Source organism: Cydia fagiglandana, chromosome 1 (genome assembly GCF_963556715.1).
Source record: "Cydia fagiglandana chromosome 1, ilCydFagi1.1, whole genome shotgun sequence".
Lineage (NCBI taxonomy): Eukaryota > Metazoa > Arthropoda > Insecta > Lepidoptera > Tortricidae > Cydia > Cydia fagiglandana.
This window is the reverse complement of record NC_085932.1, coordinates 13,638,224-13,782,402: the sequence shown is the minus strand read 5'-3', so window position 1 is coordinate 13,782,402 and position 144,179 is coordinate 13,638,224. Positions and strand designations below refer to the sequence as shown.

At 38.1% G+C, this 144,179-nt stretch overlaps 4 protein-coding genes across 4 annotated transcripts in view; 1 reads left to right on the top strand and 3 right to left on the bottom strand.

The window, feature by feature from the left end:
* Positions 1-8,558, bottom strand: part of LOC134664478 (uncharacterized) — a 22,950-nt gene extending 14,392 nt beyond the window's left edge. The window contains exons 1-2 of the mRNA XM_063521158.1: positions 8,204-8,558; positions 5,092-5,253 (exon numbers count right to left, since the gene is read on the bottom strand). Coding sequence (XP_063377228.1) covers positions 5,092-5,253; positions 8,204-8,398 — 357 coding nt within the window. The 5' untranslated portion in view covers positions 8,399-8,558. The remainder of the gene's footprint in view (positions 1-5,091; positions 5,254-8,203) is intronic.
* A 1,043-nt stretch (positions 8,559-9,601) lies between these two features.
* On the top strand, positions 9,602-15,216 carry LOC134670754 (nucleoside diphosphate kinase homolog 5-like). Its single transcript, XM_063528572.1, has 4 exons — positions 9,602-9,854; positions 13,626-13,798; positions 14,330-14,475; positions 14,970-15,216. The coding sequence occupies exons 1-4, from the start codon at positions 9,714-9,716 to the stop codon at positions 15,212-15,214; spliced, it is 705 nt and encodes a 234-aa protein (XP_063384642.1). The 5' UTR covers positions 9,602-9,713; the 3' UTR covers positions 15,215-15,216.
* A 410-nt stretch (positions 15,217-15,626) lies between these two features.
* LOC134664471 (uncharacterized) lies at positions 15,627-44,430 on the bottom strand. The gene is made up of 22 exons (XM_063521145.1): positions 44,222-44,430; positions 42,230-42,299; positions 38,811-38,955; positions 37,996-38,184; positions 36,947-36,974; positions 35,421-35,481; positions 33,955-34,102; positions 30,277-30,474; positions 29,305-29,418; positions 26,504-26,697; positions 25,032-25,129; positions 24,161-24,419; positions 24,094-24,109; positions 22,844-23,014; positions 22,049-22,183; positions 21,416-21,553; positions 20,590-20,881; positions 20,200-20,330; positions 19,686-19,875; positions 17,282-17,421; positions 16,532-16,674; positions 15,627-16,143 (listed from the first exon to the last, which is right to left on the bottom strand). Exons 1-21 carry the CDS (start codon positions 44,271-44,273, stop codon positions 16,534-16,536), a joined length of 2,910 nt encoding a protein of 969 aa, XP_063377215.1. The 5' UTR covers positions 44,274-44,430; the 3' UTR covers positions 15,627-16,143; positions 16,532-16,533.
* Positions 44,431-69,056: 24,626 nt separating this feature from the next.
* LOC134664464 (pituitary homeobox homolog Ptx1) lies at positions 69,057-136,036 on the bottom strand. The gene is made up of 5 exons (XM_063521132.1): positions 135,643-136,036; positions 126,076-126,370; positions 88,287-88,412; positions 82,730-82,971; positions 69,057-70,253 (listed from the first exon to the last, which is right to left on the bottom strand). The coding sequence occupies exons 2-5, from the start codon at positions 126,266-126,268 to the stop codon at positions 69,666-69,668; spliced, it is 1,149 nt and encodes a 382-aa protein (XP_063377202.1). The 5' UTR covers positions 126,269-126,370; positions 135,643-136,036; the 3' UTR covers positions 69,057-69,665.
* Positions 136,037-144,179: the final 8,143 nt, after the last annotated feature.

Here is a 144,179-nt window from a genome sequence, read left to right as displayed (position 1 = left end):
ACAAGTACTTTTGTTGGCTAATGAAACTCGTGTATTTTAGCACGGAAAGAATTTCATTTTTACTTATATGTGTACAAGTTGTCCCCCGAACATTCGGTTTATAAACACCTTGAATGCAACCCGATTTTTCTATGCACGGCTCTTTTTCGTCACTTTATAATAATTACGTACCAAATTCTTTTTATAAAAAATGTGTTTAACCTAATAATAATATTATAAAGTAAGGAGGCTCAGCATGAAGAATTTTGTACATTGACCCTCCATTTGCTATTTTTATCGCACGCGCGTTATTATATTGCTATCCCGTTCACATGGACCGCCGGGACAGCGATATAATTACGTGCGTGCGATAGAGATACGGAATGGCAGGTCAATGTACGAAATTATTTGTGATTAACGTCCTAATATAGCAATAAACGGCCAGTGTAGGCGTGGCGTATGCTCGCTCTGTGTGGACCCGGCTAATGATGTTGAAGCCTAGCACCCGTACGCTCTCATATGTAGGTAACCTGGCGGAGGAGTGTTAGCGACTGACCTGGAAGTTGATGGTGGAGGTGACGATGCGCATGGACTCTGCGTAGTTGCGCAGCACGGAGTCGGTGCTGAGGCAGCTCTGGCGCCACTCGTACAGCTGCTCCAGCCGCGTCACGCAGCGCTCGCATGTGTACCCTGACGGAGGAGTGTTAGCGACTGACCTGGAAGTTGATGGTGGAGGTGACGATGCGCATGGACTCTGCGTAGTTGCGCAGCACGGAGTCGGTGCTGAGGCAGCTCTGGCGCCACTCGTACAGCTGCTCCAGCCGCGTCACGCAGCGCTCGCATGTGTACCCTGGCGGAGGAGTGTTAGCGACTGACCTGGAAGTTGATGGTGGAGGTGACGATGCGCATGGACTCTGCGTAGTTGCGCAGTACGAAGTCGGTGCTCAGGTAGCTCTGGCGCCACTCGTACAGCTGCTCTAGCCGCGGCACGCAGCGCTCGCATGTGTACCCTGGCGGAGGAGTATTAGCGACTGACCTGGAAGTTGATGGTGGAGGTGACGAAGCGCATGGACTCTGCATAGTTGCGCAACACGGAGTCGGTGCTCAGGCAGCTCTGGCGCCACTCGTACAGCTGCTCCAGCCGCGTCACGCAGCGCTCGCATGTGTACCCTGGCAGAGGAGTCTTAGCGACTGACCTGGAAGTTGATGGTGGAGGTGACGATGCGCATGGACTCAGCGTAGTTGCGCAGCACGGAGTCGGTGTTGAGACAGCTCTGGCGCCACTCGCACAGCTGCTCCAGCCGCGTCACGCAGCGCTCGCATGTGTACCCTGGCGGAGAAGTGTTAGCGACTGACCTGGAAGTTGATAGTGGAGGTGACGATGCGCATGGACTCTGCGTAGTTGCGCAGCACAGAGTCGGTTCTGAGGCAGCTCTGGCGCCACTCGTACAGCTGCTCCAGCCGCGTCACGCAGCGCTCGCATGTGTACCCTGGCGGAGGAGTGTTAGCGACTGACCTGGAAGTTGATGGTGGAGGTGACGATTCGCAATGGACTCTGCGTAGTTGCGCAGCACGGAGTCGGTGATGAGGCAGCTCTGGCGCCACTCGTACAGCTGCTCCAGCCGCGTCACGCAGCGCTCGCATGTGTACCCTGGCGGAGGAGTGTTAGCGACTGACCTGGAAGTTGATGGTGGAGGTGACGATGCGCATGGACTCTGCGTAGTTGCGCAGCACGGAGTCGGTGCTGAGGCAGCTCTGGCGCCACTCGTACAGCTGCTCTAGCCGCGTGACGCAGCGCTCGCATGTGTACCCTGGCGGAGGAGTGTTAGCGACTGACCTGGGTCAATTTCTGAACACGATTTTTTTTCTGTCCGTGATGAAAATCGCGGGTTAGCGTCAGATAATACTTACCATTTTTTTTTTACATAAAGTAGCCACACTTTCACACCGGGTTCCATATGAATTCACTGATTAATTGGTTTTTAGAGTACACTTAAAAATACCTAAAGGCTCAAATTACTACTCCCGTGCCCTGTCCGGAATCTACTTTTGAGCATAATGAAAAATCCTACGAAAAATTCTACATTAGTATCACTAATTTAGTGTCAAATGCTTAAAATATATGATATTTACTATCACTGAGCACATACACTATTAACTTCATTGTGGTAAATAACTCGTGATCGAAGTTTAAATTTTGTCCGAGCGCGCGAGTAAAATTTCGTCGGCAAAACTCAAAGGGCTCTGACAGCCGACGTCTGTATCTGAACCGCCTCGTGTCCCGCCTCACCTGTACTGGCAGTATTCGGCTGTTTCTCAAAGCAAGCGGATGTACGTCAAGCCGCGGCGTGTTCGAGCAAATCGCATAAGTATTTCGGAATCCGGGTGGGCGACAATTTTTTTCTAATTTCGATGCCCCTTATAAATTTTATTTTCCACATAGCTTTTCAATAACAATTGTCATATTTAGGAGCCCTTTATGTATCTTTATGTAAGCGATAACATAACAGTTTGGTTAAACACGATTTAAATTTTTGGCGAATTTTTTTATTACGAATTCTAATTTCCGTGCCCTAATTCCCATGGAATATTTACCTAAAACAGCTGATTAAGTGGCACGGGAATTAGAAAGTATTACATTTATTGTCAACAAATTTTTAATTGGGGGCACTGTAAGTTAATTGGCAATGTTTACGTCATATTATTATTACATATATATATATTGGCATTGAATATATATTATATGTAATAATAATATGACGTATATCTTTCTATTTTACATTTAAGGAAATCTCAAAGAATGCACAAAAATCTATGAACGGTTTTTTAGTATAAGTACATACTTACAGGGTGGACCCGAATAACCCGGGCAATTTTAATACGTAAGGTAAGGTGGGGTAAGACGACACTGGGGTAAGATTATCACTTGTATGGAATCCTCGTACTGTTAGTCTTGCGCCACCTTACCTTATTCATTGATCATATTATACATTAAAATATTATATAAACATAAAACTATTTTTGGAATTATTACATATTATAATACCCGTACCTAAGGTGAAACAAAATGAATCAAATTTACAATGATTTTTTTTTGTAAATTTGACAGCTGACAGCGTAAGCCGTATAAAGTTTAAATATCTGGAAGACCGAGCTTTGCTCGGAAAACATATACCTACCTAAAAACTCAAAAATGCGCGTTTTCCCAGAGAGTAGATCGATTTTTCATCCCAGAAAACGCCCATATATGATCAATTTTCATCGAAATCGTTAGAGCTGTTTCCGAGACCCCCGAAATATATGCAAGAATTGCTCGTTTAATAGATTAGTTGTTATAAATTAGCTTTTCTAATAGGTACAAGAAAAATTAAATATATCCTATTCTTACTATATTATAAATGCGAAAGTATCTCTGTCTGTCTGTCTGTTATCTCGTCACGCTTAAGCCGCTGAAACAATATCATCTTGATAATACATATTTGGCATGGAGATAGTTTGAGGCCTGAAGAAGGACAAAGGATCTGGGGGCACGGCAGTGCCGTCGCCAAGTCGAGCAAAACAAAGTGGCACGGCCGTACCATCAAATCTCAATAACATTCTATCTAAATAACATTTAATTTGAGCATGTAGTCTAAGAATTAATACACTTTAAAATCCCTTAGTTTTGTCACTGGCACAATCACTCTCAATCAATATTATATTAAGGTACTTCTAGCATAACCACAAGTTCCAAATTTGAAACGTAATTAGGTTTTAGCTTTTTAATCCAATAAAAATCTAATAATACTGCAATATTAGTCACGTTCTAAAGATAACTGCATAATTAAGTTTGTAATCCTATAGAAATATATGCGATAACAACGTTACCTTTTAGTTCTTACAATTAGTAGGGAAGTAAAGGTACACTACGATGGACGATGTGAGTATGAATAAAGATGTGTTATGATATGTATATACATAGTATCAGTATGATATGGGTATGATTACCGGAAAAGAAGGACAGCCTACAAAAAGAGATGGGATCCTATTAAAAAGAATTCATGTAAATAGATGCAAATCTCGCAACGCAGTTCTTCTACTCTACTACAAAAAAGTTTTGGGATGTAATGTGAAACCAAGTCGGTTATTTTAGTCAGTGCCAGGGGGTATTTTTTTAGCAAGTTTTTTTTTAGGAAGATTACGATATTTTTGAGAAATTACTTAACCAACCTACACTTTGAAGATTTTTCCGCAGGGCAGGGACACCCCGTATACCTATGTGTAAAGTAAGGCGGGGTAAGACTAACTTAGTTTATTTTGATCGGGGCAAGACTAACAGTATGAGGATTCCATACAAGTGATAGTCTTACCCCGGTGATAGTCTTACCCCACCTTACCTCATATGTGTTCAAACAATTTTTTGGGTTATTAATTTATGAAGGCAGCATATTCGATTTCTTCAGATTAACTTACACAATAACTTCTTCTCACTGTGCCCCTATTTATTTCTTAGTATCATTTCCTATAAGACCATATACCAGATCATACACCTTGTACCTATCTACATGCAGATACATAATGACACTTTTTAATGAATAGTTTTGTATGTAAAAGCGGACAAGTTGACGAAACTACTCAAAGTATTGTTTTGAAATATGTACATTTTACTAAGAAAGAGAGATTAGTTGCCATTAAAATAAAGGAAAGGATTAGTCAAATACGTAGTTTTTAGTGTAACATACTTTCGTAGATTTGTCGTTCGAAACTAAAATTAAAGAAGGTAAATATGTCCGATGCCACTTCAGTATGGTTGCAGTATATTATTGTAGATTAAAATATACATAAATAATAGTTTTAAGTACCAAAATAAGTTAAGAAAACAATTCCCGTGCCGTGTTCTAATTTCCGTCCTAGTAAAATCTAATTTCCATGGACACACTAATTCCCGTGCCCTGACCAAAATTTTAAATTTAAATAACTTTTATAGTTTTATGAATATTTTTATCCCATAAGAAAATTAATATTTATTATATTTTTTATCAAATTCTCAGCATATTTTTTTTTGTGTAATGTTGGTATTTCAAAATTCCATGGGAATTAGACAAAAATGCTCGTTTGGTGAAATTGACCCACCTGGAAGTTGATGGTGGAGGTGACGATGCGCATGGACTCGGCGTAGTTGCGCAGCACGGAGTCGGTGCTGAGGCAGCTCTGGCGCCACTCGTACAGCTGCTCCAGCCGCGTCACGCAGCGCTCGCAGATCTTCTTCGGCAGGAAGTCGTCCTTCGATATCTGCTGGAAGTTTACACCTGTGTTAGGATTTGTTACCCTATCTGTAAATATCACATCAGGACAAGACAAATTTTGGAATATAGATGGGATTTGACAATTTATGGCAGTATGTCACCTAGTTATAGAATATCAAGGTACTACCTACTTAGGGACTAAAACTGGCGACTCATATTTCTTAATCGAAAAGTACAATAATAATATTCCGCAACAATGACTAATAGGATACCTAATAAATAATAAAGAAATACACGTCCCTTTTAGTGCTTACATTTCCCCATTTATAATGATAATGTTTTGTAAACACTAAAAGGCGCATATATTTATTTTATTAATTAATTCACAAATGCTTATTCGTCATGTGTATTATTTGCAGATTATTTGTTATTCGAGGTTGAGCACTACCCGTTTACAGGAATGAATGAGTAGGTGGGTGAATTAAATTTTCCTTGTCACTCGTTGCAATGATTACAGTCGCCTGGGTCACTCTCAAAACCGTTGTTTTTTGGTGTTCAAAATAACCAAACATGCATTTTATAGTATCATCGGTCATGTAGAACGTAGTATAACACTTTTTCTAAGAAACTATGCAACTATTGTCGCCTGGCTGACGAGACGAAATAATAAACAAAACAAATTGATCCACCCAGGTACACCATAGTGTAATGGGTGGGTTGCGGTACCCAGAACCCACCTCTATTAATATCCGGATTATTCCGGATCATATGTTTTCCGTATTTAATATGCTAAGCAAAGAGAAAAAAAAATAGTAGGGACAGATTTTAACCATTTAATGTAAACCAGAATAATGATATTTCTCCATGATTTTAGAATGTAAGTGACGCAATATTTATGTGTACCTAATGATATTACTAATATTTATTTATTAAACCTCTTACGTTATATTCAATTTCAACTGTACATATAAAAATCGATAGTAGTCTCTCTCCACATAAATAAGTAAACAAATCGTAAGTGAGTTGCCCAGATGGAGTTTTAGGACTGCTTGCATAAATAATGCAAGCAGTGAAAAAAGTTTTGACGCTTAGAAGTAGAATACTTATGTTAGAATTTCGTTTAAAAGCAGCTGGCGTTCATAGAACTAAACTTAACAGTTTGTACTTTGTAGGTATGTACTTATAGATAATTGATAAATGCTATTGCAAAATAGACAAAAATAATATTTTGCCCCGACGCTATTGAGGTAGAGTGACACAATAATTTCTATTTTTATATTTTGTCATCAATATCATCGTCATCATCATCATAACACCGAGAGTTGTCCTCCGCTGGAAATAGGTCTCTCCCTAAAGATTTCCACGACAACCGATCTCACCGAAATTGTTTCCCGCGATTTTGTCAATTATCGACAGTCGACCTTATTAGGGCTCTTCTTTTACTGCGTTCTGTTTTTAATAATAAAGTTATTAATCATATGTCATCAGTATTATCCGATAAATATATTTACTGCCTCAATAACACCCCTAAAATAAATATTGGAATCAGATAAGGCGCCGATACCCCTCAATAACATAAATTTGTTAACAATTGTCAACGGCCAATTATCCGCATGTGGACAGGCGGGCCACGTAAACAAGTGACGGGGGGCCCGATTCGGATTTTGAAATAGACAACTATTAGATATCTTTTAGACATCAGCAAGATACGATAACTAACTATATGTTTAAGATCTAACCTGTCAAATTTGACATTTGCGCGATTCTGGAGATACTCTTGAACGATTTCCACAGGATGTGACTTAGAGATCCAATTCACATCTAATAGATATCTTACTCTATCTAACGTAAAAGTGACATTGGTTACCCGAATTGCGCTGCAAAAGAGAACTAGTTGATATCTAAACTATAACGTATATAGAATGGATCTAGTACGTGTCGTGTCTTGAAGTTCGAATACGGCAGTGGGGGATTAGAGTCACGTGTCGGCCGCCACGGGTTCGTACTGCGAGTGTTGCGACCTACTTACGACGGGTCAGTGACCGCCCGGTGCAACTTGCAATTACATAAAACCGTACAAAATTCCGAGCCGGTCGTTCGCCCCAAATAACTTTTTGTTTAATTTCTTAAATCTCAAATTTAGCTCGTTTGATTAAAGTAAAGGACATTAAAATACCTATTGTGCACTTCCAAAATTGAATACTGACTATCCGTATATTAATTGAATACTCAAGTAACAGTTTTAAAATCCGTCTTAACAATTTAAAATTGAAAGGAAATACGATACGATAAATTTATATGTAAATTTTTAAACGTATGACTTATATGTATACGGTAAATCAGACGAAATAAGTAATTCATAAGATTTGTACTGCCAGAAGCTTATATAAACGCCGCATCATGGCAATTGCAAAAAAATATCTTCATTAACAAAACAAGATTGCTTAATATATTATACTCCTATATCGTTTATCATACTTGTTAAACCTTCCACCCGTAAAGTATAAAAAGAATAAAAATAAGTCAACCCTCTCGCTACAAAATTTTTTAAATCTCCTCTTCAAAGAGTTAAACATCCCCCGAGGGAGAGGGGGCGACCGTGACGTCACAAAGATCTTTAATTATCGCTTCTCGAGCTTATATCAAATTATTTGTGATAATCTCGAACTTTAATTGATGAAGAAGTATTAATTAGGTAGGTAAATAAGCCAAAGCTTTATTGAAAGACTTTTAAAAATAAATCTCAAGGTCCAACAGGTATCGTGTCCCGTAATGTTGTTGTCGTAGCCGCGCCGTAGCACGCATGCGTCTACTACCTCTACGGCAAACGGCGTAGCGGAGATGTCGATGCCTCTTTAGGCTTTCATGTTTACACTTTATCAAGGACTTAAGACCTTTTAGTTATGATTATGAATTTCTTAGGTGTTCTTTGATTCGATAAGTCATATTTAGGATAATGAGTGAATACGTACAAAGTGAAATGAAGAATAAGGACTCACCATAGTCGGCAGACACGTTCGTAACTTGAAAAGTATCTGCCTCTGCTCAGACTCCTTGTCGAATATGTGCAGCCGCGGCCCGCTCTTGAGAGAGCAGAGCCGACAGAGGTCCGTGAACGCCGTGAAGTTGAGGTCCTCGGGCTCCGTCATGGCGAAACACCTGATAAGCAGGTCGAGGAGGCAGGAGTTGTCCATGTATACGCCGGTGTGTTTCGGGTGGCGGGAGTATTAGAGCGGCATGGCAGGGAGGCGTCACGCCGCCGTGTGCTCCGGGGGGCACTGGCTGGCTCCCCTGTCTGCCCCCGGCCCCCCCGACCCCCCCGGGCCTGGCCCCCGTCCCCCCACGCCGTCGCACGCAGCCCCCGCGGGGTGGCGAGGAAAATGCGTGCCAGTTTTCCTGTTGCGAATGCAATCGTCAATTGTAATGGCGGATCGATTGATTTCATTGTAAAGGCTTCATTTTTCTTCATGTAGGGTTAATATTGAAAACTGTACTCCAGTGATAGTTAATCTGACATAGATTTGAAGTTTTGGAACATAGATCTATATTTTTGCCACAAATTTTATGTGATTTTGCAAATGACATAATTAGCTGGTCTAATTAAAAAATAAGTACCTCAATGATGTATTGTAGTAGATAGTTTTGTGTTGATTGTATGACTATTAAAAAATTATGTGTACACTCACAAAAAATGTTGCTAAGGTAGTCTCAGTTGCAAAAATTCAGTGTAATGCAGCATGCAACGAGTGAGTGATTGTGACAATGCACATTTTCTAACCACTCAAACCACAAATTCCTAGGTACACTCTATTATATTATACCTATATAGATTTACTATTCCTATTCCTAGCTAGAGTACTTAGGTAGGTAGGTTGACCTAGACCTCAGTGCTTACTTCAACAGGGCTGGCTCTGACACCCTACACGGCACTACAATCCCTACATACTCGACACCCCACGTAGTTACTACTTAATATACACGCAAACAAAATTGAACTAAGAGCATTAATTTTATTGTAGCTATAATATAAAAAAATTAAGGGATAAACAATAGAATGAAGATTTCGCGCTAACCTTATAGATTTTGACATATTAATGACATTTCCGACTTGTACCTTCATAGTACCTTCATTGCAAATTGCAAAGAGAATCTCGAGAAGTAAACTGGAAAGGTTTTGGTAAATAAAATATGCTTGTGGTAGGTTAGTTCTTTAATCAATTTTATTATTACTTTAGGAATATTCAGACGATGTAAGTATACCAATGTGCCTCACTAGCATTACATGTGCATCAACGGAAGCACGACTTGCTCTTCATTTTACTTTTCAATTGGCAAAATGTCTTCGCAGCATACGCCATTTCAACGAAGAAAAAAAAACATTCAAGTGTCACGACAGTCACTAAATAAATAAGGTATTTTCACTCTGATGACAATTTAACTAATCACTGATACGAACGTATTTAACAAGCATAATAATTAATCGTATTACCATCGAAAAGGCTGGAAAGAATGTCGACCGCGTCATCAGACTCTGACTTGGAGTTCCAGTCGTACTCGGAGCGCACGCTGGCGCTGATCAAGCCGGAGGCTGTCGAGGATGCCGAGGCTATAGAGAACCACATACGGAACAACGGATTTATCATACTCGCTGTTAGTCTACTTCACATTTCTTTGTCTATAAAACCGATTGACCCCAAAGATGTACGCTTTGCTTTAAATCTAGTCGGGTTCTCTGTTCGTAGACGCTTTTCGCTACATACGGGTTTTCCCATGCTATCGGCTACGCTCGTAGCACGTAGCTCTCGCTGGTACTCGGCGCGATTCGGTAACTGAATTAGGGATTAACTTGATATGATATGGTAAACATATATTAACTACTATTTCATATCTAGTCAATCTCTAATTCATTTCCCGAATCGCCAGCCACCATAAGGTACTTTTTGCCGTGGAACGTCACATATTTTTACTTTCATATCTAGTGTATCTCTAATTCATTTCTTTCTCCAATTCATTCATGTTTTAAGACGTCCATGCTGTTAATTGATTCACATTTTCGAAACATGTGACTTGCATCCGCGCACAACGTGCGTCGCAGAGAGTTATTTTATATTTGCATTTGTATGAAGCCATACTGTTGTTACTGGAGGGGTTAAAAAGTTTATTGTTTTCTAAAATTGCTATTAATAAATGAGAAATGACGAATATAAGAGCCACATAGGTAAGCTAGCTATTTAAATTAGGTTCTGCTTTAAAATCTTAATAATATGGAGAGCGGTAAGAAAAACTCAGGCCAGTGTAAACAGCTGTTGTGTGCGATATGAAAAGTAAGGAAGTGGGTGAAAAGAGAGAGGCATGGAATATTCGTAGGTATACCTATACATTATAACCTAATTGAAAATACCAAAGACATAACGAACTGCTATAAAACTTGCGAAACAATAATAACTGACAGCGTAGGGGCTATTCCCGGTTGTCATTTTCCCGGTAGTGTACCAGGTCAAAATTAAAATAACTAGATGCCACCGGCTTCCTCCTGAGCTCTGTCTGTTATGTGTGAGAGCGAAGCACTGATGCCCAAATTGAATTGGTATATTCGTTTGTAAATGCGCCCTCTGTTTATTAGAATACCTACCTACTTATACACACGAATTTTGCCACACGTGCGGTAGACGACGACATTTGGGCTTTATTGCTTAATATACGCGCGGTTACGAATTACCACCGTCCTCATATCTACTTTTGTTTATGTGACTTTGTTATTACAAGACGACTTTACAAAACCTTAACAATAATTGATTTCACTTTGTGACGAAAAAAGAAGTCTTGTTTCCATATCTACTTAGCAATTTCGTTAGGTACTGTCAAACTCGTATTGCTTCATTAGAATCAGGCATTAAAATGGCACCCCTTTTTTACATCCCTTGGGATGACGGCGCGGCGGGTCCGAATGTCCGAGCTAGGGTCGGCACTAACACCTTTTCTTGTTAGCCGTTTTGTATTCACCGTCAGCAAAGAAGTGATTCGATAAAAAAAAACAAATGTCGTTGTACTTATGTCATTGTGTGGCCATTGGAAATAATAATCTGTGCATTGTTGCTATTAGAGCAAAGTTTGTACTATGAGTGCTAGTTTTGAGTGCCGAAAAATCGAAAGATTCTATAATAGAATTACGAGCGTAGCGGAGCGAGGACCAAAGCCACGAAGTGCAAAAAAACTTTAGTCTAGGTATACCTACACCTTTACACCCACTAACAAAATTCACCCATTACTAATAACCCCTAAAAATACTCCCGATTATGTGTGGAAATAGTTTTGGGACAACTAGAGCAATAGCTAAATTCTTGCATACCATGTCGTATCCATGCTTATTTTCTAGCAAGTTAGAAAATGCGTCGTCCCTACGCGCGTCCAGTCGTCATGTCCAGGCGAGGGCGGGCGATATGCAAAGTATCACAGCGAGGGGTGTCGCTATTATTCCGCGTCACAGCCAGCCCTCGTGCAGGGCTGCCACTGATAAGTTATTTTTCACCACACCAGCTCGGAAAGAATTACTTTGCACTTCAAAAACGAATAGCAAAGTTGCATTTTATCCACATGTGAGGCAAAGTAATCAAATGCAAATTTTGAGTTGTTTTCTTATATTTGCTGGTAGAATTGACTTTTAAATGATGATTTTGGATGATAAATATTTAATAACATTCATTTGGATTTGATTTGGTTTGATTTTGTTTGATATTTTACATTTAATATTTGCTTCGGGTTGGTGTGGTGAAAAATTTTGTGTTTCACTCGGGGGCAAATTTTGATTAACCCTCGTGCTTTGAAACCCTCGCAACGCTCAAGATTCCATTTTTCGAACCACTCGCTACGCTCGTGGTTCAATTTTGGAATCTTTCGCTTGCTCGGGTATCAATATTAGCACGAGCGGTTAAACAACAACTTTGCCCCCTTGTAAAACAAATAACTATTACTGTAGGTACCTACTGTCGACTAAGCCGTTATTTATATATAAAAATAGATACATTTAACTGCACTCTGAGTGAATTCACAAAGATAACAAGCCGGCAATTATGCTATCTGCCAAATATTTAGTTACTTAGTCTGTATTTACCTACTGTAATATTTTTAAGTGTGTTGTTGACTTTTAATTATTTGTCTTCCTTTATGTAATACATATCACGTATTGGATTACTCTGTAAAGTGGTATTGTATAGTTGATTATAAAAAAATAAAAATAAAGAAAAAGGTTTTTTTATGAATATGAGTGATATTATGATGTAAGATTAACTAAACTCCATAAAACATGTACTTCTGCTGTGCTAATGCTGCTGCGCGTGAATAATAAGATTTCTGTCTTAAAACTATTGGTTGACTCAAATACCTACCGTATTTAATTGATTTGACTCGTTATTAAAATATCCGGCCGTCACGCGTCACTCTCGAACACCGGCGACTTTTAGTACCTATGTTTCCTGAGAAATATCTCAAGAAATTGCTGTTCAATTAGTTCACGAGTCATGAGTTATTTTATCCAGTTGACGATTTAAGGCAAGTAGAGTAAGACCTAGAAAAGTCTGCAGCGGATTTCATAGCTCACGCAGTATTATTTTAAGCGTCAAACTTCTATGAAATTATGACGTAATAAATAACACTGGCAGCGCGAGGGCTATCTAAATCGCTGTAGACTTTTCGTAGCTTAACTCTACCTATTTCATTTTATAAAAGGCTACTTGATTTTGTCAACCCTAATGATCTACTATGCTGACTCTGGAGCACCCCAGCTATGTTATCTATGGAAGCCATGAAACTAATTAAATATTCTTGTTGACGTTTGAAGGGCCAGCGTAGGCAACTGACGGATCTAGTTATTATTACATACGCTTAGGGATTCCTGAACGCCCTCGGGCCTCGCTTCCCGCGATTTATGAAGGGTTCCGTTCTCCATTGCTTAACTTATATATTTTGTATGAACTTGGTATGCTTAAAAACTAACTTACATGGTGGTTAAATGTTTCATCAGGTCGATTTTTATTACGCTACGTTAGTAAAAAACAAACAAATATTGTTACTAAATTTTAGTTTCGCTGTTCGCATGCAAACGTTGTTTAATCTTAAACACAAAAAACTCGTAATATATGTACCTAAACGTAATCTTATCATTATGAGAAGAGTAACATAATTTTGACATTGATGCAAATGTATAATGTAATTATTATAACTAGCTATATAAGACCCTAGTCATTGCGCTAGTTTTCGTCCACTTGAATATAAATCTACTTGCTGCACAAATCTGGACTTAGTGCAATCCTTAATGTCTTAACAATATATCTACTTATTTGCTACTCCATCATGAGGACGAAAACTAGAGCATAGACGGAAACTAGCGCAAAGACCTATATCTACTAGCATTGTATTCAACAGAAACGTCAAGTCCACTTGACTCCAGAGCAAGCGGCGGAGCTGTACAAGGGCCACTATGGGCGCCACCACTTCCCGCACTTGATCGCGCACATATCCCGAGGGCCGGTCATTGCGCTCGTGCTCGCGGCTCGCAACGCTATACAGAGGTGGAGGACGCTTATGGGGCCCGCCAGGTAAGTACATGTCCCTGTAAAATTAGCATAAAAAAAGCGGATGAGACTCCGCGGTAAAAGTATTAACAATGTTTACTTTTGCCGCGTTAAATAAATCTTAATTTAACATACTATATACGAAGTAGCTCCATAAAGTCTTACAAGTAATAACTAACGCTGTAAGTCAACAAATTCCATTTTATGCCAAAACTGCCGTACCTATATCATTTCGGAAAAGAGCTGATACTCTTCAAACTGCTTCGATAGTGATGAAACATAGCTAAGAACTACCTTACCTACTATTCGCTTTCACATAAAAAAAGGCATCGTAAACCGCCCCTATCCGTTGGAGCGCGCCAATGTCTGTCCGTCTGTGGCGCGTTGCCACAGACGGACAGACACGGCGTCAAATATATAACACCATAACACCACTCTTTTTGCGCAGGGGGTTAAAAAGAAAAGTAAGTGTGGCAGAATACCAACTTTAGAATGTGAAAAATATAAACATTAAAGCATAATACAAAAAAAATATTCGAATTTCATGGATTGCAGGGTGGAGGAGGCTCAAGCGTACTGGCCGGAAAGCCTGCGCGCTTGCTACGGGCGCCGCAGCGCGTTCGGCGAGTACTTCAACGGTCTGCACGGCAGCGAGAATCTCGCAGAGGCAGTTAGGGAGATACACTTTTTCTTCCCCACTAGTACGGTTTGAACACTTTCAAATAGGATTATTGCAGGATAGAGTAGAGGAGGCTGTGACTACTTTAAGTATGGCTTGTAAGAGGTAGATATTCTTAAAAAATAACTATTGCACTAAACAACAAATTTTGTCATAATTAAATGTAGGTATTTCTGAACAGGCGGTATTATAGCAACAAAGAGATCTCCAGACAACCTCGGGGTAGCAGGAGACACAACAGCTGGCATTTTCATTCTTAAAATTTCTAAGGTCACACACCTGCAAAAATATTTCACACAATCATGGGTCTAACACAATCATTGCGTTATATATTTTGCTACAGGTGACTGCACATACCTATTAAGGCCCAGAACCAGATGCATCAAACCACACTTAACAGACTGATACAATATTTTGCGATCGCTTTAACGGTGACGGACGGTTTGGTGCAACTTACCCTTAGTATTTGACCGTAATTGAGCCAAGTTAGCCCTTCATCGATCATCTCATCCACAGTGGTAGTCGGGCCAATCCTCCGGCGCTGGCAAGTGAAGGACTACATCCAGAAGCACCTGACGGAGGCGCTGACGCCGGGGCTGACGACGCTGGCGCACGAGCGGCCGGCCGAGCCCGTGCTGTGGCTGGCCGAGTACCTGCTCGCCAACAACCCCAACGAGCCGAGCGTGGCGCCGCAAGCGCGCGACATGCGCGAGGACGAGCGGTGCCTCACGCCTCAGAGCAGTGTGCGCTCCAAGGAGTAGCTTTCAAGCGCCACTTCCACCATCCCACTAACCTGGGGTTAACCTGGAGTTACCATGGCTTCACAGTACAATTTTTACCCTTTATTTAAGTTTTGACACTTCGGTGACTTGGCGTTCGAGTAACTGCTTTTGGTTTTGACACTGCGTCGAAAAGGTTAACCCCCCGGGTGCAAGTGGCCATACGGGTCATACGGATTACTATTATTACTTTCATGCTGGGATAAAAGCGAAATCGTTTCGTGCTCGTGGCGATATCGATGCGCGCTCGCGGCGTGCGCGCTAGCCTCGCTTTCAACTCGCTCGCAAATCGCCAGTGTCAAAAATTGCGCTTACGCTAGTCTAAATTGGGTAAAATATGTTGTTAAATTAATAATTTATGCCGTATTTACATATCAGAAATAAAACAACCATAACATTTTCTCAAATTTTATTCATAGAAACATGTTACAAATCAGTTTATCACAGGCTAAAGTGAACCTATTGAACAATGAATAATAGTTAACATAGGCTGTGAATAAAACAAATTATACTTGATTAAGTCTCAATTATTTTACGTACTTGCACAAATAAACTAAATACCCTCTTAAAATTAATCGTTACACAGAAATTAAAGCAAAAAAGGTTTGAAATTGTTAAAAGTTATGATATTTATTGCTGTGAACTGGGTTATATGAGTTATTTGAATTTAAAACGACTGTGACCACTACTCAATCCCTCCGTTTCCAATAAGTACAGTCCTTTAGAAAAATATATCTATACATTCACTAGTTTCATAGGATAAAACGCGTAATAATCTCCTACTTTCCTGCCTATGTAATAGTCACAGTAGGTTTAATGAAATGATATCAACTTACAGCTACAAAATTTGGTAAAAAAACATGGCTTATTTTAACTGGAGATTGCTGATAACCGCCACCTCGCTGTGGCATCTGAAAAAAATATCTCCAATTTAGATTGTAGGGCCATTTGTTAAGAAACACACACATTCATTCACAAAAGTATGCAAGGAATTTTCTGTTCATATACCCATTATAAGCAGACATTTGACGCCAATTCATCACTTTTTCTCGCTGAATGGTTCTACTCTTCAAGTCGAAGGAAACATTATTTTCTTAAATCTTGCTTTTTCCAAATGCGTAAATTTTACCATTGTCTGAGACAGAACCGGGTTTGATAAAGTTGAAATAATGTCGTTGAAAGTTCGACCACCAGATGCTAATCTTAACGGTATTTTATTTTCTAGATCGTGTGTGATTAGATTAGATAGACCATTATAAGAGTTGATTGAACATATAATCAACCAAAAAGAATACTAACACTCAATGGTTGCGCGAGTGCAAGTGCACGAAGGCGGCGTTGGTGTCGGCGCAGAGGCCGATCTTCTGGCACACGGCCTTGGTGCCGTACTGCTCGATCAGGTGGATCACGGAGTCGCCGTAGATCTCCATCAGGGTGTGGCACTGCAACACAAGCACTCGATCAGCCACTCATTCATGTGTTTAAATTAGAGTTAACTTTGTTAGGTTGCTGGTTTGACAATCATTATTACTATTATTGGCAACAATTTCTCTTTTTTGAATACAGTGAACTTGTGAAAATTAAAGTGATTCGTTCTCTTTGCCGTCAAGGTACACCCTTATAAACACAATAATTAGGTCGAAATTTACCTTAAAATATTTTTATGTCCAAATCTGATTTTCAAAATCAAGAGCTCGTATATTTTCGAAGTCGGAGATATAATATAATTATGCTAATGCTGCAATGCTAGCGTTTCCCCTTAGGGTGGTATTCCATCTGTCCAATATCTTGGTCCAATGTCAATGCGTCCCACTCTCTCATTAAGCAAAATGTGAGACAAAATACACATCGGACAACGAAATTGGACAGGTGGAATACCACACTTAGGTAAGTTTGGAGGAATTTCAAAATAGGAAACCTTTGAGCCATTACGTTTTTAGTTCAATTAAAGAACTAAACTGAACCAGAGCTTGAATTTTATCAATATCAAGAGGAAGATACAAAGTGAAGTCGAATAAAGCTTTCTGTCAACTGAAAATTGTTAGTTACCCTCTGCGAGTACTTGGCGGGCAGCAGAGAGCACGACTTCTCGACGATGTGCACGATGTCGTGGTCGACCTTGTCGTTGCTGATCACTTTCTTTACGGCCACCACCACAGTCTCGCACACAGCGCAGTTCAGCACGTCCTCTGTACAAACATATGGTATTGTTATATTATAATTATGCATAATAATTTCGTTCTAACGGAGATACAGAGAGTAGGTGATTCTTTACTACGTTACAGCATTTCGCTACAAGAAAATACAATTTGATTATATATGTCTCTATTTTTTTCAGGCAGACTTGTTTCCGTTTTCCTCGAGGATTTCTAAGTCTGGCGTTGTATTTTTAAAATTTTATGTTTTGGTTTATTTAGTCATATTTGAATTGTAACTTGGAGTATTATCTTCGCATCTGGGTGCCATGGTTACGCGTCCTGGAATCACTTGACTGAAGCAGGAATTTTGTGTAATGTAGGTAATTTTATAATTGTCGTCGGGCTGCAGCTCCTGCGCCAGCAGACTGATGACCAGGTCGGCGTACTTCACGAGCTGGTCGCAGTCGGCCGTCACCTGCCACGTCCGTTACCTCTGATGGTGGAGATGGCGCGGCTGGAGTCGCACAGCTTGAGCTCGCGGCAGATCTCGTCGGGCTGCAGCTCCTGCGCCAGCAGGCTGATGACCAGGTCGGCGTACTTCACGAGCTGGTCGCAGTCGGCCGTCACCTGCCACGTCCGTTACCTCTGATGGTGGAGATGGCGCGGCTGGAGTCGCACAGCTTGAGCTCGCGGCAGATCTCGTCGGGCTCCAGCTGCTACGCCAGCAGGCTGATGACCAGGTCGGCGTACTTCACGAGCTGGTCGCAGTCGGCCGTCACCTGCCACGTCCGTTACCTCTAATGGTGGAGATGGCGCGGCTGGAGTCGCACAGCTTGAGCTCGCGGCAGATCTCGTCGGGCTCCAGCTGCTACGCCAGCAGGCTGATGATCAGGTCCGCGTACTTCACGAGCTGGTCGCAGTCGGCCGTCACCTGCCACGTCCGTTACCTCTGATGGTGGAGATGGCGCGGCTGGAGTCGCACAGCTTGATCTCGCGGCAGATCTCGTCGGGCTCCAGCTGCTACGCCAGCAGGCTGATGACCAGGTCGGCGTACTTCACGAGCTGGTCGCAGTCGGCCGTCACCTGCCACGTCCGTTACCTCTGATGGTGGAGATGGCGCGGCTGGAGTCGCACAGCTTGAGCTCGCGGCAGATCTCGTCGGGCTCCAGCTGCTACGCCAGCAGGCTGATGATCAGGTCCGCGTACTTCACGAGCTGCTCGCAGTCGACCTCCACCTGCCACGTCCGTTACCTCTGATGGTGGAGATGGCGCGGCTGGAGTCGCACAGCTTGAGCTCGCGGCAGATCTCGTCGGGCTCCAGCTGCTACGCCAGCAGGCTGATGATCAGGTCCGCGTACTTCACGAGCTGGTCGCAGTCGGCCGTCACCTGCCACGTCCGTTACCTCTGATGGTGGAGATGACGCGGCTGGAGTCGCACAGCTTGAGCTCGCGGCAGATCTCGTCGGGCTCCAGCTGCTACGCCAGCAGGCTGATGACCAGGTCGGCGTACTTCACGAGCTGGTCGCAGTCGGCCGTCACCTGCCACGTCCGTTACCTCTGATGGTGGAGATGGCGCGGCTGGAGTCGCACAGCTTGAGCTCGCGGCAGATCTCGTCGGGCTCCAGCTGCTACGCCAGCAGGCTGATGATCAGGTCCGCGTACTTCACGAGCTGCTCGCAGTCGACCTCTACCTGCCACGTCCGTTACCTCTGATGGTGGAGATGGCGCGGCTGGAGTCGCACAGCTTGAGCTCGCGGCAGATCTCGTCGGGCTGCAGCTCCTGCGCCAGCAGGCTGATGACCAGGTCCGCGTACTTCACGGACTGGTCGCAGTCGGCCTCCACCTGCCACGTCCGTTACCTCTGATGGTGGAGATGGCGCGGCTGGAGTCGCACAGCTTGAGCTCGCGGCAGATCTCGTCGGGCTCCAGCTGCTACGCCAGCAGGCTGATGATCAGGTCCGCGTACTTCACGAGCTGCTTGCAGTCGACCTCCACCTGCCACGTCCGTTACCTCTGATGGCGGAGATGGCGCGGCTGGAGTCGCACAGCTTGAGCTCGCGGCAGATCTCGTCGGGCTGCAGCTCCTGCGCCAGCAGGCTGATGACCAGGTCCGCGTACTTCACGGACTGGTCGCAGTCGGCCTCCACCTGCCACGTCCGTTACCTCTGATGGTAGAGATGGCACGGCTGGAGTCGCACAGCTTGAGCTCGCGGCAGATCTCGTCGGGCTGCAGCTCCTGCGCCAGCAGGCTGATGACCAGGTCCGCGTACTTCACGGACTGGTCGCAGTCGGCCTCCACCTGCCACGTCCGTTACCTCTGATGGTGGAGATGGCACGGCTGGAGTCGCACAGCTTGAGCTCGCGGCAGATCTCGTCGGGCTGCAGCTCCTGCGCCAGCAGGCTGATGACCAGGTCCGCGTACTTCTCCACGAACTGGTCGCAGTCGGCCTTCACCGACTTGGGCATGCGCTTGCAGATGCCGTGCACTACGTTTTTAATCTCGTCCTGCAAAGTAAAGTCAGCACATAATTATATTAATTATTGAAATAGTATTAAAACCAACATTTAGTCCGGCTCAAAATCTTGTCTTGGTTTGATTGGTTCAAGCCAATAATACGATTTTTGAATGAATGGAGATAAATTAGACTGCAGCAAGTACTTATTGATGTTTGCAGGGGGAGGGGGTACATACACTAAGTCCGGAGTGCATGACGCATGAGGATTGCTATAAGTAATAACAGAAGGTATCGTATAAGGATGGTATTCCAATATCTTGGTCCAATGTGTATTTGCGTCTCACATTTTGCTTAATGAGAGAGTGAGAGATACCTGATTGTGTTTATCCTTGATTTCGTCATCGATCTCCTTCATGACGAACTCGCACATGACGCACACCGTGTTGGCCTGCGGCTGCTTCACTACGCGCCCGTTCACTGTGTTGTCGGGGATTTCGTTCGTTTCTACAAATAACATCATACCATTACTCACTAAACCGTTATCCAGTTGCATAGAGTTAGACCTGGACAAGTCTGCATCAATTTTGTAGCACACGCAGTGCAAGTGTTTATTATTGTCATAATAATTTCATAGTAGTATGATGTTTTAAAATAACACTTGCACTACGTGTGCTGTCAAAATTGGGACTTAGTCTGACTCTACAATTAAAAGTCTCATAGAATATCTAAAAAAAATAACCCTTATAAAAAGCCATCAACTGACCGATATCAGCATCCTTCTGCTTCATAGAGTCCGGCAGCAGGGAGATTCCCTTCCTGGGCTTGATCCTGGGCTGCGCGAACCACTTGTCGATGCTCTGGCTGGTGACCTTCAGCGGGTCCTCCAGGTTGGCGGTGCAGAGCCGCAGGTACACGCAGATCTGCTGCGCGTCCAGGTTCTTCACCAGCATGTCGATGAGGGTCTTGCTGTACGTGTCCACGAAGTCCACGCATTGGAGGCGCGACTTGTCGGAGAGGTGATTGCAGAGCCCGTCGAGGGCTGCTTGGATGGCCGCCTGAGGATGATTAGTAGATTTAATTACACTATAACTTGATTGACAAGTTTTTGACTAAGCTGAAACACAAGTTGGGATCCACAACGACTGAGAAGATTTCGATAAACATGGGCGCTGACATCGACTATGGACGAGACTGACTAAACCTGTCCGATGACTTTAAAAAAAAACCCTTATGGTACTTTTCTAAATCCATCCAATTGGCAAGAGACCGCACAGGACCGAGAAAAGTGGCGCTGCCTTGTGTCGGAGTCGTCGGAGGCCAAGTCTCATTTTGGGTCTCTGAGCCAACGGAGTAGTAGTATGTAGTACTTTTCTAAATAAAAGGATCCGATAATACGAAATCGTAATAGATTTGGAACCTACATCGGAATTAATAACTTTCTGTTGACACATCACGCCCATAATAAAATAATCAAGGAGGTATAATTATACTGTGCCTATACTTTAGGCATGTACCCTATAAAAAAAATTTCAAGCACAACAAAAACTATATTGTATGTATTTAGTAGTTTCAAGTTCCAAATGAAGTACCTCGGTACGATTAGTCTGGATCATCTGGTTGAGCTGTTCCACGGCGAATAGGCAGAGCGCGCAGTTGGATTTCTGCACGGGTTTAGTCACGCGCTTGATCTCCTGGGTTTGTGGGCATATGCCTAGTCCTGGGCATACCTGGAATATAGGGAAAGTAAAATGACAGATTGCAGTCAGGCAAACCGATTTGAATCGCTGATTTCGCATGCTAGTTTGTCTAACCTAATTTTGTTGATTAACACTACTTAAATTCACAAATCACAGTTGGAATATGTGTCGTTTGCACTATAACGTCGTTATCTCATCATGTCGCGACAGAACGCGGTGCAGTAGATAGTTATTTCCGGCAATAACACATTATTGAGGCCAAGAGCAACTGGGGAAACATGTTGTAGATATATATGCATGAAATGATATGATGCGAAAGTGTGTTACTAGTAGGCATGAGCCAGTGTACTAATAGTGAAGTGCCGCTGGAGTTTCCAAAATTTGGAAATATCTACAACGGAAAATTTCGGAAATTTCTCATGTTTTTGTATGGAGAGATAAATATTCCGCAAATTGCACATGAGTAGGCCAGTGGGCCCCACACATGCCAGACTTGTATTGTATGAGGTAGAAGTTGTTACTTACGCTTGCGGGGTCAATCTCCTGCACGAGTAGCGCGATGACGGCGGCGCCGTACTCCTCGACGAACTGCTTGCACTCGCCGTCCAGAGACCTGGGCAGCTTGACGCACGCCTTCTCTACTGTCGCCTTAATCTTGTCCTGGTAACAACATTATAAGCGCGGTTACTTTCTGGACAGATGTATCCAGATCAGGTGAAATAATGGCTAACCTCGTATTTCGTACGTGCGGTTACAATCGCATCGATAATACTGAAATGAAGCTGCGGTCCGCCTCGCAGGGCCCTATCGCGGTCCCAACCGCAAGTGCGTATGCGTCCTTTAGGGTGGTATTCCACTATTCATTGTGCATTCCGTTTTACTCCCTCATTAAGCAAAATGTGAGACGCAAATACACATTAGATACGATCCTAAGGGAAGCAAAGCATTGCACGACTAATGCTAAAGTCAAATAGGATATCACGACGTGAAAATATCAATTATTATTATATTAACTAAAAGGTATAACAAAGAGTTATTTCAATAGGCAATATTTTACTAAGAGAACATGGCAATTTTCTTTGCATATGCGTCAACTATTCATCAAAATGATTCTAACCAGACCGCAGATGCAACGACCAACAGAAAATCCTGTAAAAATTGTCAATCTTTGTCAGTTATACTCTGGTTTCCTAGTATAGCGGTGCCGTCATATAGCGGCCGGCTCCATACAAATACTACGACATCCATATTCAGCCGTATTATTTACTATGGAGACGGCCGCTATATGACGGCACCGCTATCAGGAAAACCGATGTTTACCTCGTTGGCGGAGTCGCTGAGCTCGACCTGCAGGTAGTGCATGAAGTACTGGCAGAAGGAGCAGGCGGCCTTGCCCTGCGGCGGCGGCACGCGCACGAACATGCGCTCGATGGGCAGGTCGGGCACGGCGGGCGTGTTCGGGTCCGAGCCCAGGATGCGCAGGTTTATTTGCTTGTCGCCGATTTGCACGCGGTGCTAAAACAGGATAAAAATCCGTAGATAGGGTCGGTTGCACCAAACTGTTCGTATCGTTAAAGAGTTCTCTAAATTTTGGGGTAAAGAAAGTTTCATAGTAAGGCGCCGGGGCGCCTTGGCTGACGTTGATCAGTCTGTCAAATGTGGTTGGTGCAACTGGCCCTTTTATAAAGGGCTGATGTAGACGGCGCGCGAACTCGCTTGCGATTTTAGTTACATTGCGGACTGTTGGTTGCGTCCAATTGTAATGAAACTCGCGTGCGAGTTTTCGCATCGTCTAAATGAGCCCTAATGGTTCCAGCTGTCTTGGTACTAAAATGTGTCTGTAGTCTTAGTTTTTTTTTTGGATATCGCATATAAAAAGATATGTTTTGAAACGATTAGAGCGACATTAACTTTGCACGTTTATATTCACTGGTTAAGTATGTGCCCATTCGTAAAGTATGTTAGAGTCTACAAAATGTTATTGATGTATGTGTTATGTTGATGATGTATTTGGGTATTTACATGATTTTAACGAATTTGACTTCTTATACCTGTCAGCTTTTGTTAGGATTTCAATGTGGGTAAACAGACAACAAAGTTTAAAAACCCTACTTTAGGTAATATCCAGTGTCAAGCCAAATATTAGAAACTAGTAGCAATTTTTCATACTATACAACTCATTCTCAAATTGAGATGTTTAGATGGTTAAAAAATGTTAATCAATCAATTATAATTTCAATATTCGTAATTTGATTAACAATAGATCAAAATATTAAAAAAACAAATTACAATGACAAACCTACCTTCTCAGTACTGTAGCTATTAGCTTCGTCAGCGCCAATCAGTTTGGAGGACAAGGGCACAGCTTTGACAGCCAGTTCCCTGGGTACTAGCGGCGCCACCGGGACCTCGACGCTCTTGCCGCAGATGCCGATCATGGAGCACAGCTCGTAGCCATTCAATGACAAACCTACCTTCTCAGTACTGTAGCTCTTAGCTTCGTCAGCGCCCATTAGTTTGGAGGACAGCGGCACAGCTTTGACAGTCAGCTCCCTGGGCACGAGCGGCGCCACCGGGACCTCGACGCTCTTGCCGCAGATGCCGATCATGGAGCACAGCTCGTAGCTATTCAATGACAAACCTACCTTCTCAGTACTGTAGCTATTAGCTTCGTCAGCGCCAATCAGTTTGGAGGACAAGGGCACAGCTTTGACAGCCAGCTCCCTGGGCACGAGCGGCGCCACCGGGACCTCGACGCTCTTGCCGCAGATGCCGATCATGGAGCACAGCTCGTAGCCGTTCAGACCCGTCACCAGCGCGCGGTAGATCTCGTCAGAGTACTGCTCCACCAGGGACAGGCATTCGCTCTTGAACTCGCCCGTCTGTTTGCAAAGACCTGCGGAACATGTTAAATCACGATCTACCTGCAATAATATGTTACTCTTCGAAGGCCGCAAAATTATGTGACACGCTGTTATGGCTCTACAAATAAGATCGTGTCAGATATTTTTACGGCCTTCGTTGTGTAACATATTATTACAGGTGACTGTACATCGACAAGTAAAACCAACGCTTTGTCTTGTGTTGTAATATTATGTAAAATATCTGGGAGACCGAGCTTTGCTCCGAAAATATAAAAACTCAAAAATGTGCGTTTGTCAGAGATACATAAGACCAAGCTAGATCGATCTTTCGCCCCCGAAAACCCCCATATAGCCCACATATAATATCATGTCAATACCGTGCAAGGAGGAGGAGGAGGAGGAGGTTCCAACCGGTACGAATGGAGGTCCAAGGGGGAGGCCTATGTTCAGCAGTGGACGTCTTATGGCTGAGATGATGATGATGATGATGATGATGACCGTGCAAGGAAAAATCAGTAAAAGGATTTTATAGTATGTTAGTCGATAATATTGTTTTTGGTTTGTTCAAACGGGTGAGTGTACTAACACATTGACTTTTCGCTGTCATTATTCAAGTTGATATTTATCGTATACTAATAACTTACCAACTAAAATCTTATGGAACTCGATTTCGGTGGTGTTAGCGACGAGAACGTCACGCAGGTGGGATACCAATTTTTCGCAGAATTCACACGGCACATCCCTAAAAAAGAACAATTAATTATAAACTACTTTTTTTTTCTGTAAGACATACGTAGCATAATAAAATTAGGTCGGATAAATAATTTTGTATGTATAGATACTTGATTAATAGTGATAGGTATTGTATTATGGCACGGGCAGATTTCCGCCACTAGGTGACTGGTGCCTATATTGCGTGAAGATGATAGGTACCTAATTTCTCGACTATTTTGAGGGAACAAAAGCGTCGCCAAGAAGTGGTGAGCTCCTTGGCGATGGGGAGGGTAAATGTGTTGTGAGATGCACTGACCGCTGACGTGACAGACGTTGTCAGACTTGAGGTTCTACTTCAGCTAATCGATATATTCTCGTAGAGATTACACTACTTCAGTGAGCTTGATGAATGATGGGTGCCATCTATTTGGCATAGTTTTTTATGTCCGAAACGTATTTGGCATACCAAGTTTCGCATAATTTATTTAAGACGAATGATGAATGATGAAGGAGAAGGTGTAGTCATCGTAAATGAGGTCCTCCTCTAGGTAGCCGAGATGTTCTCGTACTTACTCGACGTCAGTGAGCTCCTTGGCAACGGGGAAGGTGTAACGGTCGTGACTGTGGACGCGGTAGTTGCACTGCCCGCTCACGTGGCAGACGCTGTCGGGCGTGAGGTCCTCCTCTAGGCGAGATGTTCTCGTGGTACTTACTCGACGTCAGTGAGCTCCTTGGCAACGGGGAAGGTGTAACGGTCGGGCATGTGGAAGCGGTAGTTGCACTGCCCGCTCACGTGGCAGACGCTGTCGGGCGTGAGGTCGTCCTCTACGCGAGATGTTCTCGTACTTACTCGACGTCAGTGAGCTCCTTGGCAACGGGGAAGGTGTAACGGTCGTGACTGTGGACGCGGTAGTTGCACTGCCCGCTCACGTGGCAGACGCTGTCGGGCGTGAGGTCCTCCTCTAGGCGAGATGTTCTCGTGGTACTTACTCGACGTCAGTGAGCTCCTTGGCAACGGGGAAGGTGTAACGGTCGGGCATGTGGAAGCGGTAGTTGCACTGCCCGCTCACGTGGCAGACGCTGTCGGGCGTGAGGTCGTCCTCTACGCGAGATGTTCTCGTACTTACTCGACGTCAGTGAGCTCCTTGGCAACGGGGAAGGTGTAACGGTCGTGACTGTGGAAGCGGTAGTTGCACTGCCCGCTCACGTGGCAGACGCTGTCGGGCGTGAGATCATCCTCTAGGTAGCCGAAATGTTCTCGTCGTCAGTGAGCTCCTTGGCGACGGGGAAGGTGTAATCGTCGTGACTGTGGAAGCGGTAGTTGCACTGCCCGCTCACGTGGCAGACGCTGTCGGGCGTGAGGTTGTCCTCTAGGTAGCCGAGATGTTCTCGTGGTACTTACTCGACGTCAGTGAGCTCCTTGGCAACGGGGAAGGTGTAACGGTCGTGACTGTGGAAGCGGTAGTTGCACTGCCCGCTCACGTGGCAGACGCTGTCAGGCGTAAGGTCCTTCTTCAGCATGGCCAAGATGTTCTCGTAGTATTTGAACACGAGCATCGAGCACGAGTCGGATAAGGAGCCGGCTTTACCGCAGAGCTGTGGAAAGTTGTTGTTGATAATAATTACTGACGGAAAATGTACGATCCAGAAAAGCAGTAAAGTAAACGTACTGGTGCTCGACGCGATCCCAGTACATGTCATCTTAAAACTTACGTCATTGTCAATACTGACCGCTAAGCCCATTAGCTGTATCTCAAATAAAAATTTAAAGCAATCATAGGTCCTACATTCTTTATCTGAAAATTCTATTTTCAATGTCATTTGTTTTTGAGATACCGCTATTCGGCTTAGGAGGGCAGAATAGAGGTGATGGCAAGGTGTCATCTATTGGGCATTAACATATCGAGCGCTAGTACGTTTACCTTATAGGCGAAGTATTTTATTTCCTTTTACCTAAAAAGTCGTAGAAAAATTCGTGCTTCGTATTTCACAGATATACGGTAAGTTTAGTGGTCAAAAGGAGACATTTGAAAATCCAGTGACCACAAAATAGGTATATGGATGGCGCTGTCACGGCTATACATTTCAGCCACTTTCAGCTATAAAACTAAGGGGCACGAGGTTTTCTTAGAATTTCTTCTCTTCCATTATTTATCATAAATACTTGCTTTAAACACACTAAAAGTTTTCTTTACGAATCGAATTTATAAGGTGCCATTGTTCAAAGTGGTCCCACTGTGACCCGTATTCACCACATATACCGGGTGTGGCATGTAATATGAGAAAAAAATTAAACTGTAGGCTGTACTCCTCATACTGACCAATATTTGTTCAGCGACTTTTAAAAATAACTTGTGGTTTGAATTTTAATACACTTTAAAGTTTATTCTAAGACGCAATGTATTGCGAATTTTGTTATGTTTAAGGCGTGACAAGCAACGTCAATCACAATGATATGGCGTGGCGATGGCGTCAATTGAAGATAATATTTATTTTGTATGAAAAATAGAGAGTATTTATGCTTCATAATTTTTAAAAGTTGTTGAACAAAAGTGTCACCGTTTGAGAAGTACAATCTATGTTTTAATTATTTGCTCATGTTACAGGCCACACCCGGTATAAGTAGTTGTCCAGTAAACATGCGGCCGGTAGTAGACGGTCGGGGAGGCCTTGTACTACATGGAGGCGATCAGTTGAGAAAGAGGCTGGCTCAACTGGACTCGGCTGGAAAGAGCTGGAAGAAGCCGCTCAAGATCGTGACAAATGGAGGATTCTTCTGCGAGCCCTAACGTATGCGGAGTGAAATTTGGACAAAGTTCAATATTATTTGAAATAAAAAAAACACCATCCTTTTTTAAAATAATTATGTTTTTATAATAATGTATATATCAAGGCTTAGTGTAAAAAATAGGTTACTCCCATGCGAGATACTTTACGGCAGTTCTGTGGTACTTTGTCCATCGCTGTCGAAAAAACAGATGTCGGCATTTTATTCAGCTCCGATTTTTTTTTTCGAATCAAACTCTGTAGATTTTTGGGACGAAAATTATTGCAATATACTCGCCTCTTTAGATTTGCCCAAAAATCTTCTATAGGGCGAAGTTGCGGAACATTAGGTGGATTTGATGTCTTCGGTACGTATGGGATGTTTAACTCCGCCATTTTGCAAAGGGTTTTTTTGGAATAATGGCTTGAGGCTAAGTCTGGCCAAAACACTACATTTTCTCCTCTATGACTCGTATTTATGAAACCCCGCACTAATGGCAAACAACGCTCTATGTAGCGGTCGGCGTTCACAGCTAAACTTGACTCAAAGAATACAGGCTTAGGCATTCCGCGTCGACTGATGGCAAGCATAGCAAAACTTTTTTAGGAAATTTTGTATGCTCAACATATTTCACGTTCTCATCGGTTGGACCATTGGTGTTCTCAAAATAGTAATTGCCTTGCCACTCGTTTCCATCTAACGTGAAATATGACTCGTCATCCATAACGCAAGTGACATTGTTTATAGCGTAAAATATTTCTTTGACTAATTTACACAACCGTACTTTCTGAGTGATTTCTTGGTTTTCAGAGACAGTGGGTTTAACTTTTCTACATCGCTTATCAATGCCCATCCATGTCTTTAAGATATTTTTTAACAGTTTTGCCGTCAGTTTTAAATTTTCTTCCGAGCTCTCTATAAGATTGTGCGACACGGCCGGCCGTAATTTTCTTTAATCGAGCTCTCTCAGAAACCTTGCTCAAGCTGGAATAGTTTCCAGAACCAGGCTTTCTGGCAGTGGTTTTCATCAAGGCAAAGGACGCCAGAATATTGTAAATAGTGCTTCGACTCTCACCCATTTGCACAAAATGTTCCACCACCTTTGATTTCGGCCATAGGGGATGGCTACTATAGAAATTACATACTGTTTGACGACGGCGTTCTTGTTGATTTACCATAATTACAAAATTAAACAACCAATCTTTATGAGACTTACCAAACTGATTGACAGATATATTGGCTTTACATTGACAACACATATTTTTTATTTAGATTTTTGTTATTTTATATTTTATATAACAAACTTTGACCAAATTTCACTCCGCATACGTTATGTCGCTAATGAGGGATAACAGGAATGCTGATGCATGCTGATGCACTGGATGATGATGATGAAGTGTAAACGCAGTGAAATTGTACTGTCACGTGACACGTACCTGCAACAGTCCCACGAGGAAGTCTTCGTAGCTGGTGGCGTCGAACTTGTTCCTGACGACGGTCACGGTTTGCTGGCAGCTCGAGCAACTGCTCCTCAAAGCCAGCTGGGCGCGCTGAAAATACACATTATTTGGATAAAGCATAAACCTTTTGTTAATTTATTATCCATTGAATAAAACTTTAAGGATAGTGGTAATCATTTATACACTGTTGTGTGTTAGTGGAAAACTATTATTTATTACGAAACGGAGTTTTGGTCGTAAATAGAACACTATATTGTCGAAGTAAGTAAAGCCAGACCACCTGCGGCTATACATTATAATTACACAAATGGTGTGCTCACATGTTCACGAACATTTAGTAACAAGATCGGCTACGTTAGCTGCTTACGAGCACACCAGAGACAGCATATACACAGACAGCACACGGCCTGCGGGTTCATCTGCGAGGCCAGCGTCTCCACCAGCTCGGGCACGGAGTCCCGCCAGCTTAGTGCACTCCTGCAGTAAGACACTCACATAGTCCTCCAGCATGAGGTCGATCTTGGCGTTGTTGCACAGCCCCGCGACGGAGCACACGGCCTGCGGGTTCATCTGCGAAGCCAGCGTCTCCACCAGCTCGGGCACGGAGTCCCGCCAGCTTGGTGAACTCCTGCAGTAAGACACTCACATAGTCCTCCAGCATGAGGTCGATCTTGGCGTTGTTGCACAGCCCCGCGACGGAGCACACGGCCTGCGGGTTCATCTGCGAGGCCAGCGTCTCCACCAGCTCGGGCACGGAGTCCCGTCAGCTTGGTCCACTCCTGCAGTAAGACACTCACATAGTCCTCCAGCATGAGGTCGATCTTGGCGTTGTTGCACAGCCCCGCGACGGAGCACACGGCCTGCGGGTTCATCTGCGAGGCCAGCGTCTCCACCAGCTCGGGCACGGAGTCCCGTCAGCTTGGTGCACTCCTGCAGTAAGACACTCACATAGTCCTCCAGCATGAGGTCGATCTTGGCGTTGTTGCACAGCCCCGCGACGGAGCACACGGCCTGCGGGTTCATCTGCGAGGCCAGCGTCTCCACCAGCTCGGGCACGAAGTCGTCCGCCAGCTTGGTGCACTCCTTGCGCACTATCTTGATGGGGATCAGGTTGCACGAGCCTTCGAACACTTGCTTTAGCTCCTCCTATAAATAACAGAATAGATATCAACATCATCATTGGCCAGTAACATCAATATGACAGTTTAAACAACGTCCATAAAGTGTGACACTTCCGCAAATGACGGTTATGTCCAATGCGAGAGTGGCAGCCGCGACCGCTGGCAGGAGAATGCCGTGCCCGGTGACGAAAGTAGGACCATATGGCCAAGGCCTTCATAGGTGGAGCGTTGTGGACTGTAGGTTTGCAATTTAAAGATCTTCAGTAGGAAAAAAAACCGGCCAAGTGCGAGACGGACTCGCGTTCCAAGGGTTCCGTACATTACTCAATTTTTAACAATGTATTTTTTATATGTGAAACGCGAGTGAATTGCCTTTAAAAAACCCGTAGGGGTCGGATCAAAAACTAATTAGTCCGACTCACGCCTGACTGCATATTTCTAATAGGTTTTCCTGTCATCTATGGGTAAAGACCTATTTTATGTACTTTTTTCAAAATTTTAGTCTCAGTAGTTTCGGAGATAAAAGGGGTGAATGGTAATTTTTTTCCCTATTTTCTTGAATTACTTCTAAACTATTTATTTTAAAATTATAAAAAAAATATATTTGAAATTTTTATACTGAGCTCTTTCATTTGATATGTAACACGATATAGTTTAAAAAACTTATTTTTTTCATTTTCTCATTTACCCCCCAAAAGTGGCCCCTATGTTTAAAATTCATTTGTTTACGTTACATATCCGTCTTTGGGTCACAATCTTACATATGTGTACCAAATTTCAACTTAATTGGTCTATTAGTTTCGGAGAAAATAGGCTGTGACAGACAGACAGACGCACGAGTGATCCTATAAGGGTTCCGTTTTTTTCCTTGAGAGGTACGGAACCCTAAAAATTAGATATAGTACTTGGTTATATTGACTAAATTCAAGTTTGCTTGCCAGAATATGATTTGGATGTGTTTATTATCAAAGTAACTGCAGTATTCGGTTTTATCTTGTTTCTGATACCAAGGACTAGGGAGCATTCACAATCGCAGCCGTGTGGGGAGCTGTTGTACAAATAGAGGTTGCTTTTAACCCTTAACCATACTCTGTGAGGTGATTTTGTACACAGGGACGAAGTTTTGAACTGGCATTTATCATAACCAGAATGTGAGTTACATATTTATTTTTAAAATACTCTATTATCACACTACTCGTACTTTGTTTTCTAAATATCAAAGAGTAGTATAAACATCCATCGCCCGAAAATCACAGGTTTTCATTGCCATACAAGATTGTTTCCATACTTTTGGCCTGGGGTGTATAACACCGCAGTGTTGTTTCATACCTATTCCATATACGCTAACAAGGGTGACGAAAGTTTATCGCTCGGTATATAATGTATACCAATCAGACTAAAGTACGGCGTTGATTAATAGGCATTTTATTATTAATAACATGTTTCTTATCTCTGTTCTTTCTTTAATAATGTTTACAATTTCCGACATTAAAAATATTTGGCAAATACCTACTTACCTACAAATCAATGTTTCTTATCGAAAATTTTAGTTACAAGCATATTGCATTAGATGTATAAAAGAATGGAACTCACAAAAGTGGGTTAGATAGAAGTGTATCCGTGGGATAATTAGGCGTTATCGGTCAGCGGCCCAGGGCTAAGGCACGCGGGTTCATCTCAATGTTTGTGTAGCGATAACACTACGCGCGGCAACAATAAGTTGACGCGCTGGTGACTTCGCGGAAGGTCAGCGATCAGCAGATACCCAATGGTCAATGGCACCCAAGTTCACATTTACGTAGTTTATTAATAAAGCATTGTCATTGAATTTAACGTGTAATTGCTAAGGGCGAGGCTGTTAATAATAACAAATACGTTTCATTCATTTGTTTTTTTTTACACGTGAACAAAAGTTTGAAACTTTTTGTTAGTATCGTAAGTTTAAATGTGAATATCATTTGCAGCCTATATGTACTGTACCTATATACAATAGGGCCCCTATATCTAAATAGTTATTGCTATAATAATATGGCACTTTATTAGTACAATAAATGCCACAATTAAATACAATAATAAAATGTTCTATGGGCGTGAAGTATTATAAATATAATGCAATGAATCATACCTAACACATATCTTAAATTGTGTTGTATGCGGGCCAAAATTACAAGCGATAAGGCAGACGTGACCAATGCATTGTAGAGGTAATTAAGTTTAGATTTGGGGTAATCAGTATTGTAGGTATTTTATATAGCCAAGGAAGAAATGGTTTCACTTAAAAAAACTAACTTCTTGACTGTACTTCCTACTCTATTAGTACACAATAGTTCATAATGATCTCGTATCATAAACAGATCGTTACGAACGGTCTGTTTATGACACGAGACACACAAAAAAACATATTTACAACATTTGCCAGCGGAATTTATCAACTAATCTAAAGACTTGGTTATTGGCGCCATTTTGAACATTTCCTATAAACCGAATCGCGAAAAAAAAAATATACATAATTATCGAACCTGGCCGCGTAGCCAAGATGCCGATCGCTTACGCTCCGTAGCGATCGAAACGCAACTGTCACTGTCGCACTAATATGGAAGTGTGATAGAGAGACATAATGGTTTTCGTTGTCGAAGCGATAGCGATTGTAACCTTGGCTAGGCCGGCTGCTCACGAGAAATCAAATTCACGAGGTACAGTTGAGAGATGCCACCTACAGAGGCGAACATCCGGACAGACATACGAAATACGAAAGCATTTTGCCCAAGCTGAATGAGAGATGCCACCTACAGAGGAGAACATCCGGACGGACATACGAAATACGAAAGCATTTTACCCAAGCTGAAATAAAGACCTACCCTACGCTATGTCAAATAGTGTTGAATATAAATTGTTCTAAAATCAAACCAATAAAAGTGAGGTAAGTTTATTGACCTGAGTCTCGTTGCTCTCAAGCTGGCTCCCCACAACACAAGCTGGTCCCTGGCCTGGGTGACCATGTCGATGCAGATCTTGCAGATGTCGTCGGTGTCCTCGGGGAAGGCTATTTGGCTCCATACTCGCTCGGGAATGGTGCGTCGCTTTGTATTCCCAACCAGTGTTGTTGACAGTAACTTGTAGCCAGTAAGTGTACTCACCTGAGTCTCGTTGCTTTCGAGCTGGTCCCTGGCCTGGGTGACCATGTCGGTGCAGTTTGCGGATGTCGTCGTTGTCCTCGGGGAAAGCCATTTGGCTCCACACTCGCTCGATGCAGTGGTGCGTCGCTTTGCATTCCCGACCAGTGCTGTTGACAGTAACTTGTAGCCAGTAAGTGTATTCACCTGAGTCTCGTTGCTCTCGAGCTGGTCCCTGGCCTGGGTGACCATGTCGGTGCAGATCTTGCAGATGTCGTCGGTGTCCTCGGGGAAGGCCATTTGGCTCCACACTCGCTCGATGCAGTGGTGCGTCGCTTTGCATTCCCGACCAGTGCTGTTGACAGTAACTTGTAGCCAGTAAGTATATTCACCTGAGTCTCGTTGCTCTCGAGCTGGTCCCTGGCCTGGGTGACCATGTCGGTGCAGATCTTGCAGATGTCGTCGGTGTCCTCGGGGAAGGTCATTTGGCTCCACACTCGCTCGATGCAGTGGTGCGTGGCTTTGCATTCCCGACCAGTGCTGTTGGCAGAACATTCGTTTTAGGCGCGGTTGCTAGTCGATAATTGTAATAGCGATTGCTAATTCTTTATTGTACGGAAATTTTCAGAATTCTCCACGGAATGGCCGTTGCGTTAACAAGTCAACCTAATCTGACACAGTACGCAACATGGCCTGTTCTATAATCCAAAACTCTAAGGAAGACTTAAAAAAAACTAACTACATATGTATTTGCAACAATTTATGCAAACTTATACTTATATGAAAATAAGGCATGTCATCATTGACGACTCGATGCATCGATTGAATCATGTTGATGATCATTGATAACTATTGTACCTTTGGTGTTTCTAAAGCCGTATGCCGTATTAGATGATTACTGTTCAAAACTTGAATACTGCGACAATGTGGAAACCGATACCTGCCAGTTTTGTCAATTTTGAACCTTTTCACTTCAATCAACAAACTTCTGCTTATTTTATTGTGAAAATCAACGACGTACGTAATAAAAAGAAGTAGTTAAGTGTTTTCTCATAGGTTGGTATCTAATCCTGTACGAACAAAACACACGATAATGAAACATAACGCAACATTACCAATCGCTTACAAGACAATGTCGTTTACATAATAGTCGCTTGCAAACATCTCGACAGAATACCGGGCTTTAAGGCCGCGGACTCACCGCTAGCGGGCGGCGAGACGGCGTGAGCAACGCGAACCGCGAGACGTTGTTCGCCCCCTCCGCGGTCGTTTAAAATTTTGATCGGCTCGCTCTTATTTGCCGATCACGCCGCCCCGCTTGAGCGACACAACAGAGGCTCTCGCGAGCGAACATTTTTAGCGACGTAGATGGAAATTCAGTTTAGCCTTTATTCGTGCAGAGGATTACGAAAGTACATACTTAAATAAATCCACCAGGTGCGTTCTCAAGTTAATGCGGCATAATATCAATGGTATGGTCTTTTGGCCGTCGTTTTTTGGGTTTCGTACCCAAAGGGTAAAAACGAGACCATTTATTAAGACTCCACTGTCCATCCATCTGTCTGTCACCAGGCTGTATCTCATGAAACGTGATAGACAGTTGAAATTTTCACAGATTATGTAATTCTGTTGCCGCTAAAACAACAAATACTTACTAAAAAGTACAGAACCCTCGGTGGGCGAGTACGACTCGCACTTGTCCGGTTTTTGATCACTGCATAAATCTACACTGTTGGTTAGAATATTGCAACACATTCACAAATTTCACAATAATCTTACGTTGGGGTGCCTGTGGGTAACGCTATGAATGGAACGGGATAAAAAAAATAAATGAATGAAGTTAAAAATAAAATATTACCTGAAGTTGCTGCACCAATACGAAGGTCCCCAAGTGCATTGTGAACTACCCAACAGGTGCCCTGCGATACAAAAGGAATTTTATAATAACAGCGGTGCAAAATGTAAAATGCACGTCAGCAGGGTAAGATAGACCTTGTCGTGTAGAAAATAGAAGTGGTTATGAACGTAAAGTCTATAATAATAAGCGTATCGTTATCGCGCATTATGTTGGTTAGTCGAGAGACGTCGGGATTTGGGTGGCTACAATACAACCAACTTATATGCAACCTGCTATGAAATAAACCACTTGGTTTAATTTGAAAGATTATTTTTAATACAGTTGCTCAAAAAGTGCTACTTTACGTAGCTGTTTAGCGTGCGGAAAGTTGGTTATCTCGAACTAGTGCTTTTTACTTTTCCAATTTTTTTAAATTTATACTTGTTCCAATTCACGACTACTTATTGATGAGTGTTAATATTAGTTTCCTTTAAACGTCGTAATCAGCATAAAAACCTACCGTTAATGTAAGAATACGAAAAATATTACATATTTCATATTTAATTACTTACCTCTTCATGATTATAACACGTTTATTTTTTAATATTCAATATTGAAAATTCCGTTCTTAATAAGTTGACTGAATGGAACGGAATAGCTGCCAAACGGCCATAGATATAATATACTTAAAGACGACGTCTAACCGAGCTGTCACTGTTACCACTTTTGTTTAGTGTACGATTAACAATGTTTTTCTTATTTTTTCGCAACTGTATTAAAAAACGTCGTTCGATACACGTGCGGAAATGTCATTCTTCACTCGTCCCGAGTCTTGACACTCGCCTGCGGCTCGTGGCAAGATAATCTCGGTACTCGTGAAGTAATGACATACCTTCCGCACTAGCATCGAAATGTACTATTTTGATACGTAGATGAAAGGAATGAATTATATGTATGTAGAACTCAAGCTCATGATTGTATATAGTGTATTGCTACGTAATTTCTTTCCAATCACGGAACAATGGTGTTGCGGACCTTTGGGAGGCGTGCGCGGAGCCGAAGCCAACACGTAGAGGCCCTTTTGACACTTTAATGAAATGTAAGTGGTACACCGAGCGGATGCTGCCTTTGCCCGTGTCATGGGACGCACGCAGAGGCAGCACCCGCCAGTGTGTAAGGACTATTGAGAGTTGATGGGATCTAAAATAAACTAGGTTATTGAGTGAAAGTGATGGAGTAAGTACTAAGCTATGGGATAAAAAACCGGACGCCTGCCTAATAAAACGGTATGCAATTTTATTGTTTTGTGAAGTATACAGGAACTGCAGTGGGAACTGTCTGAAATTACATTGATATTACTGATCGCAATCCACAGCAATCATTTCAGTTACTTAACAAGCTACCAATCTAATTTCACGCTTAAAACAAGGCGACACGGTACATTTTGGCGCAATCGTTGCAATCGTAAATATTATTAAACGGATGGCGTGAATCGCTTTATAACGTGTTCGCCAATTGATAAAACAATGATTCGCTTTCACACTTACCTTTGTTTGGTTTTGGCTCGGCCTTCTTCTGTGAAAACAATGAAAAATAATATTATAACGAGTATTTTACTAAACAACAAATTACGTCAGCAGCAGGGGGAGGAGGGGGTCATTTTCCTATGAAAAAGTGTAATAGGGTTAGGGTAGACCCCTATAAAAAAATTGTGTGATGTGACGGGATAAGTTCGCCTTTGTACACATTTATTGTATTCTCTCTGTGTTATGTACTTGTTTTGTGCAATAAAGTGTTTACTACTACTACTATTAATGGACGGCCTCTAATTATACAAATTATACCCACTAACAAAATTAAAGTCAAATGACTGGTATCTGTACGTTATCATAAATGTTACAATTTATTAGCAATATTATGATTAATGGTACATATAAATATATAATTAACGAATTATAGTTTGCTGATAATATCAATTATTAAATCCTCGCATGACATCGCCAACTGTACAAATAAAGTTTTACTAAATACATTCCTACATATTACTCATCGAGGTAAACAGCATTGTTAATGACAGTAAAAACTGGATGTCTACGACAATAAGCATTTAAAAATGTCTGCACACCTTTAGGTAAGTATGAAATTAATAGCAGCAAGTAGCAATTCTACGATAAGAATTGCATGTACGAACAGCAACATTACATTCCTATCTGTACATCGGTGGAACTTATTACAAAAGTCATAAGGTTCACAGTTTGGGCGATGGTACATATGTGTAGGGTTGCCATATGGAAGAATTAAATGTCGTGATAAAATCCTGACATCAGCCTAAAAATCCTGACATTTCTTGTAACAGAGATTTTGCGTACCTTGAACGATGCCCCGGCGGCGCGCTGTGCGCTGCGGTGTACTGTATCGTGGATCTACCTTTCCCTATCCCTCCGCCCGACCCCATAGCCCCTCCCCGTGCTTTTTTTATAAGGTCATTCCTAAAAATCCTGATACTTGCCAATTCCGGCCGCAATCCGGACAAAGGGTCACAAATCCTGTCATATCCGGACAAATCCTGACGTATTTGACCATTCAGATAACTCACTTGAAGGATTTTGTCGAGCTTCTCGTTATTGCACATGCCGACGACGCGGCAGACGGTCTCCGGGGAGGTCTTGGAGGCCAGCACATGGCTGAGGTACGTGTCGAACCCGGCCGTGTTCTGCTTGCAGAGCCGGGCCGCGGCCGGCGGCAGGCTGCGGCACGCCGCCTTCACGCGGAGACCTAGGTACTCCTAAAGAAGGACCTTGATTTAAAGAACGGGACATCATCCGAGCAAACGAATCGTTTAACACAGCGGTCGGCAACAGGCGGCCCGGGCCGCAAACCTATAGCTTGCGGCCCGCGAGTCTCCCTGGCTATTTTCTATGTAAGTACCTAATTATTGAAAAAGGACAATGTCTGATAAAGTCACAAATATTAACAGTGCGGCCCGCGTCAACTTCGTTACTATGTGGCCCTTGGCCGCTAAAAGGTTACCGACCGCTGCTTTAACAAGAACGTAGTTGAAACTTATTTATCTTTAAACTGGCACTTAAAAGATGCCTCCATCTTTTAATCCTATTTAGCTACTTTTATAATATCTCTATAAACTTAAACTAAATGAATTATTATTATATAATACGGTCTGAACTTATGTGAATATATGATTAATGCAAAACAGATGATGTTGGGTTTGTTTATCGCTCAGAACAAAGGAAATAGTGATTAATAACACGCTTATGTACTGCGGCAATTGATGTAGCTCGTAATTAAGAAGCATGTTTTAAACCATAAGGTCTTTCGGCCCAGTGCCACAGTGAGCGTGTTAGCTGGGATTTCAATTAAAATCGGTTTTCTTCAAAAGTAGCAGTAACGTACTTCATTAATAAGTTCACTGATGTCCTTGAGCTCCTTGAAGAGCGCGACGAACTTGACGGCCACGTCGTTCGTCCTGATTGGCTGCTGCTCGTGCGCCCACACGCTGGAGACGCAGTGCCCCACGGCGCCGCAGTCCGCCGCCTGCCTGCTCACCACACAGTTCAATTACTAACTTGATAGGATGATAGGGGGGTCTGGACATCGGATGATGGTAGTATGACATTGGGACGCCACCTGCGTCAGCACGTTTGCCGCCACGCACCTTGGCCGCACTGTGAGGTCGGCAGGTGCAGCCGCTGAGCAGGCGGCGTCCCTTAAGAGGGACAAGTACTCGGGGTTAACGAACTACTTGTTCGTTCCCTTGGCTGTGGAGACATCGGGGTGTTGGTGCGCGGAGGCGAAAACCTTTCTCGGGGAGCTGGGGCGTCGCCTGCGGCAGAGGGGTCTCGACTAGACGTGTGCGCCGCGCCGGCGCGCCGCCGCCGCCGGGCTTTTTGACCACGCCGCCGCCGCCGATAAATGATCGGCGTGAAATCGGCGTGACCTTGAATGTTGTCAATTAGCTATGCCAAGTTGGTTTTTGGATTAGAATATGGATTTTTTTATAATATTTATGTTACCTATACACTTGTCTAATACCTATACATCAATTATTAATTAAATGAAACTGAATACCCAGTTGCAGAAACTATTTGACACACCAATTAAAGTAACTGAGAAATCCTAAGTATTCACCGTCAGCTGTTAACGAACAAACGAAGACTGCTGCTAGTGCTGCTTATACCTTGGACAGCTAGAAGAACAAACCCCTCCATTCTCAAAGAGCTCTATATCGCCACTCATCTCTTCCCAATATGCCATGGGCGAGCCCTTACATTCTACGGACATATTATCTAACGTATGATGTGAAAAAACACATGAATTTAATCCGAATGAATGGCAAACGTGCTTGGAGTATGTATGAGATGGTCGAACGCTATGAAGATGTCGGCTTGCGGCAGTCTGCACCGTGCAGTCCATACGGCTTATGACCGCACGAAATGGAGACAAAGTACATGTGGTCGCGAGCCTCAGAAATGAGAAAACGAGAAAGAAGATAAGTCTCAGTGAGCCCGGTGCTTGTACGAGAAGAAATTATTAAAAAGAAGTCATGTCATAGCAGTCCACTATGTCTAGCAAATGTCAAGGATGTGTAGAGTTCTGTTTTGTTAAAGTACGCCATTTTTAATAGGATAAGCCATGGAGAGCTTGAAAAAACGGAGAGTTACAGATCGGATCGAAGGTAGGTAGGTAGGTAGGGACTAGGTAACCTCTTACTGCAAGCCAGTTACTAGGGAAATCAAGTCATTACACTTATCCTATATTCATTTACAAACCCTATTTTACTCACAGCATATTCAAACTATATGTAGTACACAGACCAGCAAACTGCATTGATCAAATTTTCAAGAAAAACAACGAATTAATGATTTATCTTAAGAAACCTAAAAGTCAAGGTCACGCCGATTTCACGCCGAAAACACGCCGCCGCCGCCGATTTTTTGGCAAACGCCGCCGCCGATCATTTTTTAATCGGCGCACACGTCTAGTCTCGACCCCCGCTCCGGGTTGTTCCTGGCGCAGAGGTTGTCTATCGCGGTTCAACGCGGTAACGCGGCAAGTGTGATGGGCACCTTTGCGCCGGGGGCGATGCGGGGTGGGTTGTTTGAATAGTTTTTTAGGTTAGTTTAAGTTTAGGTTTAGATGTAATTTATAGTTTTGTATTTCGTAGTTTTTAAGTGAAATTAATGTTTATTAAATTTTTTAATTATGTCTTAAATAAATTAAATATTTCTTGTAGTATGACATAGGAGTAGGAGGAAACGGGGTCATTTGAAGCATGATTTTAGGGGGGGGGGGTCAAAAATCGATGACGTAATTTATGGACAGCCCCTAGGGCATATACCCTTACAAACCTGGCCTGGCAAACACAGATTGTCAATACAGATGTAGTGAGTAATTATTTTCCATCGTACTTTCACGGAAACGTACGATCGTGTCTTGCTATTTCAGTCAGTCTCGGTACAAAAAGTACTGAGGTTGACTGAAGTAGCATGACAAATATGAAAATTTCCGAGAAAATACGAATACGGCAAAAGGTACCTTATGGCGGCTGGCGCTTACGTCGCATAGCGCCGCAACAATATTGGAGCGGCGTTAATAATAGCGTAAGCGCCTACCGCCATAAGGTACCTTTACCGTGGGACGTCACAATTATGCACTACATCTATAGGGAAGGGAACAGTAATGAAAAATCTATATCTATCCGTTTTTGGGGCAAAGATACTAGTGTATGAAAGAGAATATAATTCTATCGGTCTATGTCCAGTGACAAGCGATCTTGCCAAAATATAAATACATATTTCTAATATTGCACAAACCGACCTTGCCCCACTGTAAGGTCAATAAGGCTTATTTGTCGTCTAGTAAGACGACGATATACAATATATACATAATAAGTACTCAAATACGTAGAAAACACCCATAATTTTCTGAAGTAATACACTTGTTTATGAAACAAGTGTATTACTCCAGAAAATTCGTTCCTCCATACCTATCCATATTTAAAAACCACCAGGGTCGATTTTTAAATGGGGCACTGAGGGCAGCTACCTGATTCCGTCTCCTAAGATCATTTTTATGTAGCAGTAGCTGCCCTGTGTCCCATTTAAATAAATCCACCCTGTATAATATTAATCAACTTAGGTGTTATCGTCGGCAACCAAGGGGACTTACATACAGGAAGTGTACTGTGTGATGAACAACGTTTATTCTGACTCATGCTGAATCACAGCGTGTTTATTGATTAAACTCAATAACATCGCAAAACAAATGCGATCTTTATTTATTATATAATAAACATTCCTAATAATTAATGTTGAAGGCGACCTGGGGAGCATATTTTTAATTATAAGTTTAGTTTTAATTTTAATGATTATTGCTTAGCGGATTTATTACATTTTGAATGTACCTATGTTGTTCCCAAATAAATCTACTATTTCATTAATGTTATAATTGTTATAAATGTGGACCTATCATTAGGTATCACTAGTAGTAGAACCCATTTAATATGATTTCTCGCGTAAAAGGACAGTTTTCATAATTTTTTTCACTGTTAATCCGCTGACGATGCGTTTTAACATGGTGGTATCTTTTACTGCCGGTTTTGCTATACTATTCAATAATGTTGAGAATTCCTCGAGCAATATAGTTGTTTTTTCTCTATACAAAGTTAGTACAAAGTTACCTTCAGAATACTAACTAAATGCAATAGATTTTGGTACTTAAATACTTTTTACAAATTAGCATTTCGTCACAAAAGCAAGCAGCAAGCAATTTGTTGAATAGCTCCTTCATATGTAGATAGCTCTGTTACTTACTTCAAGCTTTGACACCATACTTCGGGACCTCTAGAGCATTCTTTAGGTATCTGTCGCGCTGATGACAAATCTGTGGACAAAATAACTTACTTTTAAACCACTAATAATACCACACTGCCTACAACTTATCTGCTTTGACTGGTAGAGAATGCCTTATGGCATTTAGTTCGCCTTTTGTACAGTGTGTTTTCTTATGTGCAATAAAGATTAAATAAATAAATAATATTGAACCTTTCTTTACTGTCGGTTTAATAGAAGATTTACCTACTTATAGCTAGGTATGTGTAATTAGTGAATACTGTTTCTGTATCAAAAGATCTTCAAGATTTAAATTTTTATTCCCTTGAATCTTTAGAATTACAGCAGGATGGATTTTAATGACAAGTCTATCAATTCGCAACACAGACTGTAGAACCCACTAGCTTGGTCTTTGTACCATACTGTTCAATATATTGGCCATAGAACCAAAAATAGGAATATAAAAAAATCACACTTATATAGTCATATCATTAGGCTTAATAATGAATGAAACATAACTAATATGAAACGTAACTAATATGTAGCTGGATTATACATATTTACCTTACAAAAGATATAATGACCTAATGTGACAATGAAGGTAACACATGAGTAACACAATACTTTACATCAGTAATGAATGATTCACTTATTTGTGCTACTGCTTAGTGTAATAATATGAAAATGGATCATATAAGGTTCAAATTTCATATTATGACTTGATTGTTGTGATTATGAGGACAGTTAGGTCACTCTGGATATCATGTTTACGCTTGCTGTTATTTATAAAATGTGATAGATATTCTGGCTTGCCTACTACTGTTTTTGACATGCCACCAAGACATACTTAAACAGGGCGGGGTTGTCCCCGTAACACATAAACTGCCAAAAATCCGCTGTGTGGGTTAATTTTGTTTTGGAAATGGGGTGCTTGGCAATGAAAGTGTTAAGGTGACACAACAGAAAGGACACCTTTACATCACAACAATGTAATATGCAGACAATATAGAATGTTATTTGAAATCTTAACTAAATAAAATTAAATATCATTTATTATCAGGCAACTAAGGCCCATAGATACATACCTTACAAACTAACAACCTAACATACATACTATAGTAAAAATCTTACAAGCTAAAAATTATTTCGGCAACATGGCAAATTCTTTATAAATTATAATATTTGAGGGAATAAAATTAAATATGCTTTAATACAAGAGGTTGTTATATCAAGAGTAGGTATTTTACAGTTTAGTGTTCATGGGACTACACTAACTGAACACTGCAAATAATTAATATGGCACAAGATAGTACCTTTATCTCTTGTTTATAATGAGTTCAGATAACCTCTTGGTTCATATTTCAGATTTCAAAAACAACCACTTTAAAATTAGAGATTTTTCTCTATTCTTGACTAACATTCATCAATGTTTGTCTAGAAAATTCTGGAACCATCCACAAGGTGCTAAAATTAACCTAAAAGGGCACCAGTTATGAGGTTTGAACTCTGGTCACAGTACCCGAGTCTTTTGGGGACAAAATTGCTAATGACATTACTGCATCCAAGATTTGCAAAAGCAACTTTATTAAAGAACTAACAATTTGTATTTTATAAAACAGTTCAGTATATAACAATAACTAAGAAAATATTGTGGCCCAGTACCTTAACACAGTCATGAATGTTTCGTATGTTTTTAGGTACCCACCACATAAATGCTTTTTTAATAATAATAATCTTTTATAACTGTTTATTTGGTAGAAGTGGTAGCCATCATAGTATTTTTTTTGTTTGCTCAAGGTACACATGTTATGTTCCAAGTGATGTGGCTAGTTGTTGCAGCCTACCCACAATTTTCGCAACGAAACCGCGAACTCAATTTCGTTGCATTGCACGCTTCATTAGTAAAACGATTATGAACAAGAGTTAATTAAATTACAAGGGCAAATAAACATTAGGAACTAATAACCAACTTACTTGAACAACAAAAGAGTGTAACGATTAGACAAAGCGCTAGCGCGTTTGTCATTTTTGCTTCTCGTAATTTATCTCACTTTGTCCTCAATCTTCCTCTGCGACAAAAAGACTAACAGACACCCAACAATTTCACCAAGTTTTTGAAGTTATTGCGTATCGGTATTGATTGATAAACAACTGTCACTGCGAAGCAAGTCACTGCTCACTGTCTGTACATTTTCGTTTTGACTTGACGCAAGAAAATTGACGTCCGGTCTGCAGTGCAGCAGTGCACTATACAGTGAAACGGAACGTCCTCTAGTGTTACCGCGTAAAAATGTTTAAAATAAATTTAAAAATGATTATACCCGGTTTAAACCATGGACTTATAAGATGGACTGCACTGTCACTTTTTTTGCCATACTAAATTGAACTTTATCACCGAGCTAGAAAGACGTTCGTACCAGACTAGAAAAAACGGTCCACTTGAGATAGCAAAGGTGGGTCGCGGTGTCTCACTCGCACGTGTTGCCAATGTTAAAAATATACCATTGTGGTAGTATTTATATCAATATACTACTCAAATTAAATAACTTCTTATATTATTTAAATGCTATATTCAGAGTAAGGTTCTGATATCTTTTAAGAAATTTGTAAATAAGTATGATGTCAATATTATTAACTGATTTAACCAAGCATGTGGACAACAAAAAAAAAACATTAATTTTGGCGTGGTAGACATTGTAGAAACTTTGAATGTTAATTGGTATCCCTATCGTCATGACATGTTATCAAAACACGTGAATGCAAAATTTCCTAAAAATGGTGAAAATATGTTGCGTTAAAGGTTGTGGGAGTGAAAGAATTTCTAATTGTGGAATATTGTTTCACCAGGAAGCCACAATTATTACATTTTGCGATAAAAATACAAGACAACATTGTCAAACTCATTAGGGTGACTATGATGTCGGCACGATGAGAATCAGTGTTACACAATTTTTATTAGGTACTTAAGTAAGTTTATATAAATAGGTATGTATTTATTTCGGCATGTTTAAATTGGTGAAATGAGAGCCAATACAGAATAAATAATTACCAAAATTGAAATCCAAAGTCCTTAAACATTACAGACACATTTATGCATTGTTATAATAATAATAAACACATTGATAATAAAAGAAAAATAGAACTTTATCGTAATTTACTGACTTTTGGGACGATACCAGAAACGTTACTGGGAATTTACCCTCTTTGGAAAATTTACTAAGAACGGCACATCACTAATTTCTTTACATTTCACGACTCTTCTCTTTTCGCACAGGTGGCCTAGCACCGTGAACACCGAAGTTCGCAAATTACGGGCATCTTTCTCTTTTACTCCTATAAAGGAGTAATTACAGTAACAGAGAAAGATGCTCGCAATTTGCAAACTTTGATGTCTATGGTCCAGTGACAAGCGTCCTAGTTAAAAACGATAGCAAGCGGGCGTAGCGGACCCACGCGACCCTCAGGCAGTTACGAATTTGCCCTAAGACCGAGTAGGCCCGGGCCTAGGGCGGCCAGATATTTTGGGCGGCAGTCTATATGATGGGTGCTGAGAAAGGGGGGGCGGCTAGAGCTTGCTATGTAGGGCTTGGGGCCTAAGGCGGCAAAGACTGTATGTAATTCCTCCACTGTCCTGAGAGCCTACCCCGTTGCGTCTTTGTCGCACTTGTAAATTCGTACGTAAGTGTGACAGAGAGGCAACACGTCGAACATGGTTCACAATAGACCCTCTGGTTCTGTCAGCATATTTGTCTCTCTATCTCTCTCACTCATACCTGTGTTCTTGACAGACGTTACGGCGGACCACCTTCCTGACGATCGACCATGTTCGTGATCCAGTACCTACGCCTACTAGTAACAGCTTTTCTTCTTCACTTGGTCCCTCAATACTGAGGATCGTGACATCATATCCTTCCGTTGAAGACCAGGTTCCTCCATAGGGTTCTCTTCCTCGCCAAGCGCATGGCCTCGTGCAGTTTTAATTGCATAGGTGCGTTATGTGAACACACCATTTAGAACAACTAAATTAAGTACCTAAGGTTGTGTGAAGCGTTTTACAGAAGAGAAAAAACTATATCCATCCCTTTTTAGGCGAAAAGACAGTATGATTTCTATTACTAATATAACTATGTACGATTAAGGAAAGATCCTGGTCAAACTATATATTTAAATGTTATCCTAATATCCCACATACATAAGACGTATGGTCACCCTAATTAGAAAGAGATACAACGGCCCACCTTGACTATCTCATGTGGACACACTTTTTGGCCAATGTCCGCCATCCAGTTAATCTCTACGTCCGTGGTTTAAACTAGATTCACAATGTAATTGTTTGTTTGTTGTTGTTTGTATTTTATGTAATAATATGTTTTGTTGTATTATTAAACCTAATATGTTTAGGCGTTGAGTTGCTGATTTAGTTCTTATGGTAGGTGGCAAAGTTAGAAATTATAGTTTTGCTGTGTAGAAACTGCAATTACTTAATTCTGGTACCATACAATGCTCCTAGTGAGTATTATATTCTTTGATACAGTGTAAGTAAGTAATGGTGGCATAAACAGTTCATTACGAAATAGTCAAAAAAATCTGTAAATTGATGCAATTAGATTAAACATGGTCACATTTACGTGTAAAACGTTCCGATACGTGTAAAACGTTCCGATTAGCGTTGTTATATTATTTTTTCATGATAATAATGCTCGAGCCGCAGATTTTACTTTTAAACAACGATGCCAAAACGAATAAAACGGACTTCCTAAAATTAATAAAATTGAACTGTAGCTGAATAGTTTAAGCGCCATCTTTATTAAACGTAGACAATGAAGAACAGTTGTCCCGAAACGGACGTTCAACGTGTCAATAGATGGTGCTGTTTATTTAGTTTTGCTACTCACCACGAGGTGGCTCTATAAATGTAATTACAAACAAAATATCCTTATTCGGATAGTACCTAGTTTCCTTCCTGTCGTACAATTATTAGCACTATTACAATTAAATATGTTTTTGTTACGCCAGTTTTGCTCTTATTAATCTTATTATACCTAGTCATTATGATATTTTACTAATAAATAAATTAGTGTGCTCATAACATATATTTATTATGAAGAAATCCTTGAAAGCTTGGGTTGACAATGCGCGTTGCAAGCGCCTATCGGCAGCAGTGACGGGTGATATTCCATCTGTCCAATGTCGGTGCGTCTCACTCTTTCATGGATAGGAGGAATACCATCCTGACATCAGGCGGGCCACACGCTTGTTTTTCACGGCCCTGTAATAGGTAGTAGAAGTAGTAGAAATGTTCATTTATTTTATTAAATTTTCAATGAATTTCAATTTCAAACTTTATTACAATTAAATTAATATTATAAGAAATCCAAATATGACTTAGGTCCTAGTAGGTAGGTATTAGACCCACATATTTTTACCGGTCTACAAGCCAGATAGGTATTTGATAGGTACTCATCAAATTAAAAATTGTTATTAGGTCAGAACAAGAAATTACCCAAAGACTGATCCGAATTATTTTAAATGTCAGTTTTCCTTATTGTAACGCAGACGAAACACCGTTACGAAACAAATTGATATCTCCACGTTTCCCAAGACACAATTAGGTTCACCTCGGGCGTAATAAAATTAAGGAGAGTCGAGCGCGGCGTAAGTCGATGTCTTCGGAGTCTTCGGACTTCGCTCCGTAAAACAAATCCCGGGAAACGTGAGCGGTAAGAGCAGGCCAAGTTCGGTCGTTGCTTTGTTAAAATATTTAATACAATTATAGTCTGACAAATCAGTTTTGTCAGTACCAGTGGAATATAAAATAAACATACTCATACCTCGTTTTAGGGTTATACCTGATACTGAAATACAGTCACTGTACGATTCTCTCTGATTATTTCTTTAAGTCTGTTAGAGTCAGACCAAATTAAGTTGGCAGCGATTTTGATACCCAGACTGTGCAAGTGTTATTTCAAACTCAAACGTCAAACTTCTATGAAATTATGATGTTTAATAACACTTACGCAGTCTGGGCTATCAAAATCGCTGCCAACTTAGCTTGGTCTAACTCTACGTAGGTATACCTACTAAAATTTAGAAGCAGTCTGCATTTTTATTTTATCATAATAATATAATAATAATAATATAAGCCTTTTATTCAGACAAATTACAGTTTAAGAGTTTACATATTATTGTACATAACTTATCAAAATATATAATTTAACTTATTACTATTTCAGACAACATCGGTTTGGTCTGCATGCCGTTTGGCAAAGGCCTCTTCCATCCCTTTCCATTTTTCCCTGTCTCTCGCTAGTCTAGTCCACTGTCTTCCTGCGAATTTTACAATTTCGTCTTCCCATCTCATTTTTGGTGGTGCTTGTTTTCTTTTTCTATCTTTATCTTTATTGTATCAGTTAAATATAAATCATTAAATAAAAATAAAATGATATGTACCTACCTATATTATACAATTTCATGCAATGTATGTAGTACCTATTAAAAAAAATTAACTTTAATTTTATTTTTGAATACGTTGTATTTTTATTTGACATGTAAATGAGATGTACATTTATCAATAAATCATCTGAAATCTGAAATCTATAAAAAAATAAAACAAATTTTATCCTAAGCATTGCAAATTAAAATGTAGATATACATATATGACTTGTAATTAGCCACACAGGCCTTTTCGGATTAATTAAATTTGTATCAGTTATGGATCTGATCCAGATCTAATCATTAAATTCCCGAATACGCCCGTTAAGTTAATTGATTTCATTGTGTTACGACAATTAAGTAGTTTCTATATAAGTTGCATTAAGACAATAGCATTATCAAGGAGGCAGTGTGCTCCCTTGCTTGGGCGAAGCTCTTCTGTGCACCTTCGCGCGAGACCCGGCCGTCTGCGTCTGCCCTCCACTCTCTAAATCTATTTTATTTGAGCTAGCTATTGGGTGCGGGTTTTCGGGTTAAGGTGTACGGGTACAACTTCAGTTATTTATATAAGTGTAGGTACCTACTAGCTTTTCCGCAACTTCGTCTGCGTGGAGTTATGATGATGATGATTAGTGAAAACTATCCTGTCCTTTCCCGGGCCTCAAACTCAAACTGGAGATATCCAGGTCAAATTTCATAAAAATCGGTTCAGCGGTTTGAGCGTGAAGATGTAACAGACGGACAGACAGACAGAGTAACTTCCGATATTATATATGTACGTACATTGGATAATTAACATTATCTATTTTACTGCCAGTGACCCGCTAGGCGGGCTCTCTGTTCGCAGTCGCTTTTCACTACATGCGGTTTTTCCCATTTTATTCTGATGTCAGCTTATGTTCGGATTGGCCTGTAAGTATCGTATTTGACTTGTGAGCATTCTCCGCTAAGCTATCGTTGTAGCGCTACGTCGTAGCTATAATACGGTTTCCCGATATACCTAATTACCTATAGCGATAATGCCTTGTAAAGGCAAAACGACAATAGGGACAATTCGAGTTTAGGTTATACGATCTGATTCCAACACGATACTCTGTCGGTTTTACAAGTGCGGTTTTGGTTGGAGAAAAGAAGAAGAAAGAAATTAACCACTGACAAATCAGTATCGTATCGCACAACTAAAACTCTAAAACTAATACCAGTTGTGATTAGCGCTGAACGGGTTAAGGGCTAAGGCACCTATAAGGTATCATGAGCAATTATCATTTATTATTACTCATTAGAAAGGTTTTTACTTTTTATCAAACAAAAGTTTAAACTTTATATCACCGCCTCTGGTCAAATTTTAAAGGTCTACGATTACAATAAATACTACACCACAACTAAGTGATATATTTACCTACTGACTATAATACATACATAGTATTGGAGCCATGGAATACGGATTTTATTTAATCTTCACTTAATTATCATGATAACATAATAATACATTGTCATAGACGCCTAATTATTACATGTCGCTATTAGGGGACAATATCTAATTCCTATTATTCTAACAGGCTTTGGTGATCACGATCAGTGTCGAAGAGCAGTAAAAGACAGAAGGTGGCAATGGCAAGTATTGAGGCTATGTGAAGCAAGTCGCATATTAACATTAATTACACATATCTATTTACGGTATTTTTTTTCTGAATTTTTGGTCAATTCGTGATACGTGCGAATCGTGTTGGCACCGCTCGTAACGCACTGGCATGGCCTCTCTTGTGAACCCGTTGCACGCGTGCCACGACTGCGGATGGTCTCGAATTGCCCCTATTTGTATGATGCCAACATATTTTGTAAGAAGAAAATATGTGCGGAACATATTACGCATGAGTGGATGGCTTCCACTGGATGTAGTCAATTACGGGTACCTAGTAGGAGACTGCATCTGATTTTCATTTTACCTACCTTGCGAAAATTGCTCTTCTTATAACGAGACCTTATTCAGACAATACAGCAATACAAGTTAGGTAACACTGGAATGAAGTCAAAATGCATATATGCTTGCTTATTTAGCATGAAAACAATAGATAGCTCATAAAATAATTGGTGTTGCAAATCGTAGGAACCTATAAACATAAATTATGTAAAAATAAAATCCGCATGATATCCTATCAGGCACGTGATTTTAAGTTTACTAAAACTGGTACTGGCGAAATTATGATGGCATGGCTTAGCTATTAGTTAAACTGTATTTAGTAATAAAAGTCGAAAAATAATTTACATTATCGGCTCCCTGACGGGGTTGCGTATAATGCATCGCAGCCATAGTTAATGTGATTTGTCGTGTTTAGTTTTAAAATATGTTTTCATAATATGTAGGTATGCTAGTTTTAAGGTATTTATGTATGGGCCACTAGCTGCCTGAAATAAAAAAAATCATTTCATTATATTATATAGCCCAAGCCAACAAATTAAAAGAGCACTAACATGAAATCGCAGCAACCGACCGACCGCATTCAAGTGTCTAGTTCCTCGATCGGTTAGGTCAGTAATCCACTGGCCTGCAGCGTGGCAATAAAAAAGAGTTATAGTTGAGAAGAAAAGGAAAGTCTTGCCGTTAGTTAAGGATCAAGGGCTCAGTGCTTGGTGGGCGATAATCATAATTTTTACTTACAAGCGGAGTGCGGCATTAGCCGGCCGCTCTCGCGACAAATCTTCGCTAACTGCGACCAACTTTGCGACTCCAGCCGATGGTGCCGTATATTTTGCGGACAGCTTTCCTCGGACACTAACCGAGCTAAAAGATACATGTGTGTATGATATTGGGAGGCGCGTATGTCGTTTTGTGTTAGACAGTGGAGATAATATTATAGTAGGAAATTTTTAAACGTACGGAAGCACGTAGGTAATTGTGTTCGTTTTGCTTACTACTGCGATATTGTCCGGGATTTTGATTGTTTAGAAGTACAAGTACCTACCTATACTTATATCTACTCAATATTTCTCATTTATTTGGTTGCCAAATAAAACAATACCTACTTCGTATGTCATATCATAACAGTGGATCTTCTAAACACTTATATTTATCTACTTTATTGCATAGTACCTGTTAGGTAAGTCATACCTACTTAATATATGTATTTACCTCTACTTGTGTATAAACTCTGAGTAAATATAAATTGACTAAAGGATGACTCACGTCAGACCGGGCCGTGTCCGGACCGGAGCTTCCGGAGCATCATTTTCTATGGAAAGCATCACGGGATTGCCTGTCATAAAAATGTCGGAAGCTCCGGCCCCGACACGGCCCGGTCTAACGTGAATCTTAATGCCACTAAAAACATAGTTTTGAATGAATCTCTCCAGTGAGGTAATTAAAGTTTTACTTTATCGCCAAGCCCACTCCACCAAATGCATCAACTATGTCAGTGCACATAAAGTTTCATGAAGAAAACCAACAACAGTTTCTATGTATTAAACATGAGCATAATAAAACACAAAAGTCGTTTCACAAGTGCAATACAGTAGATACATAAGCTTTTCGGTCCAACGCAGCCTCCCCGGTCGATTAAGGAAGCGAGTGCAGCGTTGCCTTGGCTACGCCGCCATCTTGACCCCTTCTCCCCGCGGGGGCCCCCCACAACCCCCACTGTAAACAACCCACTGTATCGTTGCACTGAAACACTCGATATACTTATTTAAAAGGCCCGTCTCAGACGGAATTGACGATTTATTGCTATCGAGTCGAGATTTAAGATTTCGAAATGTGTGACTTAAAACAATTCTTATTTATTCGTCGTCACTATTCGAGTTAAACCTATATGTGTGTTCAAACGCTGTCTAGCAGCTTAAATAATAGATACTTACCTAGTGTACCTATGTACATGACCTATTAACTTTTTTTTTTGGCTTGAGCATTCCACATTTTGGTTTTAGCATATACCGCTAATTTGTGTAAGTACTTAGTCACGTGAGTCGATCATCCTTTAAACTATCAAAAACCCTCTATTTCTAAAGTAAGTTATCTAAGTTCCCTTATACGACTCGGCAAAAAGATATAAAATAAGAACGGAGTCTAGCTACATTATCTATTAATGGAGCTGGAGACTCCAGTTAACTTGGCTGAGGTTTATTAGTCTTTTGATTGCACTGCACTGCCTTGCGCTGGCTAACATCTGATCGTTTTACTGAGCGGTCTTTTGGAACTATCCGAGAAATGACCAATTTGTTTTTTTTTTATCTAAGGCAATTGTTCTGTCGAATACTTATTATTGTATGCATAATCTTCACACTTTTGGTCAGATAAAAAAATGTATCTAACGAGTATCAAGATATTACTTGACAAGTCTTCCTTAATATTGTAGGTAAGCATACATTGCTTTTCACATCCGACTTTTGGTTTGATTGTACTAGCCAAACGGAAATAACTATATTATTTGCATAATTTTGTTTTCTTTGTAAATAGCTCTCAAACCGTAGTATATTTTGAATATCGTGTATATGTTTGGAACCGCGCTTCTCACTTCTAAAAAGCAATAAACTTTATGTGTCAGGTAATTTGTATGCTATATTTTCTCCCATTAGGCACCTGTACAATTAAGCATCTTCGAAATAAGTTAAATAAGAATCTAGGTTAAGGTAGTTAGTGAAGTGTACGACAACCAAGACTCGGCAACTGCACGTGCCGCAAGACGGATGTGGCCATTACTCAGGATTATGCACCTCAGCCCTGACGAATTAACCATTACCACAGCAATACAATGCAAATAGGTACTTTTTGTATCTAATAAACTTGTATTCGAATGTTGTTGTATGTATAAACCACGTAAAATATCGTAATACGCATTTTAAATTTGGAATACTATTGCGAGCGGTACAGTAAAGCGGTAGGTACCGTAAAATGGGGTGAGTAGGGTAAAACCTGAAATTCAAACCTCGATAACATTTTATTTTTACATATGAAAACTGAATGGTGTATATAATAAAAGCGTTCCGGACGTTTGTATTTTAGTTTTTATTTCATTTTGGGTAGTTCAATTTCATAACTTTGACGATAAAGAGGAAAACCCACCTCACCCCGTAGTGCCTCGTATTTGCGGTGAGAGGGGTTTTCATACAAAGGTGATTTTGGAAGATTGTTGGATCGATTTTTTTTATTATGCGTATTACTAATAGCTCCATGTTAAATTGGAATACATTATTGTTGTAGCAGTAGCCTTAAAATCCCTTCTCACCCCCCCTCTCAAATCTTCTCTCCCCTTTCATAACCCACCTCTCCCCGCGAAACCTACTCACCCCGTTTTACGGTATTTATAAAAAAATAGGTACCTCGTACATTACATATTCGCCTTTTGAATAATACTTTTATTCTGGATCAATCACTTATATTTCGTTGACTCGAGACGTATGAAGTCTATTGGAAAGTTGACGTGCGCTGTGCGTGCGCTACAAAGGCTCAAATAAACGTAATAAGGCGTAAAAGTAACACTCCCTTACATGCTAATACCCATTAAGTTCACAATGCGAGTAGAAAGCAATCTGTACGTTGTTTTAATGTATTATGTAGAATTATGAAGGCACGGAACCCTGCTTACTTCTTATGATTTATTCATGAAGGAGCCACGTTAAATTTGAACATGCCTACTGCGCTGTTATTAAACGCCAAGTGATTCCATTGGTTAATTTGCGCTTACAGTTTGTACATTAAGATTGTGAAGAAAGAAGAATATTATGAGTTTATTTGGCTTTTAGCTGTAGTATGAAAATACGAGCACATATCGTAAATAGTCATACTTTACATGAAGATGTAAAACAGATAATTTTAATGGGCTGGGCATGTTGTACATGGTAGTACATGTAAAAGTAATACAATGAAATCTTATTAAATAGGCAACCGTGTAATTTATTGCATGTATTTAAATGTCAGATACGGAAAAGAATTTATTTCATAATTAAAGTAAATACATAAACTAAACATAAAAATAATTATAAACTAAACTTAAATATAAACTAACTAAGTATAAAATAGATTGCCTACTGAAGCCCGTCCCGGGCTGCCCCCGACGCAAAGGTGCCCATCACGCTCGCTGCGTTGCCGCGTTGGATTGCGATGGACAACCTTTGCATCACACAATGTTAGGTACTATTTTTACTAATGACGGAACATTTAACAAAGGTAAACGAAAGTATTTGAGGTAATTTGTTGTAGGCATGTACATAACGAAAATAGATAGAAATAACCAGTTAGAAATGTGTCACCTAAACACTCGATGCCAAACGATTTCATACACATATTTCGGGAAGAAAACTTCTTTGAAGTCAGGAACAAAGCCAATCCACCGCGGTTATCCCCGATATTTTCAACCAAACTCGTACCTTATTCGCAAACATCGAATCCCGTATACAATACAGTGCGAAACGAAATTCGAAGGATAGATAATTTCGGAGAAGAAATAAGGCGAAAGGGAAAAAATATAAATTGAATAGGCGAATACACGCATCCCAGCATTACCATAAAGGCAACAGGGATCAAGGAGGATTCCTCTACGAACTTTTTTATTTTCCTTCCACCTCTAAATCTCCCAGGGAAAGCTTCGTGAATCTGCAAATGTTGATTTGATGATGTCGCGTCGTATCGTGTCGGAGTCGCGACGCGTGTTGCGTCGCGCCGGGTCGTGCCGTGACCCGCGCCAGTTTGATTACTCCGTTTTATTGCCGTCCCTACGACCGACAAACGAATCATGCTCCTGTGAAATCTCTATGACTAGAAATTGCGCATCTGAATGTCTACGAAGGTTTCTTATAGACGTGCAATACGGAATGATTACATTTCTCTACCGTATGAGTCCGTACAGAATTTAGGTAGTTATGTTATGCTATGTTATGTTGGTTAATTATGTTTAATAGAATTAGAATTTGACCATCCTATCCAAGAAGCTGGATCCAGCCTTGTACACATTAAAACTTTTAAGAACATACTAGAACTTATTGTCATTTTGTAGGTATCCCTAGACTCTAGAACACAAACGTAAGGCGCTCTTATCTCATCACATCACTTCTCTTTAGTTACATGTGAAGCAATTGAGTCGTTCTACATAACATTATTCGAGAAGCGAGTACATTATTTTCCGAGACTAAAGCACATAGAGAAAGCTCGGCAACCACTGCGAGCTTTAATGAGGTGACGATTGAAAGATATGAAGTTCGCTTCAAGCTACTTTACGTGGTGTGGGAGTTTTACGATGACTTACGATGCGTGATTTGTAGTTAAGTAGACAATAAATAACTAAAAATATTGATATACTTACCTACTTCCGTGGCATTAACTTCAGTAAGTAGGTAACAGTGACAGTGGAATATTATAACGATCGTATATTTAGAATACTTATACATACATCTACTAATGAATTCAAGCGAAGATTCTATTGTTGTGATAAATTGGTTATTTGAGGGTATTACTTAAAGTTTAAATAATATTAAACGACAGCATAAGTAGTATATTACGTTAAAATAATAAAAATATTTTTTTCAGTTACGTTAATTATTACAAAATACAGGGTATGGGTAACACGTAATGGGTATATAAATATTTAAATAGTTTGGTGAACTTCAGTAAGACAGTCCAATTGCATCTATTACTTCAAGGAGCTAGAACTGTGTACCCCAAGTATTTTCGGCAAAGAGTAGTATAATATTTAGGACAATTAATTTTCGGGCTCTCGAGGACTGTTACCTACACAGTCCTCGAGAGCCCGAACAATTGTACAAGATATTGAAGAAATTTTACAAGCTGTGTGTTCTGAACAATGGTACAGTTTTGTACAGTGATGCATATCAAACAATAAATAATGAGCCACTTCACCCGTAGTACGAGTATTTTACTAGTTTCAAAGCTACTAATAGCTAGCAGTGGACGTAAGCTTAAAAGGTTGTAGCAGCGGCTCGGGCGCGTTTGGAGGGCGGATTAGGGCGCTCATCCATTGCGGTCATTAAGACACATTACCCGCCCCCTCTCCCCTGCCTGCCCCCGCAGACCCGCTTTTTAATTCAACTTTCCTCCTCCAATTTGCATGATTACTTTCCTTTTTATTATGCCCCGACGGTGACTTGTTTTAACTATATTAGGAAAGTAATGGCAGATTCAAATAGGAGGAGTAGGAGTCAACGCCTTTTCCAATAATATATAAGCCCCTAAACGAAAGTCTTTAAATAAGTACCTACCTACTTTATAAACCCACTTGTGCAATATCTAAATCGATTATTTCCTTCGTTTCTATATGTGGCATGGAAAATATACATGTACATGTATGTGTGTATACTATATATGTTTGGAAAATGCCCCAAATGTTCTAAGTATTCGATTAGTACTCGTACCTCGTACCTTTAATTCTACTATTAGTTGTCTTTACAAGGATGTAGTTAAATGTCTGAAAAAAATGGGTATACATCTTACATTCAATATATTAGATTCTAATGATAAAAAACATTTATTTACATACAAGATGTATATACTACTACTAAACGAGATGGTACCTACTACTAAACGATATTAATAACTAGCTTAAATCTAAAATAGGCCCCTGAGGCATTTTACTTAGGTACCAAGGATGCTGGCCTGGTGGCATTTCGTCGCTGTAGGTTGCTCAATTGGTTGTCAATGCTGATACGTTGTGCGAGGTAGCCGCCAGCTCTTCTTTCACCAGTTACCTCAGAGATTCTAATTAATAAGCTTGCATAAAAAGAACGCAGGGTTTAGGTCAGTCCACGTTTTTAGGGTTCCGTACCCAAAGGGTAAAACGGGACCCTATTACTAAGACTTCGCTGTCCGTCCGTCCGTCCGTCCGTCCGTCCGTCTGTCCGTCTGTCTATCACCAGGCTGTATCTCACGAACCGTGATAGCTAGACAGTTGAAATTTTCACAGATGATGTATTTCTGTTGCCGCTATAACAACAAATACTAAAAACAGAATAAAATAAAGATTTAAGTGGGGCTCCCATACAGCAAACGTGATTTTTGACCAAAGTTAAGCAACGTCGGGCGTGGTCAGAACTTGGATGGGTGACCGTTTTCTTTTTTGCATTTCTTTCAGTTTTTTTTTGCTTTATGGTACGGAACCCTTCGTGCGCGAGTCCGACTCGCACTTGCCCGGTTTTTTGCAATAAGTAGGTACCTACGTGTGTACATAAATCATTTATATGTAAGTACTTTATTTTTCCTGTATTGGATTGAGTTAGGTTGCATGTATTCTTTAGCTTCAGATGTCATGTTGTTATTGTCTTCAGCAACTTGCATACTGACGCAGCTGCCTTGTATAAATACATATCATTGGTATAAATACTTTATATGTGTAGATACATATGTGTAGATATAATACAATAATAAAAAAAGCCTAATTCACAAATCACTTCTGTACCTACGCGTCTCCACAATCTGGGCAACAATTTGGAAACAATTACCTTTAGCCAGATATCGCAAGATTAAGAAAGTCCACGCTCGGAATTAGGATTCGGGGCGGATGGCCCTCGCCGTGCCTTAACGGGCCCGACTCCACAAATTGCGAACCTTAACGAGGGCATAAAACTCGATCCACACTCCGGAGACGCCACAGAATGCTCAGACTTACTTAAGGATTAATGGTGTAGAAAACAGATTATCATTGGTAGGATTTCCATTAGTGCAGACCCCTGCCAGCGGAGCGCGAAAGCCCTGTGATAGGAGCCACTCTCTGTTATTATTTTCCACATAACAGCACAGGCTCCCAATTTAATTCTATTACGTTCTGTCGCGTTTGAACGACGGCGCAATAAACTCGCAGTGCCGTCGATCCTCCTTATTAAAATGGAGGTTTCTCTAGTAACACAACATGCTAGGCAATATAGTTTTTTTATCTAGCAGAACTCTGGTCGGCATTTGCAATGATATTTTTATATGAATGATAGTATGAAAAGAAATATGTATTAGCAAATAGCTACTTATTGAAATTTAATTAGTTTAATGCAAAACTAAAACCATTGTCTCTCGGCGAGGGCTTCAAATGCTTCAAAATAAATTATATTTTATTTGATTAACATACCTACATAAGACAAGACTGAGAATGGACAAAAATATTTTATTTTTTATTTTTTGGACCATAATTTAACATCATAATTTTTAAATTGGAAGTACAAAAAAGCTTATTTTACAACAATAACCTATATAGGTAAGCTAATAAATCTAATATACATAGTTCGATGTGGATAGTTAAACATTTCGATGAAAAATTTTGTTCAAAACGTAGGTACTCACGCCTTATATTTAATTTTGGTTTTTGTTAATATTTTCAGCCTGAAATTATTAAAACAACTCAGCTATTCCGTATATACGCAGCATTTTCGTTGATCATGCGCCTAACCGGCCCTGACGTTTCGACACTGCCATCCTGCCATTCCATTTAAAACACGTTCGTTAGCTGTTTTAATGAATACAAATTACATTTGCAAATGTGGTTAATCCATAAATTAGTGGCACCCCAAAGGTATCGTGTCGGTGTACGCTGTGTAGGTACATGTACGATACGGGGAGTTCGCGATAAATCTTCTCCGCCTCCCGCCTACAATAGATAGTGGAAGATGATGTAGGTATTATTGAGTACTATTGTATATGGAACAATGAACATGTCTTAAAGGATAACAGTTTTATAAAATTATTGTATAATTTACATTACAGTTCTCGTTATAAGTTATAAGCAAAACAATATTTTGAAACATTAACCTAACTATGTACATTGATCGAAAGACTAATTAAAATTAAATGTAATTTTTTTCGAAGCTTTAAGCAACGAATGCTAATAAAATGTAATTGTGTATTGTACGCATCTTAAGCCTTCCCCCACCTTATAAAATAAAACGGGAGCAGCTAACCGCTAATAAACTCAAAATTTCGCGTAATTTTCTCCACTATAACGCAGTAAAGGCGAAATTACGCAAATATACGTTTCCACGGGCGTATACTGAAATACTGAATAGGTATAATAACCCGAATTGGGCTTCTTTACGCCTCATCTAGCGGTCGTTACGGGGCAGATCATAAATCTTCATTCCCCCGTCTCTTGATTTCCTTCGAGAACCTTCGGATATCACCGATCATAATATTTTGCTAATATTCTGATAAGTTGTTTGGGGTAAATACTAGTTATATATGATATTTATTGACTTTGGGTGGTGACAAATGGTAATTAGCTTGCTGCCAAAAATATTAGTTTCGGAGGTGCTCGTAGCATCTAAAGAAAGTTTTGCAAAAGAAAAAAATAAAAGCGAAATAACCAATGTTGGTTTATTCCATTTATTTATGACTTACAAGCAGAATTCAGTTACGGAAGAAGGAAAAATGAATCCTTGTTAAAACATGTCCTTGTCGGTTCCAACGTCTTGTTTTTAGGGTTCCGTACCCAAAAGGTAAAACGGGACCCTATTACTAAGACTTCGCCGTCCGTCCGTCCGTCCGTCCGTCCGCCTGTCCGTCTGTCTGTCACCAGGCTGTATCTCACGAACCGTGATAGTTGTTGAAATTTTCACAGATGATGTATTTCTGTTGCCGCTATAACAACAAATACTAAAAACAGAATAAAATAAAGATTTAAATGGGGCTCCCATACAACAAACGTGATTTTTCACCAAAGTTAAGCAACGTCGGGCGTGGTCAGTACTTGGATGGGTGACCGTTTTTTTTGCATTTTTTTTCGTTTTTTTTTCATTATGGTACGGAACCCTTCGTGCGCGAGTCCGACTCGCACTTGCCCGGTTTTTTCAAACAGTCGTATTTGCATGAACTGAGAGTGTTTGCAATAAATCGCTGTCTTCCTGTATTTATGTACTGCACCCCCGCACACCACTACCATCATGGCGCGTACAAAGTGGCTGAAACCTTTGTAAGTGAAAGGACCATCTTAAGTTGTACGGAAGTATATATAATTAATCAGCTATATTACATTGTTTGGGACACGGGTATTTATGAATATTGAAGAAATTACTTAAAACGTAACAGTAGCATTATAACAATTCAATTCTGTAGTGATTACATGATGATTTCCAATGTGATAAATTAGGTATATACGAGTAAAGACGAACATTTTAATTCGACTACTAACTCCAGCCTCGGCTATCCATGCTATTTTGTTGTAAGATAACGACAATCAAATTCAAATACCATCAGACAAACCCTGTAGGTGTACCTACATGTATCGAGTACGATATTATTTTGTAGTCGCTCTCGGGGCACGGAACACAATTAACTCGTAAGATTGTCTGCGGAGGTTGCACTCGCTTCCCTCGCCCTCCTTCCATCTGCCCACCCTCAAAACAAAACATCAATAAACTCCACTGATAACCCAAAACAAACCTTAATGTTATTACCGTAGGCATGAATTCCTTTAGCTGCGAATAAGTTTTATGTGGCGCATTTATCTCGCGTAGGTATACCAGTCCAGTTTACCCTTGATTGGTTGTCGTTCCTCTAATCCCGATTTGATCCTTTCCACCCAAAACCTAGCCCTTTTTGGCGCTCCTCGGTTAACTATTGACATGTTGCGCGCGTACCTGTCTGTCTGTCTGTTAGCGTCGTGTGGGTTTATATGCGATAGGGACTGTGGTGTCACTCTTAATTTATGTAGCCTTTTGTTACATTTTGTTATAAGTACGATGTTTGGTCGTATATTAATAAAATACAAGCATTGTTTCTGTAATAAATAGAAGGCAAATCAAAGTCGATGTCAGTCACTGTTTATTTTGTTATACCTATACTTATTTTTATCGTCTGTGACGTCTATCGATGTATTTATTTTATTACCGTAAAATTTTATAACTTGCAATATTATTGTAAGCATCATAATAAGATGCAGAGACATTATACACATTTGTATCCGGCAGCAAACTAATATCTTACAGCGCGTATGTTAAATGCAGGGATTGCTTTTATAAGTGCTTATTTTCAATACCTTAATACCCCGTTATTACTGAAAACACGTTTTCCTTAGTTAAAACTAGTTTTCCGAAACTGCTTGGTGAAAACGCGTTATAACTAGTTAAAACAACTTCTCCGTAACCCTCGGTGAATATTAGTTTTAACTGGGATTTTTCAGTCAAAATTAGTTTGCGTTAAGTGCCTTTGTAAAAATTAGTTTTGACTAAGTGTTCAAAAATTAATTTCAGTGATAACTAATTTTGACTAGTACATAGTTATACACATACCTACATGTTGAAAATTTCAACCACGACGAAAAGATTTCTTTGTTGATCTCTGCAAATGGGAATATAAGGAACCCCGTGGAGCTTGAGGTTATATCGCTCTTGGACGACTTTTTTAATGACCACACGTTACAATTTACCTTTTAATAATCTTTTTAAGTATTATAATTCACTTGGATTACTTCCTCAGTTCCTACAAGGTGCGTTGTTGACCTTACATTCGGAAAGCAAATAGCCCGGCGTGACGCGCGGGCAGAGGTTGATAAAAGAAGAATAAGCATTACGTAAACCTTGTAGTAGGGTTCCAGAAAGTAATGGACCATTGTTTATTTTTTTCACAGCACACAAATGAAGTAAACAAAACTCGGGTATTATAAGATTTCTCATAATATCGGGAAAATCTAGACGAACTTTATATGATATCCTCGCTATAACAGGCTGACACGCCTTTTCGGATGTCCTTCTTATCTTTGAGTGATCTCACTAACTCCGTCAAACTGGATTGCAATCATTAATTAAATTGCGTATTTGCTTCAGATGGTACATAATGTATAGGTAATATTTATTATAAATTTAAACCAGCTCAGTTTCCTCATGCTCTCCCAAATCGTAGCATTGATTAGGGTCTGTTTGCGACCATAAAGATAAGGTTTGTGCGTCTGACGCAGCGATGGCGGCCGCGGCCACCGAGGAGACTTGACGTAACGAGCAAATACAGGCCTTGTTAAATAATAAGTAGTAGACTGATAAGCTTTTGTGTAAAGGCCACATACTTTCTTTTGATATGGCTCATAATAAAGCTAGCTTGACTAGAGATTCGTTTGTATTCCACTATTGTTTACGAGCTTATATTTTCAAGTGATCTAAAAGCCTCGCCTCATCTCTTGACGCCTAAAAGGCTAAAAGCCTATATTACTAATTAAATAGAAATTAGGCTCGAGTCTTTTGGATCACAAATATTTTCCATAGACTTGGCCTTACTTAATATTTAATTTTATTTTACAAGAAGTAGCCATACAGAGTATACATATAGTATAGGTACTTAACTATTTTAATCAATTAGCTCATTTGTCCAATATTAAATAACAGATTTAATAACTTTGTAATTTACTTAACTGTTATAAACTCCGTAATTAATACTGCTCGGAATTTTAAAGGCAGAAATTGAAAAAACTTGTAGAATGTACAAGATTGTCGGTTAAAAACAAAAGCGCAACGAAAATTGGAATTATATCAAGTGTCAAGTATTCGAAATTAATAATGATATAATTTCTCAAAAAATATCCACAGTGCTGGAATCAGTTATGTAACGCTGCCATACATGACCCAAAAATTTTTTATTAAGCTATGAGCTTCATCACATCTGATATTTGAGTAATTCTAAGCATTTCTAGCCTGGGGTTGTACAAAGACGGCCGCCAACCGTCATCTTTAAAAAAAATCTATTCTGATCCTGGTGGGTACTAGGGCAAGTTTGGTATCATTTTCGTATAAACCAAAGACGTAGAATTCATTGCTGATATTTGTTTTTTTCAGTTTCATAGTAATTTTACAAGAAAAACGTAAAAAGGTGAAAAATTTGGTTGGAGATTTTTGCTACGCGGAGCCGAAACTACAAAAGATAGAAAGTTGAAATTTGCTCACTAGATTACATTTATAAAGTGTACAAGAGATAACAAGCGATTTTGAGAAATTCAACCCCTAAGGGGGTGAAAAAGGGGATGAAAGTTTGTATGGGGTTCAAGTTTTATTTAAAGCTAGGAATTTGAAACTTCGTAAAACGATATATTATTAAAATACAAGAAAACTAATTTCAGCGTTTTTGAAAATTCATCCCCTAAGGTGGTGAAAAAGGGGTTGAAAGTTTGTATGGATATCAAAAAATTTTACGAACGCGGGACTTGAATCTTTGTATTTGGGGATATTATTAAAAGACAGGAAAAGTAATTTCAGCGTTTTGTAAAATTCATCCCCTAACAGGGTTAAAAAGGGGTTGAAAGTTTGAATCCATTACAAATCCGAGTAGACACACATTTCTTATTGCCTCCCAGGCTTGAAATGCTTTGAATTACTCAAGGAACATATGTGATGAAGCTCATAGCTTAATAAAAATTTTTTGGGTCAACTTTATAACTGCTTCCGCTACAGACCAGGTTTTACCAGATGAAAACAAATGAAATAAATGAGCATCAGGCTTCAGCCAGAATAAAATTAATTTGAACTCGTAGTTGTTGGTGGCATGCGAAGTTTGGCATTGTTTTTTTAGATAAATATCATAATTTCGAGATACCTTAAGCACTCGACAGAAGCCAATCAAATAATTTAGAAAACACGCATAATGTAATTAACCCCTATTAGAAACGCATTAAGCGCGGCACGGCGTTAGCAGCCCAGCAAAGAGAGCAAAGAATCGGAAAGCAATACCAGCTAATCCCACTAATCGGGGTGCAATTGAAAAATAAAAATGTAGATGGTGGAATGATTCCATTTGGAGCCAAAACGACGCGACAAAATAATAAAAAACGGGCGGAACGGAGCGGCCGCCGGGCTAATATTGAAAGCAAATCCTCCGCTAAAGCCTTAAAGCGCCAGGATCGAGCACCTGGGAAGTGTGTGTTTGCACCGACCGACTGATAATCATCCGGATTACTTTATACTTTGCTTAATGTTAGCGATTTGGGTATCATTTGGTACTTTGCCGATTGTTTTCCGATCGAGTTTGAGGATTAAAAGATTTTCATAACAGGACTTGTGACCGGGCTCTTGTCCTTTGAACTTTGCTGTGAAGCTTTGAAAACAAATATTTTACGTCGTTGTTATTTTCAGCAGTTAAATATTTAATTTTATAAAATGACGTGGAAAATCATGCCCTGGACAAATTTATGAAGTATGTGAATCTGGTACTTAACAGTACATTTTGTACAATCATTTTTGACCGGTTGTTTTATAGCACAATCGGATTATTAGGTCTAACCTCGAAATCACTAAAACAGTCCTGAAATTTAGTATATATGTTAGTAAAAGGTCTCTTGTTTATGTCCACACTATTTGGGGACCTCGAGGAACCGCCGCCATCTTGGAAAATGTGTACTATCTTAGAGAAATTTGCGTTTACTCGGAATATAAGTTCTCTATGACAAATATTATGTAAGGCAACATTAAAGCCGATTAAATTCTACACAAAAAAGACGGATGCCTTTGCGGGAAAATACATGTTCTTAGAGAAAATTCTTGCTAAGATTTAGGGCTTATAAACCCTTCTCTTAATAGGAAAGTTGGAGGAATATGATTTCCACTGTTGATTACGGAGCGGCAATTGTTGCATTCCACCGACAGTTGTCCTCTGTTTACACCTGTTCCAGAATTAAAAACACGTTAGGTTTAGACTAAGTAATTTTTTGTTTCCTCAATTTTATTGTATTGAATGTGCAAGATAGTTGTATAATCTCAATGGGCCTTTAGGCAGTCTTGTATCTTTGATTCTTAGCAATCGGAAATTGCTTTGTGGTATTTTTCTACGGTTTAAATATTATTATAAAATGTAATTGTTAACGTTTACAAAGTAATGAGTTGGCATTAAATTCGTGTAGGTACCTAATGCAAGGACTAAAGGCGCGATTCGGGAAATGAATTAGAGATTCACTAGATATGAAATAGTAAAGATATGTGACGTTCCACTGCAAAAGGTATCATTGGCGCGGCTGAATATTAGAGCGGCGTTAATAATAGCGTAAGTTCCAGCCGCCTTAAGGTACCTTTTGCCGTGGAACGGCACATATCGTTACTATTTCATATCTAGTGAATCTCTAATTCATTTCCCGAATCGCGCCGTATGTATATCAAATAATAACATGAAAGTCTAACGGTCCGATTCTAACTTTAAGATACGTCAGTTAATAGATCTAGAAACGACATGGATTAGGTATGTCAGTGTCAAATATGACGTTTCTTCAAACAAAACGTCACTTTTGACATTGACACATCTAATCCCATATCATTTCTAGATCTATTGAAGTTCGAATCGGGCAGTAACTAGTTACTACCCATGTACTTTAATAGGCTTCTTGTTCCAATGATAGGTTGACAAATAAAGCGTGGGCCTAATTAAATTACATTATATTAGGAATTAAAAAGTGGCAACACTGTAGTGTCGTCTCTTTCAAATATACGGATGAACGGGACGACACGACATTACAGTGTTGCCGCGTTTTAATTTCTACTCTTTTATGCCAGGCTGTAATTGTTAAAAAAAATTATTTAAGTATCAATATTTTTGGTCGTAATGTGTGAAAACCTAAATGTTATAAATAAAACTTTAAAATACTTGGTGATAATTTTTTATTATGACTAGAGGTTTTTGAAGTTACAAAACAATCTGATCTCTTAAGTAATTTACAAAATAATTCAAATTACTGGCTAGTTCGCTGATATTTGTCTGATATGTATTAAAATGAAAACCTCGAATTCAATTCTTTACACTATCAAATTAATTTATTTACATCACTTTTATTGATAGGCACACGGAAGGTATCTAGTTCGTGTAGTTAACTAGGAGTAGCACTAAATAATGTAAAATACTAATTTATTACAGTTATATACAGTTCCTGTCCAGTGTTCAATAAATAGTTATTTATTTAAATTAATGAGATCCTGGTTACATTAATCTCATTTCAGGTTGCCAATATCTTAGGAAAGTTTAAATAGTAAAGCTTCGTTCGTTCAAATACTATTGAGGTAAGTTTATATTAATTATCTCACGTCAAGAGTGCTACAAATATGTCGATATATTTTAAGTTTCATTCGAATGACGGATTCCGTGATCGAGATTTTCACTAGCAGCACCGTGATGAGAGGTCTTTTTTACAGCTGCTGTCAAAATCTACCAATAAAATAACATGGTTAAACATGATTGGTGGATTATGACAGCTGGACCTCTCGCCACAGTGCTGTCATCTAGTGAAAAACTCGATCGCGGAAACCCTCATTAAGCCATTGAAATTTGAAACATTCAGCGGGATTCAGATTTTCTTGTATGGTTTTTTATTGATATGATAAAATCGCTCGCACTTATTGGAGCGCAGGAAATGCATTGCGATTCATGTCATACGGCATCTTGCTTCCATATATTAATGGCGCTCTCGAGTACTGTGAGTCCTGTCAACGTCTTATCATAAAAATAATAAAAACCATTACAGATTATAATCTCAGAATCGGCTTATTTAATAAATAAATTTAACCATTTGTATAGGTTTTCTATATTTAAGTTCGAATTGGCCTCTAGATGAAAATCTTAAATAAATAAATAATAAATAAATAAATAAATATTTTAGGACATTCTTACACAGATTGACTAAGTCCCACAGTAAGCTCAAGAAGGCTTGTGTTGTGGGTACTCAGACAACGATATATATAATATACAAATACATACTTAAATACATAGAAAACACCCATGACTCAGGAACAAATATCTGTATCATCATACAAATAAATGCCCTTACTGGGATTCGAACCCAGGACCATCGGCTTCGCAGGCAGGGTCACTACCCACTAGGCCAGACCGGTCGTCAAATCTTAACAAATTGTTTCACTAGAATCGGCCGCAAGGTGCTACGCCGGCTTTGAAGCCATAATTATGCTACGAGCCTACGGCGTAGCATTGTTGCGAGCTAACTATATGATCCCGGAGGGCAATTCGAACTTTATAAACTTTTGAAACTGTTATGGATATGATCTGTCAGCTGTCAGCAGTGAGATTTCTTAAACCAGAATTCGCCCTCCCGGAGGCCGATTCAAATTTACATATTGATTTCAATCTGATTTCAATTGGACATAATTACTCGCGCACCAGTATGTATTTATGTAAGTATAAGCGAGATATGCTACGAATAATAATAGTAACATAATTAATAAAATATTTTTAAGCTCAAATGCTGCTCCAGAAGCCCAGAGTGTAGACCATTATCTACCCTCGACTATGATTTTATGGAGTAATGGAATTTGTGCCATACTTGAATGTACCAGGCATAAGATTTTCGTATCGATATAAGTATCATTTTACATTTGGCCAATTGGTCATAATAATTTAAAAACAATCATGATTCAACTGCGTCATCCTAAGGACAGAGGTCATAGTTTACAATAACAAAGTGGTATGTTGATTATTTACGTTGCAACAATTTTAGTTTACTAGAAAAAAACCTCAGTATACAGGTACAAAATGCGTTCTTTTAAAAATAAATATATATCTTAAAAGGAAATATTCATTTGAATTTACAATTTAAACGTTATATTTAATACTAGAAATACTGGCGTCATTATGGTTTCCCTAAAGTCGGATACGTTGATACAAAATATATTATATTCATACTGTGGTTTAATATAAACTGTTATTGCTTTTTTGTGGCTTAAATAAATTAACAACAACTGACAATTCATTTAACAACACTGCAGAAATGCACAGCAACAAAAAAATTTGTTAAACAATCATAACAATTAAGTCTGTGTAAGTCTATGTACCGTGTTTTACATGTTTTCATGAAAATCTGAATTTATTTAGTTTAAATTTATTTAAATGCGTTTATCGACATTTTTTGGAAAAGTTAAGACGTAACCCAATTTTATGACGTAAAAAACTTTTCAAAAAAATATCGCTTCACAATGTTACTTCGATATGTAACTCAAATAGTCAATTTACTCATTCATTATATTTACATTCTAAACTACATACTTAAATTAAATATTTAAATCTAGGTACATACATTTTAAGCTTATAAAATTGCACACATCGCTTTGGTATACGTAAGTACATAACTACATATTTACAGGGTACGTATTAATATCCTACAAGAATCGTTAGGTTTTTATTGCCCGAAGTTTCAAACGGAACTTTGTTCACGAGAAATTCAACACTCATGCAGCGTGATTCCTGGGGCTTGTTCACGAAAAGTTGGTTCTTATTATGAATAATGATATATATATGTGAACCATTCTTTATAATTAAATATACCAATTTAATTAGGATTCACCTGTGTACCACATTGTCTATTAAAAAAAAAGGCGACTTCTTCAAAAGCATTGTAATCCGAATAGCACCTTTTTGTTAAGTGGTAGTTAGTGGTGTTGGTGTATTTTGACTAAACACACAAATGACACACATGTATTGTAGTGTAAATAAATTATATTTGTAAATAAATAGGTGTTTTAGCTGCAATCCAGTCACTAACTCTACCGACCAGCTTTTCGCGAACATGCCCTCACAGCCCTCACACAGCTGCAACAAGAACGACACACTCGCAACAACCGTAATGCTTACGTTAAGTTTATCTGCTCACTGTTAATACCTGCAGCTTTAATACAACTTTCAAAGCGAACGAAACGCTCATGCTAATCTGCCGGAGTTAGGTGAGTTTTCATCTAACTACGACAAAGGTACTAATGGTTGCACTGTTAAATGATAAAGATTCCTATGTAACTATACATAATTTTACGAATTTAAACGGGAAGGATTTTTTGTACAAATGTAATCAAAAAGAAATTGGCTAAGTACTTTATTTTCTAGTTTTGAAACGCTTGTTGCTTTTATCTGTTGTAATTGCTCCACGGATGAACGCTCACAGTATAAACGCTACGCTTGATTTCGTGCACAGAATCAATCGAACCAGTCCCACAGATGCCTATAAAGTCCAAGAGGTGAGGAGGCGTCGGGCGCGGGCGGCGACTAGGAGGCGCGCGCGGCGGTCAGCAGCGGCGAACGCGCGTCGTCGCGGCCGCGCGCCTCGTCTCAGAGCACGCGGTCGCTCACGCCCACCCCGCCCGCCGCGTACTGGCACGCCGACAGCGGCGCTGAGCCGGCCCGCGACACCGGCGACACTGTCCCGTAACCACCGCCGAACCCTGTAGAGTGCTGCTTCGCTTTCAGCCGCAGCTGTGCTATCGACGACGACATCGCCGGACACGGCTCCGTCCGGTACATCGTGTACGGGTTGGGGGGAGCGGTATACGGGCAAGGCGCGACGCCGCCACCGACGCCGGCCGAGCCCGCTACCGCCATGCTGCTGCCGCCCACGCCGCCCATCGACGTAGCCGTGTTGAAGCAGTTGACGGAGCCTTGGTGATGGCTGGCCGGAACGACGGAACCCAAAGGATTTACGGGCCATGGAAAGCTTTTCGTCCCTAGCGGACTCGGGACTTTGGCGGCCCAATTGTTGTAGGGGTAGGAAGAGTAGATGTCGGTGTCGGGGAAGGGCTGCATGAGTCCGTTGAACTGCGTGGTGAAACCGTTTTTGAAGTCAGCGGCGGCAGCCGCAGCGGCGTTCATGGCATTGCGCTCCCGCTTTCGCCATTTCGCTCTTCGGTTTTTAAACCATACCTGGGAACAACATGAAACATTTATAAATTCGTGTAGTCTATGATTTAGATTTACCTATAAATGTGTATCTATTTTACTGTTATACCTATATATCAGTATTTACAGCATAATTATTGATAGTTTATTTTGGATACACGGTATAAAACTGGCGAGTCATTGATTATCAAAGACTTTTCAGTCACCACAGATAATTAGGAACATGAAGAGAAATCCGGTCAAACAATAACAGAGCCCAATAATTAATCTTACCTCGGACTAAGTACAACCTAAACAACATCGATCGCGGGGCTCATTTATCGCACCCGCGTCGCGTCCGATCGCCCCGCTCGTCCGTCTTCATTCCGGCCGCAATTAGAGCGGCGGTTAGGACGTGGCCGGAATCGCGGAATAACGCGACGTCAACTTTGTAATGAGTAAAGTTAATAGCTACGCAACGCCGCGCGAATCCTGATTCTGATTTAAAACTTCGTACCTATTGTTCTAATGAAGTTTAAGGTTTTACTGCATTTCATAACATTATTGTCGATAGGTTTATTTTGTTTAGTATGTTAATAATATACTGTAGGTACTACTTTCGGATGCTTTACGGTCCCTTTTCCTATATGACATCAGTCATCGATACATGACGACAGGTGGCTGCAAACTGGAGGGTTGCTGATCTCATCTAAAATGATACACAACCTGATTTAAAACTGCTAATTGTTTATTACCTGCAATTGTGCAATTTTAGAACTTAAGGACTCCCTGCAATTTTGTGTAGGCTAGCGGTTTCCAAACCAAGGCCAGATTCAGCCTGCCAATTGATAATCCCTAGATTCCAGCATGTAGCTTTCTTTTCCGTTTAAACCTTCTCTTTCGTTTAAGATATCCTAAGATTTAGATTTTAGATTACAAAGTATACAAGTTAAGTAAATAAGCTTTTGGCAAAAGCTTATACACTTGATACAAGCTTTTATCGCTGACTGTACTTGTCTTTCCACGTGTATAACGATGAGTTTTAGGTCTAGATGAGTAGACAATTATAAGAACCCGAAACACAATTAGTTTGCGTTGTTTTATCACAGAGTTCCCATAACCACCTCCTGTCTTCATTATTAGATCAGGACGATGCTACCATTATATTGCATTGTCACCCGCCTTACATATGTATGCAAGTCGGGAAGTGGGTCAAATTTAACTTGCAAGATTTGACCCGTGCGCACATAGTTACATAGATACACTGCAAGTTAATAAAAAATTAAAGCTTCTAAATAAATAGGCACTTAAGTATTATACTGGAGTTGGATTATTTGTATTTCGGAACATTAGTTGAGGTAATATATATAAGATTAAAGTACGCGTCAGACGGGCTGGATCGATGCGCGGCCACTTTGCAGATAGCTGCTGATTTATGGGCCTTCCGTCAGCGCCGACGGCCTGCTATTATTCATTGCTATACACAATAACAAAAACTGCTGAAATCTTACTACATATCTCTACAGAAACTTGTACCTCAATATTTCTATCAAGCTCTTACTTTCATTTTGTCTTCTGTCTCCTTAAAATTATCTATATAAGGAAATGGGTCTCTTACAAATTAAGCACTTGGACAGAGCCGATTTGCAAACCTGTAGCCTTGGCAGTGTTATAAATCTGCAGCATTGAATTCTGTCAAAAGTTAAACACATAGGGCGGTGAAATATCACCGCCTTCCTACTCCTAGCTCACCGCGCGACACTGATAGCATGTAGGAAATGCAATTCGCGAAGGATTGAGATGGATGGGCACCGAGGCCTTAACTTCGGCTGCACATCTGTCAGGGTTGTCAGGACGGCGATACAGTGCAGCGACGGGCGAGGTGATAAGTCGCCGTAAGTGGCGATTACTCCCTCACGCCCAGCTATCGATCGGTTCCTCGCCGATAAATCGCGCAATCCAAGCTCGAGCAATAAATATCGCCCCGCCAGAGGTATTTGTCTCACTCAGTGGCGGGCGCACCCAGCCGAAACGGTAAATAATACCCTCCTCCTCGGTTAAGTGAACATGAACGCTCGTTTCCACCCCATATACAATCGTTTGTTTTTCAAAACATAAATTTCACAAATTCGCATGAACGCATGTGTGGTAGGTAACTCAGAATTTATGTGCTGTTATTCTTAAAAGATCTTCCCACGTAACATCCAATGTGATATTTAATCTAATATTTACTTTATAAAAGTCTGCCAAGTTCATAAAAATATTGTTTTGCTTTGCATAAATAACTGATGGATTAATTTTATAGTGATTTCCTTTAAATAACAGAAGGAGACCGTAATAATGAAAGTGAAAATGCATTGTAGACCCTTAACGGGCCCACTGATTACCAGTCCGTCGGACGATATCGGCCTGTCAGTTAAACGCAAAAGGTGACAGTTCCGAACAACTGACAGGCTGATATCGTCCGGTGAACTGGTAATCTGTGGGCCCCCTTCAGTACTATAGCCAAATGCAGCATAGGTATACTTTTATTTTATGATAATAGTATGAGAATTCTTAGATTCTTTCAAACTATAGTTATGTCTACCGTATATAACTTGGTTGACTCATTATGAAATTGGTAATTGAACCCTCCGCAGACCGTTATCATAATAATAATGTAATGCATTTAGTATTCGCATTCCGGACGGTTTAATTACAAAGTGCCTACTCCTTAATCCGTTGTTCGTCAAACTGGGGCCCGAACCCTAGGGGAGCCTGCGAACTGGTTTAAGTGCGAGTGGGCTAGTAAAAAATGTAAATATAAACAAAATCATTATGATTGTGTGCTGAGATTGGAAATATATTTTTTTCCAAATCCAGAGGCCGTGAGTTCAAGTCTCACCTTTAATTTTATTCCAAGCTTAATAGCACCGTTCGCAGAAGTATCTTCTTGTTAAAAAAATATTTGGCAATATTTTTCCTGGCCATACACCAATAATAACCACCGCAACACCCCTGGTTAAAAGTCTGACGAAGACGAAAGTACACACTACCGCAGACCGAAAAAAGTGGAAAAAGATTGTTCGGCACATTATTCGTGGTTCCCATGGCTGAGTGTGAGTCGAGACCTCTGGCCCATTCGACTCAACTCAAACTAGTATCAGTGAAAGAAGAATTTATTTTCGATTGCTACCTAAACAACCCACCACCATACCCTTTTTTTTTTAAGAGGGGAAATGCTTTACGCATACCACCCGGCGCGGGGACGGGCCGGGATGGTTACGTGGGACTCCCTGTTGTGGGCTAATGAGACCCCAGGTTTACCCACTAAAACCCCTCTGTTGCCGCCTCGCTGCTATATGGCGAGATCCCAGGAACGCCGAAGTACTCTTCCGCAACCCACCACCATACCCTACCATAACCATAGTTTAAGTTACACTTAATTAGTATATCATGTTCTTTTTCATATTGGTGAGCAATAAAGAATATTGTATTGTATTGTAACCCAAAAAATATACTAAAAACAAAAGCCTTATCGGATATATTAAATCAATATAAAATGGTAAAGGATAACCTACAATAGCACATTAATTACCAATTCACACAAACCGCGCCGTTTCCCATTGAAACCGCGAACAAACGGGTGAAAATAACTCCACAGGAACTTTGGGGTGCTCAATAATGACAACAGAATGATATTTATTTAGGTGCACATATGTGGAAATAATTTCCATTATTTGAATAGGCGGAGGCAGGGCAGAGGGTCGCAATATTGCGTCCCTGCTAATCCTTTAAATATATTATTGCACGTTGGTGACCGTACCCTACCCGGCCGCAAGGAGGGACAGTTTTTAATGCTCCCGAAATCGATATTAATGTTTCTTGTACCAACCACATTTATTCAATGCGCTGTTTAGGTACTTAGAAAAAAAAATAGCAAAAACCGAACTTATTTCATGGAACAAATTAAAATATTTTTTAACCATGACTTAAACCATTTTTTGTCCCGCTATGAGACGGGTTACGATTTTAGGAGTCAATGTCTGTATACTATTACTTCATCATAGCGTCAAAACTACTAAGCTAATTTTGATGGTGAATGTCAATCGAGCCGTTTTTATGGCCTAAGTCTCATTTTTAATCGACTACTTTACGAAATAATTGAATACTTACGAAACGCGACTGGACAGCCAGGTTAAAGTTTTTAAATATTTTGTTGTGAATATTACCTTTATTTTGAAATCATAATTAACTGTTTGTGTTAAAATTTTGAACAACTGATTTTTAGTAGGTACCTATTATGTAGTCTCAAGTCATTGATTTAAACTTTCACGATTATTTAACATTATGAAACTACACAACGGGACTTAATCGCGTATTTAAGTTTTAAGATTTACCTCCGACGTTTCGAGGACGGCGTTGTCCCCGTGGTCTTCTCCTTAAATACGCGATTAAGTCCCGTTGTGTAGTTTCATAATGTCTCAAGTCATGCTCGGATATCAACAAAGACTCCCCTCCGGTAAGAACAATCTTTGGCAACGTTTTTCTAAATGATGATGAATTGTCCATCTAAATAGAAAATCTTGTCAAATCAACGTCCGCAGATTAACCACGGCCTGATGAATTTGCTTCTATAGTCATTACACGGTCAGACTGCGACCAAATTGCCTTAAATTTTAAATTAAACTGGAATCACAGTTTTATTAGTGTCATCAATCAAATAACGCTCTAACAGAACGCTTACCCTCTGTTCTGAATCAAACAATAATCAACCTTATGGTGTAGAATATAAACTTTATCTTACAATAAGAGCACAGGATAAATCACTATTCCAAAGTCAAATAAACACGCGCTCATATAAATGGATAGAGGATATAAACTTGGAATTGATGCTCGCCGAATATAGGGTTGTCTCATTGTAATAAAGAAGTCAGACGTAAATTTACGGTCAAGTTTTGGCTTCCGAGTCCGAATTGTTCGTAAACTTTACAAGTATTAGGGATATTGAATCACGTATTTATAGAACAAAAGGTTACAGAGTAAAGAAAAATGGAACGTAATGTGTTAGTCTCCTATTCTCGGATTAAAATAGTTTAACTTTTTACTTTGTTGTCATATCTTAATATCAATCAATATAACATACGATTGAGTGGTGTGTATTAAAAATCAACTTTAATTGGTACTATTGTGTTAAAAAATCGATGAAAACCATCTGTCAATGACAAAAGAGTTTTAATAACTTACTTCAATACCTACTTCAGGACCAAAATCTTTCACTTATTAATGTTACCCTACTCTTCCTACCTCAAAACTGATATTCCAGTTAACTAATCTCAAAATCTTTGACGTGTGGCCAAGCCCGAACCGGAAAATGGTGTGATTTATGTTCGGACTGGATTAGCGACAACCCTACGGTGCAGATATTAAATGCACCCCGCGGCGCTGCAGCCCTGTCACGGCCACTGGCTTACGACGCGGCGCACACTTCGTAGCACCAGCGGACCAACTCTCCATACTACTGAACATGCAACACTGTCATGTTGCCACTTGGTATGGAACGGAATATGGGAAGCCGTAGTTAGTTGGCTTAGTAGTTTACATAAATACTTAGCTACATACTGGGTCGCAGTGATAACGGCGATCCTGTGCTCGCTAGGATATTTTGTCGAATTCGGTGCAACATCAGTTCCACTTTATCCAAATTCAACTTACCTATTTCCCACACTTGCTACGTTTCGCATATTTACCTACCTATGTATCATTACGAGTGCAAACATTTTGTAAAACTCTACAAGTATACTAAAATTTCCCGTGAATCCAATATTTTCTTAAATGTTTAACTCACCATGTAGTTGTATGAACAGTAAAAAATTGACGGCATCACTATCACTACACGTTATAAAATAAGTCCCCTGTATGTTCGCGATAAACTCAAACACTACTGAACGTATTTTCATGCGGTTTTTACCTATCAATAAAGTGATTCTTGAGGAAGGTTTAGGTGTATAATTTGTTAACCTGTGCGAAGCCTGTGTTGGTCATTGAAAGAGTACCTACCAAACACTGTGTTGCATTTGACGACGGAGTGCTTAGGTAACTTAGTATTGCAAGTAATTTACTTCACTTTCCGTTAGTCGAAGCCGGCGTATTATGGATGGCTTTGTCCATCTTTATCCACGTGATAAAATAACTGTCACTTTTTAACACCGTGGGATAGAAAGTGACGGACACCGTTTTATCACGCTGTCACGTAGACAAGAACGACCATCATATCCGTACTGGTACTTGAACTAGATAAGATACAAAATCAAAAATAAATTATGTAGATGTCTCGTTGGCCCCATGTTAGTTAAACAGTTAACCCACGTTCGTACAAAACAAGTCCTTACATTGTTACACACTTGTGAACTCGTTTATAGATAAAAGCCGTGTGCAATGCCGCTGACAGCCGGTGTGGCACGAAGCATTATTTATTTTACCTGAAAACGTTTCAGGGTTTCACGATTCATTTTTTTTTGTTTTAACGCTGTCTGCGTTGTATGCAAACAGTTTAGCAGTTATTCTTTTTGGATACATCTACCAAATGGATGAATGGCATGGATTTTGATTGCAAACTAGTACGAGTAGGTAGTATATTAAATATACACAACCAGTTAATATGTAAAACCTAGAATAAAATTCACTGGACGATTATATTTCGATGTATTATACAGGTTGGCCAAAAAATAAGTGCATTCCCGTTACCAGGGAGGTTTTGTTTTGGAATTACACTGAGCAACTTTTACTGTGGGACCAACCCCGAAATCGCGAAAAAAAAATTTACGCTCCCATAGAAAATGTATCAGCCAAAATGTATGAAACAACCAATTTTCTTTCGCGGTTTCGGGGTTGGTCCCATAGTAAAAGTTCAGTATAATCCCAAAACCTCCCTGGCAACGGAAATGCACTTATTTTTTGGCCATCCTGTACATAGGTTTTAAACTCCACTGAAAATGTAACGTGGTTATTTGAACTTCATACATTGTTACCAGTGCGAGTAATAATTGTAATATACCTATTCGTTCTCATCAATCACATCTCAATGTGTGTAAATGGCCTTTAATGCACGGTGCTGTGAACTGCTGTCGAGAGTATCGCAAAAAATAACGGTACTTAGGTTTGGACATACGTTCTATAAAAATAATAAGCTACAATGCATATAAAGTTGATTTTCATTAGTTCGTATTCCTAACCAAATTAAGTATCGAAACTATGCTCACTGCTCACGGCAGATCGATGGGTTAATTCCCTTCCCAGACGTCAATAGCGTGGTTCAATGAGTCGTGTCGCCCAGATGAAATGTGTCGCTCAGATGAGACGTCGCGAACTGTTTCACGGCCGATTGCCGACGATGTCTATTGCGAATTCCTCGAAAACTAACAAGGATAGAGGACAAAAAATGTACGTTAATGTGTGTGTGTGTATAAATTAAGTAATAGGTGCTTTCGGGTTTTATGACAAATCTAAGAGGTATGTATATTTACATTTTTCTTTACGTTAAACATCCACGTTAATTTTTTTTATTTTTTACAATGTTTTAGTATAAAATTAACCCTGCTGCTACCTATAAGGCGTCCATAAAAACAGTATAAAACAAGACAAAATAAATTAAATTTAATAAAATAGGTACTAAATCACTATGCATCCCAGCATCTCCACCACCACCGAAACTGTATCTTAGAATATGTATATAATTAAATTAATTAGCCAACATTTTTTTTACCATTTCAAATGTGTTTAATAAAAACAAATGTTTTTATATCACAAAAGAAAATAAAAAACTGACCAATACAGAAGTTTTTGGTACTAACTAACCATAAACTCTTTCATGATACCTACATGGTAATAAAAATATATACCGTCGCATCTTACAGCCGTATTCGAACAATGAGATACGTCAAATACTAGATATTGAAAAGATATGGAATAGATATGTCAGTCTCAAACAAGTGTCAAAAGTGACGTTTTTGTTTGAAGTAATGTCAATTTTGACACTTGTTTGACGAATCTCATTGTTCGAATACGGCTGTATAACTCCTGTTGTCGCTCGGTAACCTAATCTTACAATTTCAGGCTGAATTAATTTTTTCCATTTTTGAAGCGGATAACATTACGCGAGTAGGTATATTTTAAAACTGAAGCGTGTAACTTAACTGTAGTAACCAATTTTTAACCCTTTAACCGCCAGAGTCTGATATATAAGACATTACATATCCAGCCCATTTCGCCACAGTCTGATAAATAAGACAAAGATCTTATTTGGTTTTTACAGCACATTTATAACTCCCGTAACTATGCCAACCTTACTCTGCGTGGTACAATTACTGTCGGTGGCGACACGAGCACGCTCGATCAAAAATTGCTGGCGGTTAAAAGGTTAATATAGGCAGCGATTTGGCAAGTTTTGAAATAACATTGACCAATCAACGCAGTCATTGATCAATGTTATTTCAAAAATTGCCAAATCGCTGCCTATATTGAAAATTGGCTACTACAGTTAAGTTACACGCTTCAGTTTTAAAATATACCTACTCGCGTAATGTTATCACGACCTCCCAGTTAGTTTATTCTCATACCGATCATAAAATCATGTTCACACCCAATTTGCACCCGAACGTTTTACAACAAGCGTTTAGTTAATTCATATTTTACGGCTAATTGAGTCATAAGCAGGCAATGACCCTAATGAGAACAAAAATAATGTCGGTCGATTTGTCGGCGCGAGCGCACGATTTATTGGGCGAGCAGCGCTAAGCCCGCCAGGGATTAGGGTTGTCAAAAAACTATCCATTTATTTTCAATTTTATTGCAATTTGACTTTAATACTTTAAATAATACGTGCAATCTGAAAAGTCCGAAAAGCGTGTTTTGAAGGAATAATCTAACTAGGGCGAGTTGAAATGGTCAGAATTTTAATAACCAATTTCATTTGACATGTGGTGCGTCTTAGAGAGGGAAAACGGGATATATCCTCAAACATCGCTTATTATCTCATCGGAAGTGAGAATAATTACTTATAAAAAATATTCTTACTTATCAAAGTTTTTCAGCAATACAATTCTTGGAAACATTTACCAATACAAATAAGTCCAACCGTCGAGATGAATGAAACTATTTTTACTTCGTGTAAACAACACTATTTCATGAGTTTCATGAGCAATATTCAAGACATTTCCGCTCATTTATTGCCTACACGATACATTGTTACGTTTCAAACGTAACTAAAGCAATTTCCTTTTTTTAGTTCCATACTCACAGCGACATTGTAATAAAACAGGCCGAACAAGATTGTCTTCAGCGCCATCTATCCGCACAAGGAGACACTTGAACCCTTAGTCGCGAGCTGTCGGTCTAGAAAACATTATGGTTCTTATTTAGTATTCAATATTTTCTTTCATGGTTGAAATATTTAGGTTTAGTTTTCAAAAATATTAGTACTCGGTATCGTTGGTCTTTTAATATTATAATTTTCAAATATTGTTTGGGTCATCGTTTGCAATGCCTGGCAAAATTCCTTGGCTCTGAGCGGGGTTTTTGTTTGAAAAAAGTGACAGGAGAGGAAATTGATTGTCGAACGAGATCAAGTCACTGGGATTTCCGCAGCCATGTGAGGAAGTTGGTGCAGATATTCTCTGGTCGCTTTGTACGGGAGCCATCCCTGTAAAATATGGAAATACATCTTCACTTTTTGTAGCGAGGTAAGCCACAGCGCAAATCTTTATAGAAATATAGCCCGGTTTTTTATAACGTTCGTCTTTACTGATTTTACATTTCCTTGTTACAGCAAACAGAGCAATATGGCGTCCTAAATTGAATTCCTGGAGGATAATTCCTAAAGAAATATTTTTTTATAAATGTCAGCAGTGTAGCATCAATCGCTTCACTTGAGATCCGGCCTTTATGCCGGTCCCTACCCTGGGCTTTTCTTCGGGCACGTGTCGGCGCTGGGCGTTGCCGTAGACGTTGGGCTGGAGCTTCGCGCTGCTCATCGCGACGTTGGCGAAGCGGGCAGGCAGCCACCTGGACACGTGGCTGACGGTATCACCGCGTGTCACCGCGACTCTTGGCTGTTCCCCTGCGTGCCTCTGGGGCAGTGCGTAGCCACGGCTTCACCGGCTTCTGCTACGGACACGTGACTCAGGTGTGGTCAGATCTAATTTGTTATTGGCTCTCTCGAGCTCGTGACTCCTGTTGTGCATCGCGACGTTGGCGTGCTAGATAGGCGGTCACTTGGACACGTGGCTGACGGTTTCAGCACGTGTCACCGCGGCTTTTGGCTGCCACCTATGCGCCTCTGGCGTGACTAGGTCACAGCTAGGCTGCCTTCTTTCTATAGACACGTGATTTAGGTGTGCTACTAATCAATAGACTTTAATTAACTTCACGCAATAGTGGCCTCTTAATAAACTTCAAGTGCTCAGTGCATATTTAGTGTATAGACATAATAAACTTTAACTGAGACTGCGTAACCAGTCCGATAGCATAGTGTTCTTAGTATAATAATAGCATAAGCTTATTTTCTGTACTGCTAACCGTACTACTGTTTTCGTGTAAAACATTGATATTATATTTAATTGTCTCGAGCTTAAACAATAGTTTTCTTTTCCTCATCTTATTTTTACCTTTCTGTACGCCTTACAGCGTGCTGGCGCCCATTCTCTCTGTCTAAAATTAATTTTACTCATTAAATAGATTTTTAGGAATATCACAGACGTGTAGTGTGACAATAGAGCGTCAGACCCACGAACCCTGAGTACCACTGATAGTCCATAGCTCTTAAAAACCAAAACACCAATATAGCCTGTTACAACATCACGATGGTATAAAATATAGTAAGTATGAAATTCCATTCATGATATTATTTCAAATGTTCTGACAGCCCTGCATACATTCCGATCGCAATGTTTTGAAGAACACACGCGGTCGATTGCACTCGAAATTAATATCTACTTGAAGTGTAAGTCTGGACTGGAAAGTATCGATTTACACCATTTGTGAAGGACTTGGACTTAAATATGTTACGTGTAATGGGTTTTATATTTGTATGACAGCTGGGCCAGCACATGATTGGCGCGACAGTATCTCGCTGCGAGATAGACTACCCGTCCCTCTTTAATTATTACACCCAGAAAAAGACGGGTAGTCTATCTCGGGGCGAGATATTGTCGCGTCAATCATGTGCTTGGCCTGGCCTACAGGAAAACGATGAGAAATTGCAAAGCAATTCTTGAGTTGAAAACTTAAAAAAGGTAAAAAATCTGTAGCATGTAGATACCTCTATTTTATGTAGATGCATTTAAAATTAATTTTATGGCCTCGGCCCGTAAAATCTCATCTGCCAACAAGTTAAGTCAGTAATTAATTAATGTTTTTCGTAACCAATCTGGTCCAGATAGTGTTTTCGTCGTCCGTCTTTTGTTTTACGATCTTTTCCCGTGTAGCGATTCACCGAAAGCAAACGTTTTAGGATTAAGTCGCGCTAAATCTCGACATACCGAAGAAACCGTCAAGTATTCCGTGAATCCCAGAAAACATTGTAAATAGAACAGTCCTAACCGCAGAATCTGTAACAGGCCTTCGGAACTATTGACAGTGAGTGTGGGTGCGATCAGTCTTAAGCCGGGGATTATGAGAAGACCGAAATAGACGGTTCAAATGCTCAGGGATTAAGAGATTCCATGTTCCGTTGGAGGCACAAAAATACCGAGCAACGGATGCGCCGATTAGTCTAAACACTCGCGCGCACTGCACCTCCGCACTGGGACAAAAAGTCACTTCTATATTTAAGATTACTCATTAATTTTGGCTATATAGACAGTTACGGTGATCCGATCTATAAATTACTCCACATTACCCTTTCAGCCTACTTATAATTAAATGGTTTTGTTAGTTTAGTAGGTACCTATGTATGAAGTTATTTACCCTTGTAATAACTTGCCAAACTTTATAGTAGCTGTTATAAATTGCATCTAATTAAATTTTTTTATTTTATTTAACTTGAATGATGTATAGTACTATATTTTTCTCGTTCGGATGTTAACCAACATTATAACAATATTTACCTATTTAATACCTGATTATTAACTGCGTTCAAAATCATCAAAGATACTATACCTTCTCACTTTTACAACTTTTGTAACACGGATTTTAGAGTTGATTGTGCAGTTACCGTGCCGGAAGTTTTGTCACTTTAAGACAAAATTGCTCTACGCTAACCAATATCACTAAATAAGACGCTTAGCACTATAGATACATCGGAACGACATGCGAGTGGGATGTCACTATAATACGTGCATAGCTTATCTCGCTTAATCATCGACGTCCGAAACGGATATGATGGTCGTATTTGTCTACGTGACAGAGTGATAAAACGGTGCCCGTCTCTTTCAATCCCGCAGTGCTAAAAAGTGACAGTTGTTTTATCACGTGGATAAATGTGGATAAAGCTATCCATAATAGGCTTGCAGTGCCTCACAAAACCAACAAAACAGTCGACTCACCCTAACTCTCGCCTCCGTGAGGTTGGTCCACATGGCGATCTCCTCCCTCGTGGACATGTCGGGGTACCGGTTCCTCGCGAACGTGGCCTCCAGCTCCTGCAGCTGCTGGCTGGTGAAGTGCGTGCGCTGGCGCCGCTGCCGCTTGTTCTTCTTGTCGCCCTTGTCGTCCAGGCCGTCGTCGCCGCCCACGCCAGGGGTCGTCGACTCCGTTTTGATCGTCGCTTCTGTCAGCGGCCGCGAGTCTGCGAACAAAGTGCATCACATTATTATTATTTATCCTTAGTTAGCCAATTTCTCAGGCAGTTTGTTAATTTCTCTGTTACTCGTTTTTAAATGTATACAGATTTAAAATACTCCTTGTAAAAGGCTTGGTTTTGAACAAATCCGTTAAATACGTGTGCTAACTCGGGCACGTTCTAGGGATTTCATGTTGATAAATAAAATGTCGATAGGTATATTTATATATGTACTCGCTGAAAAATCCTCGATTACTATAAAGAGGTTCTATAATTATAATGGCTTATATTGAGCCTCTTAAGATAATAAAAGTATAATGATGTAATTTCAATCAAAATCATACTCGTACCTACTATGACGTCAATCTTAAAATAAAAAGAATGGTACAGTTTTAAAGTTTAGTATTTTTATTTTAAAATCCAGAGAAAACAATAATTATTGCATGTGTTGACAGTAACATCGATATATATTTTTATCGATATACTATTTTGCTACATCAGTTACATCACTTTAGTATTCGTGCCTCGAGTTAGCACAGGCAAGTATGCTTATAAAAGTTAGTAGGCCAAGAAATAAGAAGTTATAGAGGGAAATGCTAGGAACACAATTTTTGACTCGGTTACTTTGTTTGGACTAGTTAGGAGGTGAACATATCAAAAGTCCCCGGCCGTAGCCCCGGTGCTGGGGGGGAGAGGGGGGAAAGAAGGTCTCATTTTTCGGTTTTTCACTAATATCTTGGAAACTTTGCGTCTTAGCGACATGACTACTGAGACAAACCAAAAGCTGATAAAATTTGTTACAAGTTTTATTCAGTCAAGTTTTTCGATATCTTGAATAGTTTTTGAGATATCCGCTCTTGAAAGTTTATTTAGGGCTTTCAATTTTATCTTGATATCTACATTAGTGAAGCTGCTAGGCCGTGTTTGGTATCATTTTCGTATAAATCGGGGGTGCTGAATTCATTTTTGGTATCACATTGACACCATTCCTTAGAAAAAACATATAAACTTTAAACAAATACCTTTTTTTTTAAATTCCTCTTCACGCTTAAACCGCTCAACCAATTTAATTGTAATTTGGTATACAGATATTTCGAGTCCCAAAGACAGGACATAAGATACTTTTTATCTCAATAATCATCCTTTAAAGTTGTGAAATGGAGTATGGGAGGAATTCAACTTCGTCGACGAAACTGAATTCCTGAGGTAAATACTGCTTAAGGTAAGGTTTGAAGTCATGTTAGGTATCATTTTCATCTAAATCACAGATGTGTACCATCCTAAATTTCACCTAAACCGGTTCAGCGGTTATTGACTCCTCATACAAACTTCCACCCCACTTTTCACATCCTCAAAAGATGCTTTTGCTTATAAAAACCATCCTATGTCCTGTGTCGAGACTGAAACTATTTCTATACAAAACTTCAACGAAATTGGTTCAGCGGTTTAAGCGTGAAGAGGGATTTTTAAAAATATTTTTTTTTTAATTTTGGTTTTACTTCGGAATAGTGTCAATGTGATACCATAAATGAATTCAGCACCCCCGATTTATACGAAAATGATACCAAACATGGCCTAACAGCATCACTGATGTAGATATCAAGATAAAATTAAAAATCCCTAAATAAACTTTCAAGAGCGGGTATCTCAAAAACTATTCAAGATATCGAAAAACTTGACTTGATAAAACTTGTAACTAATTTTATGAGCTTTCGGTTTGTCTTAGTAGTCATGTCGCTAAGATGCAAAGTTTCCAAGATATCAATGAAAAACCGAAAAATTCGACCTTCTTACCCCCCTCTACCCCGCAGCACCGGGGCTACAGCCGGGGACTTTTGATATGTTCACCTCCTAACTAGTCTAAACAAAGTTACGGAGTCAAAAATTGTGTTCCTAGCATTTCCCTCTACAACATTTTTTGAGCATTCATTTACTGACCTATAGGTTAACAATGTCCATGAATGTCTTTGCATTATTAATGGTAATGAATGTTTTATCTAACAATGATCGTTTTATTAAGATTAATTAATTGTTGCTTTGCCTTTTAGAGATTCGGTTGGGCATATTCCATTTTTTGCACATTTTATCTTTAATTTGGATTTACGATTAAAATGCTTACAAATTAATAGACAAATGAAAAATAAATGTTTAGCATTAGGTTGTAAACTTGATTCTATCCTAAAAGTATGTCAACCCCTCTAAGATATAAACTACTTATTAATAAATAAATATCAGGATAAATAATACCTTGAGTATTATCATTATCAACGGTCCGGAAAATCATCGGTAGCGGCGTTAAATCGTGGCTTACTCCGTCTAATGCTTTTACGACGCCCGTAAATTCAAGCTCAATGCACGGCACGTGCTTTATTTAATATTTATACAATAAAATCTATAGCTTATGCAAATTATTTATTTTATTCGTAACAAAAACACGGGTTATGCCGCGATTAGTTAATTATTAATCTGGATTAGACTTTAGAGTAATCAATTATTTTTTGTATAAATTTTGCTAACGATCTATCTACCTAGATAAGTACCTACCTCTTTTCTCCAATCTTACAGTAACGAGAAAAATGATTATCTGCCGGATTCGAACGATGACGTCACATTTGACACTGACATATCTAATCTATATCGTTTCTAGATCTATTAGTTGACGTGTCTTAAAGTTAGAATCGGGCCGTATGTAATCAAAGAGTTTTGGCGAGTGCAGCAGTTCAGTTGTCACTTTGTAAACCGATGGCAGTCACCCATGGACGCAACGGTCACTTATCAACACACATCGCAGCACCTCTATAATTACACGTACGTACATACAGCGGGCTTATCGCATTGACACTCGGATCCTGCCTAAACCCATATACGCGGACTGATTGCCATCGGCCTCGTATCTCGAATTGATGTAATAACCTATCACTCCCTAACGAAAGGGGTGATATGCATTCCGGTACAGTTGGTTTCGAAATCGTACTATAATTTATGGTCCGAATAATAATAAAAATTCTAGGTCACACAACATACAAGGAAAAAATTTAAATGCTGTAATAACTTCTTGGGTTTCCTTCGATACCCCTCTTTCTAGTCAAGGGGGTAGGTACAAGCGGCTGTACCTATCCGTAGGTATTTCTGTGGTACCGTAACGGTTTGCATCCTAACTATTGCTGTGGGATGTGGGATGGCGTTGTTCCCGTCGACTTGGAGACGGTGATGTGCCAATTGTAACTGCCAAAAACTTCATCATATGGTTTTATATAGAGCGTATATAAATTAAAATTGTACTCACACTAAATTGTCCCTTAATTGCAGTATAATTCTAGATTACAATATAAATCAACTGTTGGAAAACCCACTGCTTCCATTATATTGTAATCTAGAATTTATTTTCATATGTTATTATCATTTATTATTTATTACATCTTATCGGCTTAAGGGTTACAAATTTATTGTACCTACCTAGTTATCTTGATTGAAGACTCAATAAATAGTTCATTTAGAAATCGAGGCCGGCCGCGCCGCTAGTAAATGTAAGCATGTTCGCATGCTGCTTTTGATTAACGATATCTTTCAATGTGTCTACAAATTATAATTTTAAATCTGATGGTGACAATCTAAAATTAAATCGTAATAATTACAGCACCTTTAGATATATCCGTATTAGTAATACTACCTATTAAACTTATCCAATAAGCACGTGTAGGTTACCTTATACTTAAAACTGTCTACATACATCTATTTAATGGACTTAGTTTATTCTAGTTAAACCCACGATTATATAAACTCGATTATGCAAACGTCAAATAGATATCTAACGTGAATTTCTAATAACGCCGACGTTTCCAATCAAAACGTTTGTGGAGGATTATCGCGCGCGTATCGCGTTAATTTCGACAACTTTATTAAAACCATCAATCTGTACGGTTTGGCAATCTCATTGGCGTATAATGAACAAGGTGGGATTACGGTCTCAGGTTTAGGCGGAGCGCTACCGGTGGAACTGGCGATAAGGTCGATAGAGGTTGCGATAGCGGCTATCGGCGATACGCTTTGTGAGTCGCCGACCGATCCATCACCGCGCGCAACCTTTGCGTTGTACCGACGCGATATGGACGTGTAAATATCGCACGAACATGTGTTACCGATATCGGTACACGGCCACTTCAACGATCACTCTATTCGATAACATCTTTAATGTACCAAGTAATAGATAGTTATATAATAAGTGTCTGTTTCTGTCGACACTTATTGTTATCGAACACGCAAGATACCGGGGTTTAACGACTAACTATATTATTTATATGTAACCAGGTAGTATGATAATTTTTCATCTTATCAATCATCACGTAATCTTGATAGAAATCAAGATGATTAAGTGTCACAATAGCAAATGAGTCTACAAACTTTTTATATTCATTGTAAAGGCAGATTGCATAAATAGCAAATTCATACACTGCATGATGTAATTAGATTGAAAAGATTTAAATGATTGGCCCAAAACATAGACCTACTATGGTTAATCGAACAGGATGGGTGCCCAAAAATGTAAATAATAATGTAAATTTATGATTTATTTAATTATTTCTGAAAGAAGCCTGCTATCGACATTATAGAATTCTGTTAACATTCAAGGTCAATGCCAAACCAATCAACAGTATAATGCCACAGAATGAAAAGCATAAAAATTGCATAATTAGAGCAAGCCGTTCGCCGGCATGTTTGTGAAGGCATTAGAATAAACGCGACGGTATTTGCCATAGGTTTCCCGGCGCTCGCTCAGTTTGCTTTCAGTATCAAGTTTGTCACTTTGTGTGGCCGCTTTAATGAAGAGTTATAATTTGCCACGCTGTTGTATTGCGTGAGGGTACAAATTCATTGGCGTTGAAGGTGAAAGTCCTGTTAGAAAAAATCCTCGTAATTTACAATACCTATTCTTCTTTAAATATAAATAATAATGAATGGTCTCTACTTCGCACTACATAAAAGATTTATGAAAGGTTAGTAGGTATCTTTATAAACATGATCTCTTCACATGGCTCCTTCTTTGTCTTCAACAGCGTACAGAAAACTAATCAGATGTGTCACCAATAACAGATCTGTGGTCACCACTTACAGCAAGGTCAGTATAAAGACGTGTACTCACTGTCGTCGTTGTGCTTGCGGTCGCGGCGCGGGCGTGGCGGCGCGTACAGTGACTGTTCGACGCCCGAGCCGCCCGAAGTCAGCGACGAGTGCCCGCTGTCCCGAAACTTATCAGATGTGTCACCAATGACAGGTCTGTGGTCACCACTTACAGCAAGGTCAGTATAAAGACGTGTACTCACTGTCGTCGTTGTGCTTGCGGTCGCGACGCGGGCGTGGCGGCGCGTACAGCGACTGTTCAACGCCCGAGCCGCCCGACGTCAGCGACGAGTGCCCGCTGTCCCGAAACTCGCCTGTTTCCGCCCATACTGCAACACAGAAAACATTATCAATGTAACTGCAAAACATTGTTTCCTTGACATGATACTCGAGAAAAATTAGGCATGTAGGTAGTTCAAAACCGGGTTCACTGACCAAATAATGCTCTCTGGCTTACGGTGCGTGAGAACAGTTATTTTAGTTTAATTTAAGTAATTATTATTTTAAGCTAGGTTGTTTAGGACTCCTATTTTTCTACTGTGTTTTAAGTCGATACTGATGATTTAATTTGATTATTTTAGTGTCTCTTACTTAGCAAAAACGTTCTTCTAATACGTTACTTTTATGGTATCTAGAAAAAACACAGTCATAACTTAAACACAGCTTTGTTACCTAACTGAAAATGAAGTCGTGGCATGTGTCTCCGAGCCATTTTCATATTATACATAAGAATAATTACTCTTACTTCTTTTTAGGTCTCTTAATTAAGTATTTACTTATTTCATACAGGTAGGGCCGGAAAACTATTTCACAAAATAGCCAGGTAGAGTGTAAGTAATTAGTGTCAGGAATATCGAAGCCATTTAATTTAGTGGGTATACATATTAAGAAGCAAAGTTCATTTTTTGGGAAGCTAAAATACCTGCATATTCCCACTTGCCCACCTTTGGTGTATTACTCTCGATTCTCTATCTTATCTTATCTTATTGTTTTCGGGGGCCCTTGCGGATACACTTCGACCCATAGGGATCTTTTGTGCAGTTGCCCCCTAGAGAAGATCCGTCAGCTACTCAAGAGCTTTTCCCACCATATCCATGTGTCGGATGATGGAGCTCATGGGTAGCGTTTTAAAGTCCTTTGGTTCCAGATATCCTGCTCCAACCAAAGTCCTTCATTCTTAGTCCGGCGAGGGCGTGACATTCACAAATTAAGTGTTTCACTGTCTCTTCCTCTTCGCCACACATACGACAATCGGTGTTGTCAGAGTGTCCCATCTTGGCCAGAATTCCTTTGACCCCGTAATGGCCCGATTCTCTAACTAAAAATAAGAATTTTGGAAATACACTTCCAACTTCAATAACCTCATTTGTTATCGCTTTCAGATAATGATGTCTGCTCTTGAAAAAGCGATAATTTCTCAGTACATTGTACTAAACTTGTACTTTAGTGTTCCTCGAGATACTTACACAGCGGAGGATTGCGCTGGAGCACATGATTTGTGTTTTACTGATAGCTTTGGTGTTCTGAAGTGCCGCTATCATATCATTGTAATGATATGTGTATATTATTTCAAATCATTAAATGTACCTATGGTTTTAATTTACATACAACTTATTTGTTATTATCGTATTTTAGCAAATCGAACTGTACAATTTACGTAAGTAGTTACAAACATGCATGTTCTAATAAATTTAACGAAATAAGCAATTAGATAAAAATAAAAGTGTTATACGGGTGGCAGGTACATTAAAATACTTTGAGTCGTAAATTAAACGTTCTCATTATTTAAAGAGGAGATCTCGACAAAATAATGTATTCGCCGAGCGACGATGACGCCCCGTCGCTTACGGGCAATTAAGTGTCCCCGAACACTTGTTAACAAATTAGTCACCGGAGACGCCCGTGTGCGTGCGCCCTTATTTATAGGCCCGCCAGATGAGAGTCACACGTGTATAATTATAGGTTCTTTTAGAGTTAAAAAACAAAAGTTCATACATATTTATAGGATGCAAGAGTTTTTATAAACATATACCTACCCTGTAAACTCTATTATTTACAATATACATGCCACTGAATGCTTAAAAACAGAAGTGCCTTCCACAAACAGATACACGTAAGCCTATAGATAACAAAACATAATTAACATACGTTACTTTAGATAGTTTAGATGTATATATACGTATGTGATATTTCATAAGATATTAAGAATAAATTATAATTATTTTGCGTGAGTTATGTTAAACTTATGGCATTCAGTGGGTAGTGATTAAAAATGTGATTTGTGTTTACCCGAATATTTGTTAATTAATCTGTGGGTAGTCGCGAAAATGACCCTTCTCTCTTACCCGCCAATTCTAATAAGAAAAAAGTATAAAATGTAACTTACCATGGGATGGGGGGATCATTCTCGCTTGGCGCTTGAACCAGTAACATGTAGCACGGAGGTTACGGCTTGTTAACTAAATATTGTTAAAGAGTGTTGAAGTAAGAAGTTGGAGTAAAATAAAAGTAATTGATTGTACGAAGGACTTTGATTCATCACAAGTCAGAAGCGGTGATCAACGGCGCCCATAAAAGGACTAGAACGTGTGAGTACCTAGTATACATATACATATTTTATATACTCAGACGTTATGGTAGTAAGTTTTAAGTTGCAATGCTTGTAACCTCAAAACCTGATTAAGAATACATGTAGATTCGCGATCATGGTCAAGTTGAAGTAACGAATGCAGACTTATTACATAATTTAAAATTCTGCTGGTAATCAAAATCGGTACAGGTATCGGGCGAGTTAACCTTATTTTTTTTTACAAGAGCCATGTTTAAACCGTGGTTACAAGTTGTCTTAGAATTTGAATACTTACTTACGATTAATGTGTATAGTAGTATGTTATTTTTTTGTGTAATATCGATGTTTACCCGAGCATATGCATAGACGATACGTGATCGCGATTATAGTGAAATTGGATACGATTTGGATAAATATTTAATGAATCCATTAGCAATTAAGATACAAACATGTATAATTGTACGTGTACGGTTATAGGCAAGTAGGTAAGTTTATTGTCATTAAAGGAACAATTTCATTTAACAGAGTGGTTAAATTTAAATAGCCCATATTGTGAAGAAACATACAGTGTGAAGTGCTCTGTGGCATGCAGATTTAGTTTAAATACTTGCTGTCGTTAAATTGAAAGTATTTACATCATGCATATTAAATATATACGTGAGTTTCGAATACTGATCTTAATCTATTCTAATAAATAGTATGAGCTAAATGATCTAATAAGTAAAGTCATACATGATAATGCCTTTGATTGGTTTCTGAAATGAATAAAGGGCTCCATTAGGTTAATGGCACGTTGTCATTAACAGTGTAGTCACCATGTAGGTGGTGTACCATCATAGTCAGACGGGTCAGACCCTAATGTCTTTGTTATACAGATTTTTATTGGTAAATTTTTCATGTCATTCAATTTTTACAAATAAAATTATTATTAACTAATAATAAGTGAAAATGTTATAGTAGGTAAATAAGTAATTAATAATGGGAGGTAACTGTTAGGATTTAGAACCCTATTCAATACGATGTGTTGGAATCAATGATCGTTTTGCATAGATAATATAGATTCGTCAATTGAGTAATAAGCGTGTTCTAGAAGTAATGATTTCAGTTTTTGTTGAATGTTGTGTCACTTTTTGATTCCTTTATGTCAGTCTGCACTGAATTACAAAGTGTTGGTCCATGATCTTGAAGAAAGGCTTCGTCAGCAAACATAACGCAGGTTGTGTTTGTGTTAAGTATCTTTGGCAGGTCAAGAAATAGTAGGCATCCACAAACGCTTCCCTGAAATATTGACATAATTGAATAAACAATATGACGCCATTTTGATGTCACGGTCTTTAGTTCCTCGCGGTCCTTATCAAAGTGTTCTACTTGTACGCATTGTTTACGGTCTCAGAGGTACGATTTGATTTGAACCAAATATACAGAGTGCCGCGTATTCCCATCCGGTACAATTTACAGAGTAAGATTTCGTGTGATACTTTTTTATACGCTTTTGTCATGTCCACCAAAAATCCTAAACTATGTGTTCTGTTGTCTTTATGACCTAAGATGTTCTATTTGTATTAATAAAATGTAAATGATAAAATACTGTACTTTACGAAAAAGTTGTCTTAGACTCCAAATCGGGTAAGAGTGCGATAGGTCAATATTGGTTTGGATGGATTACGTCACCGTTTGTAAATATGGGTTTAATAATAGATATTTAATGGATATTAACTAAGTCCGGGAATATTCCTTGATTAAATGACTGGTTAATCAGTTTTGTCAGTGGCTGTGCTAACTTTACAAGAACGGGCATTTCATCGACTCCAAGACTATTTTTATTTTATTTTTTGAGTTGTTTTATAATTTTTATTGTTTCGCTCCTGCTTTATTAAATATGAGAACTACATGGTCTGGCGCTGATAGATAAATTGTTGAACTATGGGAAGCTATATATCGTAACATATATCATATAGGCGGTACCCTATAACCAGATTTAATGGTTAGTTACCTATGTAGGTTGTTATGGTGTAGTTAGTTAACTTGTAAGTGCTATGTTGCTCGTGGACCCGATGTTCCATTACCTGAGTACGCGAAGAACGATCTAGTTGCCACGTTATTACCTACGTATATTTAATATTATACTACGTACACAAGAGCTTGATCCTATGATTAGTGGTTTGAATATATATGTTTTTGATAGTATCGTTGGGTACAGGACAAACAAACCACATGAGATCTGTTATTGAGTTCACTGCAAATGGATATTAAGACTACTATATTACGGGTACCATTTAGGTTTGGAGGTGGTATGTTATAGCTAGACCCAACGTCTAATGAGCCAGTTATGTGTGATCGCTTTGATTATTTAGTTGAATTATTTTGAGCCATGTAGGCGAGCTGTTTAGGAGTGCAGCTGTTTATGAGTGCAGCCATCTATTAGGTGTGCTACCAGAAAGTCTATAGCCATGTAGATGTGCTGTTTATGAGTGCGGTTATGTAGTGCGCAGCTAGAATGTCGATAGTCATGTAGATGTGCTGTTCATGGGCGAGGCCATGTAGGTGTGCTGCTCGAGTCTACAGCCATGTAGATGTGTTGTTTATGAGTGCGGCCATGTAGTGTGCTGCTCGAGTCTACAGCCATGTAGATGTGTTGTTTATGAGTGCGGCCATGTAGTGTGCTGCTAGAGTCTACGGCCATGTAGATGTGTTGTTTATGAGTGCGGCCATGTAGTGTGCTGCTAGAGTCTACAGCCATGTAGCTGTGCTGTTTATGAGTGTGGCCATGTAGTGTGCTGCCAGAGAGTCCATAGATGTGGTATTTAGTACGGGTTTGCCGTTACAGTCGAAAGTCAGAGTTAGGATCTGAAGAGTTAAAGAGTAAAGAGTTAAAGTTGAATTGAGTTGAATAGTTAAAGTTGAATTGAGTTAAAGAGTTAAAGTTGAATTAAGTTAGAGTTGAATTGAGTTAGAGAGTTGAATTGAGTTAGAGAGTTGAATCGAGTTAGAGAGTTGAATCGAGTTAGAGAGTTGAATCGAGTTAGAGAGTTGAATCGAGTTAGAGAGTTGAATCGAGTTAGAGAGTTGAATCGAGTTAGAGAGTTGAATCGAGTTAGAGAGTTGAATCGAGTTAGAGAGTTGAATCGAGTTAGAGAGTTGAATCGAGTTAGAGAGTTGAATCGAGTTAGAGAGTTGAATCGAGTTAGAGAGTTGAATCGAGTTAGAGAGTTGAATCGAGTTAGAGTTGGATCAAGTTAAAGAGTTGAATCGAGTTAGAGTTGGATCGAGTTAAAGAGTTGGATCGAGTTAAAGAGTTGGATCGAGTTAAAGAGTTTGATCTACTTAAAGAGTTTGATCGACTTAAAGAGTTTGATCGACTTAAAGAGTTTGATCGAGTTAAAGAGTTTGATCGAGTTAAAGAGTTTGATCGAGTTAAAGAGTTTGATCGAGTTAAAGAGTTGGATCGAGTTAAAGAGTTAGTTTTGAGTTAAAGAGTCAGTTTTGAGTTAAAGAGTTAGTTTTGAGTTATAGAGTTCGTTTTGAGTTATAGAGTTCGTTTTGAGTTAAAGAGTTCGTTTTGAGTTAAAGAGTTCGTTTTGAGTTAAAGAGTTCGTTTTGAGTTAAAGAGTTCGTTTTGAGTTAAAGAGTTCGTTTTGAGTTAAAGAGTTCGTTTTGAGTTAAAGAGTTCGTTTTGAGTTAAAGAGTTCGTTTTGAGTTAAAGAGTTCGTTTTGAGTTAAAGAGTTCGTTTTGAGTTAAAGAGTTCGTTTTGAGTTAAAGAGTTCGTTTTGAGTTAAAGAGTTAGTTTTGAGTTAAAGAGTTCGTTGAGTTAAAGAGTTAGTTTTGAGTTAAAGAGTTCGTTTTGAGTTAAAGAGTTCGTTTTGAGTTAAAGAGTTCGTTTTGAGTTAAAGAGTTCGTTTTGAGTTAAAGAGTTCGTTTTGAGTTAAAGAGTTCGTTTTGAGTTAAAGAGTTCGTTTTGAGTTAAAGAGTTCGTTTTGAGTTAAAGAGTTCGTTTTGAGCTAAAGAGTTCGTTTTGAGTTAAAGAGTTCGTTTTGAGTTAAAGAGTTCGTTTTGAGCTAAAGAGGTTTGGAGTTAAACTGTTTGTTTGGAGTTAAACTGTTTGTTTTGAGTTAAACTGTTTGTTTTGAGTTAAACTGTTTGTTTTGAGTTAAACTGTTTGTTTTGAGTTAAACTGTTTGTTTTGAGTTAAACTGTTTGTTTTGAGTTAAACTGTTTGTTTTGAGTTAAACTGTTTGTTTTGAGTTAAACTGTTTGTTTTGAGTTACACTGTTTGTTTTGAGTTAAACTGTTTGTTTTGAGTTAAACTGTTTGTTTTGAGTTAAACTGTTTGTTTTGAGTTAAACTGTTTGTTTTGAGTTAAACTGTTTGTTTTGAGTTAAACTGTTTGTTTTGAGTTAAACTGTTTGTTTTGAGTTAAACTGTTTGTTTTGAGTTAAACTGTTTGTTTTGAGTTAAACTGTTTGTTTTGAGTTAAACTGTTTGTTTTGAGTTAAACTGTTTGTTTTGAGTTAAACTGTTTGTTTTGAGTTAAACTGTTTGTTTTGAGTTAAACTGTTTGTTTTGAGTTAAACTGTTTGTTTTGAGTTAAACTGTTTGTTTTGAGTTAAACTGTTTGTTTTGAGTTAATCTGTTTGTTTTGAGTTAAACTGTTTGTTTTGAGTTACACTGTTTGTTTTGAGTTAAACTGTTTGTTTTGAGTTAAACTGTTTGTTTTGAGTTAAACTGTTTGTTTTGAGTTAAACTGTTTGTTTTGAGTTAAACTGTTTGTTTTGAGTTAAACTGTTTGTTTTGAGTTAAACTGTTTGTTTTGAGTTAAACTGTTTGTTTTGAGTTAAACTGTTTGTTTTGAGTTAAACTGTTTGTTTTGAGTTAAACTGTTTGTTTTGAGTTAAACTGTTTGTTTTGAGTTAAACTGTTTGTTTTGAGTTAAACTGTTTGTTTTGAGTTAAACTGTTTGTTTTGAGTTAAACTGTTTGTTTTGAGTTAAACTGTTTGTTTTGAGTTAAACTGTTTGTTTTGAGTTAAACTGTTTGTTTTGAGTTAAACTGTTTGTTTTGAGTTAAACTGTTTGTTTTGAGTTAAACTGTTTGTTTTGAGTTAAACTGTTTGTTTTGAGTTAAACTGTTTGTTTTGAGTTAAACTGTTTGTTTTGAGTTAAACTGTTTGTTTTGAGTTAAACTGTTTGTTTTGAGTTAAGCGGTTTGTTTAGAGTTAAACGGTTTGTTTGAGTTAGACAGTTTGTTCTGAGTTAAACAGTATAAAGAGTTTTATTTTGAGTTAAACAGTTTAAAGAGTTTTATTTTGAGTTAAACAGTTTAAAGAGATTTATTTTGAGTTAAACAGTTTAAAGAGATTTATTTTGAGTTAAACAGTTTATTTTGAGATTAAAGAGTTTAACAACTCGCTGGCGTAGGGTGATAACAAAGTTTAACGACCAATCATGCAGCGCACTGAAATTTAATTACAGGGTAAAATGGATTCCGATATTGACACCCCGAGATCACCTAGACTGTCGTCACGAGCACGACGGATGCAGAGTCGCGAGCGGTAGACGCTGAAAGTCAGCGACGGTGAATCTACTACAGAGGACGCTGTGGACTGCGACAGCCGAGCGTGAGGGGCCTGAAGACAGATGTCGTCACCAGAGCAGGCGCTGACGACGGGGCCTCTCTCAGATGACCAGTACGAAGAAGGCGACGCTCAAGAGGGTATTATAGTGGAGGACGTCATCAAGTTTGTAACTAAAGTATTGTAATTTGAAAAAAAAAAATCTGATTTCAGAGAAAAAAATCATTAGATAACTGCATCTGTTAATTACAAACCTGATTAAGCCGTTAATGTAATCACGTAGTTTCCCCGAAACATTATTTCCATAAACAGTTCCTACATTTACTATGGAAGGTCTAAAAATTCGATTATTGACGTCAATTATTATCGCTCATGCTGTGGTAGTTGTGTCTTTCTTCTTATTCTAATATATAAGGCAAAATTTTATTGCTCGCGTCATGTTTGTTATAAGTAGAACTTCATTGAAAATAAGTATGTTACAGTACATAAATCAATGCAATGAAATTTGGGCTTATATTCTATAAGCACGTGCGTATAATAATAATGTGTCTATAACCATGCGTGAAATTAGGTAAAATAACTTATCGTATGGGGATGTAAATTTTAGTAAAAGTAAAGGGGTTGACAGTGTGGACGATGTATTTCGTGAACCTTTACATGATTAGTAGTATAAGTAGGTATTTAAATATCCCTTTTTATGTAACAATAACACTAGTCTGAAGAATAAATACCGTTTACATCTGCAATACCTGCTACCATGAGTAAATTACATAATTTGAAGTTTACCTCTACTTAAGTTGCTGTAATTCTTTGTATTATTTTATTGTATTCTGGTGTAGAATGAAGAGTATTGGTATTGTATAAACAGACTACTTTTAACTAAAATAGGATTGAAAAGCAATAGGCAACACGGCCGAGTGTGATATTATTGTTGATCGTGCACCGGAGGTAGCACGCAGTCGGATGGCCGAGTGTGATATTTCATAAGATATTAAGAATAAATTATAATTATTTTGCGTGAGTTATGTTAAACTTATGGCATTCAGTGGGTAGTGATTAAAAATGTGATTTGTGTTTACCCGAATATTTGTTAATTAATCTGTGGGTAGTCGCGAAAATGACCCTTCTCTCTTACCCGCCAATTCTAATAAGAAAAAAGTATAAAATGTAACTTACCATGGGATGGGGGGATCATTCTCGCTTGGCGCTTGAACCAGTAACATGTAGCACGGAGGTTACGGCTTGTTAACTAAATATTGTTAAAGAGTGTTGAAGTAAGAAGTTGGAGTAAAATAAAAGTAATTGATTGTACGAAGGACTTTGATTCATCACACGTATAAGTAGTTAGCCAGTTAAGTTTTTTTTAATGAAATGGGTTTTGCCCAGTGGGACAATTTAGCCAGTGTCAAGGTATTGAGAGCTTTATAAATTATACGACGATTATTATACGGTTTAAGGACTCATGTAAGCGTGACATGGACAGTTTTGGCATTCAGACCGAGGGCTGGGAGAAACGCGCCGAAATGACACCGGAGTGGCGTCATGACATTCAAGTCGGAACTTCTAAGCATGACGATGACTGGCTGGAGAACCTTAAGCGGAAAAGTATTCGTCGTGCTCTACCACCTCCTGCGGACTCGCGTTTTGTGTGCGATCGATGTGGCAAGAAATACCGCGCTGCTATAGGACTTTATAGCCATCAACGGCGATGCGGGACCCCATAAACACATAAGCGCCGCAACAAACATCTACAACAGATGATGTGGCCAATGAATGAGTACAAGACAGTGTACGATTTCTACTGTTATTACTAATAGCCACGTGGGCTACCGGCGGTTGACTTCAGAATGGTGGTTAATTGTAATTTGTACCGAATACCATTTTGACTCTATACGTATAATTATTTTGATTTGCTATGAAGAATCTATTCGTGGAGAATACAAGTCATTTGAACCGCGTTCCACTGTAGGATCGCAACTAGATAAACTACGTTGAGTAGCCATCTTTCGAGTTATTTAGTACTGTTTGTTCCGTATCTCAGACACGCACGTGCATCCCTTGTTTGACAAAGAACAACAATGCTGTCACTACGAAATCTTTACAAGGGACGCCTATTTCAGATGTCTCGCATGCACGGCGTACTTGCTCCGAGTAAAGTTATACTTGGGTGGAGTTTGAGCGGCAATGGATAGCATTTGATATTATCCCCAGTATTGTTAAATCTTTCGGGATTATTTATTATGTGTTAAACATGATACGCGTTGTATCTTTTTTCTCTTGTCCAAATATAGATCTGTAAAAACATGCTAGCCTTCAAATCCTAACATCGTCTAGAAACGTTTTAAATTAAAAAGTATTGCATAGCATTTAATTGTAATATAAATCATTGTATGCCACCTGCTCTTATAGATAAAAATCTGGTTAATATTGTAGTATTTCACATTGCCGGAATAGGTAATTTTAATTAAAAGAAACATTCCTGCATTTGTTTTGTAACGGCGCTATCAATCCCGCGGGGCGTGACTCCGCTCAAAACAATGGGATCAGCGCGAAGACGACTTCCAACAAATACACGAAAAAAATCGACAAATTAACAATTGTAACGAGCTTTTTAATAGGTGTACCAAAATGCCACAATGTGATTAAAATATTCAGTAGTCAATATTTATGTATAGGTTTTCCGTATAGACGCCTTCCGATATTTTTATATTTTATTAATAGACATTTCACAAACGGTACGAAAAATATGTCATAGTTATATCAGTTCAATACTGCTTAGTTAACACACTTTAGCTAACGTATAATTAAAAACTTTAATAGTTAATAATGTAACTTAAGTGACCGATGGCAATCTACAAGCAGTTGTATTGTATATAAATTACCACTTCGATACTGGCAAAAAAGAATTGTTCGGCACTGTGACTAAATCCGATTAAGGTCTACCATGACTTTTGCATTCCTGAGCAAAGGATCTAAGCTAATATAAGGAAAATTTCGTAAAATTTGAATATTATTGGGCATTTCTCAGGAGGGCCGTTTTTACGTGTCCGGGGCAGTAATTAGTTGAATTTACTGTTCAATAAATCTGAATTAATTTAGGCATGATCTTCAGCTTATATTCTGTCTGGGACACTATCAAATTATTTATTTATTATTTATATAATACAAGAAAAAGAAATTCAAATGCCAAAAATGATGTTCGGTGGGCGTGTCCCGCACCCAGATTTTATGAAACAAAAAATTATTACTCAAGATGGGGCATTAGATCGAAGTTATTATGGGTATTCACGCATAGGGTATTAGTTAGCTTATCATATTCTTTATATCACAATAATGTGTTAGCTCAACACATTGAATAAAACCAAATTTACGATGTGTCCCGGGCTAGTGACTGATATCGGTGTAATTTGCAAATCATGTCAGTACTCCTTCAAAGTTGTAGACCAGGAACTCAGTGTCTCAAACATAGTATGCTTTAGTTGTGCCTTAACCGTTGAATAAAGTAGATGTACAGTCACAGTACAATAAAGTGATTTTTAAACGTTTCTCCGTCCTTCGCTGGGTTTGGTCCTATGTTTTTTTGAGATCGGTGGTGCAATTTACTCCGAAAGTTTTAGTGCAATTATCGTTATGTAAGTGATTAAGAAGTCATCGAAAGTACGTAAATCCACCATTATTACATCTCCTCTGTATCGTTCATGCCATTTCTGTAATTGCTAAAAAGCGATTAATTTTGATATCGCTGGTGTTGATTTCCCTGGTTTGGTGGATTTTTTGACCACCGATATCAAAAAAGTGATCACTGAATTCAAATCCTGCTTTGTAAACTAGTTTGTTGTACTAATTTATCATGTCTAAAAAGTGAAAGATACGTTGTACAAACGTAAAATTATGTTTGTTAGTAAATTATGTCATAGTAGGTACACAAAATCACTAGTTCACTATGAGTAGTTTTTTAGACCAGACGTATAGACCCAATGTTTCTTTCTCTGTCTTGATATTCTTTTCCAACCAATTAAGTAAATTATGTTCGTTCGTTCCTCTGTATCACCGGAGGCCCTACACCTCGATACCTTTAAACATGTCAGCCATGTTAAATAAATGTAGTCAATTAGATCCCACTTCTTTTAAAATAACTTGTGTATGTAAGTACTATGCAAGGTGAACCCAAGGGACAGGATGTACAGAACAAGGGATTAAAAATAAAATAGCATTCTAATGTCGAGATCGCTTCAAAGGCACTGAGCGTACCTACTGATCGATATTTCTAAAGGATAGCCATAGACACAAATTGAAGACAGCAAATGTTTTAACAATCCTCAATGTCTTATATCTTTGTCAACAACTTTGTTACAATTTAGCTCAAGTGTTTGAGGGTGCTGGAGATCATAATTAATTGGTAATTAGATCTTCAAGCATTACTCGACTACTTCAAATATTATAGTTTTAAATTGACGGAGTTTAAACTCTTTTATTAAAAAAATACTTGTTTTCCGTATTGCATCATATTGCTTTATAAGTACATTAAATATTTAATGAGCATTGAACACCACTCAAGAGTGTATTGTTTATCGGGTGCAGGTAACACAAGTTTTTTTTAGATGCGTGTGCGGTCGGATTGCGTGAAACAAACATCTTCTCCTTCATGGATATAATAATGCAATGAATAAATGATGAATGTGCGAATTTGTGGTCGACAATGTCGACATGTCTGAAACTCGTTTCAGGACCACACATCACCCTATTATATGAGGCCAGTCATATAGTGTGGGATATCTTCTAGATATGTTGATTTAGTCATATAGATCTAGAGACGTAATTTGGTTATTTTAAAATCTTGAGTCTATATCTATTAAATTTATGTAAGCTTTCGAGGTCCTTAGCCTTGTTTCATCGCTTATCAACAAATAGGATTGAAAAATATGATTAAAATAATTATATAATTGAGATATAAAACCTAAATGTGATTTTGGTGTAAGCATTATTGAATTCGGTGACGCAAATTGATTTCAGTGCCTGCATATGATTTCGGTGTTTTTTAAATCTCAAATATCTTGAAAACTATAAGGTTCTAATGGAGGCCTCCGCTACCAATATTTTTTATATTAAGGGTAGATTTTAGGAAATAAACTCGCATATTATATAAGTTAAAAAAAAATTTTGGCACCGAAGTCAGGCACCGAATGTCATCTCTGAGAATCGCCCTATTGATTTATGTTGATATCGTTGGCGGATAGATGATAGTGAACGCATTCGCGTGAAAAGCATTCTCGCCTTGAAAAAACCGAATGAATTTAATATCATTTTGAATTTGTCATTACACACAGTAATAACATATTGTATAAAGCACGAAAGCGAGTAACGACAAATCAAGATAAGATTTCTAAAGAACAAAATACGGCTTCAACTTTCTAGCTGATTTAGAGGTGATTTATTAAAAACTAAATGACGTCAAAGTGAATCATACATCACTGCGTCACAATGCTAACAATATCACGTATTTAAAACGGCGTATGTTCGTGATAGCAACATAATAAATAAATATGATTAAGCTAAATAATAAAGACGTGTACAGACAACGATGGTTAGTTATATGGCTAAGTTTTAATTTAATCTATAAAAACTAAGCAAATAAGGGTTGTTATTGAAGGTGTAATTAGGCATTATCGTCACAAACGTCGGGAGGTACAAACGTGAGTGCGCGTTCAAATAAATTGTGTTTGGCCAGATAGCAATGATAAGCGTACGTTCATTGTTTTATTGCGGTTGTAAACCTCTCGGCTGGTTTACAGTGATGAACTGTGGTACCGGCATATCGAAAAATGGCGTTGTACAGAACTTCTAAACCACAAGTATTTATAAAAGATAAGAAGGTAAAAAACGAGTAAAAGGTTACTCCGTCATAAAATAATCTTATAAAATTATACAGAATGTAACAAAAATAGTGGGGATCCGTTTAAGAGCATATTCAGTATTATGTTCTGATATAAATAAGAAAAAAAAATTTGACGCGAGAGACTTTTGGACTTTGTATGGAGGGTATTTATAGGCAGACTTAAACGACCTGCCCCATAGAAAAAAAATAATTTCATCAAAATATTTTTTTGCTAATCAGAATACAATACTGAATATGCCCAGAAAAGGATACCCACTATTTTTGTTACAACACTGTATTAGATGACTTAAATATAATGAAACGCTTTGATATAATCTAAAGCTGTGACTTGTGTCCGCGACTGTACGTAACAGCTGTCACACCTGTATCACCGCCGTTATACAACGAGTCATAACCTTTATGACGCGCTTATGCCTTTTATTGTGAAAACAAATATGTATGACACAATGGAAAATTGATCGTCTACGAATATTTTGCCCTAGATACCAAATTATGTTTTATTGTCTTATAATTACATACTTATTTATTAACTTCGTATCATCTTATAATATTATTATCGATTGCGGTTTTGCAGCTTGCGGAGGCCATTCAATAGGTAATGTTTTATTTTATTATTATTTCCAAACAAAACAAGAATCATTGTCTACGATAATTTTTCCCTAGATAACTATTCTACTTCTTCGTATAATTTATATTATTAATCAGTTTGCGATTAGTTGTTGGTAACAAACAAAATACTTAACAAGAATTATTATAATAGCTGTTTTAGAACCATAATTTTCAAGCAATTGGAATTCAACTGTTAAACTTAAATCGAAATTGTATTTATTTAATCCTGAAAATTTACATACCATGCACCCGTAAGAACGTCTTAAACATAGTTTGAAATTATTTATGATCTATAATGTAACCGTTTACGTACAACTAAATCATTGACTCTTATACGTAGTCATTGACGTTATCGTAACTGTTAATTTAAGAGTCATTCTGAATAATAGTCACCAATGTGTGACATTAAAGTTTAGATCGATTATAGTTGAGTATTTTGGACTATATTTACAGGTTTCACGGTTACTGGTAGCAAAATAATAGCTATAGATAGTATAATTATACATAGTAATGACAGGGTGTAAAGCTGAAGCTGAATACCTACGAGTAATCTTAAATGCATTAAAAGTGCAGTACAACAATGCATTCAGGATGCTGTTGGGCTTACCTAGTAGATGTAGTGCATCTGGCATGTTTTGCGAAGCTAGAACAAACGGTTTTACGGCAATCATGCGCAAGAAAATAGCATCTCTGCTAGGTCGAGTTAGAAGCAGTCCCAACAGTGTTCTGAATGTCATTGCTGACAAATATGATAGCCCAATTCTCGCATATTGGATTGGGCAAATTAAAGCGGTGGCAACTAGCCCTTATTGATAATTAATTATGTACTTATTCCTAATACTAACCTCTAGCTTTAAGTTTAATTTAATTTGTTTTCATTTCACTGTGTTACTAACAACTATGAAGCCTGTGTTCTTCGAAATAAAGATATTTTATTATTTATTATTTTATTAAATTCCGACGTAAAGACAGACGTCAAGAGTAATAAAAATCAATCCTAGGCTTAAGTTGTAAATTTCATAATGATAATAGACTATGAGTACGCAATAAATATTGATAAATAAAAACAATATTAACTTTTAAAATAATGACAACGTTTTTAAATAGGTATAATCCTATGAATGTTTGTCTTTTACTTAACTGCTATTTTGCTATGAATAAGATAAAATAATAATAACTTATTTCAAGATGATTAATAAATATTAAATAGCGTACATTTTCGATTAGATTTGTAAAGTTTTACAGTTAGTGTTAAAGTGGTGGAAAGCTTTGCGTTTCACTTGGCAGCAACATTTTTCACCTTTCCTGTCTTGAAACCCGTCTTGATCCGCTCAAGATTAGTTAGGTACACTTTTTGCTTGCTTTTCACTGCGCTTGTGATTTAATTTAGGTATCTTTCGCATGCTTGGTTGGGTCTCAATGTAGGCATGAGGGCTAAACAATTACCTATACTCCCTTGTTAAACAAATAACTGTTAGTATTAAAAATAGCTATAATTATAAATCTAAATAATGCGACTAATTAAATAGCTAAGTATTACCTTCTACTACTCAGCCGTTGCTTAGTTTAGCTCAGTCTCAACTGAAAGATAAAACCGTGTGAATACCTATGGGAGCTATCGTCAAATCCCAAAGCTTATGTAGCATTACCAATATTAAGATAGTGTGACGAATCTGAACTAGTACCTAAATGCCATCGTATTAAATATTGCTACTGGGTGAGTATTAACGTAATCTTTATTCAGCTATTATCTAGAGCTAAAAATATATTATTATTTTCATGAACTTTGTTGCACTTACATAATAGGTTTAATTCTATCGATTGACACGGGATGCGGAGAGTGGCACTAATACACATTATAACATTTATAAACTTAACAATAAATTTTAGAAAGATAATTTTTGGACATACCGCTAAAAATCTAACACGAAAAAAGAAAAAATGTTACTATTATTTAAGCTACACTACCTAAATTATTGACCCAATATAATATGTATATTTATATTGGTCGATTCTAACCCTTTCCACAGAAGAGGTTTTAATCAGAATTCCTACACCTCCTATGTTTTAATTTCTTCATTGGGAAATGAAAATTACATTTGATGATTCAAAAATCTCCAATAAAGTTTTAATTTATTATTTCTTTATGTAAAAGCGATGATTTTTGGTAGTTACATGAATTTCTGTTTTAAACTAGCCCAGTGGAAAGACAGTAGATAATCCAATTAAATTCGCGGTAGATACTTTAAAAATTAGTAATTTAATATGTGTTCAAAATATGAAAGTATAAAATGTTATACTTATACCTTTATATACATAGTAGGTATTCACAGCCAGTAATTTACTGAATCTTGTGCAGTTGTTTATAGCATAGACATAATAATAGTACATTTGGTATCTCGTAGCGACATAAAAACGTCCAGTTTACCGGCGGCTAGTCGGCCGTTATAAATTACAATACTTATCTGTATTTACCCCCGGCTATCTGTCTTTACTGTAAATACAGAATGCTCTGTTTATACTCTTTGAAATTTCGAATGTGTTGGATATTCCACAGGAATGTTACAAGGAATAGCAATAGTAAATTGAGTCAATGATTTGAATATTGCCAAGAATTGTTTATTTGCTTACCTTTCGTGTGTAATATCTTGGTTGTTCTAAGCATGTATAAATACATGCTTAAGTTGAAAACAGGAATGCACTGATCAGTGCTAAAGCATACCAAAGGTTAAAGTTTACTTAATCAATTTTATTTCAGTATTATCAGATTTTAATTTATACCGTGTAAAATCTTTAAGAAAATAGATTGATCCCAGAACTTTGTGTGTTGGTTTTGAAGTTAAAATACAATAATTTTATTTCTTTATTTAACTAGTCATGGGCGGATTCAAGGATAGAATAAGACGGGCAAACAAATCAATCAAACCCTCAGATGATTTGAGTAGTGCTTCTGTAATCCTTGTGTTGTCTTCTGAGAGCATTGTCCTAAATCCGCCGTGAAATATCGACTAATTCATATCTTTTGTCTCACGGCCTCAACACTCATTTTATTCTACAGGCGAATAAACATAAGTAATCGTCGACCATTAGTTGTCGAAGAAATATTATGTTTCTGCTTTGTCTGAGCGTATTAAATTATATCTACTATTATGTTGTTTATTTAAGGAGTCACTTGAAATAATTCGTTAATTTATCGAGGAACAGGGAGTGGGGAGTCGCCAAAAGATTAAATAACACTCGAATGTTATATAATTAAAAGATTACATTTTTTTAAAGAGTATATTAGTTTAATGAGGGCTTTATCAGGCTTAGTGACACAATTTCTCTGTAATATTATAATTTTACTTTTACTCAACACAATTTCCAAACTTCGGTACAACACAAAGGTTTGGTAACTTTTGCAGAACCGGGCGCCAAGATGACATGACATGAAACTTAAATAATCTATAATGCACGACTGCACGTGCGTGACATTTGTCATCTCGATGCATTATTTTATTCTTTTGGCGTTTCTCGATTGTCACCTTGGCTAGCCCCGCTGACCGTTTTAGAAGTATCAGGTAAGCGTAGCGTGCGGTGGTATTAAAACGTTCACGTTCAATTATAGTGCTAAGAATGAAGAAGCAAGTGCTAAGCTTTAATAAGCGGACCCACCACCGCGCGTCTGGTTAATGTGGTATCACTGATAAGAGGAAGACGGGCGAGTCACGTCGAGTGCACGCTTCCGGTCTTGGTGTCCGAGGTGCTCCGGATGTGACGTCATGGTGAACGACTTTGTCTTTGCTCCCTGTTTAATTAGTAGACATATCAACATAGTCTAACTCATGGTGTGGTCAATTATGGGTAGAATTATGCCATTTTCGAAAACTTCCTCTAATTTGTATGAGAAATATTTCATGTTTACTTGTAATTATTTCGCATCGTACATTTATTATGAAGCCTTGGACCGCCTTAAAACTATGTCGAAATATCGGGATAAAAGTCTAAAAGAATCGCTTGCCAAGTAGGTAATATTTATCAAATCCACAAGGTTCCATTCCATGGCTAATCAGTACGGATATGATGGTCGTATTTGTCTACGTGACAGCGTGATAAAATGGTGTCCGTCCCTTTCTATCCCGCAGAGTTAAAAAGTGACAGTTGTTTTATCACGTGGATAAATGTGGATAAAGCGAACCATAATAGGCTTGCAGGGTTCCAGTTAAGGTGGTTTTTTGTCGTGGTAAGAGAGATGGTCTAGGTTTGGGGGTCTTGAAAAAAAAAAGTATATCTCAAGGTCAGATACAAGCAGTTAATGTTTCGCATCATTATGTTACTCAATTAAATTGTACTGTATGCTTATGGTGTAGGTATACTATATTATACATAGATTATTTATTTAATTGACACCAAAATGATACAGCTAGTGCAATGGTGTGCACTAAACGATGAGTAAAGGTGTGTCCTTGTGATAATATTGGATCACATGTAGAAGCATAATCATATCAGTTTCGGTGTTATCACTGCCTTATCATGGTAAGAAATTAATGAAATATACAAAAGCATGGCGAGGCAGGTAACTATGTGTTCCCAAAAAATATCCTTGAGCAAGTGTTATGACTGATGATACCTACAAATAAGTAGACATGTAGCGTAATAGCGTTGCATTGTATCAGATAGCATGGATACTGCAAACCTAAAACCATTGAAGATTTTGAAATGTTGTGGAGCTCCAATGGGAAATGGCGAGTGGACATGGGGGCTTGGTAATCTTAGTATTCAAAGTTGCCTGCACGAGTGACGGAATTACTTTTGTAAATAAAAGCATAATTATTTTGAATTAAATTATTGTATTCAATATTGTATTTATAATAATTATTTTTAATTTCTATTTGTTTTCAAAATGCCAACACAGTGATGGATGTTTTTTTACCAGTAAGGTAAACGTACTCGTACTAGTTAGTGCTCGGCATGCGAATGCCCAATAGATTACACCTTGCCGTCACCTCTATTGACAATGACTTAAGTTTCAAGATGACTTGTAGGTACTGGGACCGCGTCGAACACCAGTACGTTTACCTTACCTAATATTTAATCTAATTAAACAAACAGGTTCACCACTCTGGAACCCAATATCTTCGGCCGCTCTCCTATAAATGAATTATCAATCAAATTAATGGCCTGTAAGTTATAAATGGGCGCGGATTAGGCCCGATCCGCTTTATTCCTATTTTACCTACCATGAAGGTTCATTGAAAACCTACACAAATTCACGGGAGCATCCGCTAATTTCCCCAACTTCCATCTCTGTCTAACTCGTGGTGGCGGGTAGCGGTGTTTCCCTCCGACGGGCCCTTTTCTCGCGCTCGATTCATCATCGTTTCGCGGTTTGCTGCCTTCCTATTCATATTCCCTTGCTGCCAGCCTTCAGATACCTTTGTGAAAGTTGTAAATAGCTGTAGGTATCTATTTGGAAAGTCTGAGAGGTGGGAACTGCTATCTTAATAAAATATGTTCTATTACTTGTAGATACTTCTATTCACTCAGATAGGTATCAGCGGCAATCAAACCATTCGTTTAGTTAATTACTACCCGGGTTAACTGATAGACGTATGTATTTATGAAATTAAACAGATGCTTATAAGATTTAGCGTGGCTTAAACATTTACGGTAACGTAACTAAAAGAACAATAAAATATTCAGGATATTTGTACCGCAATCTAATTGGAACTCTTAACACGTTACCAAGACACTTCATATCGACAAAAGTAAATAGCATTCAGTTGTAGTCCGTAGACATCCTCAATTAGTATTCCAAATAGCCCCAACATCGTACACGTATGTACATAAATGTAAAGAGTGGACCGCTCCGGAGGCACGAACGGCGCATAACTTTTGCACGGGCGCTCAGTACGAGCCAAACTGAGTCTTACAGCATAGGCAGCAAGTACCAAAGTCGTGCGAGCTCACGCAGAGATTTCGCCCCAGACGCGGTTTCTATTTCACCCAAGCAATAACAGTCTTACCGCGCTCGTAGGTAGGTTCAAAATGATGAAGTCGCTCCCATCGGGCGTGGAGTGCGGGACTTTGAGGCTTATGGTAATTGTAATAAAGCGAAGTGCAGCAGTTATGGGACGTGAGAGGTTCTAGACCAAATCCCGAGTAAGCTGTAACTTCCTTTTGGATTTTCGGAAGCCATTTATCAGTCTGATGTGGGCGTCTGGAAATTTTTCATGTTTCGTTATTGTAGCGGTGCGGCATGACACGTACGAGGACGGCTGTCTGTTTATTGGCCACGTTCGGTCTCAAGGTCGTATCTGTTGCAAATCGAGGGACGTTTACGAGTTGTGAACTCAACTCTATGAAAGTTTTTCTAACATAATATGATGTTTCGTATTTTCCACAACAGCTTGTATTGGTAACAGTCAACACTGACGCAACATATTTATTTTTAATTGTTACCTATATTTTAGCATAGCTTATAATGGTTATAAATAGAACGGATTCCGATTTTATTTATCTGCCAAATGAGTTCGTTGATCATTTCACTCAACACTTTTGTTAAATTCGTAGTATTTGACTAAATTGCAAAGACAAAAAAATAAAAAATAAATTGGAATTACTACATATAATATACAAATATACAAACTGTAACAAAAATAGTGGAGAATTCTTTAAGGGGATATTGTGAGTAGAAAAAATAAGAAAATATTTATTTGACGATTTTTGTACATTAAGTGATATTTTCCAGGAATGTAATTAAATACCTATACCATAATCATAATAAACAATAATCATAAAAACAACTAAACGACCACTAATATCTAAACAGATTAGTGTTTAAAGCACGCGAGAGACCGCGACAGCGGCGGCGCCGGAGCAGTCCCCGGAGAGGAATCGGCAGATAAATCAGCAACCCTTCCCGCAAGCAAATTACAGACCACCTGAGACTTGTAAAAAAATATTACTAGTGCACAATGGGAAGCCGAATTAAGGAGGGTGAGCACCGAGTCTGGCCGCGTAGCCAAGATGCCAATCGCTTACGCTCCGTAGAGATCGAAACGCAACTGTCACTGTCGCACTAATATGGAAGAGTGATAGAGATACATAAAGCTTTTCGTTGTCGAAGCGATAGCGATTGTAACCTTGGCTAGGCCGGCTGGCCCGTCTTTTATTTTACCGCTATGTTTTTTCAAATTTTGTAAATCGTATTTGAACTTCCTTTGTACATTACTATTAGTACTTCTAGTACCTACTTAATTCATTGTAGATTTGGGAAATCAGTTGTTTATACATTAATTCAATACATGTCGTTAATTTGTGTAAGAAGCTCCAATATTTATTTATTTGATTCAACTTAATATCTAATTTATGTTGCAGCGTTGGTATCAATTTACAAAATGTCCAGTAATTTTTATGCTGACTTGGCCTTAACAAGCACATAATAATATAACCCTTAACTGTAATAAAATGGATTCTTTTAAGAAAATAGATGAGGGGTCAAAATGGGCAAAAGACCATCGAGGGCAATCACTGCGCACATATGGGCACAAATTACTTTCTGCGGACTCGATGACAACTGGCTGGGGATGCGGTTTGTTTATTGTAATGATGTGGATGAAATGTGTGGCGAATGGAAGGGCCCTTTGAATTATGCTATCATGGAATTATGCCGTCCTTCTTACTTTTTTGTGAATAATTTTTTTAAAGGTAGTATTTCATATATTTCATAACTGCAGCCTGAATTTATCAATATTAATCAAAGTTTTATGAACCGTGAGTAAATTCTGAAAAATAAATAAATTTCTAAAATGTTTAGTAAATGTTTATTGTAAATTTGATGTATATTATCAGGTATTATTGAAAAAACTGATGCCTGTATACACAAGTAGGTACATATAATATATCTAATGAAAAGCTCACTGAGCTCTGGACGTGTTTGGATTGTTTTTTTTCTAAAAACTTTCTAGAGGTAAAGGTTATTAAGTTTGGACACTTTTCCTCAGTACATTGCAATTTTTTTACATTTAATATAAAAAATGTAGGTATACTTATAACAACGAAAATAACACGACTAGAAACGAAAAATGCTTCAGCTTTTGACAATGAGGATATACATATTTATTTACTTCAACATATTTGTTAGAAAAGTAAAGTTTTCTTAAAAGTTGAAATACCTAAATATTACTTTACATAACGACTTAATCTCCGTCTTTTAATCAAATGTTGGCCACATATTTAATAGTACACAGTAACATTCGTAGTGAGCATATGATCTTCCTCCCCGTATTAGGGCTGTAAACGATGCCATTCTGTTCGTTTTCAATTTGCATAAATATTAGTGGGAGCTATAATGTCATAAATATATTACTGTGGTGATACAGATTTTATGGTGATTACAAAATTATAGCCGATCTGGTTTAGGGTGGCAATACTGGCAATAGCGTTGGAAGGTGCATTGCTGACGTTATATTAGAAGGAGAGAATAATGATATTAAAGGGGGCCTAAAATAATAGTCACAGGAGCTAGGTATAACGTTTCCGTATTATTTTATCCTGCTCTTTACACGCGTATCACGGGTAAACTTCCAAATAAAACAAAATTGTTTTATTTTTAAGTTTAATTCGGTATAACGGTCATCTTAGATGATTATGATATGAGAAATTTCTATGCGTCATATTGTTTTTGTTATCTTGTAAATCTGTTTTTAACACACTCCTTGTCAAGACTTTTTTTGGCATATATATGTAACAAGCAAGTGTGGTTGTCGACCAACTACATGTAGTTACACTATTTAGGTACATTTGCTGCATACGGTTTTATAGGATCCCGAGAAGTAATATAATAAAATTGTAATTGCGAAAGTATCTCTGTCTGCCTGTCTTGGTATGAAGATAGTCCTAAGAAAATACTTAACCCCCTTATTTATAAAACTCTACAAGCCTAGTAGTTAATTTATGCTCTATTCCTTTCTTACAAATACAAAAATGACAGATTAAACGTTTATGAATAACTCCAATGGGATATTTATTTTCTTATCCCGGATCTAATCTAATCAGTTCACGAAGATAAGTCGCGGGCGTAAGCTAGTTATGTAATTATGAAATTTTATCGACAACGAAGCAAAAGTATTAAACGACGTAGTCTATATTTACTTATTTAACAAAGGTACGATAATAGACAAATACATGATATAGATGTAGCTACAATACAAGACGACGTAGTTGATATCATAAACCTGAAAGTCAGCCTACACCGAGTCAATTCTTTGTTAGACCAATGTCTCACCTCCCTAGATAATAAATTACATATACAATACAATATTTTGTGAAGTTCGCCGATATTAGTGGGCCACTATTGTGCTTACGGTGCAACTGTCCCATTATTTTGCTGTTTGCCCATCACCGGCTATTATGTTGTTATTTGTTCTTGAATGCGTTGGGGTGGCTACACAATTTGTCATAAAATAAAGAGATTTATGGATGTGCGAGCACAATGCTCTTTTACAACCGTTATCTGTTTTTATAGCTATGTCAATAAAATAAAAACGATTCTAATATGGAAACCGCGATGTTGGCAGTAAACATTTGTAATGATTTTTGTTTACAAAATATGTATGGGAAATTATTGGTAAGTATGTATAAAGCAAATCATCCGCTTTCTTTTTCAAATGGTTAAATACGGTAATATTAACCTTTTCGCCAGTCCTTTCTGCTGCTACGTCTACTGGTTCGCGATTACCACTCATTTAACCTTTCCACCCTTTGCTTCTCTAAAGTTAGTTTAATAGGTAGGTACCTAAAGTGTGATAAACATGATAAAAACATAATGAAAATTAATTGTTTAACGACATTCTAGCTAAATTTCACATTATGACGCGCAACTCCAGTATGAAGACTATTTAAAATACACTGTTAAGTATGTTCCTATACCACGTCCATTATAGGGATGTTTACTTTTGTAAACATTCCTATAATGGACGTGGTACCAATAATGAGATGTAAATATTGTAAACCACAAATCCTGTGTGATAAGCATTTAACATCAGCAATATTTTACCATAAACAACACTGACAAGAGTCATAGAGCTGCTTAGTTTGATGTTTCATTAATTTCTGTCTGTTTGAAAAGAAATGGCACCATAATATCCACGACTGGGGAAAAAAACTTTTAATTTGTTCATTATGTTTGTTGTTTTAATTTGTCTTGATCAGTGAAATATCAGAAATACTCAAAAATGTATCTTAAATGTCACATGATAGGTGACGTTACCTTAACAAAACATACGGAAGTACAAATTAGAATCTTTAAATATTAGTTAAACCCTATCCCTTTCGGTGGCCGTTGACCACTAGCGACAGATGCGGCAGAGCAAGGGTTACATCTGTCACACTATCAATCACACAGTCAACAATGTTTGTTTGTTGCCAATACTCCCGATTTCACGCTGCGCTCTGTCATTACTTGACTTCTGGTTGTACGGGAAAATAATCAATTTCAATTATTTATTTGTGTTGTCATCTATTTAGAGGTAATATCAACATGTGACACTAGCTCATTTGTCATGAGATTAATTAGTCACCTATACCTACGAGTCGGATTCTGTTGCAAGAAATATAAAACTGTAGTAACATAATTTACAATAGGCGTGCCAGGCATTTCAAAATGATCACGTTTATTTATGTACTTACACGACGTATTAGTGTACCTATATAGAAATTAAGCACCTTCATGAAGTTCCAATGCTTTCTAACAAGGCTAATGCATTTTTCACTTCAATGGTTTAGAAGTGCTGAAATAAATGCCATTGTCTAATGTAAGATAATTAGCACAGTGTAGAAGTCAAATAAAATCTTAAAATAGCGCTAACACCCCGAAACCACTCAAATCCTTTCTAAAACACAAAAAAAACGCCGATTAACATGTGCACAGGCTATTAAACTTTGTCATCGGCAATTAGTGAAGTCGAAACTAAATAATTTAGCCCCGGTAGACATGTGACACCCATTCCGGAGGCCTGTTAACAAATTAAAACGATTCGTTCTGTTATTCTAATAGGGAGGTATGGGAAGTGTTTGTGTCGAGCATATTTTGACTAAATTTATTGCTACCACGCCTCCAGTGCGCGTTTTTTGGGGCGGATGGCGAGACATCTGTCGCTCGAAACACAGTCACGCCCAACGTTTGTGAATTTTGAAGATGTTGACTTTTACGGATTGTAGAAAAAATGGCAAAAAAGTACAAAGTGATACCGCTACGAATCGCCTTGAAGTTGCCAAAGGACATGGTCGTAAGATGCCTTCATGGCATACAAGTCATAGTAGGCGAAGTCAGTTTTCAACGAAGATGTTGTTAACTATCAGATTGAACAGTGCTACGACAGCATGTTGGTTTTCAGTTCTTTATTGTACAAGAAATAAAAATACCAATAAAATTCTATGTACATATTTAAGTACAAGCAAATAATTAAGTAAGTAATACCTAAATACTCCATAGTTACCATCTAGAATGTTACTACATTTGTTTTCTTTCGACAATAGTAGATTTTACAAATAACAGACGAATTTACTTACTGCTAATTTTGCAATCCAAAAAAATACAACAAAAAAATAATATATTGCATCAGAGTTCTAACGCGGCGACAACGGGACCCGGTGTCAGTGTCGGGTGACAGGGGATGCCTCTTTTTGTAAAAAAAATACACAAAAACTGTGTAGTGACGCCGGGCGGGACAGACAGTGTGGCACCGATTTTTTGTCAAATCATTTTCATAGACATCATCCTCATTTATAAGTGTCAGTAGAAAATTGTTTACAGGTGATGATATTTAAATACAGTAAATTATCCTAAACATTTGAATATAGGTAATACAAAAACACATTTCCAGTAAAAGGAATTAATGAAAAAAACATGCACAAACACAGTAAGTAGGTATTATAACAAAATAATTACATTAATTGTACCCCAATTCAACATAGCTACATAATGTTAACATATTTCGGGGTCCAGGAAAACTGTTCGTACAGTCAGATCTAGACACGCGGCAGCGTGTCAAGCCAAGTTCAAGCAAAGGAACTGGCTAGCCAGCGCCGAGTGTAATATTACACGAACCACTTGGTGCCACTTTTGACCCTTCTATAACTCAAAACATCTTTGACGTAAACACATAAAACTACGTGTGTTTAATTATATCCATAAGGATATCTAGAAGCCCAAATTTCATGAAGCTAGCTCAAACGGTTATAAAGGTATGAAGGTCAAAAAGTCGTAAATTTTAAGACTGACTTATGACTTATAGTACCTAAACCTAACCTACTTCCAGATGACCTAGAAGGATGAAATTTGGAATCCAGCTTGGTTATTGTGTGTAACCGTAGGAAAAAATCTAAAAATAAAATAAAGTTAAAAAATAGGGGGGGTCCCCATACAAAAAAAACCATTTTTTATTGGGACTGACATATAAGTACCTAAACCTAACCTACTTCCAGATGACCTAGAAGGATGAAATTTGGAATCCAGCTCGGTTATTGTGTGTAACCGTAGGAAAAAATCTAAAAATAAAATAAAGTTTAAAAATAGGGGGGGTCCCCATACAAAAAAAACATTTTTTACTGGGACTGACATATAAGTACCTAAACCTAACCTACTTCCAGATGACCTAGAAGGATGAAATTTGGAATCCAGCTCGGTTATTGTGTGTAAGCGTAGGAAAAAATCTAAAAATAAAAAAAAAGTTAAAAAATAGGGGGGGTCCCCATACAAAAAAATATTTTTTTATTGTAGCGTTGGAACCGTTACAAGCAGATATTTGAAACTACCCCAATATATGTATTATTATATTTGCTATATTAAAATAAAGTTTAGTCAAAAAATAAGTGGTGTCCCCATACAAAAAACTTGTAATACGCTCTAAACAACCGGCCAACGGTGTGTCGTCGGCGGCGCGCGGCACCACATAATTATACAAAGAACAGAAGTAAAAACCATACAGCGGAAACACAAGAAAAAACATTAAATCTCAATACCTGCCTAGTTTTCTTTACAAAAAGTATTGATATCCCATCAAAAACATAAATGTAAAAAGGAGAGCCAAGTTCAATACAAAAATTATGCTTGGCTGTGGGGTTCGCCGCAAAAAGAATGGAGATTTAAATGAGTGCCAAGTTCTATGCAAAATCCAAATATGTATTTATAGGAACAAAATAACATTATAAACAAGTATTAAACTCTATTTCTTTGCTTTATTGGATACCTATAACAATTGTTGTTATTTAAAAAAAATGTGAGATCTTAAAGTAGGTTAGATTTGGCTTGGCCAGTTTTTATCAGAATTACAAAATATATATGTTGAATAACTTTATAAAATGACTGATGTAATGAAAACTGGCCAAGTCAAATCTAACCTGCTTTAAGATCTCGCATTTTTTTTAAATAACAGCAATTGTTATAGGTATCCAATAAAGCAAAGAAATAGAGTTTAATACTTGTTTATAATGTTATTTTGTTCCTATAAATACATATTTGGATTTTGCATAGAACTTGGCACTCATTTAAATCTCCATTCTTTTTGCGGCGAACCCCACAGCCAAGCATAATTTTTGTATTGAACTTGGCTCTCCTTTTTACATTTATGTTTTTGATGGGATTAACATCAAGATAGTGGTAATCTCGAGTGACGGGCAGCATTACAAATATTTGCCCAGCCACCGCCCTGGCAACAGAAAATATCTCAGGTGCATCTGGCGTGTAACCACGCGATCTTGCTTTTAACTGTTTGTAAGTGTTAAACTGTTTGAGAATGATTATATAAAAGTAAGATTAAGCAAACGTCGAACACCTAATAACCGGTTTTCGGTGTAGCCATGATAAATACGAGTTTTACATCGATCAGTATTATAGAGGTAGGTATTTAAAGGTAATGAACCTACACATACCTGATAATTTTAGACTAAGCAAAGCTTAATTAATGCATTACAACGAAATGTAGTAAGTTATTGAAATATGTACACAAAAATGATTGATTTATTACTAAATTTCATTTTGTTACTTCTGAATCATACTTTAACGAAGATTGTCTTGGTTACGTGCTCGTCGATATTTTTTAACACACACCCCATTTTTATTAAACACATTCATACATACATTTTTAAAGTAAGAAAAACCCCTCATAATCGAATCCAAATCCCTCGTAATTAGTTTTCCATATTTTTCGAGTAAAATAATGAGATTCGCCCTGGATTTAACAGCAAAGGTGAAAAAAATCACGAGCAACGGCAATATCGACGAGCGGAAGGCTTAAGGCAAGATTCCGCAAAACCTGCAATTTAAAATTAAAGCCACGAAACGTGTTTTTCGCCTATTTTATAAAAATCGTAGGATATGACACAATCTTCGGAGGATAAACCCAATACCTATCACACCAGAGAGCCAATATGATTACGTTACGTGTTTTTTCGAGTTTCGACGGTGAAAAAATATTATGTGGATTTTGACTTTATTTACTTCGATGAAGTTGTTTTTTATTTATTATTAGATTCAAAGGTGTATGTGAAGTCCCCAATCTGCATTGGGCTAGCGTGGGGACTATAGCCCAAGCCCTCTCGCGCTCGAGTGGAGGCCTGTGCTCAGCAGTGGGACGTATACGAGTATAGGCTGAATAATAATAATAATTACGGGGCCTCTACGTGTTGGATCTATATCCCCACGCAAGCCTATCAAAAGACCGGGATTTATAGGCCCGTGAAATCCAAAAGGAGACACAAAATAATTATTATATTAGATTAAAGGACGCTAACAACGCGATTTAAGGACGCGTTCAAGCTAGAACGGCCCGGCTCCGGGCGGAGGCTAGCTAGACTTCATTTTCAATGACAGGTGACCAGTTATCACGTGATTCTTTTTAGGAAAACGAAGATCACATGCCTCGTCTCGGGACCGGGCCGTTCTAACGTGAATCGTCCTTTCAGAACATAAATAATATCATTAGGTATCTTCTGAAAAATGAGATTTAGAATTACACACAGATATGTTACTAATAACTCTAATAAGTATAAATACTACTTAGGCTTACGGCGCGATTCGGGAAATGAATTAGACATTCACTAGATATAAAATAGTAACGATATGTGACGGTTCACGACAAAAGGTACCCTATGGCGGTTGGCGCTTACGCTATTATTAACGCCGCTCCAATATTATTGCGGCCATAAGGTACCTTTTGCCGTGGAACGTCACATATCGTTACTATTTCATATCTAGTGAATGTATAATTCATTTCCCGAATCGCGCCGTTAAACTGAGCTCCTATTCGTCCTCATTACAATAAGACACAAGACTAACCAAGCATATCTGTTATTCATTAATTTGTCTTTATTATAATAAAAGTGATTTAGATAAAAACATGCATAGACTTGTGCTTAAGGAACCCTTACGTCACAGTTTTTTTTTTAATAACATGGAACTATAAAATAACTATGCGTACCACAATACAAAGATTCACCAAACTGCGGGGCAGTTTGTTGGCGATGAGCTCGCTCTTTTTATAAGTACATCAAAGCAGGTATACATATTGATGTATATAGGTTTGAGATATGATGTTTATATGTTTATATAGGATGTTTATATAGGTATCTAATTTTTAGCAAGGGCCCCCTTTTTTTAAGGTGCGAAACCCTAGAAAAAGCTTACAAAGCTTAGCTTATTTATGCATAGGTATACGTATTTCGTGTATTTTTTTATAAAAAGATGTAGAAAATGACATGCATCAGAACGATCAGCAAATCACACTAGATGCAGGTACCTAATTTATTTGCGTTTTATAATTTTTGAGTGCAATTCCTAGGCAAATCTATATAAGAGTTCCGTTTGACATTTTGGTTACTCAGGCTTACTCTCCAATAAGTAAGTTTCCTTTTTGATATCATGAGCATAGTTCACTCATAATCGAAAATAGGATTTATTTTCCCCAAACAAAACATAATAGCATTAATAAAATACTGTGCATTTTAATCCCCTATTTAAATTCAATGACAAAAGCGGCAAGTGCGAGCTAATCATCGCTATATAATGCTTCGTCGATTTCGGAGGGTTGTTTTTTAACGTGCAGGCAGGATGGAGATATAAAGAATACATGAATACAAGAAGGATAGAGTACTCAATTCATCGGAATTGACTTTAAATGATTGCTCCCGCTGCCCTTTTTTGTTCGTCAGTGATGGATTGCAAATCATTGCGTTTACGCCAGTTTCACTCCGGTGATGCCGTTGTTTAATTACTCTACGTGTGTTTAATTTAAAATTTACAACATTAAATCAAAACAAACATTCAATTAACTTTGTTACATAAATCTTTACGTTTAGTATCTTCTTAGTCTTAGTCGGTTCCTCAAGGCTGAGGGTCGTGACCATCAGGAGTGCAGTTCTTCACCACCGCTCTCCAAACCCCCCTGTCTTGGGCCAGCTGTATTGACCCCTGGATGTTGACGCCCGTAGCGTCGCGTATGGCATCAGACCACCGAGTTGGAGCCCTGCCTCTACTCCTTCTCCCTTCGACGCACCCAACCAGAACGAGCTTTTCAAAGCTGGACGGGTCTTGGCGGGCCACATGGCCAAAGAAGGTCAACATTCTCTGGAAGCATGTAGTTGAAAGCCGGGTGGTAATATGTAGCTCTTCGAGAATAGACGCGTTGGTGCGGCGTTGCGTCCAGGATATGCCCAACATTTTGCGCCAGCACCACATCTCGAATGCGTCTATTTTTGCTCTCACACGTGGCTTCCATACCCATGTCTCAGAGGCGTAGAGGAATATGGAGAAGATAAGGGTGCGCATAAGTCGGACTTTCGTGTGGCGGTATATGTTCCTGTTTCTCCAAATCTTCTCCAAGCGCTTCACTGCTGCTTTTGCGATTTGTGACCTTCTTATGACCTCCTTCATGCAATCTCCGTTACTGGATATCTGCGAGCCCAAGTAGACAAAGTCCTCTACCAAGTCCAGGTCACGCAGTTCCCCCGTCCTCTGCATCTGCCCAGCTCTGTCGATGAACATCAGCTTTGTCTTCTTCCGGTTGATATGGAGGCCGTATTGAGCACTGAATAATTCGACCCTGTTCAGAAATGTGGCGAGTTCTGTCTCATTGGCGCCTATTATGGTCGTGTCGTTGTGTGTACGTTTAGTATACTTATGCTATTTTAAATGAAAATAGAAGTGGTACCGAAGTTTATTCATAATATATCAGACTTAAAAACTATGACCAATGGCCCAATTCGAACTTAAAGGTACGTCAGTTAATAGATCTAGAAAAGATATGGATTAGATATGTCAGTGTCAAATGTGACATTTCTTCAAACAAAAACGTCACATTTGACACTGACATATCCAATCCATATCTTTTCTAGATCTATTAACTGACTGAATCTCTTAAAGTTCGAATTGGGCCGTAAAGTAGGTAGATAGGCATAGGTAGAGCTACCTATGCCTACCTTCCTATCTTTTTGATCATGTTTAACGAAACATGGTATCTTCTTCCTACACAGTCATATTTGGTCATATTTCATTGTAATGTAGTGTTACACGTTAGATTACAGTAATCTATATTTATAAAGAACTAAATACCGTTTTTTACGCATTAAAATTATAAAATAGCCAAGCAGAGCACGCAACCAGACAGTGGTGCGCTACCCCTCAGCATGACTAATTGCGCAGCTAAACACCCGGGGGCGCGTAATCCGATATTGATGCGTCTGTAAAAACTATCCGATTAGCCCTTTGCGACCGGCAGTAGATACAGGTGCCGGCAATACAAAATTAAACAAACAATACAATTATTTTAATGTGCTCTATAGTTCGGTTTTTTAGCATTAGAAATAAGGTAAACAATCTTGACGTATCTTTTAATTGAAAAACACATTTTAAAAATAAGTTACGGCAAATATGTAACAATTATGAATCTAATACGATCATTTATATTCTTCTGCTTTCAAAAGTGATAGTTCCTGATTTTATAAAAGCGTTTTTCAATTAAAAGACATGTCAAAATCGCTTACCTTCTCTCAAGTTCTTTCTAATGCTAAAAAAAACGAAGTAGGTGTTTTCAGTTAAAACGTCATGTTCAGTATCCTATCAAATCTAATTTAAAAAAGGGAAACATACAGGCGTCGACTAAGCCCTTTACATTAGGCATTAAAAAAATTGTTTTTATAGAGGGTATCGGTGACTACGGTTTAGGATTGTTATATTTAACTAAAGATGTTTCAAGCGGAAGTCGGCCTTTTCGTGCTCTATCTGAAGGCCAATTTGAACTTTAAAAATAGTAACCATTTGTTATTGATATCGTATCGTAGGTATTTTAAATATGCGATCATGTACTGATCCTGTTTAAAGGCGTTATGTTTCGTACCTAGAATATAACTTCTAGGTTATACATACTAAATTAAAACGGGTTACAGGCGTGCATCATATACTTACATTTATAAACAACTAGCTGTTGCCCGCGACTTCGTCCGCGTGGACTCTTATCTTGAACATTTTACATCTTGAGTACCTATAATTTTCATCGATGCAAACTTTACAATACAAACTTTTAATATATTGTTAATGCCCTTTTACCATGTTTGAAGTTCCTAACTGGAAAGGTTGAAAAAAATGTTTGATATTCATACAAACTTTCAACTCCTTTTGCACCACGTTAGAGGATGAATTTTCAGTTTTCTTGTATTTTAAGTTAATACCTTTTTGCAAAGTTTCAAGTTCCTAGCTTAAAATAAAATTTGCACCCCAAGACGAACTTTCATCCTCTCTTTAACCCCCTCAGGGGTTGAATTTCCAAGAACGTTGCACTCGATTTTTTTTTTGTAATCAGGTATTATGCCTTTCTAAGAAGTTTCAAAGCATTTGTAATGGATTCAAACTTTCAACCCCTTTTTAACCCTGTTAAGGGATGAATTTTACAAAACGCTGAAATTACTTTTCCTGTCTTTTAATAATATCCCCAAATACAAAGATTCAAGTCCCGCGTTCGAAAAAAATTTTGATATCCAAACAAATTTTCAACCCCTTTTTCACCACCTTAGGGGATGAATTTTCAAAAACGCTGAAATTATTTTTCTTGTTGTTTAATTTAATACCTTTTTGCAAAGTTTCAAGTCCTATTTTGAAATAATATTTGCACCTCAAGACGAACTTTCATCCCCTTTTTAACCCCCTTAGGGGTTGAATTTCCAAGAACGTTGCAATTGCTTTTTTTTGTAATCGGCTTTTAAGCCTTTCTAAGAATTTTCAAAGCATTTGTAATGGATTCAAACTTTGAAACCCATTTTAACCCTGTTAGGGGATGAATTTTACAAAACGCTGAAATTACTTTTATTGTCTTCTAATAGTATCCCCAAATACAAAGATTCAAGTCCCGCGCTCGAAAAAATGTTTGATATCCATACAAACTTTCAACCCTTTTTTCACCGCCTTAGGGGATGAATTTTCAAAAACGCTGAAATTAGTTTTCTTGTATTTTAATTTAAAACGTTTTCACAAAGTTTCAAGTTCCTTGCTTAAAATAAAATTTGCACCCGCAGACGAACTTTCATCCCCTTTTTAACCCCCTTATTGGTTGAAATTCCAAAAACGTTGCAATCACTTTTTTTGTAATCGGCTATTATGCCTTTCTAAAAAGTTTCAAAACCATTTGTAATGGATTCAAACTTTTAACCCCTTTTTAACCCTGTTAGGGGATGAATTTTACAAAACGCTGTAATTACTTTTCCTGTCTTTTAATAATATTCAAGTCCCACACTCGAAAAAATTTTTGATATCCATACAAATTTTCAACCCATTTTTCACCACCTTAGGGGATGAATTATCAAAAACGCTGAAATTAGTTTTCTTGTATTTTAACATTATATCTTTTAACGAAGTTTCAAATTCCTAACTCAAAAGAAAACTTTAACCCCATACAAACTTTCATCCCCTTTTTAACCCTGTTAGGCGATGAATTTTACAAAACGCTGAATTTACTTTTATTGTCTTTTAATAATATCCCCAAATACAAAGATTCAAGTCCCACGCTCGAAAAAATTTATGATATCCATACAAACTTTCTACCCCTTTTTCACCACCTTGGGGGATGAATTTTCTAAAACGCTGAAATTAGTTTTCTTGTATTTGAACTGGATATTTTTTTACAAAGTTTCAAGTTCCTACCTTAAAATAAAATTTGCACCCGAAGACGAACTTTCATCCCCTTTTTAACCCCCTTAGGGGTTGAATTCCCAAAAACTTTGCAATCACTTTTTTTGTAATCGGCTATTATGCCTTTCTAAGAAGTTCCAAAGCATTTGTAATAGATTAAAATTTTCAACCCCTTTTTAACCCTGTTAGGGGATGAATTTTACAAAACGCTGAAATTACTTTTCCTGTCTTCTAATAATATCCCTAAATACAAAGAGTCAAGTTCACTACTCAAAAAATTTTTTGATATCCATACAAACTTTCAACCCCTTTTTCACCACCTTAGGGGATGAATTTTCAAAAATGCTGAAATTATTTTTCTTGTATTTTAATAATAAATCTTTTTACGAAGTTTCAAATTCCTAGCTTAAAAGAAAACTTTAACCCCATACAAACTTTCATCCCCTTTTTAACCCCCTTAGGGGTTGAATTTCTCAAAATCGCTTCTTATCTCTTGTACACTTTATAAATGCAATCTGGTGTGCAAATTTCAACTTTCTGGCTTTTGTAGTTTCGGCTCTGCGTTGATGAATCAGTCAGTCAGTCAGTCAGTCAGGACACTTGCATTTATATACAGGATGATTCAGGAGACGTGAGCAGAACTAAGACTGCGCCTTTTGTAAATTATAAGCAACTGTTTCGTATCAGTATTGGTGAGGATAACGTTAATTTTCTACTCGTGTTGAAAAAAAAAATTAATAAATTTATTTACGACATGCATGGTCACCCTAAAATTAGAATACTAAACTACTAATATTCTGTGTCAAATTGATTGTCATCACTGTCATCACGGTCTGGTTACTTTTGAAAACTCGTATCTCACTCAAGTTTGACAGTTTATTTCTTCGTAATCAAATGCTGTCATTACGGTTAAAGAGGTTTTATGGTTATTAAATGGGTATTGTAGGGTAACCATGATTGTAGAGAATTAAATTTGCCCTCACCAAAAAGTTAAAAAATAGGAAAAATTGTGGTTGTTTCACCTAAATACGACGGTGATCGGTCAATTATCAGTTACTGAGTGTTCAGGATTAGTCCTGCTCACGTCTCATGAATCACCCTGTATATAGATTATTATAATGCAAGCCAGCATACTTCTCAGAAGCTTCATTAAAAAAAAAACATTTCAATCATGTAGATATTTTTATACCTAAATGTTATTTTACACAAAATACGGGTAAATCAACATCAACATCAGGACGCCAGCGCGTATGTTATTGTATAATGCACAGTGAATTTGAAAGCGTCATGATAAAATTGGCACGGGCCCGGATAAAAGATAAAATTGCGTGTCACCGAAACAGAATAATCCCTAATTTTGTATACAAACGCGGCAAGTGCGTCCCCGTCACGGTCGTCACGCTGATGACGTGTGACGCTCGCAATTTCGTCACGATTGTGTCGTGAATAATACTAAAACACGTGTGACAACAATCGATGATTATTGCTATAAAATTGTTGTATAAACTGTATTGATTCGAAATTATATGAGTTTTATGGTACATGGTACATGGTATACTTAGTGTATGGTAATATGTGCACTTGATCTATAAAATGTTTTTTTAAGATATTGTTCATTAAATGATGGGCAGCCATCCGTGTCATTGTCAGTAGAATAGATAAAACCATACAGCAATCCACCATTGACCCCTTTAATTTCGGTAATAGTGGGTAATGTATCAAAGCAATGACATGAATACTTAAATTCTCAGTGTAACGTGTGTAAAAGTAAAACATAATTTCTTTAATTGATACAGGTGCTGGCTGCATAACCAACATGCCAATCGTTAACGCTCCGTTACGAACGAAGTTAACGCAACTGTCACTGTTGCACTAATATGGTAGAGTGATAGAGAGGGATATATCTTATCTATCTTTTTCTACGCCACAGAGCGTTGACGATTGGTATGTTGGCTACGCACCCTGGGCACATTCTGCAGGTATAGTGTTATTGAATATATATTCGTGAATAAAATTATTTATTTGATTTTACATTGCCATGCTACGAAAATACTTACGTAACACGCGAATAAGAAAAGTATCTAACCTATATCCAGTCTTTTCTCGGCGTTGCTGAAACTAATTTCATCAACGCCAAGAACCCAATTACGTTTTTTAAGTAAAATCGAAAGCACCCTATTTATTTACCCTCGCCGTATCCCACATCCCATCTCCGAGGAGCTACACATCTTCATAAAAATAAAACAAACAAAGGAACGACTTCATCGAATGCTCGCCGCGGATCACGGACGAAAAGTCCCCTTTATTTTATTTACAAGCCCGATGGAGTTTAAAACGGGATTTATTTGCCAATATAGAACGTTCCTGAATAGATCGTTTGCGATGTATTTCACTAAAATTCATCTATCGGAGCTTAGCGGCGATTTCCATTTCACATTATCTGCGGCAGTTTGCATTTACATTTTATACATAATTATGTTCACATGTGCTATAGAATTCCGAACTAAGCGAAGCAAGCTATGTGTAAGGTGTTTGAGAACTGAATCTGATATGGTGAAAGTGAAAGTGATCCCCTAAATATCTTCGTAATTGACGTAATTACAGCTTATGTTGCTCAGTTTAGGACAAGCTCTTAGAGGATCTTTAAGTAATAATTTCCGCAAAATATATAAATCTTTGATATGAGTAAGAAAACTAGAATATCACTTCATTAGAATTATCATTAGTGCATTAAGCTCCAATACAACAGTGTCCCTTTGCGATCTAATTTTCAACCGGCCGAAAGTCCTCATAAAGAGACAATTGCAGTTAAACCAATTTTTAAACAAGCAGATATGTCTTCGAGCGATATTTTCAGCTATTCGAGTGATATTATAAGATTCGGCAGGCTTCCGTAGCGCAATCGGTTAGAGCAAACGCACGCAGGTTGCGGATTCAAGTCTTGCCGGAAGGCTAAATTTTTCCATTTTTCCTTTAATCTTCTTCCTGGCGTTGTCCCGGCATTGTGCCACGGCTAATGGGAGCCTGGGGTCCGCTTGGCAACTAATCCCAGGAATTGGCGTAGGTACTAGTTTTTACGAAAGCGACTGCCATCTGACCCTTAAATAAATTTGTTGTTTGTTGTGTTTGTTGTTTTTTCCTTTAATATAAAATTTATAAAAATTGCAGTTAATTTATTAATATAAACTTACGTTTAAGCTTTTCAAGCGGCTCGTGGTGTAGGGGCGGCGCGTGGGCGTGCAGCGGCGTGTGCTGGGGCTCGTGGTGCAGCGGCGCCATGAGGCTGGAGATGGCGGAGCCCACGGACGCCGCCACCGACTCGTGCAGGTGCCCCCCGTGCAGCTCCAGCTCCGACAGGCACAGGCCCTCGCTCAGCGGCTCCATGCCGGCCGCCAGCGCCTCTTTGTACACGCGGAGGTGAATGGTGAGGCCGGACGGGGTCGAGGGGGTAACAATACAACACGCTTATGCGCAGCGCATTGGGTTCTAGAACAAAATACAAATAAAACTTACTTACTTTAAACTAATTACTATTAACTAATCATTTTTTTTTAAACATGCAGATACGTCTGCAAGCGATATTCCAAATTTTATATTAAAGGAAATAATGGAAAAGTTATGCTTCCGGCAGGACTTAAACCCGCAACCTCCGCAATCCGTGCGTTAGCTCTGCCAATTGAGCTACGGAAGCCTACCAGAACCTTGCAGAAGGTTGCAGGTTCAAGTCCTGCCGGAAGCGTAATTTTTCCATTATTTCCTTTAATACAAAATTTACTTTAAAAAAGTCTAACTAGGGAGAAACGGGATATCCTGTGGTAATAAGTGTGTGAGTTGCAATGTATTTGGCCACTTTGGCTTCCACTAATACAGCCGTTGTTGTCAATATGATAACTTGATAAGCTACAAGAAATATTAGAAAACTACCCTTAGTTTAGTACATATCGAAGGTCATTGCATTGGGGCATGGGATAACTAACCTTAAGGCTGGCTGCACAATTGCACACAGATTTACATTAATTGATAATAATAGTGTGATGGACGTGATGGTGGATTAATTTACAACAGTTACTTCAATTTGCCTGTTTTTGTTTAAGTATAAATATGTAATCTATCCTAATAAAATTATTGTCAGTTCCAAGGCAGACAATCAGTGACTGTCAGACAAACCTTCTGTATAATGAAGTTATTTTTCTGCTTGGGCATAAAAATCCGTGTCATACAAATAGAAAATGTGTACTGGCTATAACTATCAGGGTCATTTTTCTAATAAAATAAAGTTTGTACGTAACAAGTACCTACTCAACATACTTATAAATATACGAGTATTATTACTTACTTTCAAACGTTTTCAAATCTCATATTAAATGTATTTAGTAACATTCCTATCAACTTATTTTATACTTACAGTATCAAGTAAACACTAACTTGAAAAATATTAAATTAACGGAAGAGAAAGTCCAGAATATGACACAATTTAGGCTAGTCAAGTAAACTATCAAGTTGATTTAACGTTGCTCAAACAACAGATATCCAGCCTCATAAACAGAGGGATATACAACTTTCATATTTCAAACATGTCAGTGAGTTTTAAGCACATAAAATTCACTCGCATAGCGTAGATAGAACGACTACGTTAACTGATTTATGCCTTTAACGGGCTTTTTTACATTTCTGCACCGAGAATTCAATATTCAGCAAAAAGAGAAGCTGTGGCGGCTGCGGTAGGCGATAAATGACCTATTGAATGGAGTTTAAAATAGGTTTTAACACTTTTAACGTTCAAAATGACTTGGCTTGATTTACAGCATATTGGGGTGCATAGATGTGTTTTGAAATTAAAAGGATTAGCTAAGAAATGTAACTTTTTAGGACAAAGAATGAGCAAATAAATGTTGTTAATTGAATTGAATTGAATTGTCATTTATTCACAAGAAATTTTTTAATGAATTACTTTATGCACAGAATGGAAACATAATAAGTATTATAATAGGGCAATCTAGACACTTTTCGTCTCAATACCCGAGTTTGCAATATTCTTACCCCCGGTTACAATGTTTTTGATTACACTTGCGAAGAAATAACTAAATTTTAAGCGAAATATTTCTTAAATACGGTGCCAGGTAATGCATCGAGGGCACCCATTTGAGGGTTTTGAAAATTCTGAAACGGAAGCTGATTTGACTTGTCAATCAAAGGCCCTATTGAAACCTGTCAGAAATTTAGTTTCTTAGCCGCAGATATTGGTATATCAGTATGTCTAATAAAAGCAAAGGTAAGCCAGAGTCAGAGTCTAATATAACCAGGTAAGTGAAAGCTAATCTAGTTGGTATAACAAGATTTAATTAAAGCGAGTAATTAACTTCACCACGCCTGCCTAGCCTTAGCTTTGTGTCTCATAAACTACCTGTAGTAGGTATTCCTCGACTATCAAGGTTATAAGATCAAGTGGGCCAAGTGACATTAAGCAAACGATATTATTGTTTAGGAAAACGTCTTTTTTTTTCAAAATCGGAACATTACATAATTTACAGTTTGAGCGTAATGCAATTTAAAAATATAACTACGACTACTAGGTACACAAACAATTGACATTTCCAATAGTATCCGATAACAAACGACAAATATTAATATTTTTTAATTATTCACAATAATTTAATAAAGATATTTTTACTTCTATACACTTATTTTATGTTTAGGTACACGTTGTTTAAGTTGACACTTTCACAGAGTATACGGCGTTCAAATCAATGTAAGTATACCTCAATGTTAATGTTAATGACATATATTTCATGTTGACAAAAAGATATCCTCATCATACATCGTATACAATCGTAGCGAAATACAAGTATATTTTCAAAGGTTCTAAAACCCGAACTCTTATAAATAAAAGGTCAAAGACCTTCATGTTAAGTAAGGAAGTGTCACAAAACTCGAAACTCTCACTACGCAAATACGGCTCGTATTTTCAGCGAGTTGAATTGAAAACGGTCTGACGTCGGCAGTACTAATCTTGACTCGGCGGTGAGTAATTGAGCAAAGCCAAAGGCAGCAATCGAGCCGGCTGAGCCTCTCTTAGCCCTTTAAACCAACGCAAAGCCTTTTTTAAGCCAAAAGATTTAAGTTGGCGAAAGTGGCTGCTCTATTAAAACGCGATTTCATTCGAATTTTACTCGAACCAGTCCTCGCTGCCGCAGATAAAGAATCTCTAAAGTACCTATTTTAATTCAAGATAATTTAATTAATAAAAAAACAAAGACATGTCAACATAAAACCCGCATGTACAGTGAGCTGTGATATTGCATGGAGAAATTATAGTCGCACCAAACAAAGTCTGCAGCGGATTGATAGCCCACGCAGTGTAAGTGTTATGTATACGTCATAATTTCATAGAAGTTTGACGGTTAAAATGACACTTGCATGCACTGCGTGGTCTATCAAAATCGCTGCAGACTTTTTACGGTCTGACTATATGAATGAATCCATTGATAAAGTCGCCTTGCACTTTTGCTGCTGATGGTACTCATGCCATTTAGTTTAATACATTTATCGCTATGAAATAAAGTAATGAATATAGTAATACTATAACGAATATTAAATTATGTACTGTAAATAAATAAAAAATGTTATTGTGAATATACTGTTTACCTTTATTCCTTATTAAAGATTCCTTATTAAAAATGTGTCTGATTCATTATTTTGTCAATGTTTTACGAATATTATTCCGTAGGTAGATATCTGGGCCACACATCATAGTCTACTGAAATGGGTACTACGAGTAGCTACGTGTTGAATCTCCTCAACACTATTCGAGTTATCAATTGATCCCATACTTATTATTTTGAGTTCACAACACAAAAAAACGACTTACTCCAACCATTTTTATTGTATCTGTGCCAATTATCTATTGACGAATACTACTAGAAAGGAGTCTACTCTAAATCATAAGATAGTAGACAGCACAGCAATAAAACCTAAAATAAGCAGTTTATTATATGGCTTTGCTATCTTTTGCTAAGTAATGATAAATAATACTACGTTAATACTTTATAATAAATAATGCTCGTCTTTCTTTGTTATAAATTATAATAAAGTATGTAGGTAATAGTTACTGGTTGGTAATTCATTACCGTGTAGAGTTAGACCAAGAAAAGTCTGCAGCGATTTTGATAACCCACACAGTGCAAGTGTTATTTATACGTCATAATTTCATAGAAGTTTGACGTTTAAAATAACACTTGCACTGCGTGAGTTATCAAAATCGCTGCTGACTTTTTTTCATAATTACAACATGAAAAAAAATTTTGATTCTGTGCCCGATTCAGATTTTGAAATAGACATCTATTAGACATCACCAAGATACGATAACGATATGTTTAAGATCTAACCTGTCAAATTTGACATTTGCGCGATTCTGGAGATACTCTTGAACGATTTCCACAGAATATGACTTAGAGATCCAATTCACATCTAATAGATATCTTACTCTATCTAACGTAAAAGTGACATTGGTTGCCCGAATTGTGCTGCAAAAGAAAACTAGTTGATATCTAAACTATAACGTATCTAGAATGGATCTAGTACGTGTCGTCTCTTGTGAATATCTTGAAGTTCGAATACGGCAGTATCATACCCAAATCGAAGATACATTGAGGAAGATGCTTAAAATCTAAGACAATTTCGTGCTTTGAATTTGACAGGCCAACGAGATGGCGCTGTAAGTACATCTCTATATATTTTGCGGTAGCTCTGATTGTTAAAAGTTCACGTTTGACTCAGTGACCACAAAACATATGGCGCAGTACAGCGCCATCTGTTTTGGATGTGAAACTAAGGGGCACGTTTTTTTCTTAGACTTTACCTCTCTATTACACTCAATTGTCATTGCCCAAATGTACGTTCTTATTATCCATAACTATGAACAGGTCAGTATAATAATCATTACCAACGCAACATTCTAAAAGACACTTTATTGATATAGTTAGGTATGTGCCTAATAACTATTATTAACTTCAAATTCATCAAATATTATCTATTTCGTTCATGCATCCCATTAATCCATAAACAAAGGTTCTACTGACAAATTTGAACTTTAAGATACATACGTACGTATAATTAATAGATCTAGAAACGATATGGATTAGATATGTCAGTGTCAAAAGTGACGTTTTTGTTTGAAGAAACACGTTTTTGTTTGTTACATTTGACACTGACATATCTAATCCATATCGTTTCTATTTCTATTAATTGACGTATCTTAACGTTCGAATCGGGCCGCAAGTTTTATATTTGTAACGCACGTTACAAATACAAATAAAACTTCAAATGTTGTTTTACTTTTTAATATTTTATCTGTTTATGTATAGACCGATTCAAGAATAGTCCCCGAGCACTCAAATATTGATATGATCCGGTCTATCAGCTGATATGGTATCGCGTTGTCAATGATCAGATAGCGTTACATATGTAAGTAACCGTTTAGATGCAATCTTGAGAGCATTATTTTTGTATGGATAAATATAGAGTAGAAACGGAGACGTGGTTTTCATTAGAATGGCATGTTGTAGAATAAGATCTCTATGTAATTTCAGACCATCTACGTATTCAAATTAGCACAGTTGTAATTTATCCAAACGTGGTGTATATATACAAACGCTAAAATATTTTCCATGCCTATCTCTATCTTTTTTTATACCACGAGAGTGGCAAATAAGCGTACGGACCGCCTGATGTTATGCAATTACTGCAGCATAGAGGCGCTTGCAACTTTAGTCCAGAGTTACACTCGCGTTGAGAGCGAACTTCTAAGTCTACAAGCCCTTCACAAACTCTACACCTTAGTGAAAGGGTTGGCCGTTTCGGTACTACAAGAATATTGCATAACAGAAAAGTAATGATCAGGTGCTCCCAGGTCACGGTCGGTAACGAAACGGCCAAACCACATATTTTGACCAAGGTGTATATAGAGTTTATGAAGTTTAGGCTTATAGACTTAAGGTGACAGTCCATTTCCAACGACAGCAGCACTACCATTCATTTTACTATGGACATTGATAATAACACCGACGCGTTCGTACTAGTAGTGCAGCTGCGGTCAGAAATGTAATTAGGGTGTGTAGAGTTAAAAGCTTGGCTCTACATTAGATCTGATAAGTTTTTGACAGTGCGAGCCATATGGTCTTTTCTTGGCATTATTTTACATAGAAAAGAGTTTTTGATGGGATTTCACTACTTTTCATTGCTAAAATAGAAGTATTTTACATGTTGACACTTTACTGCTAATGGGATTATGAAACTAAATATTTTTTGTAAGTAAGTAAATAAATACAGTACTTAGAGTCCGGTTATAACGACGCCCAAGGGACCGCTGATATTACGTCGTACTAACCGGACGTCGCACTAAACGAACTGCTAGAATAAATTATATTTTTTAATCAAAATAATTACATCATTTTGTATTTATTAATACATATGCGATAAACAAAGAAAAAAGAAACATTTCAATTAAAATATTTATTTACGTTAGTATTACAACACTTTGTCTTCAATGGAGAGACTTTTGTGTGTTTAGAAGAAGGTACTTTTGTAGGCAACGCGACTCATCATCCGCAAATTACTCAAATCTCGTAAATGAAAAGTGGGAATTCTTGGGAATCTAATCAAGATGACAATCGTACATCGAAAAAAAATACATTTTATTTTTCACTCAGGCTTTTATCGCTGACTGTGTACTTTTGTTTCAACAAGCAGCTTATACAGACAGCGAGACAATTCTTACAAACCCAAACTCAATTAAGATGTGTTTAGTCATACAGTTCCTAATGGTCACCTCCTGAGTCCATCATCAGATCAGCTCGAAGGTACAGAAATATTGCATTGTCACCCAACTTTCATAAAATGTGAACATGAAGTTTAAGCTCAAATCAATAATGTGAATCAGGTTTTATTTTGTTTGCAAGATTATAGGCAAAGGGGGGAGGGGAGTTGAGTGCGCGGGATGGAGTAAGTTTCTCACTAACAATTTATTTGTAAAAACTACGTCGCTCGTTGTTGTAACCGGACTTACCGGAAGGATTTTGTGTCAAATTCCGTCGTTAAAAGCGGTCGGTCGTTATAAGCGGACTTGTACTAAACGGTTGTACTTTCATAGAAGTTTGTACTAAAACCAAACAAGTGCCTATACTTACGTCGCTATAAGCGGTTGGTTGTTATATGCGAAGTCGTACTAACCGGACTCTACTGTACTATATTTTTTACCTACTATAAATAAAAGTATATTTTTTTACAATAATTACCAATTTTGTAAAAAGCTTAATTGCTTTTGCTTCTTAAGAAAAGCTTGTAATAATAATCAGTCAGATATTAATATTGAACAGAGTGTGTGTAAATACCCGTGAAATAATAAAAATTTACTTTGTGAAGTACACCTTGCCAAAATAAAACCTGAATCATTATATTATTAATAATAATTATTATCGGCTGATCTAAATATTATGTAAGTACATACTTTTTATGAACTAGCCTACGAGTTGGCATATAAGGTAATGCAGTAGAGCCTACCCCAATAATAATCTACAGTATTTTTCAGGAAGGAAGAAAAACACACACACATACACACATTTTGTTTTAACTTTTCTAAATTCCTTGAATGTACATATATAATCGGGCAAGAATATAGTTTTACCCCTTTTGGTGTAGAAACACTCGGCCCGTGGGGTCCCGGTGCTCTGAAATTTTTCGGCGCATTAGCAAATAGGCTAGTGGATGTAACTGGGGACCGTAGGGCTGGCAGCTTCCTCGCACAACGCATAAGCATTGCAATTCAGCGAGGTAATGCTGCCAGCGTCTACGGTACCTTGCCGAGGGGCGATTTTTTATTGTAGTTTAGGTTTTTTTTTTATTAATTTAGTATAATTTTAGTTTAATAAGTTTTTATACAACATTTATATTGATTCTTATTTGAAATAAAGACTAAAATATATAATCACAAAAGACTTCTGCGTTAGTCTGTAAAGGTTCTTATGTTCTTATGAAGTTAAATAACTGGGTCAAACAGAAAACTGTGTTACGTCTTTCCTGTAGACATACACAATAGTTAAGGGCTATAAAGGTTAATTTTCTTATTTAACCCTAGAGAGAGAGAAAACTAGAGTGTTCGTGCGAACTGTACATTTTTCTCTCCTGTGGGCAATAGTTAACAGCTTGTGGGCATGTAAGTAATGATTTTATCATAGTTCTCCAAAGAAAAGGAGGATCTTTTCACGTGGATAAGGGTTAAATAAGAAAATTAACCTTTATAGCCCTTAACTCATGATAGCCCTTAACTGATGATACATCTGTGGAACGACTTGTAGTGCAGGGAAAAGTCGAAGGCACAAGGCGCGGTAGGTCACCAATGCGTTGGTCAGACCTAGTCAAAAGTGCATTCAATGAACCACTCCATGAATGTACAAGAAGGGCTACAGTACGGGAGGAATGGCGACGGATTGTGAAGCTTGCCACCGGCCCTGACATGACGACCACGACCACTCTGACAAGAGTGTGACGACAAAGAAGCCCTTAACTCTTGTGTATGTCTACAGGAAAGACGTAACACAGTTTTCTGTTTGACCCAACTACTTATTACGAGCATTTTTCGATTTTCCTGAAGACAAATTTGAAATAAATAAATTTAATTTTAATTGAAGTTCCCTACCTTGGCCTATAATTTTACTGTTGCGAATAAAGGGTAAGTATGACAATGATAATGAAATAACAAATCTTCCAACTTGCTAAGATGATAACCGCCAGAGGGTCTACCTAATATTTTCACGAACGAGACGGATGTGCGAGTTCGGGACCGCGGATATCATAAACGAAATAAATATCATATACAAAAGAAGAATTAGTATTGCGCGCATATCATGTTTTTGAATTTTATTTTGTAACAAAAGAAGTAATCATTGAGGTTTTCCCTCAAAAATGGAAATGCACATTTTTAAAAGCAATTTTCATATTTTTAACTATTGTGCATAAATTGTTACACAATTTTAAAGTGCATTTAGACCTTTGTCCGTCATGCATTTTTATCTATCGAGCAAAAGTCAAAAAAATCATGGTTCGAATTGATGAAGTCACTAGATAAAATCCTCATGATTGCTAATTCATTTTTTGTGAAATACATCACCGGCATTTATACCTATAGGTACAGTCAAGGAATTTAAATTCCGACCCATTTCGTACTTTGTCACAGTGACAACCGTATGAGGTCTCTAGCGGCTTTCATATTGATTGTCACTGTGACAAAGTACGAAATGGGTCGGAATTTAAATTCCTTGACTGTACTTATTGTAATTACGTTCAAGACCAATTAATATTTAAGTACCTACTTAAAATTATTTTATTTTTCTCCGTTTCTTATCAGACGTACTGGATTTGTATAATACCAACTTAAATCAGGACAATCTTTTTAAAAGAGTCCAATTATTATTTTTTAAATCAGTGTCATGTGTAGGAAAGTGTTTGACAATACTACGGTGAGTTAACAGTAACGTGTAGGTTTAAAAATGTTGTTATTGTATTGTTTATGAGTGTGTAAACATCATCACAGCATACCATAATAAAGCTTGTACATTCGTGCTGTTTTACCACCTTCGATGTCAAAGTATGCAGACGAATGTAGTAAATCTTATGTACGAAACTGTAATTTCGTGAAACATTTCAGAAGCTGCCTACACATGCGTAGCAGAACACTCACTGAATTAAGATGGGTAGGTACTCACTATTAACAAGCGAAAAGCTGGCTTAGCGCGTCTGATAATTCCGCGATTTTCACAGTGTGTGTACACGCAATCCGGTATCCGTCATAATCTGGGACAAGCCGCGGGATTACTAGCGTCACCACTAGCGTAAACACCAACCGAAACCGAATTCGAAACCGATAAATCAAAGCACGATCGCGACGTCGCTTATCCGCTAAATCCTGTCGGGATCGCGTAAAAAATACTAGTATTAAAAACAGTCTTAAGTGGGCTTACGTTCGCGGCGCGGCCCGCGGGCTCTAATCTCGGCCACTTCCCGGCACAATTTGAACCTAACTCCACCACTCTATACATCATCCGACCGCCCGCCCACCGCGCGTCTTGCGGAACCCCACACGTATGTAACCGTCCCTCTCTCTCTACCGCCCTTCCCCGCTGTCTCTCTCGCTCGCGCTGAAATCTCGTCGCACTGAATTTTCAGTGCGTGGCGGAGGGGAGCGGGGCGCGAGCGCAGTCAGCTGGCCGAACTTGCGAAAATCGACTTTTTGTCGTGACGCTCTGTGACGTCACTGTTTACTCGAGCCCGAGCCGGCACGCAACGTCATTGCGATTCATGTTGACGATTTATGACTTTTGTCCATGCGCTTTTTTCTCATTCAAAGTATATAATACCTATAGGTAATATCAATAAAAACCAAGAGAACCAAAAGATTTAGATTTCCTGTTTTTTATTAGAATAGCATCAAACTTGCAGTTACCAACTACACTTTATTATTATGCACCCATACAAAAGGTGTATTATTGTATACCAACGACAGCTAAGCATTTTTACTGCGCTCATTTAAATAGTGCAATATGTTTTCCTTAAGCGTACAAAATAATTGCAGTTTAAATCGCGGGCCGGCGTGCAGCGTCCGCAATAAATAAGGCACAACGCAAACAGATCGCGGCATTAACCGCGTCGGCGTACATAAAGAGACCGATATAAATATAAAGTTCCCGCTACCGCGCGAACTTAGCTAAACAACGCCATAATTGCCTTCATTACTTAAATTACTGAAATTATTTATTCAAAAAGCTGGCAACATTTTGGTGAGATACGCCCCGCCTACGTCGTGTTTTTGCCCAATGGTGTTACGAAGCGGTATGGGGGGCGGGGCGCGAAACAATATGGCGGCACGCGCGGCATGCCTTCGGTGCGTCCGTTACTCGCTGTGCGCGGATCGGTTTGTTCCACGTGTATCATGTTAAAAGTTCGGTTTCAATAATTCATAGATAAAAGTAATTTTTAATGAGTGGGCAAAAAATCGTTTGTGAATGCTACGCGGGTCTACGGTAGGCTACGCGCAGCTACGAACTGCAAGAAGCGCGCTACGCCGAGCCGGCGGCCGGCGGCCGGTAGCCGACGGCAACGGAATGTGATCGATTGTGTTAGTTGTATTGAGAAGTAAGGTAATAAAGAACGGGTTTTAATAAAGAAAAAAGTAACTGTATATATTATGTAATTTTCAATCTTATATTTTATTGTAATTCTTTAATAAATTGAATATAATAAATAAGTACATACATGAACAAAACTGCACTGCATGGTTGTAGCATATATAGTTGAATTTATTTTGTGCTACAACCTTCGCAACTTACTTCACTAAAAGTCAAAAACATTTTTATTCATTATTGTAGTACATTATTTTGCATATACATTAAAAGTCTAAAACTTCTAAAATTTACGTTATTAAATAAATTACACATTTAATGAAAACGAGAAAAAAAAGTAATTTGAAATTAAGAAAAATCCTTATTATTTATTATTACAATACTATACTATTATTGCAATAAAAAAAACTAAACATACACATTACACATACTTACTTAAAACTACCTTTTAACCTAAACCCGTTCTGTGTTATCATGAAAGGATAGTGTTATCTAAGTGATCTACAATCGAGTTATTATAATCGTAAAGCTGGATTAAAAATTAAAACAAAATCATTATAATTAAATATTTTTATATCAGTGACAACCCTACAAAGTTATTTACATTTTAAAATGACACATGACATGTCATTAATTCTTCTTGCTAGGGTTGAAACACAGATTTTTGCAGTAATGTATAACAAACTGAATCTCGATCATTATTAACGTCATTAAAAAGAAAAAAAAGTACGTACCCTCAACAATAAGCGAATAATATTAAGATATTAACGGCTCGATTCGGAAAATGAATTAGATTTCTACTAGACTTCAACAAGTTACGATATGTAAGATAGATATGTCAAATTTGACGTTTCCGCGATTCTGGAGGTCCTCTTGAACGATTTCGACAAGTTATGACTTAGATATCCAAGTCACATCTAGTCGATATCTAATGTAGATCTAGTTGATCTCTAAATCGTCTCTAGATCTTGTGATTATCTCGAAATCCGAATAGGCCTGTAAGTCTGGCCGTCACGATCTCTTAGGCTAAAAATTTCACGTTTACTTCTGAAGCATTCAGCTTACGAAATACGTCTAATAATGCTAGAAAGCTGTTTTTTGTATGACATTGTTATACATTTTTAAGCCAAGTCGGGATGGTTCATGAATAATACCTATTCTTTTAGGAAATTAAATATCTTCTTTTTTATGCCTTTTTGTACAGTATGGATGTCTACCATCTTCAATTCTCCCCCAATTGCTCAAAGGTTAACTGGAAGAGAACCTATACTAATAATGTGTGTGTTATTTCCTGTTTGTTTCTCTCTGATGTGTGTTTCTTTTTTGTACAATAAAGTGCTTTACTGCTACTACTTATTACCTATTATCAGATTTAAAATGTCTGTACCTTAAGCAAATTTAGGCTAATTTAGACTAATACAATTACCTAATAACATGAGTGGACCCGGGTATGTCCTTAAACTACGTCCAAGACCACCGGTGGACGGGCAGCAACGTCCTCCCTCAAATTCGGTGTACTCGACTGCGATCGCCAACCCACCTGCCAAGCGTGGCGATTATGGCATTCACCCCCCATAAGGGGGAGGCCTATGTTCAGCAGTGGACGTCTTATGGCTGAGATGATGATGATGATGATGAATAACATGAGATACTGTAAAGTCCTACATTACAACTACGAATCAGTTTTTAATTTTAATTTAACGTTGATTCTTAACGAGCCTTTATGATTTGTACATACTCGTCACATTTATTTTGGTACTTAGATAATGTGAAAAATAGTTAATACTAATTATAGGTAGGTACTGGAACTTGAATTTGGACTATAGTTGTAAGTTGTGTACTAAAGTTACTTGATTTTACGGTACTTAATGTATTTTGTAATCCAATTCTTATAAACGGCTTTAACGACTGCTTTTTCCATATAGAATATAATAGAATAGAATATACAGACGAGAAGTCGATTTAGCTAATAACCGATATAACTACAAGCTGTTTTGAAAACTGAAGACGACGGTAGTACTGAAAACATTAATAAACCAGTAGCCGAATTAATGTTGTTGTCGTGTAGTACAAAATTTAAGGTGTATTAAGATACTTTATTTTTATTTACTACCTAACCAAGCAAAAATAAACTTTTTGATCCAACAACCTTAAGCCTAGTCTGATTGGTCGCTAAACGACAGTGGCATTGCCGTATTAACCCGTCAACTAACGCGATATTTTAATCGACACGTCCCACAATAATTTGTCAAACTAATCGAGCGAAGCAGATGCCTCTCAAAAAAGACCATCCGTCCTACTACCGCGGCATCTATCATACAGCGATGGCACATCACTAACAAAATACATCGATACTCTTTGAAGGCAGTTATTGTACAGCAACGAAGCGAAGGAGTAATCGAATGCGAATTTATTGGGTACGACATATTTTGCGATCGCTTGGGGTAGCAGAATGAAGATTGGGGTGGCTCCCCTCGTAATACGATATCGTAATGTATAGTGTTTATGCATTTTAGCGAGCGATTTGCATAACATCTGAATATTAAATTTTGACAGTGAATTAGTTAATGATATTACAATTCTAAGTATAATGATTAGGCATTCTTTTCAAAATGAAATATTGTTTAGACCCATTTTCAGACATTTTAATATATCATTTTGATTTGATACAGGTAGGTACCTATTACATACTCGTATATCTCGCGCGCTTATATGTAAGTAAAAGCGCGTGTAAGTAAAAGCGGGAGGCAATGTGAGTAAAGCCAAACTAATAATAACAAATCGAGTTGGAGTTTTTAACGAATACTTACGTATAACACGCTGTGAATAACTGCTTTGCACACGAGAAAAACAATCTTAATTACTAGGTTCTAGAAAATTATATATATCATAATTAAAATCCCTGTAAAATAAAACTTGCTAGTCATAATATAATTAGGTACCTACCAAATTTAATATATCATTATGCTGTATAAGTAGAGGTGCTTACAGGTCATTTTTTAAAGTTTGTTAATATTAAATATTCAATGTGACTGTAGAAACACTTATTTACATTATAAATATTGCAATGTGCATTTATTTTAATTAAAATTAATAAAGAAATAAAAACCGAAAAATGTGTATCATTAATAAAAATCATCAAGTGATCATTATCTCGAAAACAAAATCCAATTAGACTAGTTTCAAGATAGTACAGTCGAAGTCAAATATATGTTTACATTTTTCGCCTTATTACAAAGGGGTAAGATGCAAAAGTGTAAACATATCTTTGACATCGACTGTACCTGAGTGACTCTGAAGGATTCTTTTTTAGAATACGGTGACATAAGTATAATTCAATCTTTGTACAAAATTAACTTAAGATTACAAGTGCCTAATATCCAGTTTTTTTTATCTTCTATATATTTTAATTTCAGAACGGTGTCAATGTGATACCATAAAAGAATTTGGCATCCCGATTTATACGAAAATAATAGGTACAGATAAAGTCAGACAGAAGATATAAAGATAAAGTTAAGAGCAGTTGAAGCATTGTCACCCAACTTACATAAATTAAGTATAATGCTAATGCAGCTCAATCGAATAATGATAAGTAACTCGAATAAACATATTACAAACAAAAATTGTCTTTTACGATACCTACAGGTGTCCACCCAAATCAAAAAGGATCTAATGAGATTATGCGCTTTAGTCATACATAATATTTTCACATGTTTATTTGAACACCGTTTACAATGCCGCACATATCAATCGAACATGCTTCCCTGTTATGCTGTTCCGGGACGCAAGATGTAAGGTAGGTATTGGATAGATTACTTCGAAGGTGAGTAGCTGTAGTTGAAAAAATAATGTGGTTAATAATTTAAGTAAGTTTGAGAAAAAGGAACAAAATATACTAAAATGCAAAATTCATTTAAGGCAGTATCACTTTACAAAGAGCAAAAGCTAACAGACCGAACCTAAGAGGTCTGACCGAGCTCCTGACATCAACACAACACATTGTAGGTAAGTCGACGACGATATGACATGTATGAACAGTGCATGCTGTAACAGCCATAAAGATTAACGAGATTACAGCTAAGAACATAAGCCGCAGGGTGTCGGCTGAACTTGACCGACCATTCAACTGCTATGATATGCACGATATGTATGTATGCTATATATATAGATAGTCTACATGCATTTTGTCGAACATATAGGTAAGTGCACTAAGCCTTCAAAGTTTGGCTAGTCAGTGGTTCGAATATGGTTATTTCCGCAATGACCGTAGGCAGATACTTTGTTTCGGTAATGGGTAAGTACATAAAATTCCAGCAGATTTATGAGTTAAACGCTTAGGCACAATCCATACCTACATCGCGCGGTCCCTTGTCTATTTATTCTATATCCAAACAATATATCTATTTTTCGATTTTCGGTCATTATTAAGTAACTACCATACAAATGTAATAGATATAATTTGTATTTGTCTTGTCTTGTCTCTTGTATACCTCTGCTCTGCAACACATTATCTGCTGCTGTGGTTATTACGGTAAGCAATATTATCGTAATGTTATACCTGCAACAGGATTGTTTCCGCAAATAAGGTTAAATGTGGGTAAGTATTAGGTACCTACCTATTGTGGGCACATCGACGCTCTAAAATAAGAATGATGCATATAAAAGATTGCACGTTTTAATACCAATAAATATGAATATACTTTCACACGTAGGTATACAAATATAATTGAAGTCATTCTGTATTAACCGTTATCGCCGCCATAAATAATTAAATCTTAACTGATACCTACACGTTTGTCACCATTCCCAATTTCGAACGTCATCGATAAACTGACACATATTCAATGTGGGGAAAAATTTATAGTCTTTTGCCTTATGGGAATATAGTTCAGAGCCGGAAACCGCTACCAACTTTTAGTATGTTGTTGGGCATGGCATTGGGTCTCCAAAACTGCCGGGAGGCAGCGGCGCCGGCCATCTACTTCAGCGGAATGACGTCATCAAAATGACTTCCGCTTCGTTGCGAATATTGCATACTGCACCCAAACTATGCATGGCACATACACGTGTGGGGTATTAAATGAAAGCCAATTAAATAAACTATATTTTATTTATAAGTGTGTACCAAAATATGCAACAGTTTAAGGGAAATTTACAAAAAAATTGAAATGACGTTTTAGAATCCAGGTCATATTGCTAATAACATAGGTACTAGAGGCTTATAAGGATTATCCTGAAAATGACCAATTTGGATTTTTTATCTTTTATGCATTTGTATGGGCAAATATCTACATTTTGATGCATAATTTCCACATATTTGGTCCAATTTTGATTTTATTGATATCAGTGTATGGCTTGAGACGTCATCTTTTATGTTGTAGTACATTACTTTCAAATCAAATCAAATCAAATATCATTTATTATCAGGCAACTAAGGCCCATAGATACATACCTAGCAATGCACACACGAGAACTTTCCAAAGTTGCGAAACTTTCCACATGAGAATTTCTCGGTAACTTCTGAGAATGTTCTCGAGAACGAGAATTTATTTATTTATCGTAGTTTATACCATGAATATTCACGATAGTTTAGGTGTAGTCCTTACCCCCAGAAAATTCCGACTTTTGGTCGTCCGCTTCCGGTCAGAAAAATGTATGACGGCTCGGCCAAACAGTCAGACTTAGGTGGGGGGTGCTAGACCAAATGTCATAGAGGGACCCTGGCAGTTTTTGACGCCGCCATTTTTTTTTTCAATATGACCGACTTTTTTTTTTAACTTTTTTAATTTTGTCCTAGCGCGCTGAAATTTTAGTCACGGAATCTCGGGGTCCCCTAGATACCTATGAAAAAATTTTTTTTGGAAAAATGCTACAATTGCCGGAAAACTGGCCACTTTAATTTTGTATGGCAACTTTTAAACGGTGCGTGATAGGTGGGGGGTGCTCGACCAAATGTCATAGAAGGCCCCGAGACAAAACAAACCGCATTAAAAAAACAATCAAAATGGCCGACTTTTTTTTTAATTTTTTCAAGTTGGTCCGAGCGCGCTGAGATTTGGCTTGGCGGGAGATAGAGACCTCTAGATTGTAATGAAAAATAAAACAAATTTGGAAAAAATTGTCGAAAGTCGAAATGTTCTCTGAAATACAGTGAGAATTTAAGCAACTTATTGGTAAACTTATCACATCAACAAAATAGCTAACTGTAATAGACAATAATATATGCATAATAACATTTAGTTTTAAGTTATGCCTATTTAAACTTTATTTCAAGTATATTCTCTTGATTAAACAATAATTTCCATGTTGCAGGAATGTTCTGAGAACATTCTCGAGAACGTTTCCGCTTTTTGGGAATGTTCTGCAATTTGTACATTGCTATACATACCTAACAAACTAACATACATACAATAGTAAAATCTTACAAGCTTAAAAATTATTTCGGCGACACGGCGGTTTTAAGTTGTGTGCTTTATCGCCCTACTTTTGGTTTGGTTGTAAAACCCAAATAATCGAATATTTTTTTACGTCATTTTTATTTTTTTGTAAATTTCTCTGAAACTGTTGCATATTTTGGTACACACTGTATAAATAAAGTATAGTTTATTTAATTGGCTTTCATTTAATACCCCACACGTGTATATGCCATGCATAGTTTGGGTGCAGTATGCAATATTCGCAAAGAAGCGGGAGTCATTTTGATGACGTCATTCCGCTGAAGTAGATGGCCGGCGCCGCTACAACATACTAAAAGTTGGTAGCGGTTTCCGGCTATGAACTATCTCTGCGACCGTTTCCCATAAGGCATGGTACTATTAAAATCATAAATCATCAAGCATCCAACAAATAATATTGAGTATTGAGTATACCTAGGCCAGTAAAGATACGTTGCGCACCTAGGTTGCGCAAAACATGTTGTGTGTATAGTGTCAGATTTTTAAAATCTCATTCTAATATTATATTACCAAGCCACATATTTTGACTAAGGTGTAGTTTGTGAGGTTTAAGGCGTGTCAAGAAGCTTGGCTCTACATTAAAATGTTTTTGGTGGGGTTTATTTGTTAAAATTTCATTTGCATATTTCATTACATATCTATTAGTTATAATACATAAGGTATTTATTG

Bases quoted from the DNA above. Each gene is read 5' to 3' on its own strand.
- LOC134670754 (XM_063528572.1), top strand. From the start codon at position 9,714: ATGTCGACCGCGTCATCAGACTCTGACTTGGAGTTCCAGTCGTACTCG. The intron at 9,855-13,625 runs GTTAGTCTACTT...TGTATTCAACAG, and splicing joins ACGGATTTATCATACTCGCT to AAACGTCAAGTCCACTTGAC. The intron at 13,799-14,329 runs GTAAGTACATGT...CATGGATTGCAG, and splicing joins ACGCTTATGGGGCCCGCCAG to GGTGGAGGAGGCTCAAGCGT.
- LOC134664471 (XM_063521145.1), bottom strand. From the start codon at position 44,273: ATGACAAACGCGCTAGCGCTTTGTCTAATCGTTACACTCTTTTGTTGT. The intron at 42,300-44,221 runs GTAAGTTGGTTA...TTTTGTCCACAG, and splicing joins TACACTCTTTTGTTGTTCAA to ATTTGTCATCAGCGCGACAG. The intron at 26,698-29,304 runs GTACGTGTCACG...AACTTTCCACAG, and splicing joins TCCTCGTGGGACTGTTGCAG to CTCTGCGGTAAAGCCGGCTC.
- LOC134664464 (XM_063521132.1), bottom strand. From the start codon at position 126,268: ATGGAGCCGCTGAGCGAGGGCCTGTGCCTGTCGGAGCTGGAGCTGCAC. The intron at 88,413-126,075 runs GTAAGTTTATAT...TCTGTGTTGCAG, and splicing joins GCCGCTTGAAAAGCTTAAAC to TATGGGCGGAAACAGGCGAG. The intron at 70,254-82,729 runs GTGAGTCGACTG...TGTTGTTCCCAG, and splicing joins TCACGGAGGCGAGAGTTAGG to GTATGGTTTAAAAACCGAAG.